The sequence below is a fragment of the Acomys russatus genome, chromosome 4 (assembly GCF_903995435.1).
Source record: "Acomys russatus chromosome 4, mAcoRus1.1, whole genome shotgun sequence".
Lineage (NCBI taxonomy): Eukaryota > Metazoa > Chordata > Mammalia > Rodentia > Muridae > Acomys > Acomys russatus.
The window spans coordinates 26,885,365-27,026,914 of NC_067140.1; the positions used below are offsets into that span (position 1 = coordinate 26,885,365).

The 141,550-nt window shown below is 48.5% G+C and overlaps 4 protein-coding genes across 8 annotated transcripts; 2 read left to right on the plus strand and 2 right to left on the minus strand.

The window, feature by feature from the left end:
- Window positions 1-10,438: 10,438 nt before the first annotated feature.
- Window positions 10,439-68,248, minus strand: Dido1 (death inducer-obliterator 1). 4 transcript variants are annotated; one of them, XM_051143963.1, is made up of 17 exons: window positions 68,087-68,248; window positions 44,889-45,071; window positions 42,623-42,735; window positions 40,910-41,744; window positions 39,645-39,966; window positions 36,611-36,823; window positions 35,462-35,681; window positions 27,160-27,619; window positions 26,884-27,043; window positions 25,674-25,790; window positions 25,433-25,537; window positions 23,815-23,950; window positions 23,099-23,612; window positions 22,577-22,730; window positions 22,226-22,315; window positions 21,266-21,461; window positions 10,439-14,432 (listed from the first exon to the last, which is right to left on the minus strand). In XM_051143963.1, the coding sequence occupies exons 4-17, from the start codon at window positions 41,740-41,742 to the stop codon at window positions 11,173-11,175; spliced, it is 6,780 nt and encodes a 2,259-aa protein (XP_050999920.1). In that variant the 5' UTR covers window positions 41,743-41,744; window positions 42,623-42,735; window positions 44,889-45,071; window positions 68,087-68,248; the 3' UTR covers window positions 10,439-11,172. The 4 variants fall into 4 exon arrangements, with proteins under 4 accessions (XP_050999920.1, XP_050999919.1, XP_050999921.1 ...); XM_051143962.1 differs by lacking the exon at window positions 68,087-68,248 and adding an exon at window positions 56,881-57,045; XM_051143964.1 differs by lacking the exon at window positions 68,087-68,248 and adding an exon at window positions 56,378-56,867.
- Window positions 68,249-68,357: 109 nt separating this feature from the next.
- On the plus strand, window positions 68,358-74,937 carry Gid8 (GID complex subunit 8 homolog). The gene is made up of 5 exons (XM_051143967.1): window positions 68,358-68,528; window positions 71,379-71,508; window positions 72,811-73,007; window positions 73,608-73,805; window positions 74,457-74,937. The coding sequence occupies exons 2-5, from the start codon at window positions 71,391-71,393 to the stop codon at window positions 74,628-74,630; spliced, it is 687 nt and encodes a 228-aa protein (XP_050999924.1). The 5' UTR covers window positions 68,358-68,528; window positions 71,379-71,390; the 3' UTR covers window positions 74,631-74,937.
- A 5,856-nt stretch (window positions 74,938-80,793) lies between these two features.
- Slc17a9 (solute carrier family 17 member 9) lies at window positions 80,794-98,040 on the plus strand. Of its 2 annotated transcripts, none has more exons than XM_051143969.1 (13): window positions 80,794-81,158; window positions 88,047-88,174; window positions 88,621-88,760; window positions 90,001-90,100; window positions 91,937-92,067; window positions 92,751-92,847; window positions 93,069-93,165; window positions 93,722-93,809; window positions 94,538-94,572; window positions 95,457-95,572; window positions 96,183-96,238; window positions 96,362-96,391; window positions 97,605-98,040. In XM_051143969.1, the coding sequence occupies exons 2-13, from the start codon at window positions 88,062-88,064 to the stop codon at window positions 97,766-97,768; spliced, it is 1,167 nt and encodes a 388-aa protein (XP_050999926.1). In that variant the 5' UTR covers window positions 80,794-81,158; window positions 88,047-88,061; the 3' UTR covers window positions 97,769-98,040. The 2 variants fall into 2 exon arrangements, with proteins under 2 accessions (XP_050999926.1, XP_050999925.1); XM_051143968.1 differs by having other exon boundaries at window positions 80,797-81,158; window positions 88,047-88,244.
- A 32,581-nt stretch (window positions 98,041-130,621) lies between these two features.
- Bhlhe23 (basic helix-loop-helix family member e23) lies at window positions 130,622-131,755 on the minus strand. The gene has a single exon (XM_051144977.1). It carries the CDS (start codon window positions 131,329-131,331, stop codon window positions 130,660-130,662), a length of 672 nt encoding a protein of 223 aa, XP_051000934.1. The 5' UTR covers window positions 131,332-131,755; the 3' UTR covers window positions 130,622-130,659.
- Window positions 131,756-141,550: the final 9,795 nt, after the last annotated feature.

The window sequence follows — 141,550 nt, forward strand, 5'->3', positions numbered from 1 at the left end:
TTGCAGAACAAAGATAAAATAATCCTTTCTCCTATTCTATTTCTTGTTTCATTATTAAAACAAAACACAGACTGTAGCCAGACTCGCCTCAAACTTGGGGTAATCCTCCTGCTCAGCCTCTGGATACTGAGATATACTTGACACAATAATGATTTTTTCCCCTAATATACAAGGTGTAGCTAGGGCTAGGATAGAGTTCAGTGATAGCTGTATGAGGTCCCAGGCTTCTTGATCTCCAGCATTAGAAGAAAAACGTTAGATAGTCATCTATTACTAGTGACTTGTACTAAACGAGATGTTAAGACAATCCATCAACTCACATCCAAGGAAGGTATGAATTTGGACTTATACAACCCAAAGAAGACCTAGATAGATTAAAAATGTTCACCAAAAGCCTTAAAGCAACCACTGACAAAAAAAAAAAAAAAAAAAAAAAATGGGGATAACTTGGGATTGCAGTGTAAAGAGCAGAAGAGAGAACAGTAGTAGAAAAGTCCAACAAGACCACATAAAATAAATGATTTAAACATGGAAGAGCATGCTGGAGAGATGGCTCAGCAGTTAAGAGATCACTTGTTGCTCTTGCAAAGGACCATAGGTTTGGTTCCCAGCACCTATGTGGTGGTTCATGCCATCCTTAACTTCAGTTCCAGGGGATCCAATGCCCTCTTTCGATATCCATAGACACCAGGCACACATGTGGTGCATGTACTTACATGCAGACAAAGCACAAGTAAATAAATTAAAGAATACTACACATGTATGGAAAAGAAGTGGCTAGCAAAATGGACACAAAGCCTGGCCCATGCAGGGGGGTACAGAGACAGATGGATCTCTGTGTGAGGCACCCTGATCTATATAACGCGTTTCAGGCCAATGGGGTCACACAGTGAGACTCTGTGTCAATGAGAGACAAATAGGGATTCTGTCTGAAATCGCAGCACTTAGGGTTGCAGAAAGGTTGCTATAAACGTGAAGGCAGCCTAGGACACAGAGTGAGTTCCAGGTATGCTGGGACACAAAGTTAAATCTGTCTCAAAAACAAAACAAAAAGAAATGTTTGCTCATTCCAATTACAGAAGGCATAAACAACAGAGCAGTGAAAGGATTCTATTCAAGTCTGGCTCAGTGAGCTGCTGAGTTTATTTGGAGTTATTACAGAAACACGAGTGACTCTGGCAGCTATACCAGAAGTCCCACCCTCATCAATTCATACGTACCCTTGAGGCAGGAGTAAGTGACCCGTAAGCCCTGGGACAAGCTCACTTTTGAGAGTCTCATGTGGTGGTCACAGTCACTCTGTATTTGGATAGGAATAGTCATGTCAAGCTTAGAGGAAATAGTTCTACACATTAAGATGGGGGCGGGAACAGCACCCTGAACTATGTAGACAGTAGCATGGAATCTGCTAAAGAGCAAAACTAGGAAATTCAACCAGGTTGCAGAATCGAACAACATGGAAATACCAGTATATTTCTATATACCAACAACACTGAAATGAAATACAGTAACATTTACAACTTAGGCATAACTCTAACAACATGCCTGAGGAACATGGATATAGTGTGGAAGTCACACACTATAGAAATTAAAGACCTAGATATTTACTGTTGAGAAAGCTAACAGTAACCACACAGTCTCCCCAGAGTGTTAGGTTTAATGAAATTCTTATTAAAACCTAGCAAAAATTTGTTACAGATACAAACTTATTCCAAAAATGTTTTAAGTAGTTATTATTTATTTTCCGTATGTGGGTGTTTTGCCTGTATGTACGGCTATGTACCATTTGCTTGCCTGATGCCGCCGAGGCTGGAAGAGGATATCAGATCCTCTGCTTGTGAGCTGCCATGTGAGTCCTGGGAATTGAACCTGAGTCCTCCCTCTGCAAGAGCCATCTCTCCAGAACCACTTATTCTAAATTTAATGGAAAAACAAACTTGAATAGCTGTGAGTTTGATAAGAGAGCTGACAGCAGGTAAAAGGTTGCTGCCAGCAAGCCTGATGATTTGAATTCAATCTCTAGGTTCCACTTGGTGGAAGGAGAAAAGTGCTTCTCACAATGGCCCTCTGACCTCCATTCATGCCCATGGCACACACACATATTGACACAGTCACACTAAATAAATATATTTTATTAAGTTTGAGAAGAGACTAAAATGGAAGAATTCATGTTATTAGAGAGGAGATAGTCATGAAGACATTGAAACAGCAGGGAGCTAACTCGTCTTTCACAAGCAGGGCAATTGACTACACAGAGGTGTAAAACCAACTCAACAGAGAGTGGTCCTTTCAACAATGGACAGAGGGGCCTGGAGAGGTGGCTCAGCAGTCAACAGCACCGGCTGGCCGGGCATGGTGGTGGCCCATGCCTTTAATCCCAGCACTCGGGAGGCAGAGGCAGGTGGATCTCTGTGAGTTCCAGGACAGCCATGGCTACACGGAGAAACGTTGCCTCGAAAAACAAAACAAACAAAAAATGGGCAAAGTAAGGGAATCTTAACATAAACCTTGAGTCTTACATGATGCTTAACTCCAAGGAAAACTATAAGCTTTATAAGAGAGTAAAGACAAGCCAGACACAGTGTCATATGCCTTTAATCCCAGCACTTAGAAGGCAGAGGCAGGTGATTCTTTGTGAGTTTGAGGTCTGCCTGGTCCACATAGACCCTGTCTTTTTTTTTTTTTTTTTTTTAAATAGTTCCTAGGGATAGTACCAAAATCTAGATTTACTTTAAAAAAAAAATTTTTTTTTTTTTTGAGACAGGGTTTCTCTGTGTAGCCTTGGCTGTCCTGGTCTCACTTTGTAGACCAGGCTAGCCTCAAACTCAGAACGATCCACCTGCCTCTGTCTCCTGAGTGCTGGGATTAAAGGCGTGCGCCACAGATTTACTTTTTAAAAAATTGGTAAACTAGGGGCTGGAGAGTTGGCTCAGTGGTTAAGAGCACTGTCTGCTCTTCCAAAGGTCCCGGGTTCAATTCCCAGAACCCACATGGCAGCTCACAACTTTCTGTAACTCCAAGATCTGATACCCTCACACCAATGCATGTCAATTAAAATTAAATAAAAATATTTTTTAAAATTGGTAAACTAAAAAGCATATTAGCTCAGTGGCAGAGCACTTGCCTAAGTGCAAGGCCCTGGGTTTGGTCCTCAGCTCTGGGAAAAAAAAAATAGCAAACTAGGGGACCTGGAGCTATGGCCCAGTGTTGAAGAACACATATTGTTCTTCCAGAGGCCTGAGTTTGAATCCCAGTATCTGTGTCAGGTGGCTTCCAACTTTCTGTCACTCCAGCTTTGGGAGAGCTGATGCTCGCTGGCTTCTACAGGCAGGCACCACTGTGTCTGGCTTTATTCTCAGTGTCTGAGATGGCCCTGAGAAGGGCAGGCAGCGCCCAGGCTGAGACAGGACAGGGAGATCATGTGGTGTGAGAAGGAAAAGGAAGTCCTTACCCAGCAGTAAAACCTGTCACTGCTAGGCATCATGGCTCACTTCTTTAGTCCCAGCACTTGGGAGGCGAGTAGCTCTCTGAGATTGAAGCTAGCCTAGTCTACACAGGGTGTTCCAGACCAGTCAGAGCTACACAGTGAAACCCTGTCTAAAAAACAAAACAGCAAAACTCTGATGTCCAAGTATCAAGGAGTCCAGCACGATGAGTCACACCTGTCACGAAGGCAGCAGCATAGAGTTAATACTACTTTTCAGATAAGTTCTTTATGCAAAAGGTAGCAGTAGCCTGGCTCTGTATGACCGTGGGCAGCACCTCATTCTGTCCCAGAGGACCTCAACCTTCGTCTCCTATAAAGATATCCTCCTACCTTCCTGTATCCCTGTGGGCTAGACTTTTATCATATCAAATGTAATCCTGCCAGTCCCCCTCAGAAACAACCCAGTGATCTCACTCAGGTTTCCTAGCAACCCTCAAAAATAGTAACTGAAAATCTACCCAAAATCATATAAATGACTGTTCTAAAAACAATGAGTTGCAACTCTCCTTCTGATGAGGCCACACTGTACTTTCCTGTGTATCTGTCTTTACCCTGAGCCTCTCCTTTTCCCTAACACCCTGCTGAAACTTGTATTCAAAACCTTTTCCAGTACATCCCAACTTCAGCTCCCCTCCCTCCACTCTTCCCAGGCCCCAACCCACCTTCCTTCTTCCCCAAATCCACTCTTTCCCTTGCAGGCCTCCCAGGGGTATCCACTGAACAAGGCACAATAAGACCAGGCACAAATCCTCATATCAAGGCTAGACAAGGCAACAGAATAGGAGGAAGAGGGTCCCAAGAGCAGACGAAAGGGTCAGACATACCCCATACTCCACGGTTAGGAGTCCCACAAAAGCTGCAAGGTAACAGTCATGACATAGGTGCAGAGGACATAGCGCCGACACATGCAGCTCTGTGATTGGCACTTCAGTCTCTGTGAGCCCCTGTGAGCCTTGCTTAGTTGGTTCTGTGGGCTGTGTTCTCCTGGTGTCCTCCATCCCTCTGGCTCCTACAATTCTGTTCCCTCTACCATGGGGTTCCCTGAGCTCTGACAGGGGGGGGGGGACCCTGTGGAGATCTCCAATTTGGCCTCTCTCTCCTCCTGTCTGGCTGTGGGTCTCTGCATCTGCTCCCATCAGCTGCCAGAGGAAGCCTTTCAGATTGCTATTGGGCGAGGCACCAGTCTCTGAGTATATAAGAATATCATTAGGAATCATTTGGTTGCTTTTTTTTTTCTATCCTAGGTCTCTGGGCTGTCAAGCCTCTGGTTCCTGGCCTTCCAGGCAGTGTTGAGGTCTCTGGGAGATCCAGCCTCTGATTCCTGGCCCTCCAGGCAGTGTTGGGGTCTCTGGGAGATCCAGCCTCTGGTTCCTGGCCCTCCAGGCAGTGTAGGGCATGGGCTTCTTCTCATGGTATGAGCCTCAAGTTAGACCAGTCATTGGTTGGCCAGTCTACAAGTTCTGTGTCTCCATTGCCCCAGCACATCGTGCAGGCGGGATAGATTGTAGGTCTGACCCGATATAAGAGAAAGCAGAGAAGAGCTCTGACTGTATTGGTACAGGAGACAACTTCCTGAACAGAACACTGATAGCACAAGCACTAAGATCAACAGTTGGTAAATGAGACCTCATGAAACTGAAAAGCTTCCATAAGGCAAAGGACACCATCAGTAGGACAAAACAGCTACAAAATGGAAAAAGATTGCCACCAACTCCACATTCGATGGAGGGTTAATATCCAGAATATATAAAGAACTTAAGAAACTAGATATCAAGAAAACAACAACAAAACAAAACAAAACAAAAAAACCCAAAACAATAATCCAATTAAAATAGGGTACAAATCTAAACAGAAAATTGTCACTAGAGAAAACTCATATGGTTGAGAAACAAATGTTCAACATCTTATCCATCAGGGAACTGCAAATCAAAACTACTTTAAAACCCCTTCTAAGGGCCAGCAAAGAAAAGAAAAATTAAAAAGAGCCCAGCATGATGGCACATACCTTTAATCCTAGCACTTGGGAGGCAGAGGCAAGCAGATCTCTGTGAGTTTGAGGTGAGCCTGGTCTACAAAGCAAGTCCAGGATATCCAAGGTTACACAGAGAAACCCTGTCTTGAAAAACCAAAAAATATCCCAGCACTCGGGAGGCAGAGGCGGGTGGATTGCTGTGAGTTGGAGGCCAGCCTGGTCTACACTGGGAGTCCAGACAGCCAAGGCTAAACAGAGAAACACTGTCTCGAAAAACAAAAACAAAAACAAACACAAAAACAAAAAGAAAGAAAGAAAGGAAGGAAGGAAGGAAGGAAGGAAGAAATGCAAAAAGTATATACAACCAGTCCTGAAATCCTTTTTAGCACTGGAGCTATCAGTCCCAGCTTAGCCTTAGTTGAGGTTCCTGCAATTATACAAGTTAGATTGCCGTGATGAGCACTGGGGAGATGTGCCTCCTGACAGGACAAATGGCTACTCCCCATATTGGAGAATGGGCTGTGCTTCCAAGGTATCCGTGTTGCATTAGTCCTGATTTTGTTGCTACTATGGAGGTCTGGCTGTGTCTTCCCTGGACCCTGGACTTTTTAGCTTCTCTGGTTGTGTGTATGTGCCTGTGTGTGAGCATGTGTGGATGTGTGTACACTTGCTTGCAAATACATATGTACAGGAGTTGTTTCTACCTATCTACCAGGTGGACCTTCTTCTACGTCTGAGTTCCTGAGGAATAAATCATGTGCTAACATTGCTATCAAGATACAGAGCAATCCCAGTTCCCCGGGTTGCTCCCTATGCTGCCTCTTAGCCATGTCCCAGCCTGGCCACCCTGATCTTTCTGTTCTCAAAGTATCACCTTGTGCAGCCACTTCATGGTAATAACTCAGGACAGCCCCCGCCTTAAAAGCACAGGCAGGACTTCTCAGCCTACCTTACTGCCTTTCCCAACCTCCCGCTTTTACAGCACTGGGAAGCTGCCTGCTCTGATGCTGGCCTGAGTAGGGCCACAAACCTCTTTAATAGTTCAATCCCTGCTCCCAGGATTTCTTGCCTGGGTGTGACTTTATCCCCTCAAACTGGCTCTGGCTGTTGCAGGGTGGGTGGTGACTGTTATTTGAGAGGTGCTAGATTTACTCAGTAGATGGGTCCTTTGCTTGTCTTCATGCCCCAGTTGCTCTGCATCCTGTCTTGTGTCATTTGACGTACAGCATGCAGTCTTCTTGTCCTCATAGGCTCTGATTTGTTTTGGAGCAAAGAACCCAGGCAGCCTTATTTCTCCTGCATCCAGGTTGGCAGGCTTGGCAGCACTAGCAGATGGCCGTAAATCTCCTGAGCGGCCTAGGTGAAGTAAGCATGCCTAGGTAGGCTGAGCAGTAAGTCGTAGGAAGCCTGCACCTTGACAGGGGCCAGACCCTCCACTACACCACGTTTATGTGGAGCCACAAACAAAGCCCTTTGTTCAAGTCTTTGTTCCCTGGAGCTTCATCTCTGGAAAGTAAATGTGTTCTATAGTGTCACACGCTCCCCCTACCCCACCCCGGCCCTGAAACTAGTAGTAGTAACACAGCAAAGCAAAAGAGTGGGCAAGCCATCACACGGCTATCCCAGGACGGTGTACTGTAGCTTTGGGCTTTCATTCACACTTCATTTCCCATTTTCTTTACCATGAGCACCTGGGAATTTACAAACCTACAAGGGGCATTTTTAAAAACATTTGTTTGTGTAGCCAGGCTAGTCCTGCCCCACTCGAGCTCACAGTGCTGGGACTGAAGATGTACCACAGCACGCCCGGGGAGCTTGGGCTGGGACTGAAGATGTACCACAGCACGCCCGGGAGCTTGGGCTCTGCTAGTGTTTCCTAGGAAGATGAAAGTGTCTACAGCACCAGCGACAGAGAAGAGAAACAGTTCTACCAAAGTCCAGCCTTGTTCGCCAAGGAGTTGACCAGGCCTACTTAGAGCTCCCAAAGGGCTGCATCCCAGCCAAGTCCCACTCCATTGTGGATGCTGACCTCATGCAAGCTGCATCATGGAGCCCTGCCTTCAGTTAACGCCCTACTTCCCATATACTCTAATTACCCAAGACAACAAGAGAGCAAGGGGTATCAGCACCATTACCACAAGCCTGACTTCCTAGTATTGTCCTGGTTAGTTGTTATGGTTACCAAGCCACACCAATCTGTACTCTAACACCAAGAATGTATCATGTTATGCCCAGAGGAGAAAGAACACAACTTTTGTTTTGTTTTGTTTTTTAAGTTACATATAAACCTTTCAAACAATGCAAAAGTGCAACTGACTGTTTTTAAGATAGGGTCTCTATGCAACCCTGGCCTTAAACTCACAGAGCTCTCCTTGCCTATGAAGCATGTGCTGCCAAGCCCTGTGGTAAACAAGTTTTTGTGAATGTGCGAAGCTTTAGGGAATTATCCAGTTTATTGACAAATCAAAAATAGCCCAATAAGCCTACGACTATACAATCCCAATTTTATTTTTTCAAAGTAATTTTTTAAAAAAGATTTATTTATTAATTTATTGTGTATACAGTGTTCAACCTGCCTGCATGGCAGAAGAGGACACCAGATCTCATAGATGGTTGTGAGTCACCATGTGGTTGCTGGGAATTGAACTCAGGACCTTTGGAAGAGCAGCCAGTGCTCTTAACCTCTGAGCCATCCCTGTAGCTCCCAATTTCTTAAAAAAAAAAAAAAAAAACAGATGTGGTGGCACATACCTTTAATCCCAGCACTCTGGAGGCAGAGGCAGATGGATCACTGTGAGTTTGAGGTCAGCCTGGCCTACAAAGTTAGTCCAGGACAGCCAAGGCTACACAGAGAAACCCTGTCTCGAAAAACCAAAAAAATAAAATAAAAGTTATGGTCGGGTCAGAAATGTTCCCCACAGGCTCAAGTGTTTGAATACTTGGTCCCCAGCTGGTGGTGCTATTCTGGGAGTTAATAAAACATTTAAGACTAGCTGGTTGACATTGGCTACCAAGTGGGGGGAGGGTGGCTTTAAGGGGTACAGCCCAGCTGAGCAACACTGCGGGACTCACTGTGAACAGGACATATTAAAAGCGCCCATTGTCGGTCACAGCTGCTCCAATTTCCATGGTGGACAGAATCACCCTGAACCCACTAATCAGTCAGTCCTTCCTTCTGTGTTCTGTCACAGCAATGAAGAAAGCTAGTCATGCATAGGACACACCGCACACTACTAAATCTGCTGAGTGTAAAACTGGCTGACGGCTGGCTCTTTCTCCACACTCCACCTTGGCTAAGAGCCCTACAGATATGTGCTGCTGTGGGAAGCAGGTGTGAGATCTAGTACCTGCCAGCTGCTTTCCCAGGGGTTGCTGCCCTTGGTATGACTGTAGGCACCTGCCTGCTCTGCTAGTCAGGCTCTTCCTAGCCTGAGCTGCAGCCAGGCTCCACTGCTTTCCCTGCACAGACACCTTTGTTTGCTTGTTACTGGACTTGGTAATAGCATGCCATGGCTGCTGTTGCCAGGTCTCTAATGAAGTGGAGGACACTACTGCAAATTGGGGGCCCTAATAGCTCCTTTCTTTTCCTCCTAATCTACCTTCCCAGGTGTGCTACATCCAAACACCCAGAGACAGGATGTGCAGTAGGTTCACAGCTTTGGGACGAACACATGACCTAACCAAGCCAAGGCACACATGTTAAAACAGGGGCTGGGGGTACTGGTGCTAGTCTGTGACCCCGGAACTCAAGAGGCTGAAGCAGGATTGCTATAAACTTGAGGCTGTTTGGTGAGACCATCTCAAAACAAGGAGGTGATATGGCTGTCAGAGCTGGATTTGCTGAGTGAATTGCCTTCAGCCTCCAAGCCCCAGCAAACACTTCAGCTGGGTGCCGGTCAGGATTATCTGGCCATGTTTTTGCTGCACTGGGTGGGTACCTAAGAGGATACAGCAGCTAGATTTAGGTCCTAGTCTTTCCAGCAGGTGGCAGTGAAGGGCAGGGACACAGGCAGGCACTCTGGGCTAACTCCACCAGAGTAGTTTCTCCAAAACCAGACCTTTTAAAAAGCTGGCCGTAGCACCTGTGCATTCCTGACTCCCTACCTTCTGCTCTGACGCGGGTTGCCTTCAGTGACAACCCTCAGGCTTGCTGTAGCTCATGCACCTGCTGTGGTCAGGGTTCTGCATAGGGTACCAGCCAGCGCAATATTCTTGGGCCCTATACCACCCAGCAGGCAGCACCCAGCACAGGAAGGCTGCCAGCAGGGAGTGGGATGCCTTCGCCTAGACTGTGGTAACTAGGGATCAAGGCTGAGTGAAAAGAGAGACAAGAACTCTGTAGATATTTATTCTACTTCAAGTAACAAAACCTAGTAAGTCCTGTGTTTCAATGGACAGCGATATAACACTCTGCAATACAAAATACAATGTACAGAAAGTTCTACGAAGTAAACCTAAAGAAACACACTTGATTTTTATGCTTGTGCATTTATGTTAGAAAATTTTACTTTATATGTTTTTTTAAAAACCCACATCTTATTAGATGTTGAAACTGACACTTCCATGTAATTTAACCTACTGACATTTGGTTTATAATAGCAAATATCCCAAATTGCTATTTTTTCCATGTCTTTTCAACTTAAAAATTTGTGCTATAAAGTGAAAAAAATCTGTAGTGATGTACAATGAAATAAAAGATTCCAAAGAACAAACGAAGCTCTCTAATTCTCTATCTGAAAAAGTTTATGAAAATATAAAAGGAACTATCAAACATATTTGCACAGTCAAATAAGGTAGCCAGCCTTCTCACAGCATCTTCGGAGGACCTGAGGCTATGCGGCAGCGGCAGCGCAGCCCTTCATGAAGCAGTCTGCTTCACCATCATCCTCTTTTCCAGATCAGATACAAACATTGCCCTATCCAGCTGAAAAGCTTCCAACCCCGTCCGGGGTCTGGGAATCTGCAGAGAGCCACTCAGCAGGCAGCAATGGGCAATGCTTTTCTGACCAACTTGTGTCTCCTCCCTCTTGATTACTCTTAACTGCTTTGCTTCCTTCTTTAGGCTAAGTTTGGACATTTAAAGATAAATTGTTATTTAAAATCTAACAATTCCCACTAGGACAGATTGTTTCTAATCATGTTCTGAAAAAACTTCTGAAGTGATGCATGGTGGGGGAGGCAGGCCTATGAAGGCTGGTCTCCACGGTTGCAAGCACACACTGCCAGCTCGCCCCCCAACAGTGCTTTTCATCCAGGACAGCACTGAGAGCCTCTGGATAGGTCTAGATAAATGGAAGCAGAGAGGGCAGCACAGGGAAAGCTAGCTCGAAGGTCCACTGGAATTCTCTTAAAACTTACACCAGTCAAGTTATTGGAAAAGATAACTTTATAATCTGAAAAAAAGCAATATGCTTTTGTAGACACTTTCCCATTTCTGTAATTTTAAATGGAAATATTAAGTTATTTTTTTTAAAAAAAACATCAGAATTGTAAAGTTGGGAAATTTTGTAACAAACCATTATACACAAAATTACAGTAATTCCTGAAGTCCAGAAATAGTATATCCTGCACATAAGTTCATAGCTATTTCAAACATTCTTTGCTCAACACATTTTATGCACTTGGCTTTTAGAGGGGTCTTTGCCAGGCTGAGCCTATATACACAATAGCCGACAACAGGTCTCTGTCCACAACAGCCCGAGTGCAATGGCCTCTAGGCCTGGGCTGTGGCAGGGCCCCCATCAGAGGTCCTGACCTCAGGCTTCAGGTCCCGGGGGCTCTCTCTGCTCTTGCTGCGGTCCTTCCGGTCCCGGCCTCGGTCCCTGTCTCGGGCTCTCTCTCGGTCCCTGTCTCGGTCTCTGCTCCGGGACCGGTCTCTGTCTCGGTCTCGCCGCCTTTCACGGTCCCGATCGCGGTTCCGGCTCCTCTCGCGGCTCCGGTCCCACTCCTTAGCCCTGTCAGTGTCTCTCTCCCTGTCCCTGTTGGAGCTCCTATCCCTGCCTTTGTCCCACTCCCGATGCCGGTCCCACTCCCGGCTCCTCTCCCAGTCTCTTTCTCGACTCCAGTTTCTGCCTCGCTCTCGCTCTCGCCTCCTATCCTCAAATGCCCGGCCCTGCCGGTTTTCCAACCCTTGGGCTTCTGGTTCGTCCAGAGACTTTTCTTTAGGTCCGGCTTCAAACCGCTCCCTCTGCCTCCCTTCAAAGGCTGGGCTCCTGTACTCATGGCCTTTGCCTTCCCGGAACTCCGACGTGGCCCACTGCCCGTCAGCCTCATGGCCCTGTCCAGGGCCAGCACTGGAAGGCAGGCCAGTGGCTGGGCCTGCCTCATCCCATCGGTCCTTCCTATGTTGAGGAGGATGGCTTGGCAGCTCCAGCAAGGGCCGAGGGGGAGGCTTCACAGGCTGTGAAGATGGGCCCTGAAAGTGAAATCGAGAAGGCTGCTGTTCATTTTTCTCAGCAAAGGGTGCGGGGCCCCTTGGTCCTCCATATGGCAGGGGTGCCGGTGCCCTCTGACCCGCAAATCGTGGCGGTGAGTTCACCATCTGCTCTTCGAACTGCTGGGGTTGAACGCCTCGGGGGACAGGCATGAAACCTGGTGCTTGGCCCCTGGACCCTTCAAACTGGGCAGGATGGGTGCCCCGGGAAGTTTCAAACTGACTAGGATGAGGCCCACGTGGGCCCACAAAATGGCCAGGTGGTGGTCCCCTTTGGCCTCCAAACTGAGAGGGTGGAGGTCCTCCACGGGGTCCTTTCATCTGGGTCAGCAGTGGCCGTCTCTGGCCTCCAAATTGGAAGGGTGCCCTATTCCCCATGTACTGGGTCTGGTCGGGCCCTTCACACTGCGCAGGTGCACCTGTCATCTCGTTGTACGGAGTGTCCTGGAATTCCCTTTTCTCTCCATGAGGATCTTTGCGGTCTTCAAATTGGGCTGGTGCTCCTCCTCTGGGCCCACCAAGATAAGAAGGTGAGAGTCCTCTGCTGTCCCCATAGGGAGGTGGCCCATGCTGCCCAGAGAATAAGGAAGGGATCGGTGGCTTCTGGACCCCGAATCTGGCAGGTGGAGGGCCTCTTGATCCATCACTGTTAGGGACAATATTCTCTTCTGAAAATGGAGGGACTGGCCCCCTAGGTCCTGGGAAACTGGGGCCATGATGTCCTGACATCCCAAAAGTGCGTGGTGCAGGTTCACGCTGGCCAGGAAACTGGGGCTGAGGGCCCCCTCCCCTCTGCCCAGGCAGAGGGAATGAAGTACCCTCACCAGGCCTGGACTGTGGTTCTCTGCTGTCCTCAGTATCAGCCACTGGGCTGTCACTCCTCCCAGTAGACTGAGCACCTCGAGGGTCCTCATACTGGGACGAGCCAAGGGATGTTTCCTGAGACAGAAACGTGGACCCTGAGAAAGGCTCCCTGCCTCCAGAACTAAAATTCTGTGCTTCAGGTTGCAAAGGGAAGCTGGGTGGAAAGGAGGCATTAGGTGGTGTGGGCAGCAGCACTCTGCGGGGTGGTGCTGGCCTGGCCATGCCGTCCCCAGAAGTAGGAAGGTGGCTATTGTCCAGGGGTAATGAGACAGCAGGGAGTTCACACTTCTGGATGTCATGTTCAGGTCTCAACACCGTGTTTTCACCTGGAGCCCAGGGTATAGTCATTGATTCCTTGGCCTCTGCAGCTAGCCCAGGCCCCGGGACTACTGGAGCCACAGCAGGAGCCTCCCTGGCAAGCAGGGTGCCTTGTGGGCCAGGTGTGCTTCCTGTGGGGGCTCTGGGAAGGGGCTCATTCTCAATGTTTTCAGCAGCCAGCCTCCTGGCCTGCCTGGGGTCCCTACTTTGTCTGGAGTCTAAGTTGTGGTTGGCGCTCAGGGCTCCCTGACCTGGGTCGGGAGCTTGCTGTTCTTGAGAGAACAGCTCAGTCTTGGCCAGGGAAGACTTGGGTGGTGGTGACATCAATGCATCTGACACAGAGAAGTGTGCCATGGAGACACCCACTGCAGCCCTCTGCTGCCTGAGGGCCTCCTCTTGCTCCTCCAGCTGCCTCTTCTGCTCCTCAATCTGCTTATTCAGCTCTTCTAACATCTTCTGTTGTTCTACCAGGGAGGCACTCGAGGTGTCAGCGGTAAAGTCAGCAGGCCTTTCCGTGGAGCTGACTTTCACACACATCCGATTGGGAAGGTCATCGATGGTCACTTTGGCTTCTTCTAAGATGGTCTCGTCTTCTGGATCATAGGCCACCTCTTCCTTCTCAGCTGTTTCGGGAACATTTTGCACATCGTGGTGGCTCCCTGGCTCAGCAAGCAGGGTATGAAAGGCTCGTTCAGGGTTGTACTCTTCTTCAGGGTCATAGGGCCTGTCATCTTCCTCCTCCTCCTCCAGAGCCTTGTCTTTTGAGAACTGACCAAACTGTTGAACAATTGGATCCAACATAGGAGCTGCAGACACGGTGTCCTCCCCCTTGGTCTTGGAGTCCTGATGTGGAGATAGGGTAGACCCAACAGATTCTTTAGCAGAGGGCTCAAATGACTTCTTTTTCCCAAAGAGAGTCTGTAGGATGTGTTCCAGAGGGGAAGCTGTTTTTGAAGTGGCAGAAGTAACAGGGGAAGCTGTGGTGGTGGCTACTGCTGCTGTGGTGGGCGCTGTGACGGTGCTGGTGGACCCTGGCTTGAGGGACGACAGTATTTTCAATACTGGGGGTTCAGGCAGAGAAGGGGGTGGAGGGGGAGGAGGGGGAGGGGGAGGGGGAGGAGAACCAGGGGGTGTGCTGCTAACAGCTGTGTCTGCAGCGTGCACATGGTACTTGGGAGGCTTCTTTTCAGACGGCAAAGCTGCAGTTGCTTTGGGATAGACTGAAGTTTCTATTTCTTCCTGCTGGAGTCGAGCCCGCTTCTCATCTGCCTTGTCTGACTCTGCCGCACCGGAAGGGCGTTTGACTTTCTGACAGATTACCAACCCAAGTATTATATTTGGACGCGGTGATTCAAGACCTAGAAAACAAAACATTTACACAAATTTTAGAATCTAAGCCTAGCTTCCACCCTTTCCCACGGCTTTTGTGGGGGGAACTTCAATAGGAAGAAGAGAGTCTGTGGTAAAAGAAAATTCAAAGTCTGAGAAGCTAATTGAGGCAGAAGGAAGGGACTCTAGTCCCTGAATGGACCAGCATACCCACCCAGTCCCAGCTAGTAGTCTGAAAGGGGCCTGTGATAAATCAGTGCTTCCCCAGAAACCACAAAAAAAGAACAAGTCACGAGCAAGCCCATTCCACGTCAGGGTTTATACTATGTCTTTCCAGCTGCTGAAATGCCAAAGTTATATCAGAGGTGAGACAAACAGCCACTAGTTGCTGGACTGTTTGACTGGCAAGGCTGAGAGTATATATAAGTCTCAGCTATGCTCTCCTACTGCCAGGAGAGAGCAGCCCCCTTTTAGCTTTAAAATGTGAGCTGCATACATTAAGTTAAATATACTAAGCTAGCAAATAGGGGACAATCAAACCTAAGCTATAATGACCAATGACACAAGAGGTACAGCGAATTTACTCTGGCACCGGAGAAAACAAAGCTCAATTAAAAACACAATTCACCGGGCATGTACGTATCAAAGTCCCCACTGAGCTGTGAATGGTGGGTACAGGTGCTAAGCCAGAACTGGAGAGGCAGCAGCAGCAGGACAGTGAATTCAGGGTCTAGTTAGGCAGTGATAAAGCAGCCATCAACCACCTACTGCTCAAGTCTTAGTAAACACTGAGTCCTGTGCTTGAATGAAGCACAGAGCATTTACAAATGGTGGGATTGGGCACTCACTCCCCAGGGAGGAGGTGCCAGGGAGGGCACACTGCTTCTAAAGGAGAGGACTTCTCAGAAACAGCATGGCAAGTCAACTCAGGAACGCCAGCTGCTTCCCACCTTTCTATATAGAACAAAGCAAGAATGAAAAGCCCAGGTCACAAAACTTGTAACTTCGGGGCAGGAGGGGGAATGGGGGAGGCGGGGAGGGGGGGAAGAGAATGGCATAGTGTGAAGAATACAGATGTAAAACGGAAACAAGCTATCAATCTGATCATACTATTCAATTTACTGTTATAAAATATATTCACATACTCTTTATGCTATTAAAATCACCATCAAAATTTTTGTTTCAAGTTACTGTAAACAATTGCTTTTAAACGTGGCATGTAGTTAGTTCTAGGAGCATTACAATTCCTAAATTCCAGTAAGGCTTAGCACACAATAGGGGATAGAGGTGGCAGACAGGGACAGCCACTGGGAACTGACTACCCAGCCCCCACACCTAGCCCTCCTCCCTCGTTTTAGGAATCTCAGCACCAGCCTCCAGCATTCGAAAACTGACAGGGCTGTCTGGTGTGTATCAGAGAAAGAACGAGGAGGCAGGAGGGAAAACAAACCGACCAGGAGATCAGGAAGATCCCGCTGAACATCACATCAAAACTTCCCCACTTAGAGTGTGTGGAAAGACTATCGTTTGTTTTCTAAAGAGAAATTAAGGAGATTTTAGATATAAAATGGTGGCTGCTATTTGCTTCCTATGTGGCTTGCTAAGATCTACAGTGTAGATGACCAGAGCTTGCAAGTTTGCATTATGAAAACTTGTTGGATCATCTGGGCCTCAAACTTAAGCTTTATTGGACAGCTCTATAAGCCAGGCTCTTTCTAGAATTTGACACTAGGAGGCTGGCTGGGGGTGTGTGAGTGGCAGGCTGTGAGGGAAGAACACAGAGCTAAGGACAGGGGGCTCTAGTGTGAGGAAGCAGGATGGACAGCTTAGTGTTGAGCCCTAGACCTCCATAAGTGGGGGGGGGGGGCTATACTGCCTTACTCCAGACCACCCAAGTGCAGACGATGGACCCTCCACTGCATCCAATTCCTGCTTTAGTAATCTTCCACTATAACCAAGACCCAAAAACAGGGTCCAGGATACTCATTATTGAAAAGAATCAGTGTCTCAACAAAGCAGGATGCTCCAGCAAGCTGCTAGTTTATTCCCCGCTGGTTTTGAGCACAGCAGGATGCCTAGACCTGCATCTTACCAGCCATGTGCACACTACAGGGTTCCACAGGCCGGCCCACGTTCTCTACATTTCTGGCTGACCTCCTCAGGAAGCACAACCCTATTCTGAAACAATCCCCATTGACTGACTCCTGTGTACCTACAAGAACATAAGTATCCATTAAGGAATGGTGGCTCATATGTATTATCCACTCAGGAGTCTGAGGGCAGGAGGATCTTCATGAGTTCAAGGCAAACTTAGACTACTATATGGTGACTTCCAGGCCAGCCAAAACAAGAAAAACCAAACAAACCCAAATTCAACTGGAGCTAGCACCCTGGAAGAAGCTTCATCTCGTGCCTTGGGCCTTGGAAGTATCTTCACTGAAGAGGACATGTCCCAAAGTGAATGCTGCTGCTCCACCGTGTATGCAAGGTGTGACATATAGGAAATGTCAATGAAGGTCAAACGGCCCAAGTCCCCATCTCTACCCTGACACCTGGAGGAGCTGTGGAGGTCCAGGTTTCTTGGGGTCCACCTTCCAGGCTGCTGCCTTTTGTCAACCATCAGGCTTAAGAGTTCAGCTCCCTGGAATGTGTAGGTGTATGGTCTCTGATGCAATGGTCACCCCAGCTTCAGTACAGGTAGGAGGTCCACAAGAGCCAGTCACTAGACAAGATGGCAGTTACTGACTTACCATCTCTTTGGGGCTCTTATGAGACTGTCAATTCACACAACTAGGCAAAACAAGCGGTGGGAGACTGACATCGCAGATGTAGTTAAAATGTGCCATCCTACTTCCACAACTGATTCATTGCTAAGTGCTGTTTCATGTGTATGAAAGCAAGCCTGTTTAGTTCCATGTCTAGCCATTAGACTCGGGTATCAGATAGAGAGGGAGAGAAACCAGACAAGGGTGCAACTGTAAAGGTGTGCCAGTCCATCTCTCAGGACCTGTATCCAGACATGTTAGCAACAGTCTGCAAGATGTGGCTGAAGATAACCACCTGCTTCTACAGAGTGGGAGGTGGTGCCGTAGCCTGTGTACGTGGCTAGCATTCCTGTTTATTAAGAGATTCATCCCCAAGCTGACTCCTGCTGACCTCACACCTGTCAAATTGACCTCTAACCCCAAATCTAGCAGTATATTCAACATGTTCAGGATGAAAACCCTTTTATGGTCTGAATCTGTCAAAACAAAATGTTCATACCTGCTGGGTCAGAAACTGTGTGGAGATTTCAGTTATGACTTGGACATACTTGGCAAATGAGGGGAACTGTATACTTCCCAACCCACTTAGCACACACACACTCACGCACATGTCCTTCCTTGACTCTGAAGCTCTAAGGCCAGGTAAAGCCACTGCACCCAGTGCATGCTTGGGGTAGAGCAAGGGTGCTGTCCATCTTCTTCCATGTGCCCAAGGTCAAAGGACACTGTGAAGCATGCCAGTCTGCATGCCCTCTGCCCTGTACCACCTGGCTTATAAGGAGCAGAGGCAGGCCCAGGGCAAGTGGCCCTAGCTACCACATGGTTCCAAGTCAGACAAACAATGGCCAGTTTCCATGACACATTTTTATTGATTTAGATCGACAAGAGTAGTACATTCCATTCAATACCATATTTGATTTTGATTACAGTTTCTGTGCAAAGCTTTGATACATACACAAGAAAACTGAGTGCTTACCTGCTAATATTTCCAGCTAATTGAACTGTTTAAAGTAAACACAGAGACCCTGGAGTTGACACCCCCTGAGGAATGCTTTCTGTGTACAAAAGCATCATACCCCTTCCCTCAGAGCACCTGAGGATGGCCTGGGGTAGGAGACTGACATCAAAACGAGTGCCCTTGGTCTTCTCCAGCCTGGCAATGGGCCCTGAGGACTATGAAGTGGGCATACAGGTTCTGGACTCAGTACGGTCTAGAAGAGAATGGCTCCCTGTAACTAGTCTTGGTCCTCTGACTAAAGCCACAAATGTGGAAAGGATGGACAGCGGGGTCAGAGGGACCCAGGCTTTCTGGCTGTCCTTTGAAATATCCATACTAGAATACAGACCAGACAGCATTCTTTTTTTAATGGAAAAATCATCATAGTGTCATTAAGAAACCCAGCACTTCAGGATGCACTGACTGGGTCTGTGAATTACAAATGCTAGGGCAAGAACCCAAATGCTGGCAAGGGGTGGTGGTGTCCTGAGCGCGTGGCCAGAGTATTGAGGCCTCGCCTTCCTTCAAAGTAAGAAAATAGAGTTTAAGAGGCCAATGTCAGAAACTACTTGGCTCTGAATTCAGATGGAGAGGACTACCTGTGGCTCCCTGTGTAGAAACTGAGGTATAGAAACTCTCCTGCAAGGCCTTCTTTACCCCCACCACAATCTGCACATACAGCATGGGGCTACTCTACCTGGTCACAACAGGATCTCCTAGTCCCTTGTATGACAGCAGCACAGGGCTAGAGCTTCACTGCTTCCAGCCTAAAGGCAGAGCCTTATACTGGAAGAAAGGCTTTGGGTATGCAGATCCAAGTCCCAGGATTTTCCTAGGCATGTGCACTGACCCCCAGCTTGTTGGGTAGTTGGTACTCAGATGGCTCCACAGGTCAGCGGAGGAGACAGAGCTACCACCTGTAGATGGCGCAAGATATCCAGGGTTTCTGTGACATTAGATGCTATGAGGACAGGGAAAACCAAGCCAGGAGAAAGCTCCAGCCCAGCCCTACACACATACAGTACACACAAGCATAATGCCAAACACACGCACCTAAACCTAGAAAATGCCAAGTCAAGCCATCAGTACATAAGGCAGGTCCAGCCATAAGCCTGGCCTGGGCCAAGGCTGTTTGCACTGACAGTGTGCAAATACAACACACATGTAATTGTGACAACATTATCATTAAAAACTATTCTCTCTGTCAAGCTAGCCAGTCCTATAGTCTTAAAAAAAAAAATCTTTAAATGTTTATATGAAATATTTCATTACTTTTATGAATTCTTATTTTTAACAAGACACCTTTATGACAATGTGGATGGGAACCTGCCTATCTTTTCAGTGTACCTTCCAGTGTCACAGCCTCAGCAAGTGTGCCCTCTATGTGGCCAGCCACTAAACATGAGTCTGGGTGGTCAGTGGTCATCACTTATGGGTTATAGTAAGCCAAGCCCCAACCTTTATCATTTTGACAGTAGTGTTACCTTGCCCTGTCCCAGCTGGCTACCCCCGAACCCTGCACCCAGATGTCTGAGCAGCTACAATGGATGTGCCATTCCTCTGGTGGTCTCCTTCCTGGCCCTGGCCACTGGGAGCTTCCTTCAAGTCCTACTTGGTTAAGGGCCCCATGCATCTCAATGCTCATGTACTTTGCAGGCTTCTCAACACGCCAAACAGTCTGTCCTTGTTTGGCAATGCTGAGAGTATGAAGGATGAAGTGCTGCTCTTGTTTATAAGCAAACAGAAGGCAAGGGATCTAATTCACATTTCTGCTTTTCCACCTGAAGGGCGGTGCTCAAAGACAATGCTTGTCTCCACTATAGGAACCACTTGGGGATATTAACTCCTACCCGCCAGCTGAGACACATCTAAGTGACCGGCCGCTCTTCACACAGACAGGTGCCAAGGGTCAGCTTCTGGGTCTTCACTTCCAGGAGAACTGGATACCTCTTTCCCCATGGTCATGAACAGAGCTCTTCACATGGCTGTCATCAAGCACTTCCAGGGCACCTTCTGCCACCCATATAGTGGCTTTATTATTATTGTTTTTTAAATTCCCAATATGGCTTCACAGAACACACTAATACACTTCGCTTTTGAAATGTGCTGGGCACTAAAATCTACTGCATCGTGCCCAGTAACATTTAACCCAGCACTATGACACCAACCAATACCTTAGTATGCACATATCTGAAGCTGTAGGCAAGGGACACCCATGCCATCAACTAGGAGCAGGCTGTAGTTGGCAGACGGCTGTGTTTGGGTCTTCAGCATGCTGGCCAGTTTAGGTGTAGTTGTGGGGTACAGGGCTGGGGCATTCAACAGCTACCTCTATGATAGCACGCTAAAGAGTATTTAACACACGTCAAACCCATTGGCTTTTAGCTAAGACTAATCCTCTGGGGACGTGTCCAAAGAGACCATTTTAGGTACCCAGTGCCAAGTCCCTAATTGAAGGCATGAAAACTCCTTGAAGGGGCTTAGCAGAGCCTCACACCACTGGGCCAGGCCCCTCCATGTCATCCGAACCTCAGCTGTGTTTCTTTATATATAATCTACTAAGTAATACTTCTAAGGAAATAGCAAACCTAAATGGTCTGCAGAAGATGGAAGACTTTACTACAATATGTGCAGTGACTGGAAAGCAGTTGTTCTGAGATCCTTTTCTATGGCATTGTTACCAGACCCCTTAGGAATCAAGTCCTGTGGAGAAGCAGTTTGGGATGGGAGAACCCAGCCTACTTTGAGCAGAGTGGCAACAGGAATAGCAACCTTCCTGCTGGAGTAGAAGGCATACTGAATCCAGGCAATCCCTGCCTTTCCTCACATTTGAACAGCTCCCTGGTCTGAGGCAGCAAGCAATTTGGTTGTAAGCAGTGCGTCAATTTTTATACAAACTGAGATACTTTTCTAGCTATGTGGTTACATTTCAGAACAGTTGTTCCTGTCATGTGTGGTTCCACTGGTTGTCCTAATCTAGTCCCTAGGAGTTCAGGCCAGGAGGCAGATGTCCCTGTGACAACCTGGGAAGACTGTGAAGAGAAGAGGACTGTGTGGGGACTGGCTGGACCTAATCACCTCTCAGTAACTGGGTGCTTACCTGGGCCCTCAAAGGGCAAGAGTTTGGATGGCACAGGGTCCTTAGCACTCAGTGGGATCAGGTACAGGTCCTTGACATGCCTGTTGTTATTAGCTACAACCCCAAAGCGGCCACGGCTGCTAAAATAGGAGTAGAGAGAGATGTAGGCAACCTCTTCCTCCTCTGTGGCAGGGTGGAAGCGGATCAGACAGAGCTCCTGTAAGGCAAACAGAGCACAGGAAAACATGCTCAACCCTCTTTCAGATGCCGACACCATGGCACACTGTCTAGCAATTCTGACCTGTCAGTCCTATTGCCTGATCATTAACACAAATCAAGGAGAAAGAGCACAGGTTCCAGTCAGACCGCTGGGCTGAAACCACTGCCACTTTCAGGACTCTCAGTGAGTAATATGTACAGTTGTCAGCTTAGGCATGCCTGATACTAAGCAAGCTTTTATTATCCCTGTGGTGACAGCAACCACAGCAGACAGGACATACCATCAACAGGTGCCATCTGGGAATCTCCAAACTAAAAGGCCAGTATATATGGTATACCCACTCTTTTGAGTGTGGTACACTTTCAAAAGAAACCTCACACACATCACATCAGCTACAGCTGACCTAAGGGATTTTCAGAAGCCAAAGCCTGTGTGTGAGCTAAGACTGTAAGTCTGAGTTAGGATGCCTCTAAGTTCTTACCTTCTTTTCCCTTGGTTATGAAAGAGAAAAGCAAAGCCCGTGTATTTATTAAAATTTGAATGCACTCACACCATTATGATAAATTAGACACAAATACCTATCACTATTAGTCAAGTATACCTTCATCCTTGTGTACATCAACATTTTCAATGACTAGTAAGTTATAGGTTGGCATTACAAGCTTTAGCCCAACAAAATGAGACATTTGAAAAGAAGACAAAAAAAAGTTTAAGCAAGCACAGTCTCCCACTGTTGCAGAGACCACACTGTGAGCAGGTACCTTGGACACCGATGACTTGAGCTTGCCAACATAATCCCAAACTGTCTTTGGAGCAATCCTTCCACCAATGTGGATTGTGTCTGGTAAATCCTACACAAGAAGAACATGCAATTAACACCAGTGCTGCAGTCTTCAGAGACTGACACAGTAATTCCAAAACACCAGACCACACAACAAAACTGCAATCTTAAAGAAAAGTGTTACCTAAAGCCTATGTGCAGAAGCTGAGGCAGGGCAGCATGAAATCTGAATCCTTCTCAAGACAGACACACACGCAGACACACACAAAGGGAGGAAGGAGAGGGAGGACAGACACACAGAGGCATGGGGGAGGGGCTTCTTTGTTCTAACCTCACTGAGATAATCCAAACACCCAGAGACAGGATATGCCTTAGTGACAAATTTTGCTACACTCTGCATATTAATAAATCCTTTCCAAATCGTGCTGAGTCGAGACAGAAAGAGGGTTGTGTCTCCTTCCGGCGGGGATCGGGATTCTGAAATGCTGCAAAACCAAACCATAAAGAGTGTTAATTTCTTTTTGTACAATGGATATTTCAAAGTATGGTGACTTCATTCTTGGGAGCGAAAGAGAATCATAAGGTTAGTGGCTTCCTCTCACTTAAGTCATAATGACTCACACATTTGGTCAGGAAAACAAGTTCAACAGGCAACAAACTGGAATGGCTATTAAGTTAAAAACTTTTCATTAAAGACCTGAATGACACCTAAATATTAACTGGGCATCCAAGAAACAGACAATCTTTAGGACACTAAGGATTTACCAGGTTTCTGATAATCTAACCACTAGCTTCCCTTGTCAGTCTAAAGCAAGTGTGTGACGTTTGCTCAGACCCCACCCTAAAGACACACCTTGGATTTGGTGATGGTGGTACTGACAGGTATCTTGGGTCAGGAGAGGAGGACGGTTTAGCCAATATGGACTTGGGCACCACTGCAGGAGTCAAAGCAGGCTTGAGCATGTCCAGTTTGGTTTCTGATGTCTGAGTGTTGTCCAGGTGGGCTACCATAGAGGCTGTGACTGTACATGACCCACTCAGAGCAGTCCTGGGGTCTCGACCACACACTGTGACTGTGGTGACCACCCCACTCCCACCAGAGACAGAACAGGGAGAGAGGCCCTCCAGTGACGATGGCTCAGGGGGGCCATCAGCTGGAGGCCCAGGGAAGCCCCTTCTCTCCTGAGTACCCATGTCGGGCTCTGCGACGTTTTCAGGCAGTGTCTCTACAAGCGCTTCATCAGAAGGGTTAGAAGCTGGGCGAGGCGGGGAGCCGTCGTGCCGGGGCTTCACGTCCTCCTTCTTAGCAGGAGCTGAAAGCTTTTGCTTTTTAGGAGCTGGTTCATCCTCTGATGATGGAAGCTGACCTGAAGAGTATGAAGTGTGAGGAAAACACATCACGGGCACAGTCAATTATGGCTTATGTTAATGAAAAACACTACAATATACAGCAAAGCTACATAGGTACCAGAAAGCCACTGTCCTAACTTGGCTATCTGTAGAGGTGTAATTTTAAACAAGGCCAAGTTTTGTCTTATTTCCAAGTTTCAGACCCAAAATTATGCTCACCTGTACAGATTTTACAGTTTAAATCAAAAAGATGGGCCCGGTGCTGACTGGTTGTGTCCTTTAGCATGCTGCTGAAGACGTCAAGAAGAGGCGCTGTGCTCTTCTCAGGGGCAGCTCGCACTGACTCTTGTTGCTCCTACAAGTGAAATCAAAGTAGGAATTGCCTTGTTGTTTTCTTGAGACAGTGCCTGTCGCATGGCATGGGATGACCTGAAGCTGCCCCTCCAGCTTCCACCCAGAACACTGTTCTCAACCTTCCTAAGCTGTGACCCTTTAGTCTAATTCCTCATGCTGTGGGGAAGCAACCATAAACATATTTTTGTTGCTACTTTATACCTGTAATTTTACTAGTTATTACTGTTATGAATTGTAATGCATTTAATAGGCAGGATATCTGATAGGAGACCTCTGTGAAAAGGTCATTAGACTCCCCAAAGGGATGTTAACCCACAGGTTGAGAAACACTAATCTAGAGACAGAAAGTGATAACGTGCTTGGCTCAAATAGATAATTTCTCTTCTAAACCCGATCCATCTCCAAGTTAACAGCACAAACCATGAAGAACAATGAAGAGCGAGGCATGGCGGTGGTACATGGCGGTGGTGCATGCCTTCAGTGCCAGCACTCTGGGGGCAGAGGCAGGTAGAGCTCTGAGCTCAAGACCACCCAGGTCCACAGACCAAGTTGCAGGACAGCCAAGACCACCCGTCTTGGGGTGGGTGGGGGAAACAAAGGAGAAAAAGCCCACTAAGCCAGGTGTGGTGGACCAGTCTACAATCCCAGAATTTCAGAGGTGCAAAGTTTTAGGCCAGACTAAACTTCCTCCAAGAAAAAAGAAGAGAGAGAGGAAAAAAAAAAAAAAAAAAAAAAAAGCCAGGTGGTGGCAGTACACACCTTTAATCCCAATAATCAGGAGGTAGAGGCAGGCAGATCTCTGAGTTTGAGGCCAGCCTGGTCTACAGAATGAGTCCCAGGACAGAAAAACCCTTAACAAAAAAAAAAGAAAGAAAGAAAGAAAGAGAAAAACAAAAAACTAAAGGAGGGGGTTGGAGAGATGGCTCAGTGGTTAAAGGCACTTGCTGTTCTTCCAGAGGTCCTGAGTTCAATTCCCAGCAACCACATGGTGGCTCACATCCATCTATGAAATCTGGTGCCCTCTTCTGGCCTGCACGTGTATATGCAGGCAAAACACTATATGTAATAAACAAATCTTTAAAAAACAAAAACAAAAACAAAAACAAAAACAAAAAAGCAAAACAAAACAAAACAAAAACATCTTGAAGGAACCAGGCATGGTGGTGCTATAATCCCAGCACTTGAGGAGGCAAAGGCAGGTGGATTTCTGTGAGTTTCAGGCCAGCCTGGTCTACAGAGCGAGTTCAGGACAGCCCTGTCCTGAAAAACTAAAACCAAACCAAACCAAACCAAACAAACCTAAAGGAACCCATACCATCCCAATGAATAGAAGCCCCTGGAAAGCACCATCACCATGCTACACATAAGCTCCTTGGAGAACACTGGCATCATGCACACATGACTTTGTTTAAAAGTCAGTGATGTTCTCAATGACTTGTTAGCATTAGCCTCTGGGCAAACACAGGATGCCCCAAATGCTTACTTCTGAATCTGAAGCTGGTGGAGAATCTTCCATGTCAGGAACAGTCTCTGGCTTAGCAGTGTTCTTCTTGCTCTCATTAAGCAACTTAGTCCTGGACTCTGTCACCTACAAGGACAACAGAAACGAAGGGTTCAGCCTTGGGTAGAAGGAACATTCATTCAGCCTATAATTAGCTGACTAATTGACTTCTAGGAAAACAAAACCTCTCAGGCCTCAGGCAGCCATCCTTCTCAGCACTCACAGATTTTGTGGGCTTCTCTGTCCACATGGAGAGTTCTTTAGATACAAGTTCTTCAGGCTTCATCCTGACAAGTTTTGCCAAGGAGATTTCTTCTCGAAGAACTCGGTGGAAGAGCCCCTATTTAAAAAAAAAAAAAGAAAAAAAAAAAGCACCTTTCATGTCCTCATTCATAAACTGTAGTGATCTCTCTCAGTCTGGATCAATATGAAGAACAAAGCAGCATGGGAATCAGATAGATCCTGACCACTCCCAGAACTGAACCCCAGAGTGCATACGTGCACCCTCGGCCCACTGTGGCGGCAGCAGTTTAGCTGTGAGTCAACTTCGAGGCTACCTGCAGATTCCATGCCTTCTCAGGATCACAAATAGTGTATACAACTTAGAAGTAAAGGCAGGGACATGTCACTTCTAGGGATGCAGCCAAAGCATTTGATTCTGCTGATAAAGCATGGGGGCTGGGAGAGGGTGTTCAGAGTCAAGAGAACACTGTCAACAAGCCCTAGCAGCAGAAAACAGGAGAGGTAGGTACCAGGCTAGCAAGGTTGAGAACCTCAAGGGGTGGCCCGTATCATGTGGCTGAGGAAGAAAAGTTAAGGGAGAAAAGGTTGCTTGAATTTTAATTCCCAAACTTGTTATAGGTAGAAACAAGTAGAACATATAAAAATTTGAGGGCAGCCTGCTCTATAAGATCCTGCCCAGCCATGGTTACAGAGAGACCTTGCTTCAGAAAAATAAAAAGTAAGTTACAGCAGACATCCCTGAAAATTGGGATTCAAAAGTTTAAATTTAAGTCAGTGAGCACATGATTTCTGTAGCTAAATTTAAGCTCATCTAGTAAAATGGGGAGAGGGGTTATAAAATCCCTTAAAAGGCCAGTTCTGGCAGGGAAGATGATGACCTGCAAAGATGGACAGAAAGGATACATACATCTCCAAATACTACACAGGTGGTGGCGCACACCTTTAATCCCAGCACTCATGAAGTAGAGACAGGTGGATCTCTGTGAGCTCAAGGCCAGCCTAGTCTACAGAGCAACCTCCAGAACAACCAAGGCTACACAGAGAGACCCTGTCTCAAAAACCAATAAACAAACAAACAAAACAAACACGTCTCCAAATGCTGTTTGATATGCCATTGTAAGCTAACAAAAAGAAAAGTGAGGATCTATCTGGGTCAAGAAACCCCAACATCTAGGTGGGGGCAAACAGACCTGATTCTTAGGATCCTTAAGGTTGAACATGATGCTGCGATATTTGCTCTTATAGCGATTATCAGTAACCTGGAACAAGTTAAACATCTCCTTCTCAATGTGGAGGGCAATTTTTCCTACTTCATTTTCTGTCATTATTAAGTCATCGCTGTCATTGACTCTGAATAGAATGAAAAGAGGGATTACATAAACCAGGGGCATTTATCTAGTGGGGAATCCCAGAACACTATCATCAATGTTACATCTGTGAGAGGCATGACATACACTGTGGCCCACCTTTTCCACAAAATCTCTTTCAAGGAACGCCTTATATTTTGCCGAATTTGGGAGTTGGGCTGTGATGGAGCTGGGTTCACAGGCCCAAGGCGTCCTGGGGCTGGAGAGGCTGCAGGGACATTGGCAGACATGGGCTTCCTGATAACTCCCACCACAGCAGCAGAGCCAGGCAATTTTTTGGAAGTAGTTGTCACAGGTGTTGGTCCTGCCTGCCTGGCAGAAGTGCTCGATGGGGTGGCTGAGGGCCATGGCCTCTTGGGGATGGTACCCTTGAAGCCTGATGGCAACTTCTTAACAGCTGGTTTGGCTCCTGCCATGTTAGCATAAGGAGGAGGCTTCTTTGGAACAAGACTTCTAGGTGAAGTCTGTCTGCTCATCAAGGAGCCTGGAGGAACGGTTTTCTTTGGCACTGCAACTGCTGCCATTGACTTGTCCTCCACTCTTCTGTCATCCTTCATGGCTAGAAAGCAGAATACAAACAAGAGTAAGATGTGGGCAATACATACAACACTGCAGGTTGACATTATACCATGTTCACCCTGGAAATGACCAGGACAACCGAGGAGTTAAGTCAGATACACGCCCAGATTTTTAAAATACCAAAACTCAAAAGTTTCTTTCACTGTATGTTATGGTGGTACTCTATTTCAGAAAGAAAAAGCAAACTTTTATGTATCACTACCTTGAACCTTTTACTTAAAATAAGCCAATTACCAAAGACGCCAATTAATCTCTAGCTAAACTGTAAAACTAAAGGACAAACGTCATCAAAATAGGTAGTTACAGAATCATTTCCATTAACAAGTCAAGGTGTTTTTGTGACAAGTTTGCAAAATAGAAAAGATCAGACAACCTACATTCAACCAAAAATCAGATGCCAAAATAGAAGACTTCACAGGCTATGTATCCCTAAGGACTCTGAGCTCCCAGGGGATCTATCATTTGACATGCATGTTTGCCCACCGAGTTTATGTGAAAGTTATCAGTGCAGACTTTTTTCTTGAGGGAGACCCAGGGAGGCAATGAGCACCAGATGCCAAAAGCAGTGATGCCCATTTATACAAGCTCCCACCCCCATCACCCTCTCACAATTCAGCAGAGTAAAATGACCTAGTATTTAAAATGTTGTCAAATAGCTTTGGTTGGCATAAAAAACTTCCTCATGCTAGTGAGTAATCAGTTTAATTAAATTCCTACATCAAGGGCTCACAAAATGTCTTGAATTGTAAGCCCAAGTTCAGTTCCCAGGACTCACACAGCATAAAGAGGGAATAGACCACCCCCCACACCATCTTCTTCCAAGTCCTGGGTCAGATCAGTAGCATAGCCTGGGTTATGGAACTGAATGATGCATGTCCAGCACATTGACCAACAGTCCAAGTGGTTTGTTAAACAAGGGAAGGAACTATCTGGGAACATAACATGTAGCTCAGGACTGCTGTCCTGCCAGGTAAACAACAGACACCTACTTATAAGATGGCTCATCTGGACAGGCAGTTCCAGAAGTGCCTGGAGCATGACTTTGGAGTACTTCCTGCCTTCAGCCCCAGTAACCATTACCAATATTAGAGGTCACAGACCCCATACACAAGGAAAGCCCACTCCAAACGACTCTGGGTGTCTAGGGACCCCACGAAGTCCTGCCAAAAAGACCCAACTACCAATGTGTCCAAGGGGTAGGTAGCCTGGACCACTGCCATATAGTCAACTACAAAGTGGTACTGAAAACCCTGAAGATGCACATCTTGCACTTCATTTGATCCCTTTCAACTTCACCCCAATGGCCCTTTGTTATAAGTGATCTGTGTTCAGAAGCATGCCAAAGCACTTTAGGCTTTTATCTACCCAAAACTCCATCTCTCTTTTTGCATTTCTAGATGAGGACAGGAAATATCCAAAGGCAGATTTGTAGAAAATAGAAATTATGAGTGCACTCTGAACAATGGAGCATACTTTTTTTTTTAAACTGCCAAGGACCTATTTTTACAATACAGTGAAGAAACTTTCAGAGCCAAGGAGCACAGCGAGCTTCCCATAGATCAAGGCCAATGTCCAAGGGCTCACTGCAGTGGCAGTCTAATTCTTGGCTCCAGGGGTATTCAGCAATTTTCCTGTGGGGTTATGTGTGTGGGGGGAGTGGGGGGCGCGCACGGCGGCGAAGTCAGTAGGCCCCTTTGAAGAAGGGCCAGAGAAGGAATGAGAACTGAGAATAGTATGGACCAAGTGTTACGTGAGGTGCTGATACCAGGCAGTATATCTGTGTATTAGATTGCCAGATGTTTTCTGGGACACTGTAAAAGTGGTTACAGATCCAAGACCTAAATTCAGCTGTCTTCCACTCTACAAAACGATGAAAAACCCTAGACATTACCAGAATCTCAACAAAGGCCCTCCACATAGCAGTCTAGCCTAGAAACATCTGTGCTGATGTGTTTTTCTTCCTTGTTACACATGTGGACACAACAGACCCAAACTCTTCTTGGTCTGACTGCATTTTGGCTATTCCTTAACTGGCTATCCCAGTACACATCTGATGACTTGAAAGCAGATAAACCTGCACCTCATCTACTGCCAATCACTCTGCAGGCTCAATAGCTCTAGTGGCTTCTGCCCATTTAAGGCCAATAACCAGGACCCTTTAGCCAAACTTCAAGCAGTACATAAAAGCTATGCTATGTAATTTAAAAATTGGTGAATATGCCCCATAAATGGGCACCGCTAACCATATGCTGACCAACATCTTGACACCTCAAGCCCTCTTTTATTTTAGAGGGGGTCAAACAGGTCAACTGTTACTCACTGCAACTACTCTAAGGACTGGCATGTTCCTCGAGCCCCGATATGTAGGAATAGCAGTGATGTTGATTTAGGGCACCAGTTGCTGCAATAGAAGCAACAGGGATTCACTTTCATTTTTGAATAGAGCAATAAATGAGTTTGTAAATCCTAATTCCACTCTCTACTCCAATATTGGGTTTCAAAGCCAGTGCCTTATATATACTGGACTAATGTTCTATCATTGAGCCTGTTCTTCATCTGCAGAATTTACTTTTAACTGTATATTGTATAAAAATCAAGTAGCGGTAGCCAACCAGATACCCATATTATAAATAGCACCATACACTGTGTTGCTTTCTCTGCTGACAAGCACAGCGCCATACCTGGCATCACTGGGCAATGCTTCCTCCCACCCCCGCCCCATCCGTCCACCCTGCTGGCTGAGCCACTCTAGTAGCCTTCTCTGCCCTCTTGTGGGGCTAAGGAGGTATTGACCAACATTAAGTAGCAGGAGGAAATGATCTCCAGTGGTGTTGACCACTACCCGAGGTGAGTTACTGCCAAGACCAGTTCTTTGTAATGGAAATGTTTCAAGTCAGATGGAAGTAGAGAAGTAGACAGCTGCATGGGAGCACTACACCCTATGAACACCATGGGTTCATTAGTAAGGCTGCTATGCTTTTTCAGGCCACTGGGTGGCAGTTATGGTCCAATGGGAAGGAGAAAGGCCTTGGGGGACAAACTCTGTCCATGTGCTCCCAAGGCAGAGCTCTGTAACTGTATGAAGTTGAAACCTAATGGGGAACAGGTTCCTGATGCAGGCAAGGTCCATACTGGATATGCTCCCTGGTGACTGCCCCCACAGAGGGCTACCACAGGGGGCTGTTCTCGTGCAGTACACCTCTAGCACTTGGAAACCAGGCCCGGAGTTGAATTCAGCTTCTCAGCTGTGGGATTTCCCCATTGCTTCATGGTACCTCTCCCCAGTGAGGTGGCAGTACCAAGTGGAAATGTTCTTGCTGCTGCTTCCTGAACATGCTTACTTATCTTCATATAAATGTCCCTACATCCATACCTCATGCATATGTCTGTTATCTTGGAATTCAGGAGGCAGAACTACAAGGGAGAGGTGGCCAGGGCTATCATATTGAAACCATCTAAAAAACAAGCTATCTTTTAAAAAGCAGTTACTGATTTACTTTTATATAAGAAAAAGGAGACCTGGACAAAAGCAACATAGGTTAGAGATGCTCCTCACATGCCCACTGTGACTACAATGACCTGTAGAGATCCACATCCAACTGCTATGCTCTGGGGGATGAAAACCACATTTTTTATTTCTTACTGGTATCCAGTATTTGACTTCCATCTTAATGCAGAGACGAACCTGTAAATCCTCTTAGCCACTTTACACAGTATCTGAAAGTCAAGTCACGTTGGACTGGGAGTGTTAACGATCCCTTATATATTAGTCACTGGAATGCAGTTGGTTGAGGCCACATGGGTGTGTTCAGTCTGTCCAGCTGTGTGGAAGCTGAGCTGCTGTTTCTCAGATTTCCCCAAACACACCCAGGCACAGGTGACTTCAGTATAGCTAATTTTTATCATTACTTCTTTGTACCTAACTTGTTTACTGAAACATGACCGGAGCATATTAAAGCAATCCATGTGCCTTCCCTTGACCCTCTAGACCAGAAGAGTCCAAAGCCAGGGGCACAGTGGATAACCAGGTGAAGAGAACACAACTAGTTACCTTCAGTTCTTGCAGAGCTCTTCCAGGTTTGTGGCAAATCAATGTTGCCCAAACCGTCATTAAAGCAGCAAAGAATCTGATCCATGTGTGCTCTAACATCTGGATGCCTAAGCATATTACCATATGCAGGTCAGTGTGTGGCAAAGCATTGCACCAGGCATCTTCGGAGGTGACTTTTGCACTCTTGACACCAGCAATGCCAGTAAAGCATTTTCTTGGAGTGTTAATGTTAACCCTTCCATTCACAGTTCCTTATATTTACAGGAAGGTCATTCAGAGGTGAAGGATACACAGATAGCTGTAGGATAGACTGAAGTGCTCTTAGGGGGCTCTCACTTGGCAAGCTCAAATTAGTGTTATGGTCCATTTTCAACAGTGAGCTTTAGATTTAAGGATGTTAACTGACAACCTCACAAATTTCAGCTCTTTGCATACTATTAGCTGCCAAGTTAACCCCTTAAGCACCAACTTTGCTTTCCATCCTCTACTTGGGAGGGGCTCGGTTTAGATGTGCAAAGCTATTCCCCATTTTATTGCCACTAACTATTCTGGGGAGACCAATAAACGGCTCATGCAGTTGATAAAACACCAGCCCACCCCTGGCTTTAGGTTTCTAGTAACCTTCACAGGGTTCCTTCATGATCCCATGAAATGTACTTCTGGAGCCTCCACCTTGAGATATCCTGGCTTTAAAAAAAAAAAAAACAACAACTATGTTCTCCCTCCCTACCTGGTCACCTGTGCACGATGCACCAACTAGGAAAATGTTTCCCCCTGGGTAGGATGCAGTCAATCCCCAGGCTTTGGTTTTGTAGGTGGTTGGGGTTTTCCATTAAATCTCCACAGCCAAATGAAATGTCATGTCAAGATCTTTCAAACACCTAGTGTTTTAAGTCACTTGATGAGCCATTTAGTGAGTCCAAAACACTAAATATTGTGCATACAAGTACCAAATTTTGTTTCAAAACTTAACCAGGAATATTTTAGGCAAGTGTTCAACCCACTCCCCTACCCTGATAATGGGAGGTGTCAATGGAAATAAAGAAACACAAAAAACTGTAACAGCAGTATCAGAATCTTTGAGAATTTTAAGAAATGACAATTGTTTCTATAAATTAAGGAAATTGTACAGATAGTCTAGAAAGAAAATAAAAAATCAGAGGAACAACTGGGTGTGAAATTAGGTCACCTGTATGTGGAGTGGATTCCTGTGCAGGGCAGCATGCTGCCTGCCTGCATCCACCAGAGGGCAGCAGCTCAGCTCAGCTCAGCTCAGCCATGCAGTCTTCTCACAGCACACATGGTGAGCATCCACTTAGGAGATTGTAGAGTGTTCATGGCACTGGCTTCACTTTGAGCCTTCCTCCCTCCCACCCCCAGCCCCCCATGTGTGTTCTGCACACAGGCAGTGGGGAAAAAGAACCAGAGTTCTTGGGACAATTGCACAGGCTGTGTGGTGCCCTCCAACTGTGCAGGATGATGATAAAGGGGACAGGCCCTGTATGGACAGCAAGAGGCAGAGTGTGGATACTATTCCTCACTGGTGACACCACTCAGTGTTTGGAGGATATCATTTATGAGATGAAGGGAAAAACCAAAAGTGGTTTAGAATATGTCCCAATACATATTATATTTTGAATGTTGGTCAATTCTGAGATGCTGGTATGTTGGAAAAATTAATCAGTTGTTAACTTGTCCCACTCTCTTCCCCTGGAGCCCATCAGCTCCGCTAAAGAGCAAGTTGGTGTGTAAGACAAGGCAGAAGAGGTCCTAGAAGAACCCTTGAGCATAGCCAACTGGTCATCTTGTTGACCCCTGGGAAACTTCCCATCTCCCCCGACCTTGTGGAAGGAGGACAGAAGACAGAACTCAAGATTTTAGGTCCACTATCTTCCATCTTCCTCACTCTCCAATTTCCTCTCTGCACAGGGCCTTCAGTGATGCCACACAGGCAATATACTTACCAGGGTCTGAAACTCAAACTATCTGAAACTGAAACTATAGATTTAACTGCTCCTAAAGTGAGACCCTGAGTCAGAACTGGGTGCAGATGTTACAGATGAGCTGAATTGTAACCACTGTGAAGCCTCCAGGGCTATGGCTACACTCCCAGGTCTCTATGTTAGGGCTACAGTCAAAGCATTTGAAGCCTGTACTTGGCAGACCTTTTCCTGTTCTGAGGTGATACTTCATTAGCTCACAATGCTGTTGCTGTAGAGCTTCTGTAATTGAAGGAACACCTGAGACCTGTCATCTGCAAACCTAAAACCCACCACACCTGCTTGAGGCACACTAGGCCTGCCATAATGCAGCAGGGTAAGCTAATTTACCCCATTTTTTGGGTCTTTTACAATCCTTTTCTTCCTGCTTGCCCTGGAGAAAGAATCTCACTCTGCAACCCCAACTGGCCTAGAACTCACAATTGCCTTGTCTCAATTTCTCTGTTAGGGCTCTAGGCCTGTAACACCATCAACAGCTGCAATGTTACTTTGTAAACCTAGCCCTGCAAAGGTCCCTCCTTTAGCTAACTTGCTAAAAGGCTAATAAGAAATGTAGCATGTTCCTATTTGTGGAATTCAGGGCTCTTTAACCCTGTGATGCCTTTTTTTTTTTTTTAAAGATACAAATGCACTAATGGGGGTTGGGTAGAGACCAGTCAGCAGTGCTTCCCTAGTCGAATGCATGTCGGTCTGGGTTTGATCCCCAGCACCACATGCCTGCAATCTCACCACCGAGGAAGTGAAGACACAAGTTCAAGGTCATGGGCTAGGAGTGCAGTCCAGCTGCCTAGAACATCCTAATCTCACACTCTACAACACAATCAGTGTGTGCTATGAATTCCAGCACTCTTTGCAAGTGGAGACAGGAGGACCACGGTCATGCTCAGCCTCACAGCAAATTTAAGGCCAGCCTAGGCTCTTAAAACCCCTGCCTGGGGCTGAGGGTGGGCAGAGATGGGGCAAAACACTCCTCAGCGAACACAATTGAAAGCTCACTTGTGTAGAGCAGAGGGTTATCAAACAATGGCTTGAGATTTTGTGATCTTATCTGGGGTTTCAAAAATTTACTCAAATCTCGCCATTTCAATTATTTGAAATCTGGGGCAGACTAACTTTCTAAACATCTAAGAGGAATCTGGAAGCCACTACCCACAATTCTCCCTTTGAGGACACTGCCCTAAGTGTAAGGTCAACATTACTCACCGTGGTGTCTAGGCAGCAACAAACGACCTTCAAAACGTAACTTTTTTATGTAGGTGTGTAGTATGTCAAAGACGAAAACTGTCTATCCTTTCAAAAAGGGCCTAACTCATGAAAAATCGCTTTTGCTATAGAAGAGGAGTGATGACTTCATGTGAGGCAAACAGTGATGTGGAAAAACTTCTCATGGTTTATGTAGGGCTGTCCTGTGAAAAATGGATGTCTGCATAGAACCGAGCCTCGACTGACAACGCACTGACGTATTCCCACCGTGTTGAGAGCAGTGCAAATACTTACCAAAACCTGAAACTGAAATAAGAAATTGCCTCCAATGAGAGACAGTAAGTAGTGAGGCCTACATAACTTTAGGAAACACCCAGAGAAGCTCCATAGGTTAGGCAGGATGGCCTGGGCTCCAGAGGCATCTTGGTATTTGTTTCTGGCTGGCAGTGAGCTGCTGCAGTAGCCAGCAGCAGCACAAGAACACCCAGGCCTCCAGTCCTAGACAGCCCCAGGCAGCCATCCAGACGGTGGAAGGGGCCTGGGAAGCCAGCCTTTGGGCGATACGTACATTTACTCAATAGGGTGGGTGAGAGTGCAGTGGGCTTCTCAGACTTCTCAGGCTTCACAGCGTTGTAGTTGTGGTCACTTGCCCAGGACGGTGTGGTGCTCTCACAGGTCATCTCCTTCCCTGAAGCGTCACTCCTGGGAGCCACCACCACTTTCTTCACTGGGTTTTCTTTCTTCTCTGAAGCTAGTCTCTTGTGCACAGAGGAGACTCTAATCCCTGCCTGGATAATCAGTGAAATCCCAATTATTAAGGTCTGAAGTGTTATCTTTGCTTCAGCAAGCAATTAAAGACATGTTAGGCCTTTTATTTTGGAACTTGGAAGACCCAAGCTAGGCAAAAGCCTGTAATCTTTCTAGCACTGTATCAACACATAAAATACTCCTTAGCATTCCTTTGTAACACCTGGGTAATGTGAAGGTTCCTGGCCCAGATCTGTAAGGGGCAGCTGAGGCATGACACCCCTCTCGGCGAGGTGCTGAAACTAACTAAAACCCAAGTAGAGTGGCCTGCATGTGGGTAAGAGCACCTGTAGAGAACAAATGGTATCTGCGTTCCTAGTGGGAAATCTGCCCACTGAGAAACTGTGGCTGCATCCTAAATGCTAACCGAACACTGCATAGAGCAACCACTTGTATGGGAGTTTGATATGTCATCTAGTCAGACTTGGTGATCAGGACTGTAATGCCAGCTGAGGGGGAAGCTAAGGGAAGAAAATTCCAAGTTTAAAGCCCACCTACACTACAGAATTGCCTTTAAAACCTAAGAAACACTCCTCCCAAAGGTTATGTAGAAATCATACGACCTTTTGCATGCCAGGCACTCTACCACTGAGCTATCCTACACAAGACACAGAGCCTTGTCCCAGTATCTCTGTCCTTATTTAAATGCCAAGTGGACATGGCACAAGGCTCTGTATAGTATACATTCTGAGATCTTGGTTCTTCAAAAAAGCCATGTGCTTGCTTGTTTTATTATATTCATGTTAACTAATCCCTCAGTGGATGGGGAAGAGGTAAGGAAAATAAGATCTAGATTTTGTTGACAACTGGTGTTCCCGGCACTCCTTAAGCAAACAGAAACAAGTCTATGAAGAGTACTTCCAAACGCTTCTTGTTTCAATTATCCTGAAGGTGACTCTGGCCAGCTTACCTGAACAGTGCATTTTGGAAGATTGAACTTTTCTGGCTTCATCTTCACCTTTTCCTTGGGTTTTGGTTTTTGTTCTTTACCTGAACTTAGAAATCTCATGGTAGCTGCAGCATGTTTGAGAATGCAGTCATTGCTGCAGTACACTGAGTCGGGCTGTGCTACATTGGAACACCCAGGACCAATGCATTTAGCAGCACCAGAAGCCTCTACAACCTGCAGAACGAAACAGGTGACTTCAGACCATGTATGTGTTGACAACAGTAGGAAGAGCTCAGTGACAGCACTATTGATGGTCACTATAATTGAGACACCAGCAGTACTTTGGCTGGCCTTGAACTCATGACATTTGCCTGTTTCTGCCTCCCCAGTGCTAGGACTAAAGGAGTAACGTGCACTCCACTATGTCTCTAACAGTAATTTTTATATGAATAAAAATGTATTTTTTTATTGATTACCTATGCATGATGGCATAATCTTTAATACAATTCTAGTCCTTGGGAAGGGAAGGCAGGAAATTCCCAAGTTCTAGGCCAGCCTAAGCTACATCGTAAGACTCTGTCTTTATGAACTGTACAAACCTTTCCCCCTTTGAAGCTCTGGCACACAAGCTCTGTACACATGGAGCTTCAGAGTTACATGCCCTCATAGAAAACATGTCAAGGTCCCCTATGTGATCAAGAATCAGAGGGGGGCTGGAAATGTGGCTCAGAAAATGGCTTTTACAGAAGACAAGTTTGAGTGTTAGAACCCATGTCAGGCAGCTCATGGCCACCTACAACTTTAGGCTTCTGGCCTCTGAGGGCACCTACACTGTGTACATCGCCCCCACCCCCATGCACATTAAAAATAAACTATTATTAAAAAAAAAAGTCAAAATGTAGATTTAAGGAGGCACAAATTGTTTTAAAATTTTTAGTTACTCTGTGTGTGTGTGTGTTAGGAGCACGAATGTTCAGCTGGAACCGGATAACTTTCAGGAGTTGGGACTCTCCTTTTACCATGTGGGATCTGAAGATTAAGCTTGGAAAATCAGGTTTGATGGCAGTTTCTGCTCAATGAGGTATCTTGGAGGTCCAGGTAAATGGACCCCCCCTTTTTTTAACTGTTAAGGAACTGAAAATTCCTTTATATGTATGTATGGGTGCTTTGCTCATATATGCATGTCCGTCTATACATAGTGTCATAGAAGTCAGAAGAGGGCATTGGATTCCCTGACACTTGAGTTACAGATGGTAGTGAGCTACCATGTGGTGCTATGAATTGAACCTAGTGCCTCAAGATCACCAATTAGTGTTCTTAACACTGAGCCACCTCTCCAGGACTCTAGGAGGAAAAAAAAATAGTTTTGTTTTTTAAAGACAAAATCTCATAATGTAGCCTTGGCTGGCCTGGACTCAGGCACACACACACAGACACACCTCAGGCACACACACACAGACACACCTCAGGCACACACACACACAAAGCCAGGCAAGCCTTGTACTCATACTGCCTCCAAACTGTGGACCCTGCCACACCCAGTCTTCAGGCGAAAACTTAAAGAGAGGAAACGTACCATTCCCTAAAAGAAAAGAGATCCACTGTTGGTTTCGAAGGCCGCCTTTTTTGTTTTTGTTGGGGGGGGGGGGGTAGGTTGCCAAAAGACATAGGATACCTAATTAAACATACTTCAGGTAACTAGTAACCATTTAGACAATTTAGTTTTAAGTGTGTCAGAAAGACTAGATGAAACATACACCTGACAGTTCCCAGGGAGTCATCTCTACCTGCCTTCTAATGAGACCAGATCCTCAGCCAGGCTGAAGCCTCGGAAAATCTTTTGCCCCTTGGGGCCAGGCTCTAGCCTCTGATCCTGAGACTGGAAGTGAGAGCTTGTCCTGGCCTCAAACTCACAACAATCTGCCTGTCTCTGCTGGCATTAAATTGGACTAGGATCTGCCCAAATGCTAGGATTAAAGGCGTGTGCCACCACACCCAGGTGGGAGTGGGAATTTTAAGCTAAGTCTGTAACACAGAGGCAAAAACCAGACATTGGCAATAGCACATAGATGTCTCTGCTTACACCTAATGTTGTCTGGATGGAAAGAAGAAGAGCACATTAGCACGCCCCTTATACGGTCTCAAGCAAAATGTCAGTCATCAGGTTAAATATTAGTATAGTTGCCTTTCTTCTACCAAATCTAAGTTTACACAATAAAATTCAGGCCACCTCTAACATGCTGGCAATAATAAAAACATAAAATTGACAACCTGTTTGAATAAATGGGCTCACAGTGCCACCTTTCACCTTGCAGCACACAATAAGCACCAAGGCAGTGACAACCTACTCTACATGTGCTGGAGGGCAGGCTATAGAGGCTTGAGATACAAAGTCAAAGTCCACTTCCTGGTGGCACCTCATGAGCCACATTGCAGAAGGTGAGCTCAAGAGACAGCTCTCCTGAGCAGTAAGGACCCCTCATCTTAACGCATGGAAACGTGACAGTCATGGCCCAACGAGATAACATAAGTCAAGTAGGAAGAATGAAGAAAACATCAGGCCGCAGAGAAATAACACAACTGAGTACCTGGCATGTAAAACCACAGCCAAGATGCCAAGAGAAGAGAGTGCACCTCCTCGGTAGTTTTGCCAGCACTCAAAATGCTTAACACCAACATGTGAAAAGGCTAATTTACTGTGGAGAAATGGTTTTCCTTCTATTCCCTTTAGGGTTTTTTTCCCCTTTAAGGAATCACTAGAGTAACGTGTTGGTGGTATATACCTGTACTCCTTAGTACTTAGGAAACTAAGGCAAAAGGGCCACAAACTGAGGCCAACCTGAGTGACGTAGACACATCTGTGCAAAAGTGCCATTAAGATGACACAAGATGGGAACAGTAGTAGGATGCTCCCTTGCAGGGCTCACCCTCACCAGATGCAGAACCTGCCCCATGAAAGCCCAACTATCCCAAAGAGAAGGCCCCTTCTTGTCTGGTCTTGTGCTCACCAGCAGTAAAATGACATTTGGGCTTGCCAGGGCAGACAAATACTTACAGGTTGGAATATCTTGAGCTTTTTCTTGCCGCTGGGGTTTGCCGCCTTTTCAATTCTACCCTTTATCCCCTGGTCTTCACCAGACTTCTGTTCTACTATCCCTATACTTGTACAGTCTGTGCCATCAGCACCTACAGATCTGCACCCAGCGTCCAGTTCGTCAGTGGTGCTGGCACTTGTCTCATCCTGCACTTGTAAAATGGTGCAATTTGGGCAGATGTAGTCTTCACCATTCCTTTCCAGAAGCCTCCCTCGGGCCTCAGAAATACCCACACAGTCACCATGGAACCACTCCTCACATCGGTCACAGCAGATCATAAACCTGCAATGGCGAGAATATATGGTCACTGTCCAACATATTACCAAGTAAAACCTGTAACATTCTATCATGAAAAAAGCAAGCAAATACTGTAAAAATGAGATCAGAACTAACACCACCCACGTGCCCTTCCTTTTGTTAGCAGGACTCCAAATCTGCTTTGTCTTTTTTTTCCCCTTCTATTTATTGACTTTTATAAACAGGGTTTCTCAGGGCTCAAATTTCCTATGAAGCTGAAGATGATCTTGAATTTCTGATCCTCCTGCCTCTACTGAAGGCTGAGGTGACAGGCATAGGCCACCACACCATTTTATGAGGTACTGGGGGTCAGACCCAGGGCTTCCTGCACTCCAAGCACTCTGCCCATTGAGCTACAGCTCAGTCCTTCATTCTGGCTGGGCCACTCTAAGACTCAACTAGAGGCTTCAGAGTATTTCCATGCTGCTGCTGCTGCTGCTGCTGCTGCTGCTGCATGCAGCTCTATCCCTAACAAACCCACAGGGAGGAACCACCATCACCTGGCAGCCAACTCAAGCAAAGGACCACACTGAATGATGTCACGTCCTTCGTGATACTCCCATAGGATCTTTGGGAGAATAGATGGCTCTCACCTATCTACAGTGTCCACTGGTTGCACATGGCTTGAGAGACTGAGGCAGTGAGCTTTTCGTCTCACGCTGGGCACACTGACTGTACACTAGTGACCACATATAGGTGCCACAGGGGAGAAGGTGTTGGCTGCCACAGTGGAGAGGATGCTGTAGACAGTCCATGTGTATGCACTCCTTTTGTTTCCTTTTTCACACTTATTCATCTTTTTTGAATAAACCAAGCACTTGGCAAGCCCAGCTTAAAGCTCTTTGGCATCAAAGAAAATGGGAATCCTCTCGCTGTCTCCATCCCTTGGTTCTCTGAAAATGGCCACAAGCTCCCTCCCTCCACCTACCTGTTGTTGTGAGGCTGGCGGCAGATGCAGTACAGGGCATTGGGGTCGTAAACCTCACACTCAGGCTTTGGTTTGCCCGCTTCCCTGGGGCCTTCCTCTTTACTTCCCTGAGTTGCTTTCCCCTCCGACTGACTTTCTCTGTCATCTTTCTCGGATTGGGACACTGGCCCCTGACTAGCCTCAGGCTCCTGCTGACAGAGAGGCGTATCCTCATCGGCACTGCCTGTGTGGACGCTGCCACTGTCAGCAGGGCCTTCCTCTCGGCGCTGCTTCTTCCGCAGGCGATTCTGAATGCCTCTCAGGGGCCTCGCCACAGGTTCTTGTTCTCGCTTTCTTCGAAGGCGGTTCTGAAGTTCCTTCAAAGTAAGGCCATCACTGTCACTGTCAGAAGTGTCTTCTTCCTCATCACCTCCTTTCACCTTTTCAGAAGATGCAGGATGTTCTTTCCCTGAGGATCCAGGTGCAGGGCCACTTCTGATCTCAGAACTGCTCTCAACGCTCCCCTCTGAGGCTGTTTCCACATCAGTGACTGTGGAAGATGTGGGCTCACTGGAATCCTCTAGGGAGACTGGCACGCTCTTTCTCCCTCGGCGCCGAACTGTGGTAAGGAACTCTTCTACCCTCTCAGTGCGCTTAGGCTGCCGTCCACTTCGCCGCAGGGAGAGGCTATGCTGTTGTGGTGGCTGCTCACCGGGGTCCACCTCAATGTCTCCTGCACCCTCACGTTTGGCAATTGTAGTTCTTCGGAAACCCCAGGTTTTCCTGAACTCTTTACTGGTGGGTTTGATAGCCTTGGGTGCTTCCTCATTGCTCAGGTGCCCTTTATCATCCATACCTAATGATAAAAGGTAATCACACCGTGACCAACAAAGCACCAAGGCCCACACCATGTAGTGCTGGGTGGCATAGCAGGGTGCCTAGTGAGTACCCTTTACCAGCAGTGGGAAGAAAGGGTATCTCCTTACAGGAGCAGGGATGCACACAAACTAAATGCTTCTGATCATTGTTTTCTAATATGCACATATATATGAGATGATGTGAGCTAACTTATCAAGAGATTTTAAGTTTTGCAGCAAATGTTCTGCAGAAAATAATCCAGCCAAGAGAAAGGCAAAATGGGTAGAACACTACGAAGTGAGGACAGTCTGTTTGGGGGCTTTGGCCCTGGCTTTTCTACTCTCATCCAAGGCCTAGACTAAGAGAGACAGTGTCCTGTTTTGTTTTGTTTTTCAAGACAGGGTTTCTCTGTCTAGCCTTGGCTGTCCTGAACTAGCTCTGTAGACCAGGCTGGCCTCAAACCCACAGAGAGCCGCCTGCCTCTGCCTCCCTAGTGCTGGAATTAAAGGTGTGCACCACCACACCAGGCTTAAACAGTGTCTTGAATACACTGGAAACAGCTGAGCGTAGATAACTCTTTGTGGTTGCTCCAAGTAGGAAGAGCCGCCCAGATTCCTGACCACTGCTTGGCTCACTGTAGGTGCCAATCTAAGCAACAGTTCAGGGTGTATTACTGCCCAAGTACTTTGTGCCCCAGGGTCTTGCTACTACGGTGTGGCAAAGGTCAGCTACGGCATTGTGGTGACCCTTATACCTCAGCACTAAGATTTTAAAGCATGCGCCACATATCCAGGTCTTTCACTTCTAAAGTTCTAAAAGATGACGTCTTCGTTCTTGTTTAAAATGACAAAATTGGGGGGGGGGGGGGAAGCATACCTTGAGAATTCTTTCCCCAGCTGTCCAGGCTTTAATCACATTTAAATGCTGGTGATGAATGATATTACTGCATGTTCCATCTTAGGGAAAGGACAGTCATTAAAACAAAAACCCTAAAAATGTAAAACAAAAATTTTAAATTATTAGTACCCTAAATATTGTTTTCCTTACTAGTAATTTAGTAAATAATTGTCACTCAGCTAAAGAGGCTGCCTAGCACTGATCTCTATCTCCCTATAACCTTGGCCTTCAGGTCACTCAAAGCTAAGTGAAGAATCACTTCTGTAGTTACCTCCCCTAAAATGTAAAGGCCAGAACTGAACCAAGTCAGGTACCAACAATAGTTCTTGAATCACAGTGCAACTCCTCAGGCTGCCTGATACCAAGGACACACAACGGCGAGGAGGAGCTGGCTTCATGAGGCTGAGGTGTGCTCCTTTTTTTTTTAAAAAAACATCTTTTAGAGACAGGATCTCACCATGTAACTGACTAGCCCAAAACTTGCTTTGTAAATCAGGCTGGCACTGCTGGGGTTAAAGATTGTCACCACCAAGGCCACCTGGTATATTCCTTTTAAATACACATATCAGGTGCTGGAGTGATGTTCAGCAGTTAAGAGCACTGACTGCTTGCTCTTCAGGAGCTGGGCTTGCTGGATACCCAGCGCTCACAAGGAGCTAGTGACTGTTATTCTAGTCTCAGTTCTTCTGACCTCAGTGGGCATTGCTTACAGGTAAAATGTCCATGCACACATGGTAAGTTTTTTTAAAAGGAGAAAAAATTAAATACACACAGCTGAGTAAATACCAAACTGTACCTACTATAATGGCTTTTATTCATTCTAGTTATAAAATTTTGGAGAGGGAAGTATGGCCTGATGTTTAGAAAAAACAAGTTTTGCACTAAAACAATGTTTTAAAATTAAGTTTACCAATGAGCCACAATCCAGACACAGGCCGCAGCAAGATAGTTGAACCCTCATTTCAGGCAACACTGAATCTCTACTCAGAGAGTCAGGGGGCCACCCTGTCCAGCTTTCCTAAGAACTATCACCCCAGAACCCAAGAGGCAATTCCATTTTTCCTCTACAGAATTGTTTTCTCATTAGACAGAAACTACACAATTAAAGGTTTATACACTGATAAAATAGCCAAGGTGAAAACAAAGAAATAATGAGTCAAATTTGTAAAAGTAACCTTTATTCTCCTGGCTCAGTTGTTGTCGGGAGGCTTACTGTCTCCTTCTGATAACTTAGGCCTAGCCCTAGAAGCTCTATCCTCTGTACAATCTAACCTAGGCCTAGAGTGTTTTCAGCCTCTGAGACTTACTGCTGAATAAGCTGATCCTTACTTGTTCTTTCTGAGCTCTGGGCTGACTGGTTCAACTCAGCTGTTCTGGATCAAACTCTTCTCCCAGCTGATTTATTTAATCTGGCTTCTCTCCTGGCCCAGAATTGCTCTGCTTGGCCCCAAACTAACTCAGCAATCTGCTCTAATCTTCTGGATTCTTCTTATTTTCTGGCCTGCTCTGTCTTCACCTGAGCTCTCTCTCTGCAATCCATCTCTCATTACTCCTCTAGTAAAACTGCCTCTTAAGTATCTTCACTTTTCTCTTTCTTCTCATGAGAGTTGGGTGTATCCTAATGTGTCATATTTTCTTCTGATTCATCACTTTTTCTGCCAATTAGACATCACTTTTAAACATTGGAGCTTCCTTCTAAAAACTAACTTTACCTTTGTTTGGGATTAAAGGCATGTACCACCACCCCTGAATCTAATCTTTTCTTTACTGGATACTTGCGCTATACCAGGCTGCCCTTGAACTCAGATCTGTTTGCCTCTGTCTCCTGGATTAAAGGCATGTTTGTGTTCCACCTGCATCACACAGACGTAGGTCTTTGGATGTGATCTCTTGACAGAACAGCTGGGTTCTGAATTAACATTCTTCTACACAAATTCTTTTTGTGGGGGGTGGAGGTGGGATTCCAAGACAGGGTTTCTTTCTGTGTCACCCTGGCTGTCCTGGACTGTGTAGCTTGTCTCTGCCTCCCAGGTGCTGGGATTAAAGGCGTGCACCACCACGCCCAGCGGAGCCAAATTCTTATCAATGGCCATTCATTTAAAATAAATAAATAAATAAATAAATAAATAAATAAATAAATAAATCTGGCTGAAGTTAAGAGTATAAAATTTGATTCTTTAGAGTATTAAAAATAAATATAAATGCTACATTATACTCATTTCTTTATACAAATAATGGCACTTACCTGACCCAAAACTGATGGCTTAGAAGCCTTTGGCTGAAAATCCTACATATAATAATAAACCTGGGGCCAAGTCCAGGAGATGGCCAGGCCTCACCACACCGTTGTCAGTCAGTTCATCAACGAGAAAATTCTGGAGCTTCCAACAACCAAAGGTATAGTATGGACTGCTTCTTGAGCAAGCTCCTACAGGAAAGGGGAAACACATCACAGATCATAAGCAACTGTACTCAAACCACACTCCAACAAGAAAAAGCAAATTTTACTTAACTCTAACTTGAGTGACCTACAAAGATACCTGAAGAGCAGGGAAGTAGTGACACTGGTACTCTCTCAAATAAGGGCACCCAGGCAAGAGTCAAAGGCCAGATGAAAAGAGGGCTTCTGAATTCAATTAAGAGCCCATCGTAAAGCAGACCCAGCATAGAAACCCAACATTTGGCAGAGAAACACAAAATGTGGAAAGGCTGAATAACAAAATTATGTAATTTTTAAAAACCTTAGTATTGTAAAACTATCTCATGCTAATTTAAAATATAAGAAAGTTAGAGAACTAAATTTATATTTACTAAGCATCAATGTGATGTGATGTGGCTATCTGTGTGTATTTGAGAGCCAGGCAGGGTGGCATATACCTGTAATCCCAGTACTCAGACGTTGAAGCAGACAAAAGGTGAGTTTGAGGCCAGCCTGAGCTATACAAGGAGACCCTGTCTCAATCTAAAACAAATATACATATGTAAATTTCACCCACCTTCCTGGTAAGGTCCCAACTAATCACACTGTTCTCAGGCTCTATTTCAAAAAGACAACACACCCCCACACCCCACAAAAACCAACCAACCAACTAAACAGATCCAACAAGCCTTTCCTTGCCTCTTCCATATTATCACAACCTAACTCTCTCCAGGTGCCTTTGTTTTTAGCCAGGTCTTTTAAAACCCAAGGGCCAGAGCCAGCAATTCAGAGCAGAACCCACCTCTTACTTCCTTTCTCTGCTTGGCTTCAACTGCCTTCCAGCTAACTGTGGTTTCCCTAGTAACCAAGACAAAGGGCAAACATTCCATAGATCCTTAAAGCGACATAGACCTTTTTAAATCTCATGTCCACTCCATGTAGCTACAGGAAGCCATTATAGCTTCTATCACGCGGAAAGCTCACCACGAAAGCCAACCTCAAGAGGTTAGAAACTACTGAGTGGGCCTAGCCAGTAAACTAAATAGACAACACACCAAGAAACTACTTCTCAAAGTGGAAGTGGAAACACACACTGAGTACTTGGAAAGGAAAAATAACAAAACTAACCCAATAATCTCAGGAATGAAAATCATTTAAAACGATTCAATTTATAGGGACTGGAGAGATGGTTCAGCAATTAAGAGGACTTGTTACTTTTGCAGAGGACCTGGGTTTGGTCTCTAGCACCCACATACCATCCACAATTCCAGTTCCAGTGTATCCTTGAGAAATCCAATACCCCCATCTGACCTCCACAGGCCACATGCCCCTAGGCAAACACTCATACACACAAAAATTTAAAAATCTTTAAAAAGAATTATTTTAAAGATTCAATTTATAGATGGTACTGTAGCTCATCGGTAGTGTCTACCTAGCATGGATTAATTGAGTCCCCAACAATGAGGTGAAAAGTACATGTTAACCCAAAAAACAAACATGTTTCTAAGGACTTGGAATAGTCCTGAATATTAAGAAGTAAAAGTGCAGTTATTTCTGCTATGTAGAATAAGAAGACATTTGTAACAGATTATTCTGTATTTGATTTTCTTTCATAATTCTGCCAATGCAAAAACTAATAAAATTCGGTGTGTGAAATAAAAGTACATACGCCAGGCGTGGTGGCACACGCCTTTAATCCCAGCACTCGGGAGGCAGAGGCAGGAGGATCCCTGTGAGTTCGAGGCCAGTCTGCTCTACAAAGTGAGTCTAGGACAGCTAAGGCTACACAGAGAAACCCTGCCTTGAAAAACCATCAAAAAACAAAAAACCAAAAACCAAAAACAAAAAACAAAAAAAACCCCCACACATAATGTATCGAGACAAAAGTACAAACAAAATTAAGTCTACTCATAAGGTGTAAGTAAAACGTAATGTGTGGCTTGGCACTATGGCAACAGGCATGTGAGGAAGCAGGAAGATGAAAGAAAGGCCATTTAACCAAGTGAGGGCTGGGCTGTTGCACAGCAGGGAACACACAACACTTGCCTTGCACCCACAAGGTCCTGGGTACCACTAAAGATTAAATTTAAAAATGGTGTTACGGGGCTGGAGAGATGGCTCAGGGGTTAAGAGCACTGTCTGATCTTCCAAAGGTTCTGAGTTCAATTCCCAGCAACCACATAGTGGCTCACAACCATTTATAATGAGGTCTGGTGCCCTCTTCTGGCATGCAGACATACATGCAAACAGAACACTGTACACACAATAAATAAATATTTTTTTTTAAATGGTGTTACACTTCTAACCCAAATTAGTATGTAAATCTACACACTATATAGCATAGTCCATACAAAGTGATCATGAAGGGCTGGAGAGATGGCTCAGAGGTTAAGAGCATTGTCTGCTCTTCTAGAGGTCCTGAGTTCAATTTCCAGCAACCACACGATGGCTCACAACCAACTTTAACATGGTCTGGTGTCCTCTTCTGCCATGCAGGTGTACATGCAGATACATAGAGTACTCACATACATAAAATAAATAGATAAATCTTTAAAAAGTGATCCTAAAATTATAATTATGTCATATTAATTAATACTTTTTCCCCAAAGAAGAAAACGGTGACCATTTCTGAGTATACTGAAGGCACAATGAACTTTCTACATTCCAAAGTATGTCTTTCTACAAGATCTCTGTCAGTCTCTGGACAGGGTCTGATTCTAGTCCAAAGTGCCCTGGAGCTTCTGGCAATATTATTGCCTTAAGTCTCTCCTGATTGTTAGGATTAAAGGTGTGAACCACTGCATTAAACACTACAAAGGGCATTTTCTCCCTCCTCTCAGTTAAAATGCACTGTTTCCTATTAACCAGAAGTACACAATATCTCAGCATTAAAGTTTTATATAAGAGCATGAGGGATGGCTCAGTGGGTAGGGATACTTGCTTTGTAAGCATGAGGACCCAAGTTAAAATCCCCAGCACTCACATATAGAGCTTGGTATGGCTGCATGCAGTGTACTGGCAACCCCAACATTGGCAAGTTCACAGACAAGCAGATCCTGAGTACTTGATGCTCAGTTCAGTTTACCTAACAGCAAGCTCAGTCTGGGGAGAGCCTGTCTCAAGGAAGTAGTGTAATAGAGGAGACACGTCAGACCCATAGACACACTCACATGCACACACCATCTGCATGCAACACACACAGCTTAAAGCCAGGTGTGATGGCACACAAATACTAGTGAGGGTCTAGTTTCCAAAAGGAGACCTACCACTTCTCAATAGTGCTGCTAAGGACAAAGCCTCCAAAGATTCGATGCCAGTGCACACTTAAAGACACCAGAAACAGTGGTGTCTTGGGTGGTAGGTTTCAAAGCTTTTCGTCCAGGCAAAATACACTCTGAAGAATCCAAAGATCTTCTGTTTATGTGGAATATATCTATTGTTTCTGAAAAGCCATTACTAGAAGTCCACTACACTTAATATTAGTTTTTGTTATTAAAAAAAAAAATCACACAAGTATTAAGAATGGTATAGTATTTTTTCTTTTTGGAGGTCTCTAGCTTAACAACAGAAGACAGCAGGATTTCCAAACATGCCTCTGTCTTGTATGGTCTTTAGTGAACTGTATGAAGAAAGTCCTTTTTACATAAATGTCAAGCAGCAGTCTCAGAAGTCAGCAGCACTGTAGACTGTAATGTGCTACTGAGCTCTCTTACACTCTTGTACTAACCCCCTGGGCTGTCTGGTCCTGTTTGGTCCTCTTGGCTCATGAGTCACTTGGAAAGCACTAAGCTCACAGAATTCAGGCAAAGTTAGACAAGAAAGACTTAACTGCCTGACTGATATGTGATTACTGGAAAGCTATTGGGCTCACAGTAGATACAAGTATCCAATGTTCTAATTTTCTCTTGCAAGTGCCAATTTTATGTTTACCAAGAAATCCTCAGTTGCTTTTCTTGAGACTCCCATCATTTGTAATGGAGAGCATGGCTGCAACACTAAGCCTGACAGGTGAAGTGCCTGTTCATCCAAGAAGCCATTCCACAAGATGTACAAGACCAGCTCTTACAGCAAAGTGGCACGGGTGTGTACCTGAGGGCTAACCCTAATAAGCAGCAGGTACATCTTGTTCAAGGATATTAAATTTTTTTAAAACTACACTTATTCTTTATATGTATGTGCACATACATGTCTGCTACGACATGGATGTGTAAAGATCAGAGAACTGACAGTAGTCATTTATCTCCAGTCACCATATAGGTTTGAGGGACCAAACTCAGACTATTAGCCTTGGTAGTAGCACCCTTACCCACTGAGACCTCTTCCCTGGCTCCAAGACATTCTAAAGGGAAATGTGTATTTTACAAACCCAACCCACAGTAGGAACACAGGATCCTCTATATATGGGTGCAAAAATCAGCTGTTAGCCCCACAAGGAGACCATCAAGGCCTGAGGATCTGTTCCTGGGGGCCTGCACAACCTACTCCACCAACCAAGGACAATGCATAAAGTAAACCTTAGACCTCCTGTTCAGATCTACCCAGTGGACAGCTCACTCTCAATGGTTGTGGAAACAGGGAGGGGGTGATTGAGAGGACTGTCTGACATGAACTCTGGTGCTCCTGATTTGATCACTTCCCCTTGGTAGGGAGGCCTGGTGGGCACACAGAGGAAGGGGAAGCTAATAGCTTTGGTCATATGGTGGGGAGGACGTCCCCTTTTGTCAGAGGTCTAGGAAAGGGAAATAGGGTGGAAGAGGGAGGGAGGTTGAGAGCTGGGAATTGGAAGAGAAGAGCAAGGAGATAACAATTGGGACATAATGTGAATTAAATTATAACAAAAAAATTAAAATCAGGTGTCAGGAAAACTCATCATGTTGGTCTACTATTTCAGAAAGTTTTGACCTCCTAGCTCCAAGGCAAGTTTTTCAGGGACCCCCACAGAAGTCCATGGAATATACTTGAAGAACTTTAGCTCCCTGGCATTTCTACTAATTAAGACAACACTGGGTAGTGAGTGCATGCATGGCAGGCAGCAGCATCTATGGTGCACCATCTTTCATCCTAGGCAGTCGGTAACAAATCTCCAAATTCCTTCCTATTTCCTGACTCAGCAAAAACATTACTAGCAAAGCAAAGGAGAAATTAAATAAAACTTCTCTCCCCAAATGTTAAATATCACCTTTTAAAAAACAGTAGTAGTGCCGGATGGTGGTGGCCCACACCTTCAATCCCAGCACTACAGAGAGAGGCAGAGGCAGGTGGATCTCTGTGAGTTCAAGGCCAGCCTGGAATATAAAGCAAGTTCCAGAGCAACCCTGTTTGTCTTGAAGATCAATCATCACCATTCTAACTGTTGTCCACCTAAAGATGTTCTCAGCCACAAACACGAAACTTGTTAGCTCTCAGTATGAGCTACTTTGCAATGGGACAGATAGCCACGATGAAGCTCCAACACTTGTGCCACAGCGATTCCAGAAACCAACTCTGACTTAACAGCCAAGACCCTACTGGGTCACAAATATGTTTGTAAGCTTCAGTTTTCCCTGAAATGATAGTCAAACCCAGACTGACCTTCTGCTCTCCATATGGCTAAGGATGACCTTGACTTCACCACCTGAGTGCTGGGATGTTGGGATGCTGAGCGACAAGTGTGCTTTGTCTGACTTAGACAATGCTGGAGGGTGAGCCCAGGACCTGAGAACTCTACTAACTACCAGCAAGAATACATCCTCCAATGCCCCCACATTTCATTTTGAAGCAATTCTAACTTGTTAGAAATTATGTCCAGTACTATAATAAAGACTATTTGACTCTAACTCAGAATTTTTGCCCTCAGTGGGAGCAGTTTGCTGTCTATATGATACTTACTCAGCAGGGGGCATTGAGCCCCAAGGTCTGCAGCTGCAAAAACTGTCTATCACACACGCTGTTTGGGATCATGAAGGAAATTAAGAAACCCAGTTTTCATTTCTCAGCGTCTAATACAAACGCTATTAAGCAAATTACAATGTTATTAAATTATTCTGGTTAGGTGAAATGAAAATTATGAGGAACTCATTATAAAAATCTTGTTGAGCAGGGTGTGGTAGCACATATCTTTAATCTCAGCACTTGGGAGGCAGAGGCAGGTGGATGGAGGCCAGCTTCACAGAGAAACTCTGTCTTGAAAAAGCAAAAACCACCAAAAAACTTGATTTAAAATTTACTTGTTACTTTATAAACACACGGAGACAAACAAAAACACTTGCCACAAAAAAAATCCTTTGAGGACTGATGCCTCATCAGGCCTTCAAGGCTCTCAGTATCCCTTCCAGTTTCTAGTTAAGATGCATAGGCTTTTAAGTTTGGTGGCAATTCAGGGAGGAAATTTCGACTCTTCTAGCGATGGCCAAGAACTTGAAACTGTAAGGCTAGCACTGCCTTGTTTGGGGGAGGGCACCAAGTCTCTTAAAGCAGCTACCCAGGGTGGGCTCTCCTTCTGTCTACCTCACATTCCCAGACAGTGGGACTCTGTATACTAACTCCTCTTAAGGTCACTTTGGTGCCATTTGTGATGATCCAGAACCTGTTCCTAGGCTGGCTACTCAACCGTGTGTGAACATGTACATGACTTGGAGGGCCCTTTTTTAGTGTTTCCAGGACAGTCATACAAAGCAAGGACATTGAGTCCCTGGTAACTGGAGCTTGTATTTATTCCCACAGCCCCAAATGAAGGTCAGTTTTACCATCTAGGGCCCCACTCTGGACAATGAAAGCATATTACATCCTATGGTAGGTGCAAAGGGCTGGTGAACACAATCCCGGTGCCTCTCCCATGCAGACACCTCCAGCTGACTGGGGTGCTATCCTATGCTTCATGGCAATAGCAGTTCCTAATTCATACCTCTTGGAGGAGCAGGAACTGAATGAAACAGCACCTTCAAGGTCACAAGAAAACCATTTGTTCCATCATACCTTTCCCCAAAGGCAAGAAACTGGGTGAGCCAATAAAAATAGTTGGAAGATACCGTCTAATAGTATGAAGGTGTCCGGTTTCTCTAGATGTTTGAGCTAACCTTTCAATTCACCTCAACAGTTAGAGCACTCTCTTTGGGGGTGGGGGGTAGGGGGTGGGAGAGGGTTTCTCTGTGTAGCCCCAGCTGTCCTGAAACTCAGATCCACCTACTTCTGCCTTCTGAGTGCTGGGACTAAAGGCATGTGCTGCCACGCCTGGCAATAAGAGCACTCTTAAGGTCAGGTCTGGTCTTTAAACTTCAGCACTCAGGAGGCAGAGGCAGGCTAGCCTGCTCTACACATTAACAGGACAGCCAGACCCTGTTGCAAAAAAAACAAAACAAAAAGAGCACTTCTAATTGTTACAAACAGTAAATGGTAAAAATGCATAGTTGGATCCCGAGATCAAAGCTCTCTGCTCAGTACTAAGTTATCATATGTCCTCTTTATTGTCACTGAGAATTCACTTTTTCGTTTCTTTTTTGAGACAGGGTTTCTCTGTGTAGTCCTGGACTCCCTTTGTAGACCAGGCTGTCCTTGAACTCACAGGGATCCACCTACATCTGCCTCATGAGTGCTGGGATTAAAGGCGTGTGCCACTATACCCGGCCAAGAACTCACTTTTTCACAAGCTAAGTGATAATGATGTACCACCAAATAGAAAGAGAAAGAAGAAACCAGTCATTTTGAGATAAACAGATTTACAAAAGCATAAATGTAACTTTTCTCATGAAGTTGTCTTAGACTTAGAAAGTAGTTCCCACAAAATATTTATGTTAACACAAGAGCAGATGAGTTTAAGCAAAAGTGTTTTAGAATGAATGTTTAAATGTCTCAGATGTAAAAGCAAACAATCAGTACTGACAAAAACTCCGTCACCAGGAACTTTTTAGTGTAAAGGCCCTGGAGTTTGGTTTGAGGGTGACTGGTATCGAGCTGCACATTTGTTGAGTATCTATATAAAGCACCCTTACTATCTAGCGAGGACTCACAAGGGCAGTAACTAGACCAACCTGATCCCACTGGCTTCCCGCCTCACTCAGGTTCTGTCATTCATTACTCTGAGGAGGCTGTAAGATTTGCTACCTAAATTAAGGCTAAAGCCCAGGAGCCTTGGGAAACTCAAGTGAGGAGCTGTATTTCAGCTGGAATCTTCCTTTCCTTCTCTGAGATTAGTAGGGGACAATGCTTGGATTTTCCCTCCATTTTGGGGGGAAGGGATGTAAGATAATGAAGTCCGCCACTGATAACTGAGTTCTAGCAGGGTTTCCTGTATTATCATTTTTTGTTTTGTTTTGGTTTTTTTTGTTGTTGTTATTGTTGTTGCTGCCACTTTTCTCTGTGTAGCCTCAGCTGTCCTCACAGAGACTGGCCTGCCTCTGCCTCCCGGGAGTGTTGGGATTAGGTGTGCCCCACTGCACCCGGTTCTTGAATTATTTTTTTGCAGCCCAGCTGAACTCCATTGTCAAGCCCATTAGAGCAGCAACACCCAATGCTCCACATCAGCACAGGTAGAAGCAGGTATATCTTCCTGCTTACTTGCTGTTCTCAAGTCACAATCCAACAAATCCTGACCCACCCTGACCTTCTGGGTTCTCACGGCATGGCTCTGCGGAAACAGGCTCTCAATATTTCCTATCCCCACCAGCAAGAGTAAGGACTCCTTGTAAGACATTTGGGGGTTAGGGTTAGAGGGGTGGGAATGGAGCAGAGGCTCAGGAAGAGCGACCAAGTGTGAAAAGGAGCCTTCAAGGTTTCCATTCTGCTTCCAGTTGTGGCCTGTGCACTGGGCTGTAATCTCCATTCTCAAGTGGGAGCAACACAGACCTCAGCTTCTGAAAATCCTTTCTTAAGTCCTACTCAGAGCCCACTTAACAACTTTGCAACAAATGGTCAGTGTCACCCACCAAAATGACAAGTGTCCATACTTCCTACAGAATCTGGGGATATAGGAAACCGGCAGCGCCTGATCTAAGGCAGAGGAAGACTGCTTTCCTTTGATTTAGCAGATTAACATCTGTGTAAGAGTGCATACCGCCATGTTGTCACAAAAGGTAACTAATTTGACATTTGAAGACAGGAAGTACTACTGAGAGGTCCACAATACTGGAAAAGAGACTGACAAAGCTACACAGTGCCAACCTGTGCTTCTGAACACAAATAACTGTAACACAGGTTACTTTCAGTGTTTCCACTTTGGTTTTCTGTATAAATATTATTCTTTAAAAAACTTATGAGGATGGAGAGGCGGCTGAGTGGCTAAGAGTACTAAGTGTTGTTTCAGAGAACCCACATGGCCGTTCACAACCATCTGTAATTCCAGTTCCGGGGACTCAACCTCTTCTGACATCTGAAGGCACCAGGCAAACATGTGCTGCACAGACATTGCATTCAAGTAAAACACCCATATGTATAAAACAAATTATTTGTATTGTTTTTATCGGTGGCGCATGCCTTTAATCCCAGCACTTGGGAGGCAGAGGCAGGCGAATCAATGCGAGTTTGAGGGCAGCCTGGTCTACAGAGCAAGTCCAGGACAGCCAAGACTACACAGAGAAACCCTATCTTGAAAAAAACAACAAAATGACAACAAATATGTATATATGTGTATGTATGTGTCTATATGTGTGTGTGTGTGTGTGTGTATGAATGATTGTTTTTAATGTTGTTTATATTTGAATATGTACACATAAGTGCTGGTGTCTGTGGAGGCCAGGTGTCAGATCCCTGGAATAGAGTTATATGCTGTGGTAAGCTGCCTGACATGGATGCTGGGAGCTCAGGTCCTCTGGAAGAGCAGTATGTTTGTTTTTGTAGACAGGGCTTATCTGTGTAGCCCTGGCTGTCCTGGAGCTCATTCTGTAGACCAGGCTTGCCTCAAATTCAGAGATCCACCTGCCTCTGCCTCTCTGAGTGCTGGGAATAAAGGCGTGCGCCACCACCACTGGGTTAGAAGAGCAGTACGCACTCTCACACCTCAGCCATCTTCTCCAGCCCATTCTACCTCTTGACCTAAGCACAGAAAAGCCATCTTCATTTTGGAAAAAGACTGACTTATCTTTTCATCACATTACACCACTTAAGTTTCCATCAGCACATAAAAAACATAACCCCAGCACTTAAACTTGATATCTTACAAATTTTGCAAAAGATAATCAACACCTAGGGATAAGCTGTATACACAAATATAGAATTATTCTTTTTAAAAATGTGTCTGTCACCTAGAGGCCAAAAGAGGACACAGAATGTCCTGGAGCTGGAGTTAGAAGTGGTTGTGAGCCTTCCAGGTGACACAGATGCTTGGGAACCAAGCTCTGGTCCTCCAGAAGAAAAACAGGAGCTCCCAACAACTGAGCCATCTCTCCAGACTCCAGAATCATTCTTTAAAAGTATGTACAACTGCTATTCATCTTCCTTGTCAACTTCTCAAGATGACTGCTGAGAAAATAAACTAAAGTCTGTGAGCACGATATGTCTCACAGGCGAGCCTGCACACTCAGGACAAGTGAGCACAACTCAGACTTTGAGCTTTGACCTCTCCAAAGAACACAGCATCACTGGCTATTACTCACGTGACCACTGTAGCTGAAGCAATACATACCACTTCCCACAACCTCAGAGACTACTGGGTTTCTATAAAGGGTCCTGTAAAGGAACCAGTCACCTAACATTCAAGAGACTCTGCTTAGGGACAATTTCTTAAGTTGGGACTTAAACATGAGAAACAGATTCTAAGACTTGGGGTCACTGTGCAGGGATCTAAGAGCACCAGGAACAGGACTGAATCTTTGCTCTTCCAGAGCCAAGCAGAAGCCACCTGGTGTTGCAACACAGGTGTAAAACATGGTAAACCATGCTGTTGACAGAGTGTAAGCCTAGCACGGCACCCATATGCTTAAGAGAAGTCATTACTTGAGCTGCTCAGCCCTGGCTGGGGAATTAAGACTCTTCAGTCTATTAAGGCAGTACCTACCAGAGGTCCAGAGTTTTACTGCAAACAACCGTTCCACAAGACATCCCACCTCGACTTCAAGACCTACCTGGACTCTCCTCAGTCCTCTAACACATGTCCTCAGCAAGCTATTGTGATGCTACACATGTGCTGAGTGCCAGGAGGAAAGTGCTGGTCATGGGCGCTGGCAGGGGTAATCAATTACACAACCTTTTCTGTATGCTACTTCTCAGCTGTACACAAGTTTGTCTGACAGAACCTCCACTTAATCAAGTGTAACAAGGAGCATCCTTTTATGGAAAATTAAACATACACAGCATTCCAAATCAAAACCGGGGCCTCTTACTCAAGAGTCAATATTAATACACACCTGGCCACCAACAAGGCAAGAGGCAGTGAGAGCCAGGGCAACGCCCAAGGCCCTACATCGGGCTGGGGCTGGATATTCCCCGAAGATCTTCCCAACGAGACATCGCCTCTTACACCCCCGCGAATTCTCGCCCAGGCCCATTCACGTCCTACCACAAGTGTTCTACAAGTGCCGAGGACCTGCGGTCGCAGGCGGCTGGGCCCCCAACTCCAACTCACACTCGAAGGCACCACAGCCTCCCAGACCAAGGGACCAGACAGGACCACACTAACAGTGATTCGGCGGAAACCAGACGCAGACCACCTGCCCGCCCGGCCTCGCGCTCCTCTGCGACCCTTCTGTCCGGGGCCGGAAAGGGCCCCACGGGCCGCGACGCCATTTTCTCGGCGCGATTGCGCCGCTCGCTGGAGTTGGGCTGCCGGCACGGCGCCACTCCGCCTTGTCCGGATCCCAAGCGCTGTCCACACGGCTCCCGCCCTCTTTCACTGCATAGAGCCACTTACCGCGGCCGCCGGGATCCCGCAGCCATTTCCAGAGTGGCCACGGATCTAGGGCGGAGGCCAGCGAGACTACCAGCCTAGAGCGGCGGGCCGCGCGGCAAGCGGAAGGAATCAACCGGCCACCGAGATGAAGCGGCGGCTAGAGCGGCTATGCCGCGCTTCCTGCACGCATGCGCCACCCGGGTTCCCCGGAGCGCCCACCTTGTGGTGTGTCCTAGGCACGCTTGACAGATTCCCGCGTCGGGAATCAAGGGGCTAAGCTGGGAGCCCATGCCACCAAGCTATTCCTCGGGCTATTCAGGGCACTCTGGCCAGCATCTCAAAAGCTTTAGAAACCTTCTGCGCTTGCGGGGACCGGTGCTTCGGGGTGAACCTGCGTCCTAAAGGAGCCAGGAAGAAAAAGACCCCAAAGCCCTTCCGCACTCCGCTCAGCTCTCTGGGCCTCTGGAAGGGGTGTGTGCTGGGAGCCCTTGCTAGAAACACCCATGTCCCATGTTCATTCCTTCCGAAATAACCTACCAGGAGTTAGGAGCCAAAGCATGAGCATACGTGCCTACGAGGGCCGACCCCACCCCCCCCCCAACACACACACAAACATTTAAGAAATCCATCCCTCTCAGTGCAAAGTACATTGGTATTCCTTCATTGTCCCCCCCCCCCCAAATACTTAGGAAACCGGAGAGAGGTCGCTACTCCCTTGCAGCACCGCACACTAGCCACTTGCCCTGAGCGCAGTTAATACTGGGATAAAGCGCTCAGCTTTGTCCCATACAGCCGGCTTCTTCTAATTTATGTATGCACGTAGACACGTAACTCGGAAGCTAGTCTTCCAGCCTCTAACTTCAGCTTCATTGCAGAACAAAGATATGCTCCTGTCTAGTAAAGCCCCACCCACACTGGAGAGGTTTCTAACGCTCCATCCAGAAGAGCAGGTGGCTCGAGTCGTTTGCTTTCTCTCCCCAAAGTTCCATGCCAGCTCCTGGGGCTTCCAGAGGAGTGGGAGGCTGCTTCTGCTTCCCTTGGTGAGATCCTTTCTGACTCTTGCCGAGGAGGAGCATGCCCTGATTCCTCAGCTCTGCCCTTAAGTTCCCAGCATCCACAGGAGATAAAGTAACTACAGCTCGAGAGATCCTGTGCCCTCCTCTGGCCTCCTCCCGCACCAGGCACCCGCTGCACGTGCACATACATAGAAGCAGAACACTCACACACATTAAATACGAATTTTGAATCTAAAATACAAAAACCAACATTTAATTTCTAGGTCCTTTTATTATGTGCAGCTCTGGGGACTGACTGAGCTTGGAGCCATGCTTAGGGACATGCTAGGTCTGAGTTATCTGGTAGCCAAGAGCTGACTTTAGATACACTTATTTGCCAGGCACTGAACAATTCTATAACAATCAAGTCACCAGCTGCTTTGCACAAAGCAAAATAGAGTAAAACACCAGTCCTTGGTTCCTCTTTAAAGAAAACAGCAGATTGCCGGGTGGTGGGGCGGTAGTGGTGCATGCCTTTAATCCCAGCACTCAGGAGATCGCTGTGAGTGCCAAGGTCAACCTGGTCTACAAAGCAAGTCTAGGAAAGCCAAGGCTAGGCAGAAAAACCCTGTCTCAAAAAACAAAACAAAACAAAACAAAACAGCAGGTTCCGGTTTGCAGCAGATCTTTATCTGGCAAATGTTACTGATACACAGCTAAGAGCCACCACCAGTCACCCCAGAGCGCAGGGTATCAGCAGAACAGAAAAACCAAGAAGACAATTCAGACTTTCCCAGCTGGATGTGGTGACGCCTGCATTACCAGCACTAGGGAGGCTGAAGCAGGAAGGTCGTAAGCTCCAGGCCATCTCTGCCTACAAAGAAAACACTGTCTTCAAAAACAAAAACCAGTTGGGACAGCCAGGGAAGAAGTGGGTAAGGAGAAAGAAACACACCAAAGTGTGTGTGTGTGTGTGTGTGTGTGTGTGTGTGTGTGTGTGTGTGTGTGTATTACAAACTGATGTGTCCCACAAAACATAATCTGTACAAATCTGCCAATAGGAAGAGGTCAATGATAAATCTTTTTTCAGGTTTATTTTATGTGTATATGCGTTCTGCTTGCACGTATGTATGTATGCATGCATGCATGCATACCATGTGCACCATGTGTATGGCTATGGCCCCATGTAATAAGAGAATGTCAGATCCCCTGGAACTGGCGTTATGGGTGACTGTGAGCCACCATGTGGGTACTGGGAATTCCTTACCCAGTATAATACCTCTACAACTCCAATGTCAGGATTTACAGGAAAAAGGAAAAATGACACATAACCTCCTAAGGGGGAGGGGGACACACGCAAGTCTAAAGCTCTTTGTAGATCTCTTCTACAGAAGCCAAGGACTCCAGCATGCAAGGGTTTATTTTTGGGTTTTTGGTTGGTTGGTTGGTTGGTTGGTTGGTTTTGAGAGTTAAAAAAAAAAAAAGTATGCAAAACAGCTTAGTCTACACAGTGAGACCCTTACCTGTCTCAAGGAGGGAAGGAAGAATTTGCAAAACATAGCTGGCAACCCTGCACCCTAACATGTATCTAATGGGAGCATTTTGTATTTTATCCTCAGAATGCTTTCCCTTTAACTCTATATTTGATTATTTGGTCAATCTGAGGGCTGCTGAGGGGGAATCCACTGTGGATGTGTCTATGCTAGGCAAGTGCTCTACCACTGAGCCACCACCCCAGCCCCCTGACAATGCTCTTTCAGTTTTATACTGTGTGTGCATGTACATACACAGCACCAGGACAGGTGTGGTGGAGTCTTCTCTCCTTCCATCTTTTCATGGGTTCCCAGCACACGGGCCATCAGGCTTATGGAGCACACAGGCCATCAGGCGTATAGAGCACACAGGCCGTCAGGCTTACAGAGCACACAGGCCATCAGGCGTATAGAGCACACAGGCCGTCAGGCTTACAGAGCACACAGGCCATCAGGCGTATAGAGCACACAGGCCATCAGGCTTACAGAGCACACAGGCCGTCAGGCGTATAGAGCGCACAGGCCGTCAGGCGTATAGAGCGCACAGGCCATCAGGCGTACAGAGCACACAGGCCATCAGGCTTACAGAGCGCACAGGCCATCAGGCTTATGGAGCACACAGGCCGTCAGGCGTATAGAGCACACAGGCCGTCAGGCGTATAGAGCACACAGGCCGTCAGGTTTACAAAGCGCACAGGCCATCAGGCGTATAGAGCACACAGGCCGTCAGGCTTACAGAGCACACAGGCCGTCAGGCGTATAGAGCACACAGGCCGTCAGGCGTATAGAGCACACAGGCCATCAGGCTTACAGAGCACACAGGCCGTCAGGCTTACAGAGCACACAGGCCGTCAGGCTTACAGAGCGCACAGGCCATCAGGCGTATAGAGCACACAGGCCGTCAGGCTTACAGAGCACACAGGCCGTCAGGCTTACAGAGCACACAGGCCGTCAGGCGTATAGAGCACACAGGCCATCAGGCTTACAGAGCACACAGGCCATCAGGCGTACAGCACACAGGCCATCAGGCTTACAGAGCACACAGGCCGTCAGGCGTATAGAGCACACAGGCCATCAGGCTTACAGAGCACACAGGCCATCAGGCGTACAGAGCACACAGGCCATCAGGCTTACAGAGTACACAGGCCGTCAGGCGTATAGAGCACACAGGCCATCAGGCTTATGGAGCACACAGGCCGTCAGGCGTATAGAGCACACAGGCCGTCAGGCGTATAGAGCACACAGGCCATCAGGCTTACAGAGCACACAGGCCATCAGGCGTATAGAGCACACAGGCCATCAGGCTTACAGAGCACACAGGCCATCAGGCTTACAGAGCACACAGGCCATCAGGCTTACAGAGCACACAGGCCGTCAGGCGTATAGAGCACACAGGCCGTCAGGCGTATAGAGCACACAGGCCATCAGGCTTACAGAGCACACAGGCCGTCAGGCGTATAGAGCACACAGGCCATCAGGCTTACAGAGCACACAGGCCATCAGGCGTATAGAGCACACAGGCCATCAGGCTTACAGAGCACACAGGCCGTCAGGCTTACAGAGCACACAGGCCATCAGGCTTACAGAGCACACAGGCCGTCAGGCTTACAGAGCGCACAGGCCATCAGGCGTATAGAGCACAGGCCATCAGGCGTATAGAGCACACAGGCCATCAGGCGTATAGAGCACACAGGCCATCAGGCTTACAGAGCACACAGGCCATCAGGCGTATAGAGCACACAGGCCGTCAGGCTTACAGAGCACACAGGCCATCAGGCTTACAGAGCACACAGGCCATCAGGCGTACAGAGCACACAGGCCGTCAGGCTTACAGAGCGCACAGGCCATCAGGCGTATAGAGCACACAGGCCGTCAGGCTTACAGAGCACACAGGCCGTCAGGCGTATAGAGCACACAGGCCGTCAGGCTTACAGAGCACACAGGCCATCAGGCGTATAGAGCACACAGGCCATCAGGCTTACAGAGCACACAGGCCATCAGGCTTACAGAGCACACAGGCCATCAGGCGTATAGAGCACACAGGCCATCAGGCGTATAGAGCACACAGGCCATCAGGCGTACAGAGCACACAGGCCATCAGGCTTACAGAGCACACAGGCCATCAGGCGTATAGAGCACACAGGCCATCAGGCGTACAGAGCACACAGGCCATCAGGCGTACAGAGCACACAGGCCATCAGGCTTACAGAGCGCACAGGCCATCAGGCGTATAGAGCACACAGGCCGTCAGGCTTACAGAGCACACAGGCCGTCAGGCGTATAGAGCACACAGGCCGTCAGGCTTACAGAGCGCACAGGCCATCAGGCGTATAGAGCACACAGGCCATCAGGCTTATAGAGCACACAGGCCATCAGGCTTACAGAGCACACAGGCCATCAGGCGTATAGAGCACACAGGCCATCAGGCTTACAGAGCACACAGGCCATCAGGCGTACAGAGCACACAGGCCATCAGGCTTACAGAGCACACAGGCCATCAGGCGTATAGAGCACACAGGCCATCAGGCGTACAGAGCACACAGGCCATCAGGCGTATAGAGCACACAGGCCATCAGGCTTACAGAGCGCACAGGCCATCAGGCGTATAGAGCACACAGGCCGTCAGGCTTACAGAGCACACAGGCCGTCAGGCGTATAGAGCACACAGGCCGTCAGGCTTACAGAGCGCACAGGCCATCAGGCGTATAGAGCACACAGGCCATCAGGCGTATAGAGCACACAGGCCGTCAGGCTTACAGAGCACACAGGCCATCAGGCGTATAGAGCACACAGGCCATCAGGCTTACAGAGCACACAGGCCATCAGGCGTATAGAGCACACAGGCCATCAGGCGTATAGAGCACACAGGCCATCAGGCGTACAGAGCACACAGGCCATCAGGCGTATAGAGCACACAGGCCATCAGGCGTATAGAGCACACAGGCCATCAGGCGTATAGAGCACACAGGCCATCAGGCGTATAGAGCACACAGGCCATCAGGCGTATAGAGCACACAGGCCGTCAGGCTTACAGAGCACACAGGCCGTCAGGCGTACAGAGCACACAGGCCGTCAGGCGTATAGAGCGCACAGGCCGTCAGGCGTATAGAGCACACAGGCCATCAGGCGTATAGAGCACACAGGCCGTCAGGCGTATAGAGCACACAGGCCATCAGGCGTACAGAGCACACAGGCCATCAGGCGTACAGAGCACACAGGCCATCAGGCGTACAGAGCACACAGGCCATCAGGCTTACAGAGCACACAGGCCATCAGGCGTACAGAGCACACAGGCCATCAGGCGTACAGAGCACACAGGCCGTCAGGCGTATAGAGCACACAGGCCGTCAGGCGTATAGAGCACTGTGCACACAAATACTTTTACCTGTTGAGCCGCCTGACCCACCAGCGTCCAGCCATCTACTCTTAGTTCCTCGCTTTAGATAACTGTTCGTCTTCCCACGAGGCCCAATCCAGACAATGTTCTATGTAGCCCTGGCTGTCCTGGAACTTGCTCTGTAGACTATATTGACCTCAAACTCAGATCCACCTGCCGCTGTGTCCCAAGTGTTGGGATTATAAAGACCTGTAGCACCACAGCCAGGCTTGAAAACGTTCACAATGAAACAACTTCAAATTCCTGCCTTGGCTTGCAGAACAGTGGTCCCTTTGACCATAAGGTAGCCTTTTCTACCTCAGGGCCAAACTTTATGGCTTCTCTCCCCTGGGTCCACCTCTTGCACACAGAAAGCTTAGCTAGTTAATGAATCCACCAGGCTGACATCTCTGCCAAGTTGGTTGGTGATTGTCCCAGCCAATGTGACTCTGGACACGCCCACCTAGTCTCTGCTCTCTACTTCTCAGTGCCATCGCACACAGGTCCTCACTGCCCAGCCCACCACACTCAATCACCGTGGACACCCACCTCTACTCAATCTGGATCCACTCTTTCACCTGGTCCCCAGAATCTTCCCTGGTGTACCTCAAATTCAAATACATTTCAAAGCCTAACATATAAACCTGACTCACAGGGATGGAAAGACAGCTCAGCATGTAAGAGGATTTGATGCTCAATCAGAGGCATGAGTTCAAATCCCTAGCACCCACATAAAACCCCAGACAAACCAAGAGCCTGTAACTTCAGCACTGTGTGGGTGGTGGTCAGGAGGCAGACAGGATTGTTGGCGCTTGCTGGCTACTAGCCTAGCTTAAAGTTTAGTGAGAGGCTTTGTCTTGGAGAAGTAGAATGATACAGAACACAGGTTATCTTCTCTGGCCCTTTATGCACCCCTGGGTGTGTACCCACACACACACAAAGAAAAAAAAATGAGCTATTGACTTCAAACCCTCTGCCCTTTGCTAGTATTCACCCCAGGGAAGGGCTCTGGCCCTAGTCACTCCTTTACTGCCTAATCTAGTCAGCAGATTCAGATAAAGTTCCTAAAAGGCAAAGGACACATACTCAACAGGTAGAGGCCAGATGTCTGCCTCCCAGCACTAGGACTACAGACAGAAACCACAGCGCCCGTCTTTCTTACACAGAAACCAACATCAGGTACCGGTGCTTGTGTAGTGAGCACTTCACTGACTGAGCCATGTCCTCACAACAGCGAGCCTTATGTTTTTAGGGGAATCACGATATATGGCATTGGCAAAATGGGGTTAGGGCGTTAAGGGCCTGTCCTGGAACTCACTATGTAGATCAGGCTGGCCCTATTTCCTTGAAAGGCATGTACTACCATTCTTATGTGTGTCATATGCACACACATGGTGCTCATGGAGGCCAGAAGAGGGAGCTCAGTCCCCCAAAAGTGGAGTTACAGGCATTAACCGCCATGTGGACAGTGAGAACTGAACTTGGGTCCTCTTTAAGAGCAGTGTGGGGCTGGAGAGACAGATGGCTCTGAGGTTAGGAGCACATGGTGGCTCACAACCATTTATAATGAAATCTGGGTGCCCTCTTCTGGTGGTGGGAGTAAATGCAGTCAAAAACACTGTATACATAATAAATACTTTTTTTTAAGGGTGGGGGTTAAGTGCTCTTAACTAGTTCTAGCTCCAGAACTAAATGTTTCAAACTTTGAGTTGCAATCTTATATGGGAGTCGCATAACTGAAACGTGGGGAACAGTTCTAGTTTCTAAGCATGTAATAGACCAAAATCAAACACAGAATGAATCTGAGGTGTTCCTAGGAGGGTTAACCTGGGCTGCTGTCTTAGTTCTTTCTAAAGATTTATTTATTTTTTATTATTTTTAGACGTGTGCGTGTACACATGGATACAGGTGCCTGCAGAGCTCAGCAGAAGGCACCAGATCTCTTGGAACTGGACTAACAAGTGGTCATGGCCACCAGGTGTTGGGGCTAGAAATCAAATTCCTCAGCAAGTCTGGTTGTGCAGTCTTGGTTGTGAATATAAAACATGTTCACTTTACACGCAATGGAACACCTACAAGTGCACCTTGCTCCTATTTAAGACTACTGCATGTCATGAACTGCAATGTTTTTTACCGCACAATAGAATTCAACACAATAGAAGTTTAAAAACTTCTTCAGCATGTGAGTGTGAAACTGCTGTTGGAATTACTGGCTTGAGTTGTGCCAGTAACTTTATCAGTACTGGGGTGCAGTTAGCTAACTGGTAGACCGCCTGCCTAGCACACACGATGATCCATCCCCAGCAGCACACACACTGGCACAGTGGCATAAACTGAGGCAAGAGATCACAGACCCATTGTCACACACCACCGGAGACCTTGTCCTTCAAAAATAAGATTCCAAGTTGGACACACAGGCTCTTTCAGAAAGAAATGGAGTTTGGTCCTTAGCATTCACAGGAGAGTGAGGGGGTCCACAACCCTCATAACCTCTATTCCAGGGGTTCTGACAGCCTCTTTTGGCCTCCAGATACACATGTTCAGGCATTCGCATTCACAAAAATAAAATATGGAAAAGCATTCACTTTTTTGGGGGTGGGGGTGGGGGGACACGGTGCCTCTATGTAGCCCTAGCTGACCCATCACTATGTAGACCAGGTTGTCCTTTAACTCAAATACTGAGACTAAAGGCCTGTGCCACCTCATCCAGCCAAATTTCCTTTTTTAATTTGACAGGCATGGTGGCTCACACCTTCAATCCCAGCACTCAGGGAGTCAAAGGAAAGTGGATCACAGTGAGTTTGAGGTCAGCCTGGTCTACAAATTGAGTCCAAGACAGCCAGGGCTACACAGAGAAATCCTGTCTCGAAAAACCAAAAGGGGCAGAGGCAGGCAGATCTCTGTGAGTTAAAGGCCAGCCTGGTCTCCATAGTGAGTTCCTGGATAGCCAGAGGTACAAATCGAGACTTTGTCTCAAAACAAAAAGCAAACAAACAAACCCACCAAAACTAAATAAAGATTTATTTTTACTTATGTGTCTGCAAGTCCCCAGAGGACAGAAACTTCAGATCTACAGAAGCTGGAGTAGCAAGCGGCTGTGGGCTGTGAGCTGCCTACCTTAGGGGCTGAAAACTTAAAATTTAATCCTCTTCAAAAGCACCCAATGTCCTTTAATCCCAGCATTCCAGAGGCAGAGGCAGATGGATCTCTGTGAGTTCCAGGCCAGCCTGATTTACAAAGTGAGTCCAGGACAGCCAAGGCTACACAGAGAAACCCTGTCTCGAAAAACAAACAAACAAACAAAAATCCTCAGACATAAAGGGGTTGTGGGTGGGAAATTTAAGAATCCTTAGTTTACAATGTCACCTGAGCTGAGCATCATGCGACACTTAAAAAACAGCAACAACTAGGGTCTCTCTCTACATAGCCCTGGACCTCACCAGGTAGACCAGGCTGTTCTTGAACTTAAAAGAGATACACATGCAGACAGATTTCCAGAACAGCCAGGGCTATACAGAAAAAAACTCAAAATTAAAAACAAAAACAAAAATCACCTAAGCAAAAAGGAAGAGACAGAACTTGCTGGAGTTTAGGGAGAAGTTCCCAGGGAAGCACTTGCGGTAACATTGCCCAAAGAGAACCATAGGACTCAGGCGGGCTGGAGCAGGAAGGGCAGACTTTTAGCTGTGCTTACAACAGGTAATTAACTGGCCAGTGAACACTTTGCATGGAAGTCACGGTGTAGGAAAAATAGCACAGTGAGAGAACATATGTGACATGCTAGGAATGACGCTGTACCCAAGGACACCCAGGGAGCCCTAAACACCAGTCAGTTTGTAGAAAGGACTAAGGAGAAGGAAGGGGAAGCCCTAGGCACTGGCCAACCCTCACCTACAGAGGCACTGAAATTTTGAGTTAACCATTCTCTCTCCTTAAGATAATGGCCTGGGGGGGGGGGGGATAGGGAGGGCGGCAGCACTGGAGAGCTCAGTGGTTAAGAGCACGGCCTGTTCTTCCAAAGGACCAGGGTTCAATTCCCAGCAACCACATGGCAGCTCACAACTGCCTATAACTCCAAGATCTGACACTCTCACACCAATGCACACAAATTAAAATTAAATAAAATATTTAAAAGTTTTTTTTTTAATTAAAAAAAGAAAAGGTAATGGCCTCAGGCTGGAGAGATGGATCAGCAATTAGAAGCACTGACTGCTCTTCCAGAGGATCTGGGTTCAATTCCCAGCACCCACATGGCAGCACACAACTGTCTGTAACTCCAAGATCTGACACCCTCACACACACATACATGCAGGAAAAACACCGATGCACATTCAAAAACAAAACAAAACAAAAAAAAGTATGCTGGCCTCTTCCCTTGCACACGCTTGAATTGATATCCACCTTCACCCAGGGTTAAGCAAGCCCTGCAAAGTTTGTCATCATCTACTGACAGCTTTGGTTAGAACTTTGGAGTTGCAGATTTAACGCATTAATAAATGGAAAATGTTCACGGCCCGTGCGGCCATTGTGTCCTACATATCTGCTAAACTGGACAGACCTTCGGTGACTCGTTAAGAAGTCGCTTTCCTTAGACTTAGCCCATTTTTAAAGCAAGCGCTCTCAATTACCTCCACACAGACCGCCCAACATTCATTCCAGAATTTCTTTACATTACAATGACTAAATTTGCATTCTCCTCCGGTAGACAATAAAACACATAAACATGCAAATACCCATTTAAGAACTTAAGCTAGGCAGTTTTCTAGGGCCTCCAACTACCCCCAACCCTCACTGCAAGCTCTTACAACCCATCCCAGGGCAAGCGGGATGCCTGGGGGGCATTGGGGCCCGTTTTCCCGCGGCAGGGACCCCGCCCCCGACCCGCCGGCGTCCAGAGCAGGGTTGCCACCGTACGCGACGCCCAGAAGCAGGGAGTCCCCACCGTGAGCGCTTCTGAAGCATGGCCCCGCTCTGCTTCCATGACTGCATTTGAAGCACTGGGAGTCACCTTCGTAAGTGCCCAGAAACGAGGCGTCTTTGCCTCGGGAACGGGAGCCTTTGCAGTCCGTTCTCGAGCGCGGCCACGAGGATCGCTCCAGGCAGGGCTGTTCTGACGCTGATCCGGCCTCGATTGCAACGCCCGCGGAATAAATCCTAGGAGGTCGCTCACGTCCGGAGGCCTTGCCTTTGAGACTAGAGCTTGGCGGACTACAGGCCTTCCTTATCTCGCGCTCTCACACATTCACACACACCTATTCCCAGCCCCCAGCTTCACATACACATACCCCCCCCAAAAAAAAACAAAACAAGAAAAGAGGTGGGACCTTCGCTTTGAATTCGGCCTATACGTCTCCATCCCCGCGCTAGGACTCAGGACGCCGACGCCCCCGCAGTAGCCATCTTGCGCAGAAGCGACATTAGCCTTTTGACTCTCGCGCCAACCCGTAGGCCTAGGGCCCGGCCGGAGAGTTGTGCGCAGGGACGGAAGTCGAGACCCTAGTTTCCGGAGACCGACCGCCCAGCCCATTCGCGAGGGGATTCCATTGGCTGCCGGCTCGCACCTCGAGATCTTGCGATCTCGCGAGAGGTGTCTGAGGGCCAGACGCCGGTGTATCCACCTTTGCCTCGCGCCCCGCCCCCGCCTCCGCCGCGGCCTCCGCCTCCTCCTCCTCTATCTCCCGCCGTCGCTGCCACCCCTTCCCGGCCCCGGGAGCGGCCGCGGAGCCGCCGCCCAGATCTTGTCGCGCAGGAGGCGGGATCCGCACGGTAAGATGGCCGCAGCGGGCTCTGGCGGCAGTGCCGAGCGTCTCCTCGGGGCTCCGGGGTGGGCCGCGGCGCGGAGGTCAGAGGTCGGGGGCTTGTGCCCACCAAGCTGCCCTGTCCCCGGGTAGCCGAAGCCTGCAGTGAGAACCGGGACAGGGCGCTCCTGCCCTTCACAGCCGGGCCCCAGAGCGGGAGGTCTGGAGACCGCGCTCCTAGTCCGGGTGCTGGCGGGACCCGAGTAGTTAACTGCAAATGTTCGCTGGTCTCTGCTATGAAAGCCGCAGTAGAGCGGAGGCTGAAAGGTGAAGACGCAGCTGCTGCGTTGAAAGTCATCCTCGGGGCTTAGGACTCTCTGGATTTTGGGACACACTGAGTCCCTACAGGAACACTAGCCCTGGGTCTCTGTCCGCGCCCGGTGGAAATCGAGAGGAAGGGACCTTTTGAGGGGACATTTTTCCAGTCTGATCTTTTGCCTACCCATGTCTCCTGCACAAAAACTTAAATCAGGGTAAATTCTGCTGTTACCCTGTGGCGATGGAGAGGCACCAGCCCTGTTCACTTTCACTTCCCGCCTTCACCTACTACTACCTTTCAGGCTGAGGGACCTCCAAGTTCGCCAGAACTAGAAGTCCTGGCATGCCCCAAATTCAGAGCCCCTCTACATTCTCTGCCTGCCACATTCTCTGTAAGTGTGCTTTGGAACTTTAATATCTTACACATTAAAAAAAAAAAAATCTTGCCTAAATAGCTTTACCCCCAGTGTGTGTATTGTATATGTGTGTAAATTACTGTTTCCAGACTTGGTCCCAGGACCTGTAATCCAGAGGCCTACCACACCCCTCCAACTACCAGAGTCCTCTGCACCCAGACTTGCCCTGCTCCTCCAACCTGTTTTACTTGCAGCTTCCCCATATTGTTGTGGTCCCATTTCTAAGGCCGAACACTTGAAACTTCCAGTCTCTGGTTGCCGGCACTTCTTCCTTTTCCCCTGTCCCTTCATATTCGGTCCAGAAACAGCTACCATTGACTTGGAGGCCAAAGCTTGATGTCTGTTCTCATCTGTGACAGCACTGGTATGTCTCTTTGCTGGACTGCTTAGCTCTCCCCACCCAATGTGCATTCCATTGTCAGGCCAGAAATCAGAGCTATCTTACAATTTTATGATTTATTAAAACAAATTAGCTTGTCCTTTGAAGTGTGGAGAGTAATATCTATGAGGCATGTTATTGGAAAAGTGTGAAAACGGTCCAGCTGTGCTCCCAGAGCTACCCTAGCTGACCCCTGTCGCACTGCCGTTTTGTCTTCCTCCCACATGAAACAATGTCTGTCTGAGTCCATGGCTTTGTTTAAAAGTACACAGTATTTAATGCTAAAGAGATGCTATGTAAATGTTTCATATTTTAAAAAGAGATTTATATATTTTATGAGTGCTCTATTTGCATGCCAGAAGGGGGCATCAGATCACATTATAGATGGTTGTGAGCCACCATGTGATTACAGGGATTTGAACTCAGGACCTCTGGAAGAGCAGTCAGTGCCCTTAACCTCTGAGCCATCTCTCCAACCCCGTTTGTTTCATGTTTGGTTCTTGCAAAACTCATGTCTCAAGCTGGGCACAGTGGCACACGCCTGTAATCCCAGCACTCAGGAGGCAGAGGCAAGCAGATCTCTGAGTTCATGGCCAGCCTGGTCTACAAAGCAAGTTGAGGACAGACAAAGCTGCACAGAGAAGCCCTGTTTTTGTTTTTGTTTTTTGAGGCAGAGTCTCACCATGTAACTCTTGCTGGTCCAGAACTGGATCTGTAGACCAGGCTTAAGCTGGCTACGAACTCAGAGAGATCCGTTTGCCTCTGCCTCACAAATGCTGGGCTTAAAATCATGGCCCCCAACACCCAGCCAAAATAGTTTTTTAAGCCTATTGGTTGATAAAACTTTGTGATATCTTTTAATATCCTTTACACTGAATGTGGATATGTGTGTTTCACTGAATAAATGATGCATGCTGTAGTCTCTAGAGGAGCTCTCATAGATAAAGCAGAGCAGAACGTATTATCTGTGAGAAAAGTGTGTTCTGCTGAGAACACGCCTACCTAAGGGTTTGGATGGTGGTATCTATGTATCAATGCTTCTTTATTTAGGCTCTTGTTGAATGAACATTTTGGGGAGTGGTGTTCACAATTTTGCCATCTTGATGAGTGTACCAGTGAACCGCACACTTAGGAGTCTGCCCTGCAGGAGGCATCACGTGCCGCCTTGTTCAGAGTGCTGTGTCGTTTCACCACATATGTTTTCCCACAAACACTAACACTTGTCTTCATTTTGCCTGTTTGGGTGGTACTTCCTTTTGTACATCATAGCATACAATTTTTAGCATATAACTCTCCGATGGTTGCCCTTCATACTTTCAGCTTCAAACATAACCACTTCCTTCACAGTGCAGGACTTTCTGTGTCTGACACAGTCTGATCTCTGGGTCTCCTCATTCTAAGACTTTGGACTATTTGTTGCACTAACCATACTTCCCTCTCTTGACCTTCTTGATATTATTACCCAGACGTGTATTTTCCTCAAACGTTTTTTGCATGTCATTTTCAAGAGTGAAAGTATCCTACTCAGGCCAGGTGTGGTGGCACACGCCTTTAATCCCAGTGCTCAGGCGGATAACTGAGTTCGAGGCCAGCCTGGTCTACAAAGAGAGTTCCAAGACAGCCAAGGCTACACAGAGAAACCTGCCTGAAACAAAACAAAACAAAAGTATCCTACTCTTTCACTTCTTTTTTCATTGCTATGTTTATTTTCTGAAATGACTACAGTGAACATAGAATTCTTTCCCAATTGTATCTTTTCCTGCAGAAATAAATCATAATGAGTTATGCAGAAAAACCCGATGAAATAACCAAAGATGAGTGGATGGAGAAGCTCAATAACTTACATGTTCAACGAGCAGACATGAACCGTCTCATCATGAACTACCTAGTTACAGGTAAAGTCCGGCTCTGAGGCTCCACCATTTGACCATAGCTCTCCTTTTTTAAAATAAGTAACTTTTACCCCTGAAACACAATGATAAAGTTAGATTGTACTGAAAAATCATAAAAACACAATGTTAACTTGACATTTATAAATCAAATTGACATGTTTAAGATGGCCTTTTCGCTGGGCGCAGTGGCACATGGCTATAATGCCAGCACTCAGGAGTCAGAGGCAGGCAGCTCTCTGTGAGTTCAAGGCCAGCCTGGTCTACAAAGTGAGTCCAGGATAGCCTGGGGGGGGGGGGGAAGGTGGCCTTTTCTAGCCCTAAGTCGTATGAGTCTCACCTATAATGCCAGCAGTTGTGAAGCTGAAGCAGGGTTGTGAGTTCAAGGCCAGCCCAGTTGTAATGAGACCTTTTCTCAACTTCACTACTCCGTAAAAATGTTTTTCCTGTCAATAAAATAATTGTTACAAGTCTCTGAGACCTGGAGCAGCATCCTTTTTTGGCTCTTGACATGTTTCTAGTTGAGCCTTCATGATTATTAGGAATGTTCTGACTCAGAAGGTGAGGCAGGAGGATTCTGAAATGTAAGCCAGCCTGGACTGCACATCAAGGCTCTGCCTCAAAACTTTAAAAAAAAAAAAAGAAAATGTTTTGGAGCAGATTTAAAGTACCAATAAATGATATCTTCTAGCCAGTTTTGAAAAATATTCTGGCCTGTTTGTAGGTGTGCCCAACTCAAAACAGGGAAGGGAAAGGAAATAGGTAGGAATATGCAGAAGAAACAGCACTTGATGCTCCTATTGGAGGGAGGGAGGTCACTGGCAGCTGGGATAAAGAACCAAGCTATCCTTCTGCCCAGTTTTCAGAAGACACACAGTGGGAAATTTTCCATTAATCTTTATCCTTCCCCACCTCTCCAGTTAATTTCTGCTGAAATTTCTTAGAAAGCAGATACAGAAATCTGGGCCTGCAGTTTCACCGCAGCTTTGTGAAGATGCAGCAAGGTATCTGCCTCATCTGGAATTGGCTCTGTTACTATGGCACCCTGACCTGTCATACCTCCCCTGACAGTGTCATAGCACACAATAGGCTAGCAGTCTGTTGACCTTCAGGTTGATAGGCTGGACTGTTTGGATAGCTGCAGAGGAATGAAAGCACTGACTATTAATCTCAAAAATAGTAAAAACCAAGTCCCTAAGAACGTGTAATTGATACATAGGATCATTTTATGGTGGTCGGGCTCTCTAGAGGTACAAAGCCTTAATTCTTGGTTATTTTTCTTAGCAATGATGATAGTTTTCTTTTCAGAGGGCTTTAAGGAAGCAGCAGAGAAGTTTCGGATGGAGTCTGGGATTGAACCAAGTGTCGACCTAGAAACACTTGATGAGCGAATCAAGATTCGGGAGATGATTTTGAAGGGTCAGATCCAGGAGGCCATTGCCTTGATCAACAGCCTACACCCGGAGCTCTTGGACACAAACCGCTATCTTTACTTCCACCTTCAGGTGAGTTAGGCAGTCTAATGTAGATGCTTGGTGAGTCAGGGTGTTTGCAGTGGCTCAGAAGGAAGTTGGCTGTTGTGCATTCGTGGCACATCACTTAGTGTTGGGGAGGTACGGGCTTTGAGGTAACTGCTGCTTATGTGCTATAGAAACCAGTTACTTTTTAAAGGGGTGTGTGTGTGTGTGTAAGTGTAAGTAAGAGAGAGGTCCTTGAGAGTCCACTCTCTCCCTTACATGGGCTCTGAGACCAGCACACTTGGAAGAACAGGCGCAGTCACTGCAGTAATCTTGACAGCCTCTCCTTTTGCTCTTAAAATGGAAATGCACTAGATGGAGATGCTAGAAAACTCTTTTGAGACACCTTTCTTATTTTCTTTTGGGGGTGGTAGGGTGGAACCCAGGTTGTTGCCTGAATGCTAAGTAAGTACTTTAAAACTGAGTAACACCCTCAACCCATAAGATAAAATTTTGACTGGAGCCAAGTGTTTATTGTTCTTGATGTAAGTGTATGCCAGCCAAGCCTGGCTGTCTTCGCTACTGACTCCTGGATGTTACCTCCCTGGGTGTGTGCTGGTTAAACCTGCCTGTCTTGTCGTTGACCAGCAACAGCACTTGATTGAGCTTATTCGTCAGCGCGAGACAGAAGCAGCGTTGGAGTTTGCCCAGACACAACTGGCAGAGCAGGGAGAGGAAAGCAGAGAGTGCCTCACAGAAATGGAGCGTACATTGGCCTTGCTGGCCTTCGACAGCCCTGAGGAGTCGCCTTTTGGAGACCTCCTCCACATGATGCAGAGACAAAAGGTAAAGGGCTATCAGGGAAGAGCCCTGCTCACAGACACTCAGAGGATATATGCAAGATGCTGCCCTTGTGGTGCGGTGAAGCACGTGGCCCTGGGCTAGGGCTCTCCAGTAGGATGTGGCAGCTCCTCTTACCTGTACCTTTTATCTTGTGAAGCTAGGAGCAGCAGCACTATGACTGTTAGTATCCAAACCCTTTGCCAGGTTTTCTTGTCTTAACTTCCCTCCTGTCAGATAGAATCAGGTATCCTAAGTCTTTTCAACTTAAAAACAGTATAGTCTTCTGAACCTTGTGATTGTTCCTTACGGCTTGCCTGCAGGGAACTCGTGTAGACACTGCTGCTCTCCTCTCTCAAGTCATCAATACTTCGTTTAGAAAGGGTCAGGGCACTTAGCTGACCAGAGTGTAAGAGCCCCTTCAGGTGAGGGCCATTCAGTGTCCTTGAAGTGGCTTAGAGATACATATTTAATTTGTTTGTAAGTGAGTGACAAGCTTGTTGCGCGGGAACAGTATCCAAATGGGCTGGACTATAGCTTAGTGATAGTGTTTGCCTGACATGCTTAATTCTGTCCACAGCACTAAAAACCTATCGTAAGCATACTGCCGGACTTGGTGGTGGTGTGGCATCTCTATTGGATGTGTTTCTTTTCTAGGTGTGGAGTGAAGTTAACCAGGCTGTTCTGGATTATGAAAATCGAGAGTCCACACCCAAGCTGGCAAAATTACTGAAACTGCTACTTTGGGCTCAGAATGAGCTAGATCAGAAGAAAGTAAAATATCCCAAAATGACAGACCTCAGCAAAGGGGTGATTGAGGAGCCCAAGTAGAGCCTGTGTGTGGACCCAGTGTGTCAACCGGCACAGGACTCGTTCTCCTCCGGCTGTGACTGGCAGATCGTCACCACAGTAGAGAACCTTTCCCCTGTACTTTCCTTTGGCCTTTGGAAACCCTGGCAAACCATGATGGAGACACCACCTCTGCCGTGCCCTGTGTGCTGAGGGTTACACGGCTGCTGGTGACTGCTCCAGTGCTGCAGCGCTGCTGGGCTCTGCAAGATCCGGCTTGCTGCTGTGTGCTACACTGCTGGGCGTGCCATTTCAGCTGAGGCCTCACACTCAAAGAATATGATCAGCACTCACGATCTTCTCCTATCTGTTAGTGTGCAGGCAGGCAGTGTTTTATTTTCCTAGGCCTTCTTCAATTTTTTTTCCTTAACCCTTTCTTTTTTCTCCCTCTTTTTGTCCCTTCATAGGAAAGAATATATAAATTTGTAAATCTTAATTCAAAGAGAACTTGTGTGTGGGTATTAAGTTTGATTTGGTTCTTTGCCTTTTGGTTTGGGCTGTATGGCTTTTGGGAGGGGATATGTGTGTGTGAGAGAGATGGGCTTTTTTTTTTTTTTTTTTTTTTTTTTAATATATTTTTTGGCGCTGTATGTGATGAGAGACTCATTCATAGTAAATCAATGAATCATCTCTTGTAGGCAACTTTGTTGAAAATAAAGATTTCTCTTTGCTTCCAAAATAACCACAAATGGCTTCTAAAAAGTTCTCATCTCACACAGCCTTTGTTTTGGGTGTCCTTTCCCTGTTGGCACAAGGACAACACCTTTACCCATAGCCTAAGGACTAGTTCCCATGTGCCTAGGGAGGCCCTGCATGACAGCACGGCAGCCTGGTGTTGGCATGGGTGGCTGAGTGGTCTCTAGCCTCACAGGACTGGACGTTCATGCTCTCCAGTTTGAACTTGAGCTTGGCAAAGTAGTTTCTCATCTCTTGCTGCATGTCCTGCTTCTCACCAGCTATTTGTCACCTACTCAGTGGGAGGCAGGAAGGACATGAAGTGAGGTGTGATACACGTGTGTAGTCAGAGCTCTTAGTGATGGGTATGTACATGTGTCTGCCTGGTGCAGATATGTTTGGTTGAATGTTGGTAGTGGCCCAGGCCTGATGGGGCCAATGCTGAAGGCTGGGTCGGAGTGCACAGACCTGCAGAGCCTCAGACAGTCATCCATGGATATGGATGGTGTAGATAATGTGGGTACTCTCCTTTGGTGGAAGTTCCTGCCTGTCCTGACACTAGAACGGGGAATTCTGGTTCTCGGTGCTGAGAAGCAGTGCCCTTTGTGATTTCTGAATTGGAGCTGTTGGCTTTGTTCTTGAGTAATACAGTGCATACTGACCAGCTGGGTCACACTGGCCTTGTTGAGCTTACCGAGCTGCTCAGGTAACAGCTAACCAACTGTCTCTACCATGTTCCCTCCTTCAGCCTTGCTCTTCTGTATCTATGTTTCTCCCACAGAGGGCAGGTGCTTTGGCAGTTTTCACCTTAGAGTGGCGCTAGTAACAGACTCAAGGCCACTGCTCTCCTGGTCTGTGAGTAGGAGTGACGGGTGGCTTTCAGCACCATCTTGAGATGTAGCCTTTTCTTAGGTTTAAGGCTAAGAGTAAGGTAGAGCGAGTTACTGGAGAGGAGCGTTACTAGCTCAGAGGATGTGACAATAGTCATGAAGACCAGAGTCCAGCACCCATATAACTAGGCATCCCGAAATGCCTGTGGCTTCAGCCCCAAGGAATCTGATGCTCTCTGGCCTCCACGTACACGAAGGCACATGTGCACACACACATAATTTTTTAAAGGTGGAAGGAAAGGAAGTTTTAGTTTTCAGGTAGCTAAGCGGTTAAATGAAGCAGGAGTTGGGGAGGGGAGAGATCAATAAAGAGACAGCATTTGTTTTTAAAGCACCATATAAAGCCAGGTGTGGTGGCTCCTGTGCCTGTAATTACAGCCTTCACAAGGCTGAAGGCTTTTCCAAGCCAGCCTAGGCTGTTCCATATATGAGATGCTTTCTCGAACAGAAAAGGACCAGATGACCAGAATATTTCTGTCTTTTATTAATATATGTAAGATCACTTGGTTGTTTTGTTTGTTTGTTTGTTTTTCGAGACGTGGTTTCTCTGTGTTTAGTTTGGCTGTCCAGGAACAAACTCTGTAGACCATGTTGGCCTCAAACTCACAGAGATATGCCTGCCTCTGCCTCCTGAGCGTGCACCCCTGCTGCTGCCCAGCTATAAGATCACTTGTATAATCAGTTTGACACGATCTTAAAATTAGGGCATAAAACATAGTAAGCCTCTCTAATTTTCCTTCTAAGGCTTGGATCCGCTTTTCATATTTTTCTTTTTCCTTTTTTTTCTTAGAGCAGGTACAGAGAGCTATTATAGTTATTAAGAGTAAAGTATAAGCCTGACAGTGGTGGCGCTCACCTTTAATCCCGGCACTTGGGAGGCAGAGGTAGGTGGATGGATGTGAGTTTAAGGCCAGCCTGGTCTACACTGAGAAACCCTGTCTTGGGGGGAAAGTATGAATAATGAAATGATAATAAACATCATATTGGTGTTGAGCCAATTTCATTTAAGTTGTTTAGCTTTTCATTTAATGCTTCTATTTTTAGGCCACCTGGAGTAGCACTAAAAGGTCTTTGGTGGGGGTGGGGGAGTGGGGGTGGGGGGGCGGTGGGGGGGGGGTGGGGTTGTATATGAGTGCACTATTTGCTGGCCAGAAGATGGCATTATATCACATTCTAGATGGTTGTGAGCCACCATGTGGTTGCTGGGAATTGAACTCAGGACTTCTAGGAAGAGCAGTCACTGTTTTTAACCACTGAGCCATTTCTCCAGCCCACTAAACAGGGTTCTAAAGTCTGTTATTAAGTTCCAGCTACTTCCCATCCTTAGCTCTCCTTGAGGATTTACCAGATGACTTACTGAATCTGATGGCTTCTCCGTTTTCCCTCAGCTGGAGTGATCTCTCTGTTTGTGGGGTCATGCCACTCGTTGGAGCACCAAAATGTTGCTTTAATTGAAAATCCCAGATTGTGCCACTTTACCAATAAAGACTCAGGAGCCAGGTGCTGGGGTGAAAAACCTGTTGGCTCAGAAAGACAAGAGGAAGCACCCAGCTGAACTTCCTATTCAGCTCACGTCTCAATGGAGAAGGCCCAGAAGGCTCGCTAGCTCAGCTGGCGGCCCAGGAGGAAAAGGCCAAAACCCACAAGGCCAAAGGCTTGCTAGCTCAAGGCCCAAAAAGCCAAAGGCCGAGGAGCTGAGGAACTCTTAAGAGCCAAGCTAAAATCCCAAGCCCAAAAAAGCACCAGACAACATGTCTGCTACATCCTATCTTAAGTACCCTTAACTCAAAGTCCCTCCTACTCTAATCCGTCAGCTGGTTTCTTGCTCCGCCTCTTGACCTAGGGTTAACTTTATTAAATCCTGTGTACAGAAAGCTCTTGGATTAAAGGTGTGTTAGGGCTCAACCACGCAAAACAGGAATTTACAGTTCAATCTCGGGGATCACAATGAGATCAAAGATCCTGTAACATTCACCCAAATGCGTACACACATGCACACACAGGATTTATCTATTATCCCTCTTGTAGGTCAGTTTTCTGACAGCCCCTCCCAACTAGTTCTCAAAGATAAAACAGGCCAGCCGTTCTGTCACCAAGGACTCTGGTATGGGAAGGAGGGAGTAGTGGTGGCAGCAGTGCTTCTCAGCACTTCTGGTGTTTGTGAGGTTTACCTGAAGCCACCAGCACCCAAGAGAATGAGCTGTTCCGGAGCCTCAGGGACCACTGTGTGAACAGAACTGGCCATGCACAAGCATTTTCGGTTATCATGAGGTCCACTGTCTGGCATCCTGTGGACTCAGACCTGGCTGCTTGAACTAGTCTCTACCACCTGCACGTTTGGAGTAGTCGGTGGATGGAAATGATGTTCAGTACCGAAACCTTTTTTCCTTGTTCTTTTCAGGCAGGATCTTAAATCTGGCCATAACTGTGCTGCAGGCATGCCACACTATGTCTGTCTCCTAGACTCTTATTTCTTAAAGTTGCTTATCAGTAACTGTGGAGTAAAATCTAATTATTCAGTCTCATTTATTTGGACATTTCATTTTTGGAACTGTGTGTGTTGGGCTACCAAGGAGGTTGGGGTTAAGTGGAGTCTTGGAGGAGACTCAGATCTAGGGGTTGCTTTTACTCATGAACCAAGTCTTTTGGACTCATTCTTCCTCACTTATCAGTAGAATGGCCAAGTATAAGCAGCAAGATGTGAACTGGTCAGCTTAAGAGAGTGTGGCCCAGCCAGGTGCAGTGGTGCACGCCTTTAATCCTAGCATTAAGGAGGCAGAGGCAAGTGGATCTCTGAGTTCAAGGCCAGCCTTGTCCACAAAGCTAATCTAGGACAGTCAGGGGTACACAGAAAAACCCTGTCTCAAAAAACAAAAAAAGACAGGCAGATCTCTGTGAGTACGAGGCCAGCCTGGTCTACAAAGTGAGTCCAGTCAAGGCTAGACAGAGAAACCCTGTCAGGAAAAAACAAAACAAAACAAAAAGCTGGGCATGGTGGCACACGCCTTTAATCCCAGCACTTAGAAGACAGAGGCAGGCGGATCACTGTGAGTTCGAGGCCAGCCTGGTCTACAAAGCGAGTCCAGGACAGCCAAGGCTACACAGAGAAACCCTGTCTTGAAAAAAAAAAAAGGAAAGAAAAACCAACCAAACAAACAAACAAAAAAAAAAAGGAAACAAAAGAACAGAAAGTGTGGCCCCTGTGCCAGGCATTACCTATCTAATGTCTCCCCATCAGATTTTCTGTTCGGGTTTGGTACCTCACAAGTATCAACAAGAAGCCTAGAGAATGTCCACCCCAGCTACTGCCAACAGCTTGTGGTGTTCACCTCCCCGCCAACTGTGGGTCTCTTTCAGACAACTCTGGCTGTACTCATCCCTTCTGTTTCAGTGACTGTGGGGCGCCTCCCCCTATCCCTGTCCACAGCCCTGTCAACTCTGGCAATGTAGCTATCTACCCTGCTGTTGAGGCTCTGGTCTGAGATGTATACCCAATACCCTGTGTGGGTGTTCTCCTGCAGACTTCATGTGCTTTGCAGGCCCCTCCTCCACTCAACCTATTTAGGGTAACATCCCTTCCCTACTTTTGTCCTGTCCCCAGAACAGTGACACTTCAAGATGAAATGCTAACGGTTACCTGCTCTGTGACTCTGGATCTTTCATATTCAGTTTCTGAAGAGCTTCACACAATAGTGAAGGTGGATAACTGGAAGAGAGCAGACCGGGGAAGCAAGCCTTTGTCTGTCATCATCAGAGTCCTACTGGGTATCTGATGTGGATGGAAGACTGACCTGGCTTTCAGGTTTTGCTTTCACTAGAACCAGGGGTTGAATCCAGGGCCTCAAACATGTGCTGAACACATGTTTTACAACTGAGTGTGTCCTAGCTTTATTTTATTTATTTATTTTATTTATTTTGGTTTTTCGAGACAGAGTTTCTCTGTGTAGCCTTGGCTGTCCTGGACTCACTTTGTAGACCAGGCTGGCCTCAAACTCACAGGGATCCGCCTGTCTCTGCCTCCCGGGTGCTGGGATTAAAGGCGTGCGTGCCACCATGCCCTGTGTACCCTAGCTTTAGGTCCTTAACTGTGAAGACCAGCTGTGGGCTGGGTTGTTGAATGCTCAGAAGACAGTTGGGTTAGTAGAAGGTGGAGACAAAGTGGAGGCTGAGGGCAAAGCAATGCCTTTGGTGGGTGTGTCCCCAGTTGGGCTGCAGCTGTGTCTGGGAGGGATTTGTTTAGCAGCGAACAGAGGAGGAATGAGGTGGTATAAGGAAACCTGCAGGTGGGGCTTGGCTGGGACCCACCCTGGAGCCTAGTCAGTGGTAAGTGCTCAGAACACCTTTGCCCAGGATTTCGAGGTCACTGCCCTTAGTGCCTGTGTTACCAGCGCTCTCACCAGCCCAGTTCTGCTCCCAAAGACCCATTTTTAAAATTGACTGCCTTAAACTTTTACTATCTTTGCGTTTGGTTATGGATTGGCACCTAATTTTTACTAGACTAGCCCTTTTAGCACGTCTATCACTGTCCACCACAGAAAGAACCAGAGACCCTTATATATACTGTTCTCTTTCCTGAGGAAGAAAGAGAGCAGGTCCGGGGCCACAGTCCCCCAGGGACGTCTCTTCCCCAGCCGGAAGTCCCAGTGGTAAGCCTCGGGCTGCTGCGGAGCTGGAAGGTCCCAGGCCCTGCCTCCTCGAACATCAGTAGGGCGGGGACTCAATTCCGGGGGCAACACGTCCTGGGAGAGCCAGACGGAAGCACTGAGACTGACACGTGGACTTGGGCGGTGCTGCCCTGTGGGTTGTCCCAGGCCTAAGGTGGGAGGGTACCGAACTGGGACACAACCGTGCCTATGCCATCCCAACGCTCCAGCGCGATGCAGCCAACCCCGGAGGAGACCCGCAAGACTCCAACTGCAGCCGCAGAGGATACACTATGGTCCAGGTGAGTTGAGGTGTGCGCGGGGCTGGGGCAAGGAGGGAGCTCAGGGAGCACCACACTCCTGTAGAGGCTGCCTCCCAGCTTCTCTCATCCTGCCACCTTCACTCATGGGACAGGCATGCCCCTTCCTGGCTAGCCCTAACCCCCAAGAAGAGGGAGGACACAGATGCTCAGCCCAGTAAATGGACCCTCGTCTATCAAGTGCCAAAAATCTAGCAAACGGCTCCCCTGCCCTTCTCCCTGACAGTGATTCTGAAGTCTGGGAGGCAGGGCAGTGTCTGTGAGGTTTGGTGGGAGCCCTAGGCTGGACAGATGCTCACAGCCCAGGGATCTGAGCAGCAGCTCCATGACACAGGGGCAGGTCCTGAGTTCATAGGGCTTCTAAGCCTGGGCGGAAAACAGCAGTTAACCCACCCTCATCCATAGTCCATTCCCCCCTGTTTTCCACTGCTCTCCAGGCAGGTAGCCCCACAGAAGGCAAGAGCAAGAAGGTGAGAAGGAGACCCAGATTACAGAAGAGCTGACACCCTGCTCTGGCTCCTGTGGTCACCAGGAGGAGGTGCTGGACCCAGGGCCCAGAGTAAAAGTGTTGCTACCTCTGCTGGCAAGAGGACCTTAAGATAGTCTCACCACTGCACCTACACCACTGGAAGCACGCGGAGGTCATGGGGAGGCACAGAACCAATTAGGGGAGGGCCAGACTCAGTGTGCCAGTTGAGGAGCACTGTGTGCCTGCCCTCACTAGTTCTCTTTCGATCTCTGGCTTTACCACCTCCCTCCCTACCCCATGTTTATCCCAATGCCTCTGCCTCACCTGGCCCCGGAGGCGCCACCCTGGGCTTTCTGAGAACTGTGAACTGTTCTGCCAATTTTGCTGTAGGTTACAATTTAATGGCTCTGCCCGGCCCTTGCTTTCACTATGCACTTGCTCTGGTCACCTTTGGCAGAGGTGATGGCTGAATATTCTGGGGGATTTTGCAGGGTCAAGGTCACTGTCAACTCCTGTGGGGGTAATGGTCAGAGCAGTAGTGCTGTCCGCCCAACACCTCCTCTAGCCTTTTTGGTGACTCGGAAGGCCGTGCGCTCCTCACCAAATCTTGGGGTATGGGGAGGTTGGTGGAGGCTGAGTTAGGGAGCTATAGTACTGGAATATTCTCTGGTCCCCGGGTCCCTGGTGCCAGTACATTTCCCCTCTCTGAACCAAGGACCATGTGACCACCTGTTTGCTCAGCCCCGGATGCTGTGCACGGGCCATCTAACAGGAAGCCATGGCTGCAGAAGTCTGTGAGGAAGTGGCATGCTTGCTGAGAGCGCCAGCCTGAGCTTTGGTTCTAGTTGGGCGAGTGGAACTTTTCAGGCAGTCCTGACCCAAGGTCCTGGTCACAAAGAGCTTTCAGCAAGATGGGGGGCTCTTGGGCCTAGGGTTTTAACTATTCAGGCAGCTGCCCTATAGGGCCCTTCCAGGAGAGCTTTCCTGTTCCATGTCCACAACAACTACTGAGGATGTACCTTCATTAGCCTGGCTGGTATTGCCCACCCAGCTGACGGACAAGGCCCAGTTCTTGCCTTCAGGATGAGGCAGAAGGATATTAGGTCCCAAAGAAACCTGGGACAAATGGCTAACTGAGGTGCCTGTTAACATATTGAAGCAGGGCTGGCCCTGATGGCACACACCTGTAATCCCGGCACTCGGGAGGCAGAGGCACGCAGATTGCTGTGAGTTCAAGGCCAGCCTGGTCTACAAAGTGAGTCTGGGACAGCCAGGGCTACACAGAGAAACCCTGTCTTGAAAAAAAAAAAAACCATTCCTAAGCAGACACTGGCTGCCAGGCTCTCCTAGCATCACAAGCAGCTGCTGCTGAGTCCTGGCTCCTCTTAGCCCTCTCCACCCCCCACCCCCCCTAAACCTCCTCAGCTCCTAAGCTTAGTTTCCCTTCCACTGTTTCTGCCATGCGTTCTCTTGGTTCTTGTCCCTCTCATGGTCCCTCCTCTTCTCTTCTTCTTTCACTCCATCCCTTCTCTCTCTCCTCATTGCTCGTTCTAGTCTGCTGGACTCTTGCAGATGCCCCGAGCTGTTTTCTCATAGCTACAATAAAACCCTTTTCCTCAGCCATCCTTAGGAGCATTCATGTCCTCATTTTCATTCATTCATTCATTCATTCATTCATTCAGACAGCCCTCTCCTACTCCTTCTTCAGTCAGGGCACTGGTTGCCTAGGTCTTTCCTGACTTCTATGGCTTCCAGGAAGCTAGAGACAACTCTCATTGGGAGGGTGTGGGTCTAGCTGGCTTCCTGTTTCTAACTGGTCGTCTCTAGACAGAAACAGGGATGGGCAATTACAGGTGCGGTTGGGGAAGAGTGGCATGCTGGGTGGGTCCCTCTGGAACACCAGTGCCTCTCTGCAGCTTTAGTCACATAAAGGAACAAAGCTCCTTAAAAAAAAAAAAAAATTATACGTGCATTGGTGTTTTGCCTGCATGTATGTCTGTGTGAGGATGTCAGATCTTGGAGTTACAGACGCTTGTGAGCTGCTACGTAGGTGCTGGGAATTGAACCCAGGTCCTTTGGAAAGGCAGTCAGTACTCTGAGCTGAGCCATCTCTTCAGCCCCACAAAGTTCCATATTAAAGACACCTTTGCATTGTGTGGCTTTTAGTGGGTATGTTAATGTTGCTCCTGAGCCCCTGCTGTGATCCTTGTGCCTTTGAAACAAGCCAACTGTACTGCATATAGCATTCCCACCCAGGGGGATGCTCTGCAGATGGGGCAGCGCTTCAGGAAGGCTTGAATGCTTGACTGGTCACCCTCTGTAATCCAATGGCAAAGTTGGCTCAGCACACTATCCTGACAAGAAATGAAAGCAGAATGGAGGGAGGGGACACAGGGTTCTGGCTCCTTGCCAGGCAGAGTTTTAACAAATCCAAGAACAGTCTCTTGAGGAGATAGGAGGGGAAGACTCAGAAACTCAGGTTCTAGAGGCCTGAGAAAGAGCCAGGTTTTACAAGCGACACCACATAAAGGGGGCAAAAATCTTCACTTGCCAACCAACCAATAAACTTGAGACCCACTTTCTCCACGTGAGTCTTGACAGATGATGACCCCTTCCTGCCTGCCAGCCTACCAATGCCTTGTCTTCTCTGACTATGACAAAATAGTATCTGGACATCCCAGCCTGAGAGCAGTTTCAGCTCTTGAGTGCCCAGAGAGCTGTCCGAGGGCTCAGCCCTTCTGGGACCTGCTCAAGAGATTCCTTCCTGACTCTGGCTTTCAGAGGTTCCTTGCCACACAGTGGACGTTGGCCATTAGCAGAGCAGACCTCAGAGGTTTCCTATCCCCACCTCTACACCATAGTCTTTCCAGAGGGTTTGGGTGTAAGGCCCCCCAGCAGCCCACCTGACCTGTCTCACTCTAGTCCCTTCTCTGCCCTGATCACTGCCCTTTGAGGCCCATGCCACTCTCTCTCTCTTCCCCTGCTGGGCGCTGATCACACAGTTCGGGCTCCTGGCTTGTAGCTCAAAGTCTTCTCTTTGTCATTTATTTTGACTTTGCTCCTCCTGTGAGCTGTTCATTCTGCCTCCTGGCCCTCACCTTGACTCTGCTTCTGATTGCCTGTGACCATCCAGAACTTACTCTTTGGGGATCTAGATGCAAGCCAGCTGCGCTGCAGCCTTGTGTCCCCCAAGCCTGGTACTCTAGCTGGGAATCTGCTAGCTTGTGTCTTCCCTGCTCTGTCTATGCCAGTGTCATCTGCCTCAGATTCCAACCCACCTCCAAAGGACTTATGTCCAGTCATGGTACCCTTCTGTCTGCCCCCTCCCAGAGAGGGCGTCCTCCCTCAAACCCTCCCTCTGTCTCCTGGCTCGGAGGGCCCCACCTCTATGACTGTTCTCAACTGTACTGAGCTGTAGTGTCTTCTAGACTCACCATGAGGATAGCTATGCAGAACCCCCAAACACTCCAACATGCACTCTCTACCGCTGTCCTAGATCAATGGAATGCTCATTCCCCGTGTGTGATCAGAGTGGACAGTCCAATGGCTGATGGCCACCTGGCCAGTGCTGTGTGTCATAAACCTGTTGACACTACACAGGGTGTCTTTAGGAGGAGGGACTCCCGAGCCAAGAGCCATTCTCTACTGTCCTGTTGTGGCAGAATCAGGCCAGGTTTGCCTACCACACACTGTTAGTCCCTCAAACAAAGAGCTTTTACAAAAGAGAATCTGCGGAGCTGGAGAGATGGCTCAGTGCTTAAGAGCACTTTCTGCTCTTCCGGAGGTCCTGAGTTCAATTCCCAGCAACCACATGGTGGCTCACAACCATCTATAATGTAATCTGATACACTCTTCTGGCATGCTGGTGTACATGCAGATAAAAACTCATATACATAGGAATAAATAAACAAATATTTAAAAACAAACAAAAAACAAAAGAGAATCTGATAGCCTAGTGACCATACACTGGAGCGGGTGAGCAAGTCTCAAATCCACCTCCCACTGGAGACATGGCTCATACACTGGGGCAGGAGAGCAAGTCTCAAATCCACTTCCCACTGGGGACATGACTCAGTGACTGAGTGCTTCCTAGCAGGAGTGAGATCTTAGGTTTGATTCCCAGCATGAGAGAGAGAGAAAGAGAAAGAGAGAGAAAGAAAGAGAAAGAGACAGACTGACAGACAGACAGACAGATCTCTCCCCAGTAGAGGGCTAGGATCCTTACAGGCTGAGTGAGGGAGATAGTGTGAACCTTAGGTCTGTGCATGTGTAATCAAACTCACTAACAGTGTCCAGACCCACACGACTATAATCATCGTCTTTACTAAACTTGCCAATAACCAAATTCACTGAAAAGCAGAGGCGAGGCAGGTCTGGAGGGCATAGCAGAGTTCTTGTTTCACTGTCGGATCCCTGTGGCCAGTAGACTTCTCTGGGCGAATATTAATCCAAAACTTGAATGTTCAAGAAGCTAGCAATACGTACCTTTAATCCCAGTACTCAGAAGGCAGAGGCAGGAGGATCTGTGTGAGTTCAAGGCCAGCCTGGTCTACACAGTGAGCTCCAGGACAGCCTGGACAAAATAGAGACCCTAAGAGATAAGAGGGAGGCTAGAGCAGCTTACCTCTGCAGTCCTAGCACACAGGAGGCTGAGGCAAGGACGTTGCTCTGAGTCTGAATTTCACCATAGGCTCCATTATTCCAATCTCATCTGCACAGTAAGATGTGGGTGGGGGAGCAGTGCGAGGGGTGGGGGTGGGGAGCACTTTGCTTGCTACCCTTCCACCCAACCAAGCCCACTAGTCTACCATGTGACCTTGAGTCTGTTGGGAAGATAATTACCTTCGGAGCTCTTCTCAGGAAAGGTGAAGCTGGCACCCATAACTCGCTCTTCCCTTCTTGGGTGGAAGCCATGATGGGGTCTGCTCCTTCCCCTTTGCCTGTCAGCTGTACAGTAAACCTCACTCAGGCGGGAGCTCTGAGATCCCAGTGGCAGTGCTCTGTGGGATCTAGATGCCCAGCAACCTTGCCTAGCCGGAATTCCTCCAAGGCAAATTCCCCCAACTTTCTACATCCTCCTCTGACTACCCCCCCCCCGCCCCAACCCCGTTTCCATGAAGGCTGAAGAGCTTTCCTGGGCACTTTGAGGGCTCACTGTTCTACTCCCCGGGAGCCTCCTGCTCCTCCTGAGTCAGGTTCCCCTGTTGTAGAAAATAAAATGGATAACAATGAATGTTTATTATTAATAGCCTATAATTATTGCAGCAGTTAATATTATCATCATCATCATTATTTAGATTTTTTCGAAATAGGGTTTCTCTGTGTAGCCTTGCCTGTCCTTTGTAGACCAGGCTAGCCTCGCACTTGCAGCAATCTGCCTGCCTCTGCCTCCCAGTGCTAGGATTAAAGGTGTGAGTCACCATGCCTGTTTACCTGATAGATTTTTAATAAGCCTTATTTCACCTGGGGCTGGGCAGATATAAACCCCCTAAGCTACCTCATTATCTCTCAGTCCCCCATCCCATGCCATTTGCTCTAATCATTCCTATCTGGGCTACTTTCCATCCATAATCCATAAACACTTACACATCCTTTCCATCTGGGCCACTCCTCTCCAGCCACCATCCCACCCTCAGACTCAATTCCTCCCAGCCATGTGGTTCTTCTTTTCGCTAACTTGCAGTGGTCTACCTTCCTCCTCTCCTGTAGTGCTCTCTCTCTCTCTCTCTTCCCATGATCCTTCTTTTCTCCAAGACTTCAAACCTTAGCTCCACCTACCTCACTTCTGCTGTCCCCAAGTGTGTAGGCATTTATTCAGCCAATCAGGGATAATTTGGAGGCAAGGAATACAAATGCCATTTTGGGTATATGAGTGTCTGTTCTTAAAAGACAGCAAGCAGACCTCAGGAAGCAAAATAATTGACATTAGACTATCTAGCACCAAAGCAACCCCCATCCTCCCCTGCTTAGCACATACTGTTAGCTGTTGGCTGCTTCCAGATCCCTTTCTGCATTGCTGTGGTCTACAAGAAACTTGAGGATATGGACAATGCCAGTGTCAGGTCTCAACTTGGGAGCCTGGTGTAGCCCTGGCGGCGAGGAGAATGGGCCCAGGCTCTGAGCCCTGTGAATACATGTCTGGCTGTCATGTATTTAACCTGGCCCCTTCTTGTACTATTCTCAGCCCCTGTGTTTAGAATTGGCCTTAAGTTCTAGAAGCCAGCTGATTTGGGGCTTTCCAAGGTTTATTAGCTCACCAAAATCCCCACCAAAGAGGTTAACTCAAGTCCCACCCTTACTGTACACATGTCTATGTTCCCCAGCCCTTGGGAAGGTATTCGAATGCTCAAGGGTGGCTATGGACCCTCTCCAGGTCCTGATCCTCTCTCTGTGTCTCACAGGCCTGAGTGCCAGGCATGGACAGGAATGCTGCTCCTGGGCACCTGCCTGCTGTACTGTGCTCGTGTCACCACGCCTGTCTGTGCTGTTGCCATGAGCCAGGACTTTGGCTGGAACAAGAAGGAGGCCGGTATCGTGCTCAGCAGCTTCTTCTGGGGCTACTGCCTGACTCAGGTGGTGGGCGGCCACCTTGGGGATCGGTAACCAACCCCCTTCCCCCCCTACTGCTCAGGCTGAGGGGGACTGTCACCTGGGTGCCTCAGAGAGGTGGTGTGGTCAGTCCTGTCCTGGCACACAGAAGAGGAGGGGCTGATGGGAGAGGAGTTCAACAAATATTTGGGGAGAGGCTTAGCCTTTGGCGAGAGGAAGTCAAGGTGTGGCAGCTCTGAGGCAGTGCATACAGAAACATGAAACCAACAGGCCAGACTCAGTCCTGTACACCACTTAAGCGCTGTGCCCCTCTGTAGGGCAGGCTGAGGCAGTGCCCACCACAAGGGTCTGTGTGGTGGTTAGGGATGGTGCCCCTAGTCCTCTCAAACAGCCACCCCTTCCTGTCCCTCCCTGTGCCTCTTCCAGCATCGGAGGTGAAAAGGTCATCTTCCTGTCAGCCTCCACCTGGGGCTTCATTACCGTTGCCACACCACTGCTTGCCCACCTTGGCAGTGGCCACCTGGCCTTCATGACGTTCTCCCGAATCCTCACAGGTCTGCTCCAAGGTAAGGGCCCTCAGCAGCTTCATCCCTCTGTTGTTGCCTGGCTGCCTTGCCATTAGGAAGGGTGGACAGAGCAACATGCACGCCTGCATGCCTGCCTGCCTGCCTGCTACCCCTCGCTCAAAATTCTGTTCTGTATAGCTAAGGTATTTATTTTGAATGACAGCCCATGACTGTTCACTCAGGGTGGGAGAGGGGTGCCTTGCCATATCTGTGTTATCTGTAGGCAAGGAAGAGATGATGGAGCTTTCCCGCACCCCACTCTCCATCCTGTGGTTCTCCTTCTTAGGGTGGTGGGTCTTGGCCCCAGGTCCCATTTTTTCAAGGAACAAGAACTGCCTTGTGAGGAGCCCCATTCATTGACGTGGTGATAAGAAGTTCCAAAAGGAAAAGGGGCTGGGGACTCCTGCCTCCCTGTTGTGAGTGATAACAGCAGGGAGCCCGTGGGTTCCTATTGTCACACCTGCAAAGGGACCCCTCAAGAAGTCTCTCCAGATGAGGCTTAGAACCCTTTTAGAATGGAGTGAATACTCAAGCTGTTTGTTTGTTTGTTTGTTTGTTTGAAGACAGTCTCATTATGTGTAGCCCTGGCTGGCCTGGAACTCACTATTTAGACCAAGCTGGCCTCAAACTCATAGAAATCTGCCTGCCTTTACCTCCTGAGTTCTGGGATTAAAGGTGTGTGTCCAGCTGTTTGCAAGCTTTCAAGCTGTCTCGGAACCAAAGGGAATCCTGGGTGAAAACTGTCTCCAAAAACAGGTGGAGGCTCTTTGCCACAAGGCAGACATATAGAAGTGTATGGCTCACATGTGGAAATGTCTGAAGGTGCCAGAGCACAGCTGAGAGGCTGCTGTGTAGTCTGTGTGTGCAGACATAAATGTGTTAGTGGGAGGGTTGGCAAGCGCCTCCAGGGAACTGATGTGGGACAGCCTGTGTGTTTGTGCATGTGCCACAGTCTGGGTGTAGGGTAGGTAGTATGCCGTGGGGTAGAGGTGTTTTGCTTTGAAGCAGTGCGCCCTTCAAGGGGTGTTATATGTCACTCTGTATACGTCTCACCCGAAATTAATTTGGTTCCTTACCCAAATGTTGCCCAAAGCCAGCCCTGCTGGTCCCTTACAGCCCGGTGAGGTAACAGAAAGGAGGCACAGATGTCTTCTGGATTCACAGCCCAAACCCAAGTGGTGTCTTGGCCCTCACTGACTGTCACTGGGCACTGGGTGACAGTATTCTCTGCTCGTTTTAGGTGTCTATTTCCCAGCCCTGACCAGTCTGCTGTCCCAGAGAGTGCAGGAGAGTGAGAGAGCCTTTACCTACAGCACTGTGGGTGCTGGCTCCCAGTTCGGGTAAGGCCCTACTTTCCAGGGACCCAGGAAGCTCTCACCTGAGTTCTCAAGGTCCATCCTTCAAGCCCAGAGGTGCTGGAGGGCTGTTGGCTAGTGGTAGGTTCCAAAGGCTGGCCACTGTTCCTCAAGTCTGTGCTGCGTTTGTGAAAGTGCCTTACCCACCATTGTTGCTGTGACAAAGCAACTGACAAGAAGCAGATTAAGAAGAAAGGATTTGCCGGGCGTTAATCCCAGCACTCGGAAGGCAGAAGCAGGCAGATGGATGTGAGTTCAAGGCCAGCCTGGTCTACAAAGTGAGTCCAGGACAGCTAAGACTACACAGAGAAACTCTGTCTTGAAAAAACAAACAAATAAAAAAATAAAATCAAGAAGAGGAAGAAGGAGAAGGAGGAGGAGGAGGGAGAGGGAAAAGGGAGGAGAGCGGTGAGGGAGAGGGAGAGCTCAGCTCACTTTATCCTTCTTGGGGGGTGTGGCCTTTTGGTTTTTGTTTACTTGTTCTGAAACAAGGTCTCACTGTGTAGCCTTGCTGGCCTGAAACTCACAGAGACCCCCCTGTCTCTGTCTCCTGAGCACTGGAATTAAAGGTGTGTGTCACCACACCATCTCACTTTCTCCTTTTCATTCAGCTCAGGACCCTAGTGCATGGCTTGGTGCTGCTAACACTCAGCATAGTTCTTCCTCTTTCTCCTCAGTTAAGCCTTTCTGGAAATCACTTTCTAGATGCCCCTAGAGGTGTGCTTCCATGGTGATTATAAATCTTCTGCAGCTGACAGGAAAGGCTGATGACCACAGCATGCTTCTCCCTTTACCTTTCTGATGCTGTAAAGTGGGGCTCTGGTGTGTGGCATGGGTGAGTCCACCCTCATGAGACATCCGTAGGTGGGCAGGCATGGAAGAGGGGCCACTAACTGGTATATTCTGTGGGCTCCTGGGAGGTTAAAGGGGACTTCCTGATACCCTCAGGCCTGGGTCTACTGTTGGCTGAGTTCAGGTTGCCGGGGAGGGGGTGGGGTGGGGGGGGTGAGCTGCAGAGGTTAACTCTGCTTGGTAGGGTGGCCTGATTTAACACTGAAAACACAGTTCACACTGTGCAGTGTGAATGTCAAGTTCTACAGGAGGGTCCAGCATACATCTTCAGTCTGAGTTCTTGTGTCCTGAGCAGCAGATCAGGTTCTGTGCATGGCCAGGAGGGGTAGAGAGAGGAAGAACCCCAGGTAAGGGTAGGATAGTGCCTCAGGTGCCATGCTGGGGACACAGATGCACAGGAAGAAGGGAGGCAGCTCAGCCACGCACCAGAGCCTAGTGTTCTCTCTTGATTGCTTGGGTGAGTGCACAGGCTGGTGGGTGGAGGTTAAAGGGTGAGGCAGAGGTGTCCCGCATTGCATCTGGAACCACAATACCCTGGAGTCAAGGGGAAGGTTGTGGGGCTTGGTGTTGGTGGCCGTGCTTTTGCACTTAGAAGATTTTTTGGAATATTGTCCTCTATAATATATGGGGAGAAAAAAAGAAAATAAAAAAGGAAACATTTCATTTCCGTGTTTCCTAAGCAACCCTTTTTATCATTGCCTTCCGTCCTAAGCCCCAGCATCCACATGACACACTGGGGGCTAGTTTGAAGGTCTAGAAGAAAGAAATTGAAAGTCCAGTGGCAATTCCCATGCAACAGAGTCCTTTCAGTTGCTCCCAAATCCCCCTTGCCCTGCCTGTCCCACCCCCAGTCTCTCTGAATAGCAAAATAGGTGAGGCAGGGGTATCTGAGTAGCTTCTTTCCCTGGGGGCTTGACTCATTTGTGGATAGCCACCAAGGTCACTACAAAACTCTTCTGTATCTGCCAGGACACTGGTGACCGGGGGCATAGGCTCGGTGCTCCTGGATTGGTGTGGCTGGCAGAGCGTCTTCTACTTTTCCGGCGGCCTCACCTTGCTCTGGGTGTACTACGTGTACAGGTACCTGCTGAGTGAGAAAGGTAACTTCAGCCACGTGCAGGCCAGTCCGTGTGCTTCCTCCCCTTGCAGCAGTGCTTCAAACACCTGTCACATAAACCCCTTTTCTGGGGAAAGCGAACAAACATCTACCAGCTCCACTCAGGGTGCCAACAACAGATCAAGGAGGCCATGATGAAACTCAAGCCTCCCTTAGTCTCACCCCAGCAAGGGTGATGATGATGACGTCCCTTGATAGATGGCGTCCCCTTCTTAGCTAACCTCCCAAGCCGCTTGTAGCTGGGGCAATTGTACAAAAATCACAGGTGGGGGTGGCCAGAATCTCAGGTGAGGGTCTAACACCGATAGAGTCCATACTGAGGGTATCTTTGTGGGTCGTCACAGCTGCCTGGTGAAGATGTACTCACTGGCTCTGAAAACCCAAGTGCTGAGCACTCAGCCTGCCCCAGCTCATACTGTTCCATCAGGGCTAAAACCACACAGGGAGTCTAGCAGGTGGAGGCAGGTAGTAAGGCTAGGCTGAGTCTTCAGGTAGCAAGAAGGGGCCTCTGAGGGACTCCATCACAAGTTAGACATAGACCTTGAAGGGCTGGTAAGATGCACCCTGACCCCTCTGCCCTCGCAGCTCCCAAATGCCTGCTCTGTTAAGGACAACATGGTGTGCCTGGTTCTGAAGCTATCTGTTTGAAACCATTTATTCCCATAGACCTTGTCCTGGCCCTGGGTGTCCTGGCACAAGGCCTACCTGTGGCCAGGCCCTCCAAAGTGCCCTGGAGACAACTTTTCCGGAAGGCCTCTGTCTGGTGAGCTAGGGTTGGCATGGCCAGGCAGAGTGTGGGCAAGGACTGGGCATGGGGGTGTGGGCACTGTTGCATGGAGCTGGCTAAGCTTGGCAGGACCTGGTCCTGACACTGTAGCAACTGCCCCAGGTTCCAGAGGGTAGGGCCTTGGTGCCCTGTGGGAAGGAGTGGGTCCTCCATGGACTGGCAGCTGGTTAGAACCCTGAGCCTGGTGACCCACACAGGGCGGCGGTCTGCTCCCAGCTGTCCTCAGCTTGCTCCTTCTTCATCCTACTCTCCTGGCTGCCCACCTTCTTCAAGGAGACCTTCCCCCACTCCAAGGTGGGTCCTGCTACCTGGGTACTCACAGGAGAAAGATGGCTAAGCTTGCACTGTAAAGGCCTCTGTGTGTGGGTGGTTGCACAGTCGGCTTGGCAACTCCATTTCCCTATGACCTTCAGGCCTGGAAATGAGAGTCCTTTTTGGGAACAGACATCAATTCAAAGCTATGAGAGCTGTAGTTACCTCAGCCCGAGTCTGTGACTTATTTCCCAAGAGAGCCCCCTCTCTTAGGGCTGGCTAGCTAATCTGCTGATGCCACATCCAGGGGAGACCTGGGAATTCTGGAGTCCTGGGGCTGTGCATTCCGAGGCAGACTGTTACAGTAAGGGGAGCATGTGGGGAATGTGACTTCAGAAGGTAGCCATTAGTGGGCTCAGTGCCCAGGGAGGTTGGTAATGGGCTGGTTAGAACCTGTCCTCCAGGACCCTCTACTCTTAGGCACAGCCTATGGGTGGGCAGAGCTCAACTGCCTGGAGTGGTGCTCCTGCCTAGGTGTCATTGAGGGGCTGGCTGGGTGCTACCCTGGCTATCCTTGAGGCTGCACCTCTCCTTGCAGGGCTGGGTCTTCAATGTGGTGCCCTGGCTGCTGGCAATTCCTGCCAGTCTATTCAGTGGGTTCCTCTCTGACCGCCTCATCAGTCAGGGTGAGTGTTGGGGTAAGTTTTCCTGGGTAAACCATAGCCTCAAGAAGCTCACCGCCCCCCTTCCAGGAAGGGCATCTGCATCACTAGGGAAAGGCCGAACCACCATCCTGTGACAGCCAGACCGTCCTTTAGAGTCAGCCCAAAGAATGAATGCAGCCTGGGGCTGAGGAGCCCAGTGTGTCTTTCTTGGTCTCCCCTTTAATGGGAAGGGTTGGAGGAAGTGAGAAGATTCTAGTGAGCATAATCCTGGACCCTCTACATTGAAAGGAAAGCATCTGGTAGCATCAGAGATCACAGGCACCCAGATCTGCTCTCGAATCTTCCAGAGCTCCAGGAGCCCCATGGGGCAATATCCTTAAGGCTCAGGTACAGGAGACACATGCACACGTGTGCTCATTCTTAGATTTTCCTCAACAAAAAGTAGCACACATCCACCGTGGCAAGACCAGAAAATTTGAAGAGACTCGAAGAAACTAGTCTAAGTTTACCCGATAGCTTGCACTTTTGTAATGTCCTGTGGGGGCTGCCTTTCCATATTTCTACCCAGGCTGCACCACACGAAACCCTTGGACACCCCTACTGAACATAAGAGGGTTCAATCCACCATAGGGAATCTCCCATCTTACGCCCTGAGGTGTTGCCCTGGGTACCCACATCCCTCTTCTCTGACTTTGTGGGTGGGACTCTATTGAGAACACCCAATGAGCTGGCTCTGTTTCCCTGCCCAGGTTACAGAGTCATCACGGTGCGTAAGTTCATGCAGGTAAGAAAATCATTTGAATCCCTTGTCTTATTTCTTTGTATTGCTGTCATAAGGCACCATGACCAAAGCAACTTATAGAAGAATTTGTTTAGAGCCTCCAGTTTCAGAGGGTTGGCATCCAGGAATGTCTGGTGGGAGTCATGGCAGCAGGCAGGCAGGCAGGCACGCAGACAGACGTGGCCCTGGAGCAGTAGCTGAGCGCTTACATCTTGAGACACAACCACAAAGCAGAGAAAGACACACTAGGAATAGTGTAGTCTTTTGAAACCTCAAAGCCCACTCCTAGTGATGCACCTCCTCCAACAAGGCCACACCTCCTAATCCTTCCCAAACAGTTCCACCAACTGCAGACCAAACATTCAAATATATGAGCCTATGGAGGACCATTCTTATCCAAACCACCACATCCCTACTTTGGTCTGGTCTCCTGGGACCTGAGGGTTGTATACTCAAATCCCCTGATTTCTGGAACCAGGCAGATATCAGATATAGGCTGGGAAAGCTGCAGCCAGGTCTCATGGCCCAGAACCAGTATCTGCTCCTAGGTGTTGGCAGAGTCAGCTCAGATTCAAAAAGTCTGTAGTATATCAAACCATCAGAGGCCACTCCACAGCAATAAGACCCAGGGAGGGGCTGCTGTAGGTGGCCACTGGAAGGCGCTCTAGGGCCAGTGACCTGAGGACCTTCTCAGAGTTCTGAAAGTGATCTCTGCTTCTCTCTGTGTCAGGGCACGTAAAGTAGGGAAGACCCAGTCTGGGAGGGGTTTTTAGGTAGAACCATTCTGATCTTGTTCAGAACACTAGGGGTCCTTTGGGTGGGGTCAAGCCAGGGTGAACCATATTGGCCAGCATGACTCCTGGCCCCTCACCAGCCCTGTTCTGCAGGTGATGGGCCTTGGTCTGTCAAGCATCTTTGCCCTGTGTCTGGGCCATACTACAAGCTTCCCCAAGGCTATAATCTTTGCATCAGCTTCCATTGGCTTCCAGACCTTCAACCACAGGTAAGGGCCCATGATCTCATCCCATGGGGCTGCCAGTTTTTAGTGCATTCTGGTGCGGAGGCCTGTGAAGGTGAGGTTAAGAAAAGCTCCCTATGATCTGTCCCAGTGAGCAGATCTGGGTACCAAACCAGGATTATTCAAGAAAACCAATCCCCATACTTGGGGGAGGGGCCTAAGAAGAGGAATAAACATAAACACCAGGTTTAATGCCCATCTGCAGTCTCTTCCCTTCTTTTTCTGCATCTTTTCTCTTATTTTGATTAGTAGCAATCTCAGCTGACCATCTCTGGGGTGCATTAGGGGCCCAGTTCAAAAACGGTTTCAAATTAACAAACAGGAAACTGCGTTTGAGCCTACTGCATGGTTTCCTGGCCTTCTGTATGTTCTCAGACGCAGCTTCTAGTGTTGTATCAGCAAGAGAGAGGGAGAGCTGAGATGTGGGGTATATCGTGCCAGCAGGCCTAGCAGTGCATGGCACGCAGGGGCAGGGGCGGGTCTGGATGGCTTTTGGTGACTCATAATCCTCCCTTATGTTCTAGTAGCCCCTCAGGCCAAGTAGAAGGAGCCAGGCCTGTGGCCACTCACCCTCCTTCCTTCCTGTTTCCTACAGTGGTATTTCGGTCAATATTCAGGACCTGGCCCCATCCTGTGCCGGCTTTCTGTTTGGTGAGCCACTTGCTTGTCCCTGCTTTGTCCACCACCCTTGCCAGTCGGGTATTCCAGGGAGGAGGAGGGGCCGCAGGAGCCACAGTGGGTCTTCTCATGATGTCTTTCTCCTCACGTTCACAGGTGTGGCCAACACTGCAGGGGCCTTGGCAGGTAAAGGATGACTCCAGGCCCAGGCCTACAGGTTCTCTTGTTCATTTGTTAGAGGAGCTTTTATTTGCTTGAAGCAATTGTTGTCTCTAATGCTCCATTTGCTAACCTAGGCCTAGAAGGTTTTCAGCCTCTGAGACTTACTACTGAATCAACTCACTCTTTCTAGCTCTTTCTGAACTGGCTGTTTCAACTCAGCTGTTCTGGCTCAAGCTCCTCTCCAAGATGATTTAATTCAATCTGGCTTCTCTCAGTTTCTCATGGAATTGCTCTACTTGACCTCAAACTAACTCCAGCAATCTGTTCTAATCGTCTGGCTCCTTCTGTCTTCACCTGTGTCTAGCATGGTCTCTCTTCAATCTCTCTGTAAAACTCTCCTGGTAAAAACTGCCTCTGAATTCTATGACCCGAACTGCCATAAAGCCAATGCCACCACAGAGTCTCTCAACTCACCAGCTCAACTGAACTGCCTGAACGGCACTGACTAGAACTCAGAGTTCTGCCTGCCTTTGTCTCCTGAGTGCTACGATTAAAGGCATGTACCAGCACGCCAGGACCTAAGCTTTTCTTTACCTGAAACTTGCTCTATACCAGGCTGGCCTTGAACTCGGAGATCTGCTTGCCCCTCTCTCCTGGGATTAAAGATGTCTGTATTCCAGCCAGATCACACAGACCTAGAAGGTCTTTGGATGTGATCTCTTCTAGAGCAGCCATGTTTTGAATTAAAATTTCTCTATATTCTTTAGTTTGGGTCAACTAACAAATGAGCTTAGAATGGAGCTTAGATGGGATCCACCCCATCTTGCTCATCCAGTCCCCCAAGATGGGCCAGGAGGAATCACAGATAGGCCAGCTGAGGTGTCACTTGGCTTGGCTGATGGTGGAGGACCCACAAGCCACTCTCCCCTGACTGACACCAGGTGTTAATTAGTCCTGTAGTTTGGGGTACCACCTGGTCCCCCCTACTGAGTACCTAGACTGACAGAACCCATCCTCTACCATCCTTTTTGTTTCCCTTGGGTGGGACATGGAATGGGGGCACCTTCAATATGTGATTTGCAATGGCCTGTAAGGACTCTGTCTTCTAAGACCCACCTGAGTCTGAGTCTCCTGTGGCCCACAGCTCAGACTTCAGACTTTATCCCAGGGTCTCCAGGGCCTCATGTGTGAGACTGCCTTCCCTGGAGCATCAGTCAGTCTCTGCTTCTCTTCCCAGGTGTGGTAGGCGTGTGTCTGGGTGGCTACCTGATTGAGACTACTGGCTCCTGGACCTGTGTGTTCAACCTGGTGGCCATCATCAGCAACCTGGGACTGGGCACCTTTCTGGTGTTCGGGAAAGCTCAGAGGGTGGACCTGATCCCTACTCATGAGGACCTCTAGCTCTCTGACTGTCCAGTCCCACCCGGGGCCCTGATGTCAGCAGCGGAGGACAGCACAGCTCGGTTGGTGAAACACTGTGAACCTCCACCTCAGGATGTATGAGCATACAACAAAGACCATGGACTCTCGAAGAATCCAGATGAGTTGGAGAGATTGGTAGAAACAGACACCTGAGAACAGAACTGTCTGGAGTAGGGTCATGGCCTCTCTGAGCTTCAGTATCCTCATCCGTTAGTCAGAAGCATCCTACCCTCCACTCAGGTTCAGCGGGTCTGATGGTCTGATGCCCGCAATTGTGGAAAGCCACATTGCTGATGAGAGGCCTTCCCAGCTCCAGTCCACAGTCCTCTGTGTTGAGGATGTGTTGTGTGCCTCACCTACTCCAGGCTTCATCCTACCTCCATCTCTCCAGTAATGATAACCCAAGATGTCTATAGATGTTAAACCATATCCCCACAGTAAGACAGGTCCACCAGAACCACAGTTCAGAACCATAGAGAAGCCATGGTTTCTGCTTCTCCCCAGAAGTCAGGCTGCCAGCTGGACCAGTGTGCCATGTGCTAGAGGTCCTTGGCTGCCTCTGTAGACCCCAGTCCCCTTCCTGTGGATCACTCAGCACTACTGATGTGTCCTGGGTAGGCAGGTGCCTGGACACTCCAGAAATCACAGACCCCAGAACAAGGTGAAAGCTCCCCCACTTTCTGGCCTGTTTTTCTACCTCCCCTTTTGTACCTTATGGAGCTGATGTTTTCATGAACTGATAATGATTCTCCAAGATACTTATTAGATTATCTTTATAGATAGAGTGAGTCTCATTAAAGCCTTATTTAAGTAAAAACTATTAAACTATTTAAAAGAAGATTGTTGTTTTATTTGACATAAAAATCACAGCCAAAGCTACACAGAGAAACTCTGTCTCAAAAACAAAACAAAACAAAACAAAAACAGATCCCTGACTGTCCTAGACTCATTCTGTTGAACAGACTGGTCTTGAACTCACAGAGATCGGCCTGCCTCTACCTTCTGAGTGCTGGGATTAAAGATGTGTACCGCCACACCCAGCCCTTGGTTTTGGTTTTTTGAGACAGGACTTCACTCTGTAGCTCTGGCTGTCCAGGGAACTCACTCCGTAGACCAGGCTGTCCTTGAACTCAGAGATCCTCCTGCCTCTGCCTCTCAAGTGCTGGAGCTAGAGTGGTGTGCCACCACTGCCCAGTTTACCAGTGAGTTTAGCTGGAGTTATTTACAGGAACAAGGGTAACTTACAGGTGGCTGTACCACCAAAGAAAAGTCTTTCTCGCCCAGCAACCATTGTGTGCGTGTGTGTGTGTGTGTGTGCGCGCACGCTTGCATGGCTAACCTTCCTCATGGCATCTTCCCTCTATGAAGGAGTGCTAGTGTACTCAGCCTTGCGAAGGGCTCATGCCAGTAATCAGCTGCTCCCATTTCAAAATGGCCAAGTCATGCCTGGAGGAGGAGGAGAAGGAGGAGGAGGAGGGAGAGGAGGAGGAGAGTGCATCATTCCTAAGAATGAACTTGTGGAGGCTGGGTAGAAGGCTCAGTGAGTGAAGTGCTCAGTGAGTGAAGTGCTCAGTGAACAAGGATGAGGACCTGAGTGGGGTTTCCAGAACCCACATACAAAAGCCAGGTGCAGCGATGTGCACCTGTAACCCCAACAAATCCGGGGCACTCTGATGAGCCAGTCTAGTTTAAATGGTGACCTCCAGGCATAATGAGAGAATTTGTCTCAAAAAATGGAGTACTAGGCCGGGCTGTGATGGTGGCACACACCTTTAATCCCAGCACTTGGGATGCAGAGGCAGACGGATCGCTGTGAGGTCAAGGCCAGCCTGGTCTACAAAGCGAGTCAAGGATAGTCAAAGTTACACAGAGAGACCTTGTCTTGAAAAAAAAAAAAAAAGAAGTACTGTAGAAGAAAACATATAGTGTCAATCTCTAGCCTCCTCACACAGCAACATAGGCTAACATTTGTGTACACACACATTTATTTTACAAGAATGAATATGTGTTGAGGACATTCCATGTCCCATTCATAAGGAAAGCAGTGAGGTGTCAGCCATATCAGAGGAGATCCTTAGAGCTGAGATGTCTACCGACAGGAGCACGGGCGTGTATGAAAGCCCTGACTGCTGTGCTTGGTGTGCCAGTAGTGCCTGCTCACCTGTCTACACAACTCTGTTAATAGTGTGCACAGATTTCAGAGCAAGATGCTCTGAACCAGATGTGCCAGAAAGTGACATATGGGGTACATGTACCCCTGGAGGCCAGAAGAGGGCATCAGACCCCCTCCAGAGCTTGAGTTATAGGCAGTTGTAAGATGTCCAGTGTGGGTCTTCTGGAAGAGCAGGAAATGTCGTTAACTATTGGGCTATCTCTCGTAGGATGGGGCATGATCATTTGATCAGAGGAAGCCTCCTAAGAACCTCGGCCTGTGCTTCCAGAACCTTCCATAGTCCTGAGGCTGGGGACCCATACCTAAGAAGGCCCCTGTGCTGACCAGTGTTCTGTCAGTTTAACACAAGTTAGAGTCATTTGGGAACAGGGAACAGAAAATGTCACCATCAGATTGCCTGTGGGGCCATTTCTTCATTAGTAATTGCCGTGGGAGGGCCCAGGCCACTGTGGGTGATGCCAACCCTGGGCTAGTGGTCCTGAGTGGTAAAGGAAGACAGACTAAGGAATCCATGAGAAGCAACCCAGTAACTTTGCTTCAATTCCTGCCTCTAGCTTTCAACTTTGAATCCCTGCCCTAATTTTCCTCAGTAATGAGGTCTGACCTGAAAGTTGTGGAGCTGAAATAATACTTTTGCTTTTGGTCATGATGGTTTTTGTTGTTGTTGTTTTTGTATTTTTTTAAGACTTACTTATTTATTATTATGTATACAGTACTTTGCCTGCATGTACACCTGTAGGCAAGAAGAGGGCATCAGACCACATTACAGATGGTTGTGACTCATCATGTGGTTGTTGGGAACTGAACTCAGGACCTTTGGAAGATCAGGTGGTGCTCTTAACCACTGAGCCATCTCTCCAGCCCTGGTCATGATGTTTTATCGCAGCAATGAGCGCCTATAACAGCCCCATTTTATAGGTTCTAGAGGTCGAGCCTGCCTTGAGTCAGTCCTCTCCTTCCTCCTGCCTACAGGTCATGTAAAATTTATTATCTTGCATTTTAAAAAGTGCAGTGGGTGGCTTTAAGCAGATAGCATTGTGCAACCACCACACCAGCATCTAAGAACACAGTCAACTTTCAAAACAAACTGTCCCTATCAAACATTAACTCCCTGCCCTGCCCTTAGCTCTTAGCACCCTTCACTCTACTTTTTGTGGGCGAATTTGACTCTTGCGGCCTTGTGTAAGCAAGCTACCACACAGGCCACCTTCGTGAGTGAATCACCTATTCAGCACGATGCCCTCAGGACTCACCTATTTGAGGCAGCCATTTCCCCGCCCCTCTCCCCCCTCCCCTCTCCCCCCTCCCACCCCCACCCCCCACCCCGAGACAGGGTTTCTCTGTTTAGCCTTGGCTGTACTGGACTCGCTGTGTAGATCAGGCTGGCCTCGAACTCACCGAGATCCGCCTGCCTCTGCCTCCTGAGTGCTGGCAGTGCTTTTTAATCCCAGCACTCGGGAGGCAGAGGCAAGTAGATCTCTGAGTTCAAGGCCAGCCTGGTCTACAGAGGGCGTTCTAGGACAACCAGGCCTACACGGAGAAACCCTGCCTTGAAAAAAATCTTTTCTTACTTTTCCAAGGCTTGATGATGCTCAGTTGCCTGGGTCTAGGATGGAGTTCAGTACTCAGGTTCTTGCTTCATATGTGAGAGTACCTGGGTTCCATCAATTTCAGCACCACCAGGGTGGAAGGAAAGCCGACTTCAGATATCCCATTGTGTGGGCCAGGATGAAAACACTCCTCATAGGCTACAGGGAGTGGCTTTATTGGAGGATGTGCATCACTGGGGGTGGGCGTTGGGGTTTCAGAAGCTCAAGCCACGCCCACTGGCTCACCCTCTTTTGCTACCTGCTGATCCAGGTATGGAACTCTGCCTGCATGCTGCCACGCTCCCCAGCATGCCGATAATGGATTAAGCCCCAATTAAATGCTTCCCCTTTGTAAGAGTAGCCACAGTCATGGTACCTCTTCGCAGCAATAGAAACCCAAACTAAGATAGTGGGGGAAACGGAGTTTTGCTATGTTGTTCAGGCCGGTCTCTTGACTACTAGGATCAGTCACCCTACCTCAGCCTCCTGTTAGCTGGGACTGCCGGGAGGGGTTCCACCCTACTCATCTGTCCTGTTGATATGGTGCGTTGCTTCTGTCCTAGTGTGGGTCATCCCACAGCCCATGCAGTTATAAAATTGGCACTTCTGGGCTTCCTTCGCAGCTAGCCGGGAAATCTTTGCCAGAGAGGGAATGTTTCCTTCTCCTGGAGGCCCTGAATCATATGGCCGCTCAGTGACTGGAAGTCTCCTAAAGTGATCCAGTTCACACTGTTGGGCAGGTCCTGCAGGCTACATCTCAGTGATAACTGGCTTATGTCTGGTTACCAGATGCCCTCTGTCACTTCTGCAACGGGTAGATGGTAGGCAGAGGCTGCTGCAGAGGCTCCGGAGCACCACCTTGGTTTGGCTACATCCTTCACCTCAGACTCGTTCTCTCACCCTCAGGCCGTGTCTGGTGGAAGGAACATGCAGGAGTCACAACAAGATGGGCCTGCATGTCTGTCATCTAGTAGGCAGCCATGACAGAACCGGGGTTGGGTGGGTATGCTTCTACCACAGATCTAGGATGAGACGGGCCATGAGAAGATGAGCTGAGTATCATTAAGAGTCAACTGGCTAATTTGCTGGTAAGTTCTTGCCTTTGTGGGTTCATTCAGCAAAAGGCCCTGGCTCCCACCATTCTAAGCTCTAGAAGCAGCCAACTGGGATGTGGTGGTTCTTTGGCTGTCTCAAGGAGTTCTGGGTAGACGGTCTTGGCCATGGTGGGCAGGGGGCCTTTCAGAGGCATTTATAAGAGGTGAGAGGAAGCCTTCCTGTGGAAGTCTGGTGGGGAGTATTAGGGCAGTGATCGTGTACAGGCTGCAGTTGGAGAGGGGTCTTCACATAAAAGTGAGTTGGTTGGCAGGAGCTCTGAATGGACCTTAGAGATACCAGACTAAGTGGTAAGAAGCTTGATTTCCTCCCTTCTCCCCCTCACTTGCTCCATCTCCTTACCAGCCCAGGCTAGCCCAGCTGGGTCCATCTACCGAGCCCTGAAGCGTACGCACAGCTAGTCTGGCCTTGTTTGGAGGCAGAGCCACAACCATCAGGCTCTCGCCAGACCCCTCCTTCTGCTTTAACTCCTAGAGACATGTTTTTAGAGTTTCCAGGCCAGGCCAGGGCTTCTGTTGGGGCCTGGAGTCCGGAGGACTCTTCTTTGCTTTAGCTTCCTGAAAACAGAGTCTGTGTAAGTGAGCGTGTGCACTAGGCTGGTGTGTTTTGTCTGCTCAGCCTACGGCCATTGACATTCCACCTCTGGCCAACAGAGGGCACTGCTGGACAGAGTCGTATTAACTTCAGGATTCTGTGGGGACTGGTGCCACCTAGTGTCCTCCTCAGGACACAATGAGAGAGGAGGGGCCAGTCCGACGGCTGTGTAGAAGAGAAGAGGGAGAGAGAACATTAAAATGATGGCACAGGAAAAGTCAAGCCCAGTTCTCAGTGAGGCAAAGACAGACATGAAGCCAAGAGGAACCTTCTTTAGGCCTTCAATTCTTCCCCAGGGCATGTTGGGTGCTGGGCAAGAGCCTGATGTATTGACAGGGTTGGCCATGTGGTTCCCGACTCCATCTTTGATGAGAAGATGCAGAAGGTTTGAGCTGAGAGGTTGCAGGCCCAGGGTCTCCCAGGGATGCTGTAGTGTGGTACTCCAGCACCTGCCCTCCCACATCCTCCTCTCCACCTCATAGGCACTTTGCTGCCCCTGGGAACCTGTTCTCAACTCCTCTCAGAGCAAGAGTGCTTGTGAGATGTTGGGCCCAGTGTTGGCGGTGAGAGCTGTCTTCCACCTGGACACATGACAGGACTGTAGTAGGCTTTACTGGAGACCTTCAACCTCTACCTCAGAGGTCAACCCTTCATGGAAAAGGAGGCTCGTTCTCCCACACTGGGGCCCATCAAGGGAGGGGCCATCCTGGTCAGAGTCTCCTGGGAATCCAAGCTAGAGCAAAAGAGACAGGTTGGGGCTAGAGCGGGAGGTAGCAGCGCTCATCCCCACTTTGTACATGCTTTACCTACAATCTAGGATTGACCGTAGTCTTTGTGACAGTCTGGTCCTACAGCCTGGGGTCCTGCTGTGTGGCCCTAGAAGCCTGTCTTGGTCATGCTTAGTGTCTCCCTGAACTGCCTGCCTTGGGTCCTACGTCTTTCCACCTGGATGTCCCTCCAGCTGAGGCTGTGCCTGCCCAAGTTGCTGGCCTGTCCACAGGCTCCAGAAGCCCTGTGCAGACCTCCCTAGGGGTCCCCCACCCGCTAGCTCCAGCTCAGGTACAGGGCTGCCCCCTCCTACTTACCTTAAGTGAGACTTTCCTGTCATTTCTTCCAATCTGGGTCTATAGTGGCTGCTTAATGTTCATAATTAGTATGTTAATGTCCCCTCCACATCGCTAGTCACTCTCCCCATTTCTGGGCTATTGTCCTTCAGCTGTAGAACAATGCCTCGAGGTGCCCTCCTGCTCCCTTGGGAACTCTTGGGCGTCTGCTTTCCTGGGTGAAGCTACCAGACTCGGGATGGTGCCCTGGGCTGAGGATTGTCCCAAGTCCCCAGTGCACTCTGTCCATTTGCGTGACACTTTTCCCCTTCCGTTGGCTCCTGCTAAGGGAAGTAGTAAAAGGAGATGGTTTGTGAGTTAGAAATACACTTTTGATAGGATTTACTTTATTATGCTTAATTGAAAAGCACTGAAGTTGAGTCATGAATATTCAGGTTGGAGTCTCTGGCAAGAAGCCAGTTTTTGAGGGTGATTCAGGGACTCACCTCAGCATGGGGCCGGTCCACCCAGAGTGGTGGTGGGGAAGCTATTAATTGAAATAGCTTCATTAATTAGTAATTAACAGCAGGGTAATGACTATGTCATGCATCGTATTTCAGTGATGCCCTTCATGTGTTATGGGGCCTTTAATTAAAGGATGTGCATTTTAATTAAAGGCAAGCCTGGCCCTTTGGCCTTTGGAATACAAAAGATGTTCTTGATTCATTTGAGGCTGGAGGGTGAAGGCTAGAGGCCATGAGGGTTATAGGCCAGTACCAGAGAGGACCTTGGCCCAAGGCTATAGAAAGGAGGGAGGCTGGGAGTCCCCTGAAAGCTGCACCTCAGGCTCACCAATTCTCCAAGGGCCCAGCATCCCAGAGGGAAGGCCTGGGAACTGTGCCTTTAGGGACACAAAGCTTCTCCCTGGTGCCAGCTTCATTTCTCTTCATCATGAGATGCTGGGGCAGGAGGTGTGCCCCAGCGATCAGTCACTGACAGGGAAGCCTACAGAGGAAGTAAGAGTCAGCGAGCCAGGCACAGTGGTCAGGGGAATTTCACAGCTCTGACTAGCAGTAAGATGATTCTTTATTTATGTAGGTTTCACAGAACAAAGACAGACTAATGGTTATCCAAGAAGTACAGATTATACGTTTGATTTTTTTTTTTCGTTATATGTCCAGGGTTACAAGTTCAGTCACAGCTGGGCGTGGTGACACACGCCTTTAATCCCAGCACTCGGGAGGCAGAGGCAGGTGGATCGCTGTGAGTTCAAGGCCAGCCTGGTCTGCAAAGCAAGTCTAGGACAGCCAAGGCTACACAGAGAAACCTTGTCTCAAAAAACAAAACTAACAAACAAAAAACAAGTTCAGTCACAAGTAGAAAGTACAGACAGAACAGAATTTATTTTTCGTTATCAGCCCTATTTAAAGAATCTAAAAAATGTCTCCTCCAAAGCCAATTATATGATATATGATTATATGACAATCTGCATTTAGGCTGGCAGTGTTTGCAGTTTTAAGGAACTGCAGACAAACAGAAAATATCTGAGCCAGTCTTTTCATGAATAACAAATACTAATACTTAAATCCCTTTTACTGTATCTATGTTATTAAGTAGGAAAAGTTTATTTTAGCCAGTCTGTCTTATTTACTGAGCTCTACTCCTCCAGGGGTGTACCCTGTACAACCTCCTATCTCCACACTACATTTTCAGAGAGCTCTAAACAAAGGCCTTGAATCTGTAACTTATTCTCCTGGTCAGTCAGAGCCTGTGCCAATTGCCTCTGTTTTCCCTGAACCAATTATGCTGTTTGAGTTTGCTCAGAGGTAGCTACCCCAAGAAGATTCCTGGAGTGATGGCTTCATTTAGGAATTCCCAGCTTATATTGCTCATCTGTGTTTAACGATCTCCTGGCCATAAGGAAGACTTTCAAATAGTGGCCAGCTAAAGTTATGTTTAGACCTTCCATAAAAAAGACTCAGACACAATTTTCTTGGGAAAAGATATAAAATGAGTAATAATGCAGGAAGTCCCCAGGAATGCAGCACACAGAGAGAAAATCCTAAAAAGCGAGAGACAGAATGCAGACGATTGTAGCATTTGGCTCAGCTGTGCTGGATGTGTGACTTTTCTAGTAGACCTGGCTGAGTCAGAAGGGTATGGTCACTCATCCAGCTTAGCAACGTGCAGAAAGGCTTCAGCCCCTAACAACCGCAGAAGTATTCCTTTTACACGATGGCTCCAAAGGCTTTCAGGCCCGTCTGTAAAGTCCTGAAGCCCAGCAGGCAGAACCCTAGCCCCTGGCAGGGGTGGACACAGGAGCAGGACACACAAGTCTTGCTGTCCCCAGAGGGCCACTTTGATGAACAACACTGCCTACTGAGGTCATTGCTGTGTCCGGCTTGCGGCTCCATGCTGGATGACCCAAGTGGCCCTGGAGCAGGTGATGAGCCTTCCTACTCCCTGGAGAAAGTGACTGTGGCTAGTAAGGAAGGACGTCCTGCTCGACCTTTGACAGGAGCAGCAGAAAGCTCCTGCCTGCCCCAAGGCCAACCCTGCGCTCTAGGATCCTTTCCCTACCAGCTTCTGCTGGACAAACACGGGAGCAGAACGCTGCCGGCCCCTCCCCTCTCCAGTCCCACCCCCTCCTTGCCATGCCCCCATCTCTCTCTTTGTCTCCTTCCTGCTCTGTTTCTGTCTTATACAGAACACACTCACACATCACACTCGAATCAGTCAGTATCCACTTCCGTATGTGTAATGTGGCACACTCACACACCCATACAAACACACACGGGCACACACTCAGAATAAATACACAGGCATATTCATGCACCACCACACATGCACATAATCTGCACACACACACACACACACACACACATGCAAACCAACATAGATGTCTGTGTGATTGTGTGTACACACGTATGGCCTCAGGCTGTCCACAGGGCTTAGAGGCAAGGGGAAGGGGCTCAGGTTTTGTAGCAGCTTGGCACAGATGCAGTTTCCATCCTAAAGCACCCCAAGAAGTCCATGGTTGGGGTCCCCCTTTCCTGGGCTTCATGGGCAATGCTCCTTGTTACCTCGTTGCTCCAGTTGGTAGCAGTTATCAACTGAAGAAAATTCAAGAACCCCCTCACAAGGCCTGGGAAGCATGGATTCAACTTCCTCCTCAATGACTGCAGGATGGAGGCAGGCAGCTGCAGGAGGTGCCTGGGGACCCCTGTCTCCCATGAGAGGGCAGGGGCTCAAGTTTTGTACCACACTCTGGCAAAAGTGGTCAAAGGGGCACAGTGAGCATAGGATGCTGAGGCCATCAAAAACATGGCTCCACATTTTCCACTCTCCCTGATCTGGTGGCTTCAGAAGCCAGAGTGTGGCTTCTGTGGCTTCTGTGACTTCTGTGGCTTCTATGTGCATCAAGCACATTCCTGGGACCCTTTGTGTTGGTACCCTGCTGCTGTGAGAAGACTCTTTTTAATTTATTTATTATGTATACAGTGCTCTGCCTGCATGTACACCTGCAGGTTAGAAGAGGCCATCAGGGTTGTGAGCCACCACGTGGTTACTTGGAATTGAACTCAGGACCTCTGGAAGAGCAGTTGGTGCTCTTAACCTCTGAGCCATCTCTCCAGTCTGTGAGAAGACTCTTAATCATCCTTGCAGGAGTCACCTGGAAAAGCTGCTCAGGCCTGAGCTCCTGACTGAGAGACCACAAGGATTTGGAGGTGGTTTCTTTTTTTTTTTTTTTTTTTTCTTTTCTGCTTTTTTAAATTTTTTTTTTTTTGGTTAAAAAATTTTTTTGAGGCAGAGTTTCTCTGTGTAGCCTGGCTGTCCCAGAACTCACTCTGTATACCGGCTACCCCCCAAACTCATGAAGATCCACTTGTCTCTGCCTCCTGAGTGCTGGGATTAAAGGCATGTGCCACCATACTTGGCCTTGTTTCTTAAGTAGCAGCTTCTGCCACTATAGGTTAAGGGGAGAAAAGAGCCCACTGGAAAGGAAGAGTCAGGACCAGCATTCTGGTACTAGACCAGGTGCTCGGACTGTGAACCAAGATCACAGGCTGCAAAAGGTAGGCGTGTGCAGGGCCAGGGAAGGCCTGGAAAGAGGGTGTAAGAACTGAAACAGTGACAAGGACAGGAGGTTGCTCTATAGGAGTGAGCATTTCAGGAGGACCCTGGTGGCTCAGCACATGTGCTAGGCAGTGTTGCCTGAGCCTCCCCTGCTGTCTCATGGCTTAGTCTGCTCACACCTGTGCCTTGGAAGGAATCTAAGCAACACCGGTCACCTACTGTATCTCAAAGCTATGCCCCCAGCTTAGTGGAGTGGGCAGCTGGACCTCAGAGCTACTTTAGAAAAAATCCTTCAGCCAAGAGAGTTTGTGCCCAGGCCGTGTTGGTGGAGACACCACCAAACATGCAAGATGTGTGACATAAAATATAGCCTGCCCAGTTAAATTATCTAGTGCATTCAACATTGATTACTGTCCTCCAAATCCCACCTTCTGTGGGCCAGAATGTAGGCTGGAAAACATCCCCTAATACTTCCCTGGGCTCATCAAGAACAGCAAGACTGGACTCTGCCCTGTACCTGACTGCAGAAGTACTATACAGACCAGCTTACACCCCAGCAGGGGCATCGTGGGGGTTGTCTGGTCACCAAATCTAAGAGCCGTGTGCCTATTCCATAAACAGAATTGAGAACTTTCCCTTGGACACTGCGGCACACAGCAGCCTCAGCCTCTGCAGCTGACTCCAGCCGGGATTTTTGTAATCAGCAAGCCAACTCTCCCAGTCTCTGAGACTAGAGCCTAACCCTCCATTGCTACTCAGCTGACCAAAGCACACGCCTGACTCTCTCTTCCCTGAACAAACCTGTTCTTCCAGCCCAAGCCTTTGTGGGACGCTTGGGGACAAACCCCCAAAACTCTGGTGTTTCTGGCTGTCTGGGTCAGGTGGCAAGTGTTGCTTTTGTACTCTGTGAGAGCTTGGTGAAGGCTCTGGAGAAAGGCCACCTCTATGGGATACTGGCTAGGCTGAGGCCTTCTGTGGATCTCTAGCTTGTTTTGTTTTGTTTTTGGGTTTTCAAGACAGGGTTTCTCTGTGTAGCCCTGGTTGTTCTGGACTCACTTTGTAGACCAGGCTGTCCTTGAACTCACAGAGATCTGCCTACCTCTGCCTCCCAAGTGCTGGTATTAAAGGTGTGTGCCACCATGCGCTGCTCTAGCCTGTGTTATATGGGGCTTCCAGCATCTCCCCCTTACCATGTTTAATTGGCTAAAGGGACTCTCACCAGGGTTAATTTCTACACAACAAACACATAGCATCCTTTGGCTACTTGGTTTGGGTCAGAGTTGACCCTCCATCTCTTCCACCCTCCATACTCTCCAGTCTGATATCCTAGCTGGTTTGGAGTCTAATTCTTGTCTTGCATTTTCTTCATTCACCTGCCTTTTGTGGACAGCAAGTGACTCTCCAGCCACGCCCAAGACCAAGCATCCTAGAAGAGGCAAAACCTTGGCTAAGAGCAGCATTCTTGGGGCCAGTACTGCTGTTCCTCAGAGTCTCTTGGGACACCATCTTGGTGGCCAGTAGGGTTCTGTCCATCTGACCAGCAGCAGTCAGAGATGTAGTGCCCCACCCCCACCCCCTGTTCGTATTCGTTGAGCTTTGCTCACAGTGGAGCCTCTTGCCTCTCAGATTCAACATTCTGTCCGATCTGTCCACATTGAGTGGATTACAGGCAGCCAGCTCCTTGGGCCAGTCTCTCTCCAGCCTGTTTGCTCTTGGGAGACAGATGGACACTTGCATCAATATCCCAGCAAAGGAGACCTTCTGCCTCTGTAATTAGCTCCCCTGCTCGATCGCTCCCCTGACCTTACCCTGTGACTGTCTGTCAGGAGGAATCTTTGCAATTGGTCTTAATTGGCAGCTTCTTGCACTCTTACAGAGACGGAGGGGCTGCAGCTGCCTCCTGGTGGGTGGAGAACTGGCCTACTCATGTTGGTGGGTACAGGACCCTGTAGACGCACTGGGGGCAGCCTCTGCCCAGACCTGTGGTGTTGGCTGCTCTTTGGAGCCAGCTATTGAGGGCAAGACTCTGGGTACATGCACAATCCCTGTGTTTGTGGTCCTGCTCACAGCAGTGGCCCGGGGGGCAATGACCATACCGCATGTGTGGCCCACTAGTTCTTGCCCCAGGAGGCCCTGACTTCCTCCCAGAGCCTTGTCTTGCTGTTCACAAGTCGTGTATCTTCATCTCACGAAGACAGGGTCGGTTACTGTTTGCTTGCGGGCGGAATTCAAAGGGGTTTGAAGAGTAAATGTTTTCCTAAGTTTTAGCTGACATTTAATTTTAATGACTTTCTAAACAAAGTAACTATGGGTTGAGTGTCTTTTCATGGTTCGCTGATGTCTGACAGGTGTTTTGCCCATGTGGGAAGCAGCTGTGGAAAGCGTTTTCCTAATAGCTCATAAATAACAAGCACTTAGCATCTCTCTTTGTAGGTGGCGCTGCCAATGGCCAATTTGTTCCTCAGAAGTGCCCACGTCGGCCTGTCAATCAGTTTTTGCCGTAGGCACTTTTTGGTGATTAGAAGCCCCTTGGAGAGTGAGGACTCCAAATTAGTTTTAAATAAAAAATAAGAATATTCATGTCGCTGAACATCTAAAGGCAAGGGGAACAGCAGAATTGGACCAGTGGCTCTGGTCCCAGTGCCATGGGGGGAGAGGCTGTGGGTCCAGACCCACTGGGGTCCCAGGGGACCAGATGTAGGCAGGTGACACAAAGAGCCACCAAAGTGGGGGTGACAGGCCCAGGATTCTCGCAAATGGAAGGAACATCATGGGCAGTACATTGCTGTTTTGAAACACAGCAGCAGCCGCAGGGGAGGGCACCACTGTGTCTCAGGACAGGACGTAATTGGCAGGCTCCAGGCAGGAGTGTTTCATGTCATTGAGCCTTTGCTGGGACATGAAAGCTCATTTGAGGAGCAGGGAGGGAGGAAGGCCCGTCTCCTTGAAAGAAGAACAAATGTTCTTTTTGAAGAAGCTGCAGTGAGCAGGGCTAGTTCCTGCAGCATGATGGACGCTGTCCTTTCAGAACACAGTTCCTGATGAGGAGGCTCAGAGGAGACGGGCCCCTGGCCAAGTCTGCAGCTTCCAAGTTTGGGTCCAGGCCCCTAGCTGGACTGCAGTAAGCCACCGCTGCGGGCTGTAGCGGGCTGTAAAAGCATCAGTAGCTCTGTAGCTCCGGGATGGGATCAACACGAGCCAGTCCCAAGGAACCAGCTGCTGAGTTGACAAGGACTCAGGGCTTGCAGCTTCAGGGCCCAGCTCCTGGCCCAGGTGGTTTGACCCTGCCTGCCACACTTTGCTTGGATGAAATCTCTGCTTTGGTTGGTCCCTTTTGCAGCTGTGACCAGCAGTGACTCCCAACAGCTCCTGGTGCTGTCCGAGGTGCTGAGCCTGTACCATGCCCAGCTCAGGGACGCAGCGACTCCCGTGCAGTGTAGAATGGTGGCTGCCTAAGTTTAAAACCAGGACAGGGGACTGGTGGTCCAGGCCCACTCTAAATGGATGTACCACACTGTGGAAGTCTAGTGGTAGCCTCTAAGGGTGACCAAGGAGAGGATGTGAGAGCTGGTGCCTTCCCGCCTGCCATCTCAGAACACCAAGGAATCAGCCCTGAAGCTGCAGGTCCTTGGCTTCCTTGTGACCCACAAACTCCTAAGCTGGTTTCTCAGGACTGGGTCAATTTGATTTCAGTCTCCTCTCTCTCTGGGACTCATTCTGGGGTTACAGCCCCTCTTACTGTCCTCAGAGGTGGCTTACTGTTGTCCTGCTGGGATCTGGACCCACATTTGGCCCTAAGTCCTTGTTTGCATCTTAGCAGCTGCAGACTTGTCCAGGAGCCCACTTCCTCCTAGCCCTAGCCTCCCCCTCAGGAATCAGGTTCTGACAGGCAAACTCTCTTCAGGAAGTGGGTAGGGTCCCAGAAAGCAGATGAAGGCAAACGTTGCTGTGTGAGTCTGATCCTCTTGGGATGTGTTTACAGGCTGGGTTTCCAGTGACACCCATTGCCTCAGTTTCCCTTCTTTCCCATAGCTGTGCTCCACTGGGAAAAGAAATAGGCCTCACTGCACTCTAACCTCTGACCTCACTCTAGCCAGGGCTCCTTCACGACCCTTCTCCAGCTCCCTGTGTCCCCTGAAATGTCCCCTTCTTCCCTCATATGTGCCACTCTGCTGCCTCAGCCCCTCTCACACCCTGTTCCTTTGCCTGGGGAACCTCTTGATTCTACCAGGGTTTGGCGAGGGTGTGGCCTCTGTGGGACATGGGTCAGTGCAGTGACCTTTGCTCCCCACTAGGTTGCGGCTGCTCTAGTCAGCATCCCACCACTTCTGCTTTGAAATTGCCTTAAAAACTACAGATTTTTTTTTCTGGATTATAATATGATTGCATTATTTTTTCCTTCTCTTTCCACCATCCTAATTTTTAAAGAGAATTTTACACATGCTTACCCACGTGTGTGTGTGTGTGTATGTGGGTGTGTACCATGAAAAGGATGACTTCAACTGGAGCCATGGATGGTTGTGAGCGGTGGATTCTGGGAACTGAACCTGGGTCTTCTGCAAGAATAGCAAGTGCTCTTCAAACTAAGCTATCTTCACAGCCCCTGTTGTTTGGATTTTTGAAACAGGGTCTCTATACATAGCTCTTGCTTTTGTGTAATATATATACATCTAGGCTGGCCTTAAACTTACAGAGACCCACCCACCTCTGACACCTGAGTGATGGAATTAATGGAATCTGCCACCATGCCCAGCTAGGTGTGTGTGTGTGTGTGTGTGTTGTTGTTGTTGTTGTTGTGTTCAATGTGATAAAAAGCAAGCTAAACCATCTGAGTGTTGTTAAGGCTCATGTTAGCTGCACCAAATGCATTAATTACAATTGTGCAACTAGCACATTTGTTTCTAGATCTTTTTACCTTGCCCCAAATATCCACTACTTAGTACCAGTCACTCCCATTCCCCCCTTTTAGCACCCTGTCAGTCCCTGGTGCCTCTGGTGGCCATTCTTGGTCCCTGTGGGCTCGCTCAATCTTTGGACATCATAGAAATGAAACAACTAAGGACACGTGACCTTTGTGTCTCATTTCTCCCCCAGCCACATTTCCAGTCCCTTTTGTGTTGTGCTAAGACAGTGCTCTAAGCTTTTCAGTTCTCGACAACAGCCCACCATGCCACATGGCTCGTCTGCAGAGGCATTAGCTGGTGCACGTTTGAGTCGGCTGTTCCTGTTGAGGCCCGGGCAGGGTTAAGTGCACTGAGGAGTGCTGCTGTGTGTGCCCAGCGTTTGTCTCCGCCTATTTAGTTGTGACTCTTGTGCTCACAGTTTCTCTCAGGATCTTTGGCTATAAACCAATTTAGAAAGAAGCCACAGAGAAAGAAGCCCTAAGATGCAATAGATCCTGATAGGCAGATACAAACAGGCTCCTATCAGACCAGGAATTGGTGATGATAGTGGATCCCATCCGGTCTGGGAATCCCAGTTGCTAGGGGGTACTTGTTTTTTTTTTGTTGTTGTTGTTTTTTGTTTTTTTGCTGGGCATGAGTGTCTGTATGACAGTACTGTATGGAGTCTCCAGCTAGGCCCCTGCTACACCACTAAATATTTTAGCAAAGGAACATTTCTTTTTTTAAAAAAACAGTGGCCAGATGTCCAAGTTGACAAAGTGCTTAAGGCGTTTGCCTGATAAAAAGCCTGAGCCCCTGCTAGACGGAGATTGAAAACTCGCCTGAGGCAAGTGTGTGATATTAAAAACATCCCTGGCTCCTTTGTGCAGGCTCTGTGCATGGAGGTTTGAAGCGGGCATCCATCTGTCGCCGCAGCGTGGCCTGACACTCAACAAAGCCCGATCGATCTTCGAGCAGGGCGCTCTGCAGCAGTCGGAGTAGGTCCACCAGTCCGGGAGCTGGCTCCACACTGAGGGAACATCATCAATATGAATGAGCTGGGCTGTAGCTGGTGGAGCTGAGCTGGCCTTATGAAGAGGAAATAGCCTGGCCTGTGGAAGGTAGCACCACCAACTCTCTCCCCAGCTTTGTCTCCCAACTCAGCTTGCTGGAGATATTTGCTTCTTGGAAAGCTGCCTCTGGCATCTGCGAACCTCCAGAGAACAGGAAGGATCCAATGGAGGCCATAATGTTCTCCTGGGAGGAGGTGGACATAGGTCTGGGGCCTGAGCAAAACTACATGTCTGCACAGACAAAATAAGAGGGGGAAGACAGAAGGCCCCGGGAGAGGCTATGGTAGCTGAGGTACCCAGAAGAAGCCAGGCACACACCATACTAGCACATGGTACAAAGGAAGAGCTGAGAACCCCTGTGAGGAGCTATGGCTAAGTATCCAGGGGATTGGTTCTTAAGCCACTGTATGCATGTGACTACATGGAGGTCACCAGCACCGACATGGATCCAAGACAGGCAGCATTATTGACATGGAAGATATGGGTCTGCCCCACACAGCATGATTTTGTTTGCAACGGTGAGCACCATGGCCACTATTGTAATGCTAGTGACCATCTGTCAAGCGTTCTGTGGGCAGCCTCTTCTCTCACCCGACTCTGACAGACCCTCAAGACGAGGCTCGAATCTCCCGCCTTTTGGAAATGGCCTGGGCTGGACAGGAAGTGGACCTTGCTTCTGAAAAAGTGTGGCCCGGGTCCTGGCTCTGCTCTCCCTGCCTAGGAAAAGGTGGCTACGCATGCTTTCTTCTTGGTCACTGCACAGACTCAGTGGGCACACTTAGCTCTGGAGGAGTCTGGTGTGGATTCCAGATCCTGGCCACGAGGGCAGGCTCAGTCTGGCTGCTCAGCCTACACATGTCCCAGAGCCGTGAGATCTCTGCTCATTTTATGTGGATGAACATTTCCTTCCTGATAGATTTCTGCACTCAGGGAGAGGCAGCAGCTGGCACTCAGGTAAAAGACAAGTGAAGGGACATGCAAAGCAGACCCTGAACAGGAGCGGGGCTTAGGTAAGTGCCCTAGTTTCCTTGGCTGCTGTGATACAACACCCACCAAAAGCAACTTGGGAGGGAAGGATTCATTTCTCTTACACTTGCTAATTATGATCCATCATTGAGGGAAGTCAGGCAGGATCTGCTGAGGAAATCACTCTGGCTTGCTCGCAGGAGTACTCACTTTCTTTCTTTCTTTTTTTTTTTTTTCCATTAGATTTATCTACTTTATGTGTGTGAGTGTTTTGCCTGTGTGCATGTATGCATGCCACATCGGGCCTGTGCTTGTGGGGTCCTGAAGAGGGCATCAGAGTATCTGAAAATGGAGTTATAGCAACCATATGGGTGCTGGAAAACCAAACCCGGGTCCCCTGCAAGACTGGAAGTGCTTGTAAAAACTGAGTCATCTCTCCAGACCACACATGCCTAGGGATAGCGCTTCCTACGGTGGATGAGGCCTTATGCATCAGTTAAGACAATCCCTCACAGACATGTCCACAGACTAGCCTAATAAATACAATTACTCAAACAGACTCCTTTTGTGAAGCAATTGCAGGCTGTATCAAGGTGACAGTCAATGCTACTTGGATGGGTGAAGTGTGCAGGGAAGGCAGTCAGATGAGGCTTCCAGGTGAGATAGGGACTCAGCACCAGGTCAGCTCACAGGCTCTCAAAGCCTCAGTGGTTAAAAACCTATCAGTCTTGGTGCCACGTGGCCAAGGCCAGGCAAAGCCCTCTCTTTCACTTTCCCAGAAAGGAATGTCCCCAAAGTCCCTTTACGGGGCACCTTCAGTCGTCACACAGAATCTGTGTAAGAGGTGAACGTCCAACCTAAACCCAGCTTTTTGATGGGCTGTGTCTACCTTGAGGATACTTCTGAGCTTGAAAAGTTACAGATAATCAGGAAATTTTCTAAGCAGGCTGGTTGGAAACAAGGGTTTAAGGCTGCAGGTCTGCTAAAGGCATCATGAGTGATAGAGGGCCTGCAGCTATGGCATAGCAGAGGTAGCAAGGATGCACATGGGGAGGTGAGAGGAGAGAAGGGGTACCCAAAGGGGAGCAGGTGGGGAGGGGAGAGCAGGTGGGGAGAGGAGCAGGTGGGGAGGGGAGCAGGTGGGGAGGGGAGCAGGTGGGGAGGGGAGCAGGTGGAGAGGGGAGCAAGTGGGAAGGGGAGAGCAGGTGGGGAGGAGAGCAGGTGAGGAGGGGAGAGCAGGAGGGGTGGGGAGCAGGTGGAGAGGGGAGAGCAGGTGGGGTGGGGAGCAGGTGAGGAGGGGAGCAGGTGGGGAGGGGAGCAGGTGGGGAGGGGAGTAGGTGAAGAGGAAAGCAGGTGGGAAGAGGAAAGCAGGTGGGGAGAGGAGCAGGTGGGTAGGGGAGCAGGTGAGGAGGGGAGCAGGTGGGGAGGGACTACTCCCTCTCCTCTCCTCGCCCCTCCTATACTCTCTCATCCCTTCATGCTTCCTCCTCTCTTCTCTCCTTCTTCCTCCTCCATTCCTCTCCTTTCCATTGGATCAGGCACTGTTTCCTACGGCTGCTGAGGGCTGAGGTCACCCTCCTGACTACTGGTATTCAGCCTGTATAGAAAGTCTGGCTGCTACAGTCTCTTTCTTAGGGTGGCTCCCTACATGCCTGTAACTTCTGGAAGCTCTCCATGCTGTGTGGCCAGCATGTCTTAAGTGAGTGCCTAGAAACCCAGAGTACAAGGAGGTTTACAAGGAATCCCTTCCTAGAAACCTTGCAGGGCAGCACCCCAGCCATGACTGGACTAGGTAGGGCATTGTCTTCTGTGCGGAGGTTGAGTCAGAGAGACCTTGGTTCACATTCTGGTCCTTGAAGGCAGCAACTGAGGGGCCTGAGACGAATCCTAGCTCCCTCCTCCTGGCTCCCATCTGTGAGGTGAGAGTATTGAGATATGATTATATGATGCTCCCCATAGATGCCCGCTCGGCCCTCAGATATCTCCACAGTGTAGCTCCTGGGCAGAGAGCAGAGAGGCCACTGGGCTGGCAAGTGTCTCTGCGGGCCAGTTTCTGGGATCAGGTAGCTTTCGTGTGACATGTGCACTCACATGCATGGATAGGGCTAGGGGCACATAGCTGGCCAGCTGTAACACTCTGATTCCTTTAGCAGAATAGGCAGAGGAAAGACTTGGCTGTGCCCAGTGCATGCCTGGGTCATAGCTGAATGACTCTGACTTTGTACAGAATTGAAGGATCTTCTCAGGAGTGCTGGAGGCCCCGGAGCTCCACAACTAAGTGCCATCCACTCTGTGGCTGAGAACAAAATACACCCCCTCTTACACTTGGAGGCAGAAAGCCTGGATCAGTGGAGGCAGAGTCACAGCCTTCCACAGTGCTGGCAGTGGCTGTCAACCCTCCTGCAGGCCCCTCTTTCTGCTCCATCTTTATGTCACTGTTCCCACATGGTTCTGTCCCTGAACTCCTGATGTGGCTCTCATACAAATGCATAGTACAGGATATGAGGGAACGTCACCTTCCCTCCAGACTTGCAGCTTTATCATGTTTCACCAGACAAGTCATAGTCACAGATCCTGGAAACAGGGCGGTGGCCTGTTCTGGGCTGATGTCGTCCTATGTATGAGGACTAGCGCAGTGAGACCAAGAGTGGCAAGCAGGCCCAGGATTATGCAGGGATGAAGCTCGGTCTGCTGGGCACTCACTGAGTGGCAGCAGGCCCAGTGGGCCCCACATTTGGACAGGAGGAGTATGGACACAGCACAAAGCCAAACCTCTACTCACTGGAACCTGCTGCTCTATCTCAAGCCCACTTCAGTCTAGCATGACCTGAGTTTGATTACTGGCTGCGAGAGCTGCACACACCACTCTAATATGTCCTCCTCCTCCCACTTTGTGGTTTTCTGGGAATTTACGCAACATAGGGCTCATCAACAAAGCTATTGCTCATGGTGGCTAAGGTCATTCTGGGACCACATATGCCCATTTTAGGGATCACCACTCAACCCCTAAAAATACCCACAAGTGGTAGGATACATTCAGGGGGTAGAAGCACGTGGGAAGAGGGTGCCCTCAGCCCATTAGCCATTTGTGAGCACCTTCCCTAGCCTCCATGGAGGCCTGTCACATAGCTCCGGAGGTTTTTGCTCCTGAGTGACTACCTTTTCCTTCAAAGCTGAGGCCAAGCTAACATGGCAGCACAGGCTGTTATCTCTAACACTTAGGAGGCAGAGGTGGGTGGATCTCCACAAATACAGTACTGGCCTGACCTACAGAGTGAGGTCCAAGCTGACCAAGGTTACAGAGTGGAGCTTTGCGTCAAACAACAAGAACAAACCAAAATGGAGGTGGTTTATGCTGCAAACAATACTTCTGGTCATGTGATCACTCGGGTCCTAGAACTGTCGGCATCAGAGAGACAAGGTGGACAGCTGATGTTAATGGTTTGCTTCACAGTGTCCTCTCAGTGAGTGGCCAAGTCATTTCAGTCACCTGTGTGCTTGGGCCTTATGCTGGGGTCTGACAGTGCTGAGGGCACAGCTACCCTCAGCTGCCAGTTGTCAGTCTGTGTTAGCTCTCCACACCTAGACCAAAGCAAGGGTAACAGCAGCAGACACACTTGCCACCACTTACCAAGTGGCATTAGTGTTCAGAGAACAGGCACTCATATACAAGTGTGTGCATTTGTGAGCACATGTGTGCAAGCGTGTGGACAAGCATGCATAGGTATGTGCAAGTGTGGGTGTGTACCTGTCTAGACATGTGTGGACAACATGTTTAGTTATGTGTGTGCATTTGTGTGTGTGTATACATGTGCAAATGTGTGTGCATGTGCAAATGTGTGTGTGTGTGTGTGTGTAAGTGCCATGTGTAGCTGGGTCCTGGCCAACCAAAGAGAAGAGAGAAAATAGTAAGCTTGATATAAGCCAGTCTGGGGTACAAGGGACTCCCCAGGCATGTGTGGCTTGTGGCTGTGTGACCTGGGCATTGTGAAGGGCCTGGCGACCCTAAAGGTATCTGAGTATGGTGAGAGGCTGTGCTGTCACCATCCTAAAATCCTTAACGGTTTTGAAATGAGGGCCCTTATTTCATTCTGTGCTTTTGGACTGTAAACTCCCAGCCCTGTTCCCAGCAGCGCAGGGAGCAGGAATGCCCATCATCTTTCAGAGGAAGAGACAGCAGAACGTTTTCTCTGGGGGCCCTGCATGTGACTTCCCCTGAATTTTGGTCTCATTTAATATGTGTAATGTGCAGAGAAGCAGGTCAGGGTTTCAGATCAGCGCCCGGCATGTAACGAGGGCAGCTGCTTCTGTCCATCTGGGGCCTGCCCGCCCTGGTATCCCTTCCCAGTCTCAGCCACGGGCCTTGCCCACCGACGTCTGCTGGTCTCTTCCTAATGAGCGATTGTGGATTAAAGTGGGGGGGGGGGGCGGTCAGCCACAAGGGCCCGATCTATATTAATTCTCAGCAAAATGAAAATTGCAAAGATTTACTTAGGGTCGTTACAGGAGGAAATTTAATCACAGCTTCATCCCTGGCATCCGTTGGCTGGATGCATAGCTGCCGCCACTAGGGGATTTTTGGATCCCTCCCCCCACCCCCGTGTGTGCCTGCATCCCCTGGTGGCTTATTTTTCCTATTAAAGATATCTCCAGATCAAAAAAGTACAGAATGGAAGATGAGAGATGGCATTTGCGCTGGGAGGCAGCCAGCGATCAATGGTGTCTCTCCCTGGCACTCACCAGAGATGGTCTTAGTGTCTCCGAGGTGTCTTCCCTGCCACTCATAGGAGCAGTTCGTCATAAGGACTCTTCCCAGCTGGTTTATAGTCTGCTGTTTCACAGGCTTCTAACCATGAAGACCAAGCATTCAGCTGCAGCCCTGGGTGGCGAGCTCCTCCTAGGCCACGATTGCCATCTCTGCACCCACAGAGACATTCCTCATTCAGGCTGACTGTGCCTCTTCCTGTCTTGTCTCCACCTTATGGGCAGGTCTGCACCCCTCACTGGCCTTGAGCCATAGAAGCCTCTCCAGGCGTGTGGGCAATATTCTCAGAAGGGCTGTTCGGCGTTGGTCCTTCATGGTGGGCCTTCTCTGTGCACACTGTTCGGTGTCTGGGAGCAGTGGATGTCTTTCGATGTCTTGGGACAGATTGGTGGGATCTCTTCAGCAAGATTAAGGTCGAACTGAGATCTCTGTCCCCCAAAAGTCTCTCACACCTCAGAGGCTCCTTCAAGGTCACGTGTATAGAACTCAGGGGTGGGGACTCATTAAGAGTGACAGCCATGGTAGCTGCAGGCAGACAATTTGTGCCTGAGGGAAGGCTAGGCTCTCTATGCTGCCATGTTTTCTCAATGCTCAATATAGACCTGTTGCATCCTTGTGACTGGCTGAGGCCCAGTAAGGAACCTGGGTTGGTCTGGGCTGAGCAAAGCCTCCCTGTCAGTTGCTGCTCTGAGGCAACATTCTGCAGCCATCACCTGCACTGGAAGCTCAGAGTCACAGGGTCAGGGTGCTGGATGGTTTTCAGAGCAAGTGATGGCAACATTCTATAGCTTGTCATGGGAGAGGCCACATGTATTGACTGTGTATTATCAGCACCTACAGAACTCCACATCTCAGAGGGGGCATTTTACTATGTAAGCACACTACCTCAATAACTGGTGGTTTAAAAAACAGAGAGTGGCACTATTAGGAGGTGTGGCCTTGTTGGAATAACTATGTCACTGGGGGTCACTGGGGGCTTTGAGGTCTCATATGCTCAAGCCAGGCCCACTGACTCACTGTCTCTTCCTGCTGCCTGCAGATGAAGATGTGGACCTCTCCAGCACCACGTCTGCCTGGATGCTGCCATGTTCCCACCATGATGACAAGGGACTAAACCTCTGAACTGTAAGCGAGCCCCAGTTAACTAATTAAATGTTTTCCTCTGTAAAAGTTGCTGTGGTCATGGTGTCTCTTTATAGCAATAGAAACATTTGTTTTGTTTTGTTTTGAGATAGGGTTTCTCTGTGTAGCTCTAGCTGTCCTGGAACTCACTCTGTAGACCAGGCTGGCCTTGAACTCACAGAAATCTGCCTGGCCTAGCAATGAAAACCTTTTTTTTTTTTTTTGAGACAGGGTTTCTCTGTGTTCGAACTCACAGTGATCCGCCTGCCTCTGCCTCCCGAGTGCTCGGATTAAAGGCATGTGCCACCACACCCAGCAAAAACCTTAACTAAGACAATAACTGTGGCTTAAAAATAAAGTTGTGATCTGCAAAAATGTTTGGAGACAGATGGGGGTTGACTGATGCTGTGAATATATTTAATGTTGGGTGAGACACCTAAAAGTGGCTAAAATTGGCCTGGGGTATATCTCAGCAGCAGAGTGCTTACTTAGCATGAACAGGACTCAGAGTTAACCCTACTGCCACACAAGGAGATGTTTAGAGTGACATGTGTTATGGAGAGATGTTAGTGCTTAAGAGCATTGGCCACTCTTCCAGAGGACCCAGATTTGAGTCCTAGCACCCACATGGCAGCTCACAATTGGCTGTTCCCCTGGTCCCACAAGATATGAAACCCTCTTCTGATGTCACTGGGCAAAATACCCATATGCATAAAATAAATTATTTAGAAAAAGAAAAAACTCGGGGCTGGAGAGATGGCTCAGGGGTTAAGAGCACTAACTGCTTTTCCAAAGGTCCTGAGTTCAATTCCCAGCAACCACATGGTGGCTCACAACCATCTATAATGTGATCTGTTGCCCTCTTCTGGCCTGCTGGCTCACAGGCAGGCTGAATTTTGTATAAATAATAAATTAATTAATTTAAAAAAAAAAAAAAGAAAAAACTCATAGTGTGGGAAGCTGATCTACTCCCCAGAAGGGCAAACCTGCATTCTTCCCTTCCGGCCTTTCGGAACAATAATCTTTTGTATTTGTATTTGTTGGCCACAAGTGTCCTTTCAGTGGGAGGGCTTTTTTTCCCCTCCATTTTTCAAGGCAGGGTCTCTCTGTGTAGCACTGGCTGTCCTGGACTTGCTTTTGTAGATCAGGCTGGCCTCGAACTCACAGCGATTCTCCTGCCTCTGCCTCCTGAGTGCTGGGATTAAAGCCGTGCACCACCACGGAAGGCATGTGACTCTCATGGAAGATGAGCTTGAGTGAGTGCCTACCAGGACCTGGAGAACGTGACCATCCCACTTAACTTCCAGTGCACAGGCCTTATCGATGTCACTTAAGCCCAGATGGGATTAAGGGGGGCTAAATGCCCATCACCAGCCTGGTGTCTACGGACAGTGTCTGAGAACAGAGTACACAGCGCTGAGGGTGACTCCTAGCTCACCTATGTGGTGGGGTGCATGGCAGGATCAGGCGAAAGCCACCATCCTCTTTGTGGGCTTGTTCATCATATGTGTGTGCTCAGGGGGCCTACACAATACAGTGAGGCTTCCTAAGGAAGTCAGTGTCCTTGGAGTTTGTCTGTTCCTGTCACCTGTCAGCATAGCCATTTTCTAATAAGGTATTTATTAGTCACTGTGTCCCTGTCCCCTGTAGTGTCGGAAGCTTGTCCTCCAATGCTAATGAGCAGGCACCACATGCCTTCAAACCAGAGACCACCTGGCCACACAAAGGCCCCTTTCTGCCCTTTGCACAGCAGAACGACCAGGGCTTTCTCGGATCCAGATGAGGTCTGAAGGTTACATAATGACCCTGCAGATCTGGAATGTTCTGCTTTCAGACTGGCACCTAGAACTCAGGAGTCTCAGTGAGGAGAAGGCTGTGTGCATCTCCACAAGCATGCACACGCATGTACACAAGGCTGTACCTCCACAAGAATGCACACCCATGTACACACATGCATGTTGCTACACACAGGCATGCACGCAACACACACACATATTCTTGCCACCCACTCATGTGCACATGCTATTGAAACCCAAACACATGAAGCACATATGTACATGTGCACATGTGACATGGGTACATGGGCATATTCTACATATGTACATTCAAGTCTCAGCTGCTCCAGTCTCAGCTGATGGCCACATGGCCCCAGACAGGACAGAGGACAGCTGGTCACTTGTTTCTTGCCCATCAGGGCTTCCTGTCTACAGCAACTGGGCCTTTACAAAGCCAGATTCATTAACACTTCACCTGTGGGCAATAAACAAGGTATGGAACCCCAAAATGCAGTGGGGTGCTTTCAGGAGTACCCCTTGATGGTTAGGGGAGACAGCTACTCACAGACAGGCATGGATGTCGGCAGGAACCATGTTTCCCAAACTGGCTGTGGCTGGTGGGGGTGAGACTCGGGGGGGAAGCTGGAGGGCAAGCCCCTACATTGTCTAGGAATGGACGTGGGCAGGACTCTGCCCTGCGTGTGGGTCCTCTAGAAGCAGATTTATCCATTCTGGGTAATGCTTTCCTCTCTCTGGTCTCCCGAGTCACCAAGATGAAGAACAGACTGGAAAGCTCTGAATTAACACCATTTTGTTTGCTCTAAACGTTGGAAGTGCTGATTTCCTGGTGCCCTCTGAGGGTACACTGGGTGGGGATGGCTCTGCCCAGAGGTCACCTGAGGAGTGCTCTTGTCCCTGAAGTCCCTTGGCACTAACTGGCTCATTGATGGTGCATTTGCACATTTCTGACACTGACACTGTGGGCTATTCCCACTGTGATATGTCAAGCATTGAGTCCAATGTGTGTCTCATGGACAGTGTCCCACTGCTGTACAAAGAGCACCTATAAGGTGTGTGGATTTGGGAGTCCTGGGTCCCACCCACACCGTGCCAGTCAGACAGGCAAGTCATGAAATGCTACTCCGGGGCTGCCTCTGACCCTCATCAGACCATGGCACCACAGCATGGGCCAAAGCAGGCTGAGAACCGCTTGACACCTCCGGGTCTGCTGGGGCTGTAGAAGATGGAATTTTTTTGTCTGTGTGTGAAGCACAGAGACCATTTGCTTACAGGGACTTTTGAACATCAGTGCTATGAGCAGTCAGAAAGCAGGAAGTTCTGAGAGAGCTGGGCACAGCTGACGATGATGCAATTCTGCATTGACTTCGATGAAAGCATCAAAAACATATTCTGTCAGATGCCTTGTGGCCACCAAGAGCATCATGGATCTCATGTGTGTCTTAGCATTTTGGCCCCAAATCTTGGCTGGGCAAGCCCTCTTCAGGACAGCAAAAGTGGTCCTTGTGGGACTAGAAAGACTAGCCTCACTCATGTCAGGCTAAGTCAGAGTCCTTGGGAGGGTCATGGTTGTGAGTCCATTACTTTGGAGAAAGTGGGACTCAGAGGCCCGAAAGATGCATGAATTCTCTGCTGTGCCAGCTGTTGTTCTGAGCCCCTACATTAGTAGCTATGGTGGTTTGAATAGACTTCTGCCCTGTGCCACTACTGTTGAGTGTGAGTATATGGCAGCCCTCCTAGACTCATGTGTTTGAATGCTTGGCCCATGGGTAGTGGCACTATTAGAGATGTGGGTGTGGCTTTGTTGGAGGAAGTGTGTCATTGGGAGAGGGCTTGGAAGCCTCAAGCCAGGCCCAGTGTGGCAATTCTTTTCCTGCGGCCTGCTGATCCAAGTGTAGAGCTCTCAGCTCTTTCTCCAGCCCCATGTCTGCCTGCATGCGGCCATTCTTCCCGCCATGATGATAATGGGCCAAGCCTGTGAACCATAAACGAGCCCCAAATAAATGCTTTCCTTTACAAGAGTTCCATGAGGCCCAACATGGTGGCGCACACCTTTAATCCCGGCAGTCTGGAGCCAGAGGCAGGCGGGTCTCTGTGGGTTTGAGGCCAGCCTGGTCTACAAAGAGAGCCTAGGGCAGCCAGGGCTACACAGGGAAAGCCTGTCAAAAAACCAAACCAAAACCAAAACCAAACTATGAGTTCCATGATCATGGTCTCTTCAGAGTAACAGAAACACTAACACTAAGACAGTAGCCCACGGTGGGGTGGGCATGGCAGGTGACCTGAGAGTCTCGGGGAACAGAGGTCACCCACAGGACCACATCCAGTTCAGCATTGCATTGTGATGCCCATGCCTCCCAAAAATGCAGGCTCTGCCTGCTTGAGGCCCAGAGGTGGCTTGGGCCCCAGAGATATGCAAAGGTGTAATCTTGAAGAGCAAAAGTAGTGACATAGGCTAAGGCTGGCCTGCTCAGAGACCCCCTTTCCACCTATGCACCCCACAACTTTCTGGTAGCCATTCAAAAACAGCTTTTTTTTCTCCCCCCCACCCCCGGTGGTCCTGGACTCACTTTGTAGAACAGGCTGGCCTCGAACTCACAGCGATCCACCTGCCTCTGCCTCCCGAGTGCTGGCATTAAAGGCATGCACCTCCACGCCCAGCTTAAAAAACAGCTTTTCTACATGGCATAAGTAGATGCCCCTGAGGACATTTCAGGCTGGCAAAGCACCAACCTGAATCGCTGTTACTGCAGGGGCAGGAGTGGCTCTGAGGGTCAGTTGGCTAATCGTTTCAGCCCTCTGTGCTCATGGCACACACGTTCTGTTCCCCTGGGGTGAGTTTGCATTCACGTCATAACTCTCCAATTTTCCAGAACAGGCTTTTGTTGGGGTGTTGGAACACAGCGGCTGGTTACAAAGAGGCAATTGTTAGAGAGAAATGCTTTAATACATTGCAAATCCCTCTATCTCTATCCTTTCAAAAGGGAATCAAGACTAGAAACAGATCACAAACAAATTTACATTATAAAATTGCTATCATCATTCTCTGCCGGATTAAGCCGGATTGCACTCCGGGGTCTTTCCTTTGGCTGAACAGACGGTGTGGCCCAAGTGGCTCTGGGCCTGAGATGCTGTTTCATTTCTTACACTCTTTTAGAAAAATAGTGTTTGTCCTCTGTGAAGAAGCACCTTCAAGGTCATGACGACTTGAGTTTGATACCCTGGGCCCACATGGTAAAAAGAAAGAACTGACTCATTGAGAGTTCTCATTGATCTCCTCATGTGCTGTGCGCGCATGCACATGCACATGCCCACACACTCCCATACAAAGGAAGGGAAAGTGTAAAAGTAAAAGTAGAAATGTTTTCTAAAAGTACCTCTCGGGGCTAAAGAGATGGCTTAAAGATTAAGAGCACTGGCTGCTCTTCCAGAGGACCTAAGTTCGGTTCCCAGGCAGCTTATAACTACTGGTAACTGGATCCAATACCTCTGGTCTCTGAGGGTATCTGCACTTGTGTGCACATATCCACACACAGACACACGTAAAGATAAAATAAGTATTTTAAAAAGTCTCTCCTTGTGAAATTCCCAAATAACCATAGAAATATATTTAAAGTCCCTCCTGTTAATATTTTTATCTGGGCTGGAGACACTTCTGCTTGGTTCCTCAACGGCTCAGGTAAATCTATATGAGTGACGGTGTAAATTCAACTCTGAGATGAAATTAATAAACTGAAATATCTGGAGGCAAACCTGTCTGGAAGGAGAGAGAGTATAGGAGAACCAGGAGCATTGTAGAGGTGTGAAGAAGATGCTGGAAAGCGGGTGCCGCCTCCACTTTGCTGAGGCTGGAGCTGGGCTTTCAGTTGTACTTGGAGAAGTTGGATGCCCCCATAGTCTGGCTCTGTGTGTGTGTGTGTGTGTGTGTGTGTGTGTGTGTGTGTGTGTGTGTGCGCGCGCGCGTGCGTGCATTTCAGGCTAGTATATTTCTCAACTTGGGCAAAACAAAGGCCTTTGAATACTCGGAGTCTTGAGTTTTGTGGGTCATAAGGCCCGATGTTGATGGGAGAACAAGTAGTTTGGCAATGTGTCAAAGTGCCTGCAGTGCTTCAGTTAAAGGAGCCAGGAAGCCTAGGAGAGATTCATCTGTGTGTTTTTAAGAAAGGAGAGGATATGAGCTTGTTTCCTGACCTGTAAATCAGGTCACTTTAAGTCTCCTGACCTATGTGGCAAGCTGGATGCCCTGGGCAAGCAACCATGCAACAGCAGGCATCCAGGAAAGGACATGACAGTGAATGAAGATGCTGCGGGACCTGGCTGGGCAGCTTGGTTCTCACAGAGTCACAGGTCTTAGACCAGTTAAGCTCCTGTAAGCTGCACTTCACCAGGACCTTCTCGGCGTACGCCAACTCAGTGTCTTTGAGTTGCTCAGCTAGCAACCAGCAAGAGCCGAGGACTTTACTCATGTGGTCTGCAGAGGAAGGTGCCGCTGACTCAAGCTCACTCTCCCAGGTGGGAGGGACCTAGGGTTGTCACCAGCTTCTGACTTGTTTGATGGTGGGCTCCCCTGGCTTGGGTGTGGTCAGTCAGTGTGAAGCAGGAGGATGGATGTGGGGCTAGAGACGCACTGGACATTGTCCGTACCCTCCCTTGACAGACAGCTGGCAGTGGCTTTGCTCCTCACTGGTCCAGCCCTAGCATCTTAGAGACTCAATGAGCAGGTGTTGAAAGAGAAAAGAGATAGAGAACTGTGTATTTACACAGCTCTAGACTCTATTCCCCAAATTGGTGGCATTTCCTGGTAACCGTTAGACAAAGAAGAGAGGAAATGGGCATTTCAGTGCTCGGTACTCACAGCCTGGAGCTGTGCCCAGGCCACTGCAGCCACAAGCCACACAAGAGCACCGGCACTGGAAACATGGTAGGTCGTGGGACAGAGGGGAGCTCTGTAGGCAAGATGGCTACTTGAAGACTGTCACGATTACCCATGGAGACACACAAATTGCTCATAAAATGATCTCACCCACTTCTATTCAGTCTCTTTACGCAGCCCACTAGAAAAATGTAAGCTTCCCACACAGCCGACACTCCCTGCGGAGGGAAGAAGGCAATTCTGGGGACACTTCCTTGCACCTTGTCACTGCTCCATGTATTTTCCTGAAAAACAAAAACAAACCCAACCAACCAACAAACCAAAACAACAAAATACTCCCCCCTCAGAAAAACTCCCTAAAAAACAAAACAAAAAACAAAAAAACCCACCTGTACTTCACACACACACACACACACACACACACACACACACACACACCAAAACTAAAACCAAAACCAACACCAAAAAACCTAGACAATGAGCTTCCAAAATCCTAGATGTACACGAAGCTCTTTTCCCAATGACTCACAGTGATTCTCACCCATAGGAACTTGACTCTTTACACCCAGGGAAAACCCAACCACAGCCTCCACCAGCTGCTTTACAGAGCCATGCTTACAGCAGGCATTCCTCCTGGCTTCGGAGGGAGGCCTCGGCCTCGGCCTTGGGATGGGGAGCTTGTGGTACAAGGCTGGGGTGCTTTACTAATGGCCACAATTGAGAGAATTATGGAGTTTCACTTTGAAAAAAAAAAAACCCACCCTAGTCATTCATTCCCAGTGAAGGTTTTTGCTGACATTTTGGAGAACAGCATGCAGTTTCAAAATGTTCTGATTTAATTTAAACTTTCATTTAAGCTTGCTAATTGGAGACATTTTTATTAGTACAATGGTTAAAAGTTGCTTTGTTTTTGGAGGAGGGGTTGTTAATAATGTTTTGTTTAGACAAGGTCTTATTAATTCAGACAACTCTCCTATTTCCACCTCCCATGTTGAGGTTATGGGCATGAACCACCACCACACCCAGCTCTTTAAAAACTGCTTTCATTCTAGCAGAAGAGATTCTTTTCTTCCCCCTTTCTTTTTCAAGGTTAATCTTTTTTTGCTGAGAGGATCTCACTCTGTCATTCAGTCTGACCTTCTCCTGGCTCAATCTTTTGCAGGTTGGGATCACCATTGCTAACTTGCTCCTTCACCTTTCTCATATGAATTCATGTATCTGTTGATGGTATATGGGTCCACTTTAAAATCTCTGAAATTTCCTGAGGCCCTAAAGGAAGGATCCCAAATCGGTATCACTGCCTGGATATTGAAATCATAAATCAAGTCATAGATGTACACTCAATTTGATATTAAAATGTAATCATATTACTTTTGTAAAATAAGCTAAAGTCAGATGCTTTATTCTGCCCACCACCCCTGGTCTAAACATAAATACGGGACTTTTTCAAATAATAATGGATAATGACCCCAGAGCTAACAACACTTGAATTTCAAGTTTTCCCTGTTTATCTTTAGGAGACTTGAAAAACAGTCTGTTTTGAAATGTGTGACGCGAATTCGTTTAGGGGAGGGGGAAAGACAAGGAATTTTTAAAAATGGAAATGAGCAGAAACCAGTATTAAGCATACGTCTTTATGAATAAGACTTAATCACACACGTCATTTTGCAAATACAAAAGGGCCTTTTCAAATGCATTAATTAAAGTTAAGCGCTGTAGGCAGGCGCTTTACAGAGCAAAAAACGGCCCTCTCCGGATTTGCTTTGCATCAATGAAGGCCAAGAAAATTGGATAAACGGAGGTGGAAGGCTGCTGAGGGCCACCGAGCGAAACCAACCGACATCTGGGGCTCCCGGGCTAGGGCTCAGACTGGGGACGGAGGCAGGATTCTGGATTGCGGCCCGATTTTGTGACCAACCAGTTTCCATTCAGTCCAGCGCCGGGTACTCACCGGTAGCCCGGCTTTCTTCAGAAGTTCCCGAACTGGTCAACTGGCGCAGAGTGCTTGATTGGCTCTGGAGCTAGATCGAGAGTTCTCCGCTGACTGCGCGGGGTCAAGTGGCCCTGAGCAGGTTGTGAGGGCTCCCCAGTCCCCTTGGGACAAGCAGGCGCTAGCAGTACTGGCATATTTAGGGATAGCTCCACAGACTTTGGAGGCCAGCATAGGTTTCAGGAACTTCTGGGCAGGTAAGAACATTAACAGAACAAGCTCAGACTTGGAAAATATTGCAAACTTCATCACCTGGGTTTTTCCTGCGTCTGACATCACGTCCTTTGCAAAGGACCTCTGTAGAATCTCTCTCAGCGGCGGCAAGGCTGAGCCTGGAGTCTTGGAGCCCTCAGAGGCCTGCTGTGAAGGGCCACACCCGTCCTGTGGAACACATCTAGTTGGAGCAAGGCCTTGCAAGTTGGCCTAGAAGGGACTGGGGCGGAGGACGTTCCCCAATGTTAGGACATGGTCAAGTGATGCTCTGTGCCTGCGCTCCTGAGTCTTGGGCAGAGTCACCCGTCAGAAGTGGGACCGGCCAGTACCTGTTCCCTCCCGTGGCCTTCTTTTGGCGCGCAGCTGATAACCCGCCATCCTCATCTCTAAGAGCGCTGGCAACGTCCAGGGAACGCTCTGTGGATGCGGTGGGGTCTGGAGTCCACCGCCAAGTCCAGCTCTGCCAGGACGGAGTTCGCGTTCTGCACCCAACAGTTCTACAAACGGGGTCCGGGGTCTGGCTACTTTTTCTTTATAGGATCCCGCCAGCGGGGACAGGGGACAGTCTAAATAGAAATGCGGCTGCGGGGGTGCTCGGTGCCGTCAAGGCTTCTCACCACAGTGTTTGCAAAGCCCCGAGGGCGATCCAGAGAAGGTGGCACATTTGTCTGGGCAGGGCCCGAGCGCGGCGCTGGCTGAGAACGGGTAAACCGCTGCCTGGCCGAAGGGCGTCAGAGGCGCGGCGGCCACAGGTGCACCCAGTCCCTGGCCTTGGTTGAGGTAGGCCACCAAGCGCCGCATCTCCTCCAGGGCCTGAGCCTGCATGAGGATGTAGTTCTTGGCCAGTAGTAGCGTGGCGATCTTGGAGAGCTTGCGGACCGACGGGCTGTGCGCGTAGGGGATAACTGCACGCAGTCCGTCCAGCGCGTCGTTCAGGTCGTGCATGCGCCGCCGTTCTCGCGCATTGATGCTGAGCCTCAGCGAACGCTGCTCTCGGGGCCGCCGCCGTGTGTCCACCGCGACCCCGGGCCCTCGCCGTCGCCGCCGCCTCTCGAAGGCGTCGTCCTCGTCGCCACTCTGCTCGCCGCTGCTCTCAACCGTCGTGGCGGGGACTCGGGATGCCGGCGCCGCGGGGAGGTCGCCACCCGGACCCGATGCACCGAAGCCGCGTGTAGCCTCTGGTCCGCGAGCCGCAGCGTAGGCGTGGCCGCTCCCGGTGTAGCCGTGGCTCAGCGCCAAGTACGCGTCCCCAGACAGCGACTTGAGCTCAGCCATGGCCCTTTGAAGCCTGCTACCGTAGTGCGACCTCCTGCCCTGCGAGTGAGTTCGTCTGTCTGTCCGTTTCCTGGCCTGCGTGTGGTCTTTCCGGCCGGCCACCCCTCCTGCGCCTCCTCACCAAGACGCATGGCCGGCCGGGGCCGCTCTAGCTCCCACTCGGACTGGCTTCGTTTTTAAGCTGCTGAGGCGCCCGCTGGGACTTCGTGTCGTCCAATCAGAGGGGACCTGCTGCCCGCATCTTCCTAGCCCCGCTCCACCGACTGCGCGGACCTACAAGCCGGAAAATGGGAGCCGCCGCGGGACTCGAGAGCCGGTTTGCCTGCTTTGTGGTTTCTCAGCTGCCAACTCTTGTTTCCTAGGAGGTCACCTCCCCAGAAGCTCTGGTCCTGGGGGCACCGGCTTCAGTCTTGCTCCCAGCCGGGTTCTCTCTCCTCTGAGTCTCCGGACTTGTCGCCTGTTCTGGGAGATCAGAGGCCCGGCCTTGCGGGTTGCAGGCTTCCCACCAAGGTCCCCCACAGGTGTATCCTGATGTGATTCTTGCGTTTTTCTTAAGTTGTAGTTTGAGGCGGGGACTGAAACCTTAGGAGAGCCAGCCTTTCGGTTCCCTCAGGTGGAGGATTCGCAGTCTTGTTCTGCCGGACGAGTATGGTGGATTGTCTCGGCTGCGGCTGGGGAAAGGCACCAGAGTTTTGAGGGCGGAGTAGAAGTCGCTGGAGAAGCGTCCAGGTTCCCTCTTGTAAGTGAGAGACTGGGTTGTCTTCACCTTCCAGGCCTCAGTCGTAGCCCAGATCCCTCCACACACAATAGGTATTCTAGATGTGGGTGCTTCGTGTGCCCCAACTGATCCAGAATGTCACCCCGCTCAGGAGCTGGGGTGGGCGCTGACTCATCTTTCCTCCGCCCCATCAGAGGGAGGAGCAGAGCAAGTTGAGTTTCTGGTACCACCGGAGGTAGGAGGTCAGTGCTGAAGGCTTCCTTTCTACCTGCAGGACATGAGGAGGAGCCGCTGGAGCTGCTGGATGCTGGCTGGCCCTCCGTCTTTGTCAACTAAAGCCCCAAATGTGAAGGTTACTGAGGGGATTACTGCTTTGCCCAGAGCTGCTAAAGGTGTGAACTTGCCAGGGCTCTGTGTTTTCAGCAAGAGGTATATTCTCCTTACTATGGTGAGAGAAGGGGGTCAGTTACCCTGGCTTCCAACACAAAATAGAATCACTCAAGTGGCCAAGCTGTGTGACCTTGGCAGATTGGCAGAGACAGTTAGCCTCTCTGTTCTCGGAGTTTCACATGGAAAAGAAATGATTCAATTGTCGAGCACTCTCCAAGAGTGCATAGCAGCCTGATGCACATTTGTGATATGAACGGTGAGGGCTGTGTGTTTTCTGGAAGGTTCTGGGGCTCTATGCCATTGCTAGTACACAAGAACACAGATGCAAACACACAGATTCATGCCTAAGGAACAGCGGGCTTCGCTCTGGGCCTGGAAAAGAAAGAGGCCAGACAACAGCTTCTTGGCTGCCCAGAACTGGTTCACCATGTGGCTGCCTATGTTGTGGACATAGCCACAACATAGGATGAGTGTCTCTGTGAGGCCTGTCCCTGGCCTGATGGCAGGTGTGGTTGGGAGTTGTGAGGCTGTGTAGCACTCCAGGGATCAGAAGGGGCAAGCCCTACAGGAGGAGTAGCAGGGCTGATCCAGAGACGGAGGGGCAGGCACCAGCAGCACCAGCCCCTCAAGCTGTTCTGGGGAGTTTGCTTAAGACTGCCCCATGGCCTTAGCCCCTGTGCTCTTAGCCATAGAGCTTGGAAGAAGGAGGGCTACCCTTACCTGTGTCTGCTGCAGTCCGGTAGAGCGTCCCAAAGCAGTGTGGGAGGCTGGGGAGGGTGCAATGTTTGGACCGGTCCACGTCTCCTCCTGTGGATAGAGGGTGGCCTCTGCAAGGCTCTTGGGGAACATTGGGTGGACATTGTGAGAACATGGCAATGCTATGGGTGTGTAAGCAGGATGCACCAGGCTCTAGGCTGCGGCCGTGATGGGGTGGACCTTCAAGCTTTGCCTGGAGTAAGGTTTTAACCACAACTGCCACTGCCACTGCCACTGCCACTGCCACTGCATTGCAGCTATGACCTAGTCTATGATGAGATGGGCTTTGAGCTCTCTAAACTGCCTGGCTGGGAGAGCAGACCTGTCATCCAGTTAGATGACTAATGTTGATTGTCGGCTTGACAGAATCTGTAACCACCGGGGAGGTGGAACTTTGAGGATCTCTGTGGGGGTTATCTTGATTGTGGACAGTAGAGGTGGGAAGACAGGTCCACTGTGGATGAGGTCACTCCCCGGGGTGGGACCCTGGGCTGTATAAAACAAAGAGAGTGATACGAACATGCATGGCTTGCTCTCTCATCCTGACTGTGGATATGCTGTGACCATCCGCTTCAAGCTCCTGCCACGATGGACTGTACCGTGAACTAACAGAGAAGAAACGGAGACATCCAGTTAGCTGAGAACATTCGACAGCACCATCAGAAGACCTAAAGGGCTACAGTGGGGGAAAAAAATCAGAGGACAGGGGTGGTAGCCAGCCACCTGTTTGAGCACATAAAGGCACATGCCTTTATTCCCAGCACTTGGGAAAGAGGCAGGCGGATCTCTGAGTTCAAGGCCAGCCTGGTCTCCATAGTGAGTTCCACGACAGCCAGAGATACATACAGAGGCCCTGTCAAAAACAACAAAACAAAACAAACACAAACCAATTTGTAATAGGCTAGGTACAAGGAGAGGTAGTGTTTTGCAGTGCCACGCTGCCACCTGCTGGATGTAGGGAGATTGCATAAGTAACTTCTCTTCCTTGGCGGGAGCTGGGTGCTGTGTAGGCGTTCTGGGGCTGAGTAAGACCACAGCTGAGAAGGCAGAGAGAGCTCTTACTGCCTCTCATCCACCAAAGGAGGGAGGACGTGGGGCTCTGCACCAACTAAGGTGCTACCTTGCCACGTCTGTAAAATATGGGTCCTCTCCATAGCAGACATGGTCTTAGGCCTCATTCTGACTCTAGCTGTTCTTTGGGGGCTAAAATGGGCCTGAGATTTTGGATGACACTCTGTCTGTACCCCCTCTGTTTGTTTGCTGCCAGGTGATGGGCTGTGGCCTCCTCTGGGGTACTTCAGTCATCTCACATGAGGGAAGATTTCCCAGGTGTTTTCCGGGTACCACTAGTCCATGCCCTCAAAGTCTTCCTGGGCATGGGTTTTTCCTTTCCCCTGCGGGTAGGGGGAAGGGAACACAGTCTTAGTCACTATTCTGTTGCTGTGAAAAGACACCATGACCACCACAACTCTTATAAAAAAGGCATTTAATTGGAGCTTGCTTACAGTTTCGGAAGTTTATTCCACTATCCTCAAGGCAGGAAGCATGGTGACACGCAGGCAGACACGGTGCTGGAGAAGGAGCTGAGAGTTTGACATCTGTATCCACATGCAGCAGGAAGAAAACACTAGGTCTGGTTTGGACTTTTGAAACCTCAAAGTGCACCCTCAGTGACACACTTCCTCCAACAAGGCCACACCTGCTCCAAGGAAACCTTACCTCCTAATCTTTCCCAAGAGTACTACTCCCCGATGACTAAACATTCAAATTACCAGTCTGTTGGGGCCATTTTTTTTTTTTTAATTTTCATGGCAGGGTTTCTTTATGTAGCACTGGCTGTCCTGGACTCATTTTGTAGACCAGGCTGTCCTTGAACTCACAGTGATCTGCCTGCCTCTGCCTCCCGAGTACTGGGATTAAAGGCGCGTGCCACCGCTCCCAGTTTGTGGGGCCATTTTTATTCAAACACAGGGACCATGGAACAAGTCCTTCCCTTATACCCTGGTTTCCCAGGTCCTTGTTAGACGCTCCACAGAGGACGTCCTCCCATCCATGCAGCAGCTACAGGGAACTGACTGGACCGCATCCCTTTCCTTCCACTTCCTGTTCCGTACAGGAGCATGTACTAGCCGTTCCCAAGGTGATGGAGGACACATCTTGTGTATGGTTTATTTGTTTTTTTTAGGGTTGGCAAGATTTCTTAGTAAGCCTGATGACCAGTGTTCAGTCCCTAGAGGCCACAGGAGAGAGAACAGACTCCTGAAGTTTGTCATTTGACCTCCATACATGTGCTATTACATGTGTGTGTACACACATACACACACATATCACACACACAAATGTATTATATAAAATTAAAGCTATGTTTTTGTTTTGTTTTGGTTTTGGTTTTTTTGAGACAGGGTTTCTCTGTGTAGCCTTGACTGTCCTGGATTCGTAAACTCACAGAGATCCACTTGCCTCTGCCTCCCCATGTGCTGGGATTAAAGGCGTGAGCTGCCATGCCTGGCTTAAAGCCATGTTTTAAACAATAGTATATCAGGCGTAATGTGTACAGTGTACAACTCACTTATCTAGAACACTCAGCTCGTAGACACTCAGCATGTGTATTGTGTGACACACAGCTGTCACCCTAACCAAGCTCAGGCAATCTTCTACCTCATCCTACCAGATTCCTCCATCCCCTGTTGACAGTCTCATCCCTCCCAGCCCAGGCCCTCACTGCTGCCTCTGCACTGCTTAGTTGAGGGGTGTGGTCTAGAGTGGCTCCCCAGGACTGTGAGGGAGGAGGCACAGACCCTTTCTTGCAGAGGACTGAGGACAACGATAAATACAGACCTCTGAACACACATCCACAGCCCCTGCTCCCGTACAAGCATGCCATTACTTCTAGGTTTGTCACCAGTCTCTGCACTCCCCCAGCACAGACTTAGCAGATCTCAGCACTGCAAGGCAGTCCGGAAGTGTGTAAGCAAATCGTGGATAAACACGCAGACACATAAGTACACGTGGGGGTTTCCTTTCTTACTCACTTCTAATTTAATCTCCTTGTGGTCAGTGGACATGGCTCTCAAAATGGAAATTTTATTGGATGGAACTGAGACTTCCTTTCCTCCAGTGTGTGGTTAATCTTGGAAAATATGCCTTGTGTTTAAACCACAAAGAATGTGTGTCTGTTGGAGAACAGCCACTCACATCCAATCAAAATATCCTACCCAATTCCTAACTTCACCTGTTGCCCTCTTTCTGAGACAGGGTCCCACTCTGGTATCTAGACCAGCTGAGGAGCTCCTGGTATCGCCGCCTCAGCCTCCTGTGTGATGGGTTTTGGGATGTGCTGCCATGTCTAACTTAGTTCATGTTTTTTTTTTAATGTATTTATTTATTAGATTCTGAGAGAGAGATAATAAAGTCATATTACATAATTGAAGTTAAACACATACAACCCAATAGATAATAAGACAAACTAGCACCGCACACTCCACCACACAAAGCTACTTTGTTGTAGGGATGGAGGTCAGTCTGAGAGTCTATTCTAAGACATTAACACGATTGCTTGACTCGGGGTGTGATGGCACACACCTTTAATCCCAACACTCAGGAGGCAGAGACAGGCAGATCTCTGTGAGTTCAAGGCCAGCCTGGTCTACAGGGCAAGTTCCAGGACAGCCAGAGATATACAGAGAAACCCTGTCTCAAAAAACAAAAACAAAAACAAACAAACAAAACAAAAAATTGCTTGATTTTTTTCTGGCTTTTTTCAGCAGGATGTGCTTTAGGCCCAGCATATATATAGTCAACAGAAAAACTTAATACATTGTATTCTTTTCAGGGCAGTTTCAGTGTGCAGAAAAACTGACAAGGAATTAGACTGTTACTCTGTGCCATCCCCACCCTACAGTTACCCTATGTCTTGTGTTAGTGGGAGACAATTGCTTTTGCTGATGGACTATTAGCTAGGCTTCATGCTGTTAACTAGACTCCATGGCTGTGTGACTCACGATGGCACTGCCCATCTTCAGAAGAAAGATTACCCTAACACCACCACCACCACTACCCCCCCCCCCCTTGTGCTCCATCGATGTGTCTCTGACCTCTATCCCATGGGACCAGTTTAGGGAATATTTTGCACATCTGTATCACTGTTTCATATTCACTATAGAATAGTAGTATGCTGTACCTAGTAATGTGCAGCTATAACCCGTCTATGTTCTGTCTGTGTCTAGTCAGTTACAGATATCATATTTATATTTTCATAGGATGTTCTGCATGTTAATTTAGCCAGATTTCCTTATCGCGTTGCTCTAAGTGTCTGTATATATTTAACGCATCTATGCTGAATTTTTTTCTTCTCTTGCTTGCTGTGGTGTGAGCACAAAGGGATATTTCTCTTGTGTATATTGTGAAATTTCAGGCAGAACTATGAAGGTCATACTTTTCAAAGTGTGGTCTATGTTTGGAGCCTTACGAGGTTTTTAGCCTATCCCCTGCAGAGTCTGCAGCAGTTGGCCAGTTAAAGGCAGTTTCTCCTGCCTTGACCTTGGCTCTCTTCTCCAGTAGGTAAAATGGGTCCTGGAATTTGTTTTGGGGGGAGCACAGTCATCAGATAGTGACCATGGCAGTCTGATGCATCTAGGAGAGTTGAGGCTCACTTTGCCTAGTTTCCTATTGGTCAGTTTGTGAGTGATGGTTTCCAGACCCTTCATATGTAGGACTGGAAAGGTTTCCTCCTTCTTTCCTTCCTTCCTTCCTTCCTTCCTTCTTCGTGCCTGTCCCTTTTACGCTTGTAGCCTTTGACTTTAATTAGTTCTGGAAAATCTGATGGTTAACTATTTTTATTTTATGTGTGTTCCTTGGAGGTTGGAAGATAATATCAGCTCCTCTTGAACTGGAGTTACAGACTGTGAGCTGCCAGCTGAGCCATCTCTCCAGCCCCTAGCTGTTAACTCTCTCTCTCTCTTGGTTTTCCAAGGCAGGGTTTCTCTGTGTAGCCCTGGCTGTCCTAGAACTCACTCTGTAGACCAGGCTGGCCTCAAACTCACAGAGATCCACCTGCCTCTGCCTCCAGAGTACTGGGACTAAAGACATGCACCACCACCGTCACCGCCTCCTCCACCATCACTATCTCAGGCTCTCAAGTGATTCTTTTCTTTTCTTTCTTTCTTTCTTTCTTTCTTTTTTTTTTTTTTTTTTTTGGTCTTCAAGACAGGGTTTCTCTGTGTAGCCTTGGCTGTCCTGGACTTCCTGTGTAGATCAGGCTAGCCTTGAGCTCACAGCGATCCGCCTGCCTCTGCCTCTGCCTCCCGAGTGCTGGGATTAAAGACGTGCGCCACTATGCCTGGCCTCTCAAGGGTTTCTTTAACTCCATGTTCTCTCATTTCTTCTGGGGTCTGGCTACATGTGCCTTGATCTTTCTCGAGCCCCTGTTTGCCCCTCCTTGCTGCCCCCACCTCCATCCCTTGCTCCCCCTTGTCTTGGTTTTTGTTTTTCGAGACAGGGTTTCTCTGTGTAGCCTTGGCCATTCTGGACTCACTTTGTAGACCAGGCTGGCCTCGAACTCACAGCGATCCGCCCGCCTCTGCCTCCCGAGTGCTGGGATTAAAGGAGTGCGCCACCACGCCCGGCGCTCCCCCTTGTCTTATCTGTAATTCCCTCTCAGTACTTTCTTCTTGCCTGTCTGTAGTTTCCTGCCTCTCTCCTCAGGTGAATTTGCCCTTAAAGGTGTTAGTAAACTTGTAATTTGTATTCAGTGCTAGAACCTTTCCTTTGGTTTTTAGGTCTCTGCTGAAGGCCTTAATCTTGTCTTCCCTCTCCCTCAGATGCTGAGCACAGTCAGGCCCCAGCAGGTCTGCGGATTTCTGGCCTGCTGTTTCTGTCGCTATAGTTTGTACTGTGTCACACACGCCTGGAGTTTTTGTCGTGTGCTGAAGGCCGTAATTTTGTGAGGACCATTTTCCAGGTAGCACTTGTTTGCGTACTTTCAGGGAGGGATCTGGTTAGCTGCCGAGGGTGTGGACACAGGAATCCCGGGCCTCCATCATGTACCGTCATTAAGGCACACCTACTCACAATCACTCCCAGGCTGTACTTACGTCCTCAGAGAGAGGACACCCCAAAGGAGGTGGGTGTGCCTGGCAGCTGCTGCTCACGAGCACATGCAGCTCTCACTGAGAACAGGTTTAGAGGTACAGAGTGGAGTCAGTCCCAACTTCTACTCTGTCAGGGGAGAGGAGGCCAGGTGCCTAGCTCCATGTACTTAGTGCTCACCTGCGCTCTGGTGAGTAGGGAGCTGGTTATCCATTTGTCTCTGGGCTTTACTGGGCAGAGGTGTCTCTCAGTAGAAAGGCAGCTGGGCTCCCCATCACTCATTCTGTATCCAGCAATGGGTGATGGGATGTGGTTTCTAGCCCTTGACATGAGTGTGCCTCTGAGTCTTTTTGCTTTGAGCGTGACCGGCCCAGGTTGGCTCTTCTCACCCTGACATTCCCAAGTCCTGGTTTATAGACCTTGGAAGCAGTTGTGTATTCCCTTCCACATGTGTCTTCAGCTTGCCAATTGCTGTGGCCCATTCTCCAGCCTTCTCTGCTCACCGGCCTCTGGGGCTTTTGAAACCCCAGGACTCTGGGTGTTTCCTTTCACACAGTTCAGTCCTTCCTCCTCCCTGAGTTCCTTAGCTTCTGTTGTGCCTGTGAGCTGCCTCTCTGCTTCTTCTCAGGCAGTGCTGGCATCCTGGTCATCCCTGTGCCTGATTTGGCTTGTGACCACCTTGCCCCACACAGCAAAGGACCAGCGTCACTTCTGGGTGAGGTGGGGTGGCAGTTTAGTGAGAACCTCCTCCTCCATAAGTCTAGGGCATTTGAATACTTGCTTTCCAGTTGGTAGCCCATATAGGGATGTTTAGGGGGCATGGCCTTGCAGGGGAAGGGTGTCATTGGAGTCAGGCTTTGAGATTGCAAAACACAAGGTCGTTTTCAGCACAGCCAGTCTGCTTCCTGTCTGAGGTTTGAGATGTGAGCCCTCGGATGCTGTGCCAGCCACCAACACCTCTGTTCCACCACTCTTTTTTGAGACAGGGTCTCTCTGTGTAGCTTTAGGTGTCCTGGACTCACTGTGTAGACCAGGCTGGCCTCAAAGTCACAGTGATCCACCTGCCTCTGCCTCCCGAGTGCTGGGATTAAAGACATGCACCACCATGCCCGGCTACCACCATGGACTCTTATCCCTCTGGAAGCACAAGCCAAATAGACCTTTTCTTCTAGACATTTCCTTGGTTGCTGTGTTTTTATCACAGTATTAGAAAAGTAAACAAGACAAGTGGCTTCTGCCTTTGCACTCTTCCCTCCTGGAGCCTTCAGTAGAGTCTTGTCTTGTTGAGGAGGCCATGGAGGGTGGGCTGGCTCATAGCTCCCTCTTGGAGGGAGGTTCTCCAGGGCTCTTCCCAGCCCAATGCTCATCTGACTGTGGCTGTAAGTTGAGCCCAGCCTTTATGCTCAGCAGCAGCCAGACTGTCCCCTGAGCCTTTCATTTACTCCTGACCCCCAGAGTTGTGAGAGATGGCAAGGCAGGAAGTTTTCAGCCCTAAGTTCAAGGCTGACTCTACAGCAGGCGGCCAGGACTCTTCCAGCTGTTCCCCTATAGCTTTTTTTCCTTTTTTCTCTCAAACGATGAAGGCATTCTGCTAAAGCCCGCTGTAGCGAGGCCACATCCCACACAATTGGTCCCTGGTGTGCCTTGGAGAAAGGCTCAAGAAAGCTTTCCTTTCTGAATGTTCCACCCTTCCATTCCAGGGTCCCAAGCTAGAGAAAGGAGCACCCTCTGAAGGTCACCTGGGCCTTAGTCCCCTGTTGAGCACCCTAGAAGGTATGAATGGTGGCTCTCTCTAGGAGGGGCTGTAGACCTCTGAGATCACAGTGAACTGTGCCCAGGCCTCTCTGCTGTCTCAGGACAGTCTGCGTTCCAGGCAGAAGGACAGCATATGATCCTTCTAGAAGCTTGTAGAGGAAGTTGGTGGTGCAGATTTGGGCAGTTCCCCTTCTGGCCTCCAGGGGGCAGAAAACCCCTGATCTTGTGTTGCTGTTGCTGTGTCCAGTTAATTTCAAGTGAGGGTCTTTTTTTTGTTTTTATTTTTTTGTTAGTTGTTTATTTTGTTTATTTTATTTTATTTTTTTTTTTTGAGACAGGATTTCTCAGTGTAACAGCCACTGCTGTCCTGGAACTCGATTTGTAGGTCAGGCTGTCCTTGAACTCACAGAGATCCACCTGACTCTGCCTCCCGAGTGCTGGGATCTGCCTACAGGTTAGGTTTTTAGGCAGTGAGAGCGCAGTCACTGTCCTGAGCCTTCAGGAGTAGCAGAG

What these genes read in the sequence shown, in the direction of transcription:
- Dido1 (XM_051143963.1), bottom strand. Translation starts at nt 41,742, where the DNA reads ATGGATGATAAAGGGCACCTGAGCAATGAGGAAGCACCCAAGGCTATC. An exon ending in CAGAGAAGCCCACAAAATCT is followed by an intron (nt 25,538 to 25,673) that starts GTGAGTGCTGAG and finishes TTGTCCTTGTAG; the next exon opens with GTGACAGAGTCCAGGACTAA. An exon ending in TCAAGTCATCGGTGTCCAAG is followed by an intron (nt 21,462 to 22,225) that starts GTACCTGCTCAC and finishes TTTGCCTTACAG; the next exon opens with GAGCTCTGTCTGATCCGCTT.
- Gid8 (XM_051143967.1), top strand. Translation starts at nt 71,391, where the DNA reads ATGAGTTATGCAGAAAAACCCGATGAAATAACCAAAGATGAGTGGATG. An exon ending in ATCTTTACTTCCACCTTCAG is followed by an intron (nt 73,008 to 73,607) that starts GTGAGTTAGGCA and finishes GTCGTTGACCAG; the next exon opens with CAACAGCACTTGATTGAGCT. An exon ending in ACATGATGCAGAGACAAAAG is followed by an intron (nt 73,806 to 74,456) that starts GTAAAGGGCTAT and finishes TTTCTTTTCTAG; the next exon opens with GTGTGGAGTGAAGTTAACCA.
- Slc17a9 (XM_051143968.1), top strand. Translation starts at nt 81,067, where the DNA reads ATGCCATCCCAACGCTCCAGCGCGATGCAGCCAACCCCGGAGGAGACC. An exon ending in CTGTGCCGGCTTTCTGTTTG is followed by an intron (nt 96,239 to 96,361) that starts GTGAGCCACTTG and finishes TCACGTTCACAG; the next exon opens with GTGTGGCCAACACTGCAGGG. An exon ending in CACTGCAGGGGCCTTGGCAG is followed by an intron (nt 96,392 to 97,604) that starts GTAAAGGATGAC and finishes TTCTCTTCCCAG; the next exon opens with GTGTGGTAGGCGTGTGTCTG.
- Bhlhe23 (XM_051144977.1), bottom strand. Translation starts at nt 131,331, where the DNA reads ATGGCTGAGCTCAAGTCGCTGTCTGGGGACGCGTACTTGGCGCTGAGC.